The sequence below is a fragment of the Nerophis ophidion genome, linkage group LG29 (genome assembly GCF_033978795.1).
Source record: "Nerophis ophidion isolate RoL-2023_Sa linkage group LG29, RoL_Noph_v1.0, whole genome shotgun sequence".
NCBI lineage: Eukaryota > Metazoa > Chordata > Actinopteri > Syngnathiformes > Syngnathidae > Nerophis > Nerophis ophidion.
The window spans coordinates 14,139,532-14,283,710 of record NC_084639.1 but is presented as its reverse complement, the minus strand read 5'-3'; the positions used below and the strand labels follow the sequence as shown (position 1 = coordinate 14,283,710).

At 39.9% G+C, this 144,179-nt stretch overlaps 6 protein-coding genes across 22 annotated transcripts in view; all 6 read right to left on the bottom strand.

Annotated features, from left to right (window-relative positions):
* LOC133546262 (zinc finger protein 567-like) overlaps positions 1–17,110 on the bottom strand; it is a 43,318-nt gene extending 26,208 nt beyond the window's left edge. Inside the window, exons 1-3 of one of the 4 annotated variants that reach the window (XM_061892177.1) lie at positions 16,797–17,108; positions 4,733–5,122; positions 1,550–2,070 (exon numbers count right to left, since the gene is read on the bottom strand). In XM_061892177.1, coding sequence (XP_061748161.1) covers positions 1,907–2,070; positions 4,733–5,122; positions 16,797–16,974 — 732 coding nt within the window. In that variant the 5' untranslated portion in view covers positions 16,975–17,108 and the 3' untranslated portion in view covers positions 1,550–1,906. Of the gene's footprint in view, positions 1–1,549; positions 2,071–4,732; positions 5,123–16,796 lie in introns of those variants that run through there. The other 3 variants (XM_061892176.1, XM_061892175.1, XM_061892178.1) reach the window with 3 other exon arrangements.
* Positions 17,111–33,449: 16,339 nt separating this feature from the next.
* LOC133546264 (gastrula zinc finger protein XlCGF17.1-like) lies at positions 33,450–48,283 on the bottom strand. 5 transcript variants are annotated; one of them, XM_061892182.1, is made up of 4 exons: positions 48,002–48,283; positions 42,201–42,279; positions 41,868–41,982; positions 33,450–39,656 (listed from the first exon to the last, which is right to left on the bottom strand). In XM_061892182.1, exon 4 carries the CDS (start codon positions 39,604–39,606, stop codon positions 38,563–38,565), a length of 1,044 nt encoding a protein of 347 aa, XP_061748166.1. In that variant the 5' UTR covers positions 39,607–39,656; positions 41,868–41,982; positions 42,201–42,279; positions 48,002–48,283; the 3' UTR covers positions 33,450–38,562. The 5 variants fall into 5 exon arrangements, with proteins under 5 accessions (XP_061748166.1, XP_061748163.1, XP_061748165.1 ...); XM_061892179.1 differs by lacking the exons at positions 41,868–41,982; positions 42,201–42,279 and adding an exon at positions 47,175–47,331; XM_061892181.1 differs by lacking the exon at positions 42,201–42,279.
* A 2,207-nt stretch (positions 48,284–50,490) lies between these two features.
* Positions 50,491–66,846, bottom strand: LOC133545991 (zinc finger protein 570-like). 2 transcript variants are annotated; one of them, XM_061891769.1, is made up of 3 exons: positions 66,764–66,846; positions 56,126–56,272; positions 50,491–51,943 (listed from the first exon to the last, which is right to left on the bottom strand). In XM_061891769.1, the coding sequence occupies exons 2-3, from the start codon at positions 56,196–56,198 to the stop codon at positions 50,748–50,750; spliced, it is 1,269 nt and encodes a 422-aa protein (XP_061747753.1). In that variant the 5' UTR covers positions 56,199–56,272; positions 66,764–66,846; the 3' UTR covers positions 50,491–50,747. The 2 variants fall into 2 exon arrangements, with proteins under 2 accessions (XP_061747753.1, XP_061747752.1); XM_061891768.1 differs by lacking the exon at positions 66,764–66,846 and adding an exon at positions 61,587–61,987.
* A 582-nt stretch (positions 66,847–67,428) lies between these two features.
* LOC133545999 (gastrula zinc finger protein XlCGF8.2DB-like) lies at positions 67,429–78,543 on the bottom strand. Of its 5 annotated transcripts, XM_061891783.1 has the most exons (4): positions 78,122–78,542; positions 72,535–72,677; positions 69,993–70,122; positions 67,429–69,599 (listed from the first exon to the last, which is right to left on the bottom strand). In XM_061891783.1, the coding sequence occupies exon 4, from the start codon at positions 69,547–69,549 to the stop codon at positions 68,431–68,433; it is 1,119 nt and encodes a 372-aa protein (XP_061747767.1). In that variant the 5' UTR covers positions 69,550–69,599; positions 69,993–70,122; positions 72,535–72,677; positions 78,122–78,542; the 3' UTR covers positions 67,429–68,430. The 5 variants fall into 5 exon arrangements, with proteins under 5 accessions (XP_061747767.1, XP_061747765.1, XP_061747766.1 ...); XM_061891781.1 differs by having other exon boundaries at positions 67,429–70,122; positions 78,122–78,543; XM_061891782.1 differs by lacking the exon at positions 69,993–70,122.
* An 8,370-nt stretch (positions 78,544–86,913) lies between these two features.
* On the bottom strand, positions 86,914–111,310 carry LOC133545997 (oocyte zinc finger protein XlCOF6.1-like). Of its 3 annotated transcripts, XM_061891777.1 has the most exons (4): positions 99,633–99,909; positions 97,756–97,849; positions 96,809–96,979; positions 86,914–89,166 (listed from the first exon to the last, which is right to left on the bottom strand). In XM_061891777.1, the coding sequence occupies exon 4, from the start codon at positions 89,114–89,116 to the stop codon at positions 87,905–87,907; it is 1,212 nt and encodes a 403-aa protein (XP_061747761.1). In that variant the 5' UTR covers positions 89,117–89,166; positions 96,809–96,979; positions 97,756–97,849; positions 99,633–99,909; the 3' UTR covers positions 86,914–87,904. The 3 variants fall into 3 exon arrangements, with proteins under 3 accessions (XP_061747761.1, XP_061747759.1, XP_061747760.1); XM_061891775.1 differs by lacking the exons at positions 97,756–97,849; positions 99,633–99,909 and adding an exon at positions 110,916–111,310; XM_061891776.1 differs by lacking the exon at positions 97,756–97,849.
* A 6,182-nt stretch (positions 111,311–117,492) lies between these two features.
* On the bottom strand, positions 117,493–140,170 carry LOC133545998 (gastrula zinc finger protein XlCGF8.2DB-like). Of its 3 annotated transcripts, XM_061891779.1 has the most exons (4): positions 139,685–140,170; positions 138,281–138,362; positions 137,416–137,574; positions 117,493–119,687 (listed from the first exon to the last, which is right to left on the bottom strand). In XM_061891779.1, the coding sequence occupies exon 4, from the start codon at positions 119,635–119,637 to the stop codon at positions 118,513–118,515; it is 1,125 nt and encodes a 374-aa protein (XP_061747763.1). In that variant the 5' UTR covers positions 119,638–119,687; positions 137,416–137,574; positions 138,281–138,362; positions 139,685–140,170; the 3' UTR covers positions 117,493–118,512. The 3 variants fall into 3 exon arrangements, with proteins under 3 accessions (XP_061747763.1, XP_061747762.1, XP_061747764.1); XM_061891778.1 differs by lacking the exon at positions 138,281–138,362; XM_061891780.1 differs by lacking the exons at positions 138,281–138,362; positions 139,685–140,170 and adding an exon at positions 138,019–138,160.
* Between the last annotated feature and the right edge of the window lie 4,009 nt (positions 140,171–144,179).

The window sequence follows — 144,179 nt, the reverse complement described above, 5'->3', positions numbered from 1 at the left end:
TGTAGCATGTATATATAACCTAATCATATTGTTTCTTGAACTTAAAAATAGCATCTCTGGGATTATATTCCCAGTTTTGATTTGGGACGTCTGGTCACTTGTAGCATATAAGACTATTTTATTACTGTTAAGCAAACTATTAATAATAAAACATGTCTCCTTTATCATAGTTACACGTATAACAAAAAAGTGTGTGAAAATCAGTGGTATTCAGTGAGGTAAGATGAATTAAATTCGCTGACAGATTGCTCCTGCCAAATGAGTTGAGCGGATCACCACTCCAAGATGGCGGCCTAGCGTCTCGTCAGCACCAGTAGGCAGTAGGCAGTAGCCTCCATGCTGTGTACTCTTATAAGATATCTATGGTAGTCAGGTAGCAATACAACGTAAATCGTTGGTCAACAAAAAAGTAACCACAGAACACTATCATGTTGGATGGCAACACAACAACTTTAGATCACTCCATTACAATTACCATGCTACTCAACGATACATACCGATGATACTTAGTTTGGCATGAGTATTGAGCAGATGAAAACGTTTACAATCGTCACTGAACTATCTTAAACTAGATCAGGTGCCATGCCAAAATGTGAATGCCTGCCAAAAATTGATTTCCTGTCACAGGAAACCTGCACTTCTTGGCTTGGTCTGTCCACGGCAGATTACTAGGTGTAAAACAAACACTTTATCTTGTTGTAAATTGACCAATTTGAAAAAGAAACACATTACACAAATTTAACAAATATTTTTTTCTCTCAGCACGGGGGGTGGGGGGTGGGGGGTGGGGGCGTATAATATGGTCAGGAACAGTCATGGATGCAAAGGATTCTGGGTATTTGTTGTGTTGCGTTTATGTTGTGTTACTGTGAGGATGTTCTCCCGAAATGTGTTTTTCATTCTTGTTTGGTGTGGGTTCACAGTGTGGTGCATATTAGTAAGAGTGTTAAAGTTGTTTATATCACAACCTTCAGTGTAGCCTGTATCACCCAGTATGCCTTGCAGTCGTGTACATGTATCTGCAAAAGCCACATACTACATCTTGATTGACTGGCAAGCAGTTTGTACATGTTGTAAAAGGCGTCTAAGGCAATGGCTTCATAGCACACCCTTATTATTGTTATCTAGGTAACCACCAGCAGATATTCGCGAGAATGGTTGCGGCCCATGGTCTTCTTTAATTTGTGAAACGGGTCAAAATGGCTTTTTGAGTGGCAAAGGTTGCCGACCCCTGTGCAGTCATGAGATGTGTCTACATCAAAATATTACTTGAAACTCATTTTTGGCAGCAGCAAAGTGGTCGTTTGTATAGATTTTTAGCTCTAAAAAGGATATTTCAACAAGTAAACAGTACAGTAGATACATGATTTTGATATACGTAATGCTCATAAGGGCATTCTAGTAAAATACGCGTGTGCAAATTTGTGATGTGTAAATATCAAAATATTACGTTGAATCACTTTTTGTCAGGCAATGTTACATTTAATGACAATTTTACATAAATGAATACATCCAAACACATTATACAAATATTTATTATGTGCAGGAAGAAATAACAGTTACAATTGTGTGTATCATCCAAACAATGAGGTTTTATCACATCAACATCGGACTAACAGCAGTCCTTTAAATCTCATTAATACCACAGACAAGGCAAACTGTCATTTTCCGGGCGCGATAATGTCTTAAATAATGTCAAACACGTAGCGTTACAATAACCACAAAGATAAAGTGTTTGTCTCACATCAAAAAAGTTAAAAGTTAAAGTACCAATGATTGTCACACACACACGAGGTGTGGCGAAATTATTCTCTGCATTTGACCCATCACCCTTGATCACCTCCTGGGAGGTGAGGAGAGCAGTGAGCAGCAGCGGTGGCCACGGCCGGGAATTATTTTTGGTGATTTAACCCTCAATTCCAACCCTTGATGTGGCGTGCCAAGCAGGGAGGTAATGGGTCCCATTTTTATAGTATTTGATATGACTCGGCCAGGTTTTGAACTCACGATCTACCGATCTCAGGGCGGACACTCTAACCACTAGGCCACTGAGCAATCTAGGCCAATCCGCTGTGGACAGACGAAGCAAAAAAAAAATGCAGGTTTAGTGATCTTAAAACATTCAACAAACAAGACAGAACAATTGTATTGTTGCTTGCTGCAAAAAAGTGGTTTAGGACCGTGTTTATTTGCTCCTGCTTCTCTGGAATGACAGAATAAACTTGTTGCGGTTTGCTGTGTTACTACTTGCCTTATCACGTGATTATGCGCCGATTCGCTAGATCTCGTAAAAATTACACTTTTTCGCTGCACGACAGAGCAACAACAGAACGGCGGTGGTGGTTGCCAGTCGGTAGTTTACCAACATGCCTATTTAATTACGAATTAGTTTTTCCTATTTTGTCGTAACGTGCGGGAGCAGACTCCCTCAGACCATCGCCGCCTTTGCCACGCCAAGTTTAGCAGCTAGCGAGCTGATACACCAAGCACACGTTCGATGTGAGGGAAAACTCCATCCATGTTGTCCTCCACCAACCAGACTCTCTGAACATGTCCGTCAACATTGTTTATTTGCTTCAAAAGCCCTTCTAAAATAATGAGGCTGCTGTTCTTAGTGGCACACTAATCTGGAACTCACGAGGGAATCTGGTATCATACACACAACAGGTCATCACTTTCTAAGTGACGTATAAATGACAGAAATAAACCATTATTATCAGCCTGGGATAAGCTTATTTGCAGGTTTGTCTGGGGTGGCTAAAGACCGTGGTGAGATAATAAACACTGAACTGATCCAATTTTTATAAATGTCTAATGATAATGTCAAGGAGGGATTTTTAATCACTGCTATGCTGAAATTATAACTAATATTGATAATGTTGTTGATAATATTCATTTTTGTTTCACTACTTTTGGTTTGTTCTGTGTCCTGTTTGTGTCTCCTCTCAATTGCTCGGTTTATTGCAGTTCTGAGTGTTGCTGGGTCAGGTTTGGTTTTGGAATTGGATTGCGTTGTTATGGTACTGCTGTGTATTGTTTTGTTGGATTGATTTAAAAAAAAAAAAAATCGATTTTTTTTTAAATGAGAATCAATTCTGAATCGCACAACGTGAGAATCGTGATTCAAATTCGAATCAATTTTTCCCACACCCCTACTACATACTATGGAAGACCTGTTCAAGAAAAGATGGTTGAAGTGTATAATGTATTTAAAAGAATAAATAAACCATAATATTTAATTTTGATGAAGAACTACCTTTTAGATAATAAGAAACCTAGTGTAAAGAAAACATATACTGATCCCACAATCAAGTTTTGTTACATTTTTCTATGATTGTTAATTTTGGGTTGTTTTTTTTCAAATTATTTTTTTTAATTATTTATTCATTTATAAACAAAATATAATTATACTACTTTTTTAGTTTAAATACCTATAAAGAGCAAAGACAAAGAGACTTAAAAACTCTACCCTGCACGCTGCAATTAAGCTGTATAATAACATTATCTAATTAAATAATTAATATAGTCCATCCATCCATCCATTTTCTACCGCTTATTCCCTTTTGGGGTCGCGGGGGGCGCTGGCGCCTATCTCAGCCGCAATCTGGCTGAGATACACCCTGGACAAGTCGCCACCTAATCGCAGGGCCAAAGTAATATAGTCATATACCAGAATGCTAACAGTTTCCATGCTGCTGCTGCCCTGAGGATGTTCAGAATGTTTCAAATACGGTCTATTCTTTTCATTTTTTAATTGTTATTTGTTTGATATTTATTGTAAAGTTCAGCTGTTTTTTCAGTGGGGCCTTGGCTCCACTGCAAGCATGAATTAATAAAGTCAAGTCAGTCAGTCAGTGTATATATTTTTCCAATCAAGTCTATGTATATTATGAAAATCCCAATGAATATTAAGTTAAAAAAAGAAATAAGTTATTATTACTATTACTACTTCTACTACTTTTCAGGCAAGACATACCACTTCTACAATTTGACTATCCTAGTGCACAAACTGGACAGGAAAACATTTATTCTCCGTTGTGTGCAGAAGTTTGTGTTGTCAAACTGTGTGTTTTCTCATGTGAAATTTCAGGTTGGCCCTCTAAAAAAATGTAGCTCCACAAAATGAACATTCAAAAAGTTTTTCTTGTGTGTGTTCTCATATGTGACGTCAAATTGGATTTCTGAGAAAACGTTTTACAGCAAACTGAGCAAATGAAAGGTTTTTCTCCGGTGTGTGTTCTAATGTGTTGTTTCAGGCTGCCCCTCTGAGAAAATGCATCTCCGCAAAATGAACATTTGAAAGGTTTTTCTCCTGTGTGTGTTCTCATGTGCAAGGTCAAAGTGGCCTTCAGAGAAAATCTATTGCAGCAAACTGAGCATCTGAAAGGTTTTTCTTGCGTGTGTGTTCTCATGTGTGAAGTCAAATTGGATTTCTGAGAAAACTTTTTACAGCAAACTGAGCAAATATAAGGTTTTTCTCCTGTGTGCGTTCTCATGTGTAGTTTCAGGTTGTGTCTCAGAGAAAATGTATTGCCACAAACTGAACATTTAAAAGGTTTTTCGCCTGTGTGTGTTCTCATGTGCAAAGTCAAAGTTGCTTTCTGAGAAAATCTATTGCAGCAAACTGAGCATTTGAAAGGCTTTTCTTTCGTGTGTGTTCTCAAGTGCTGAGCATAATTACTTTTTTTACAAAACATTTTAGCACTAAATGAGCAGGTAAAATCTTGTTTACCTGTGTTCTTTTCAGAGCATTCAGGGTGTTGGTTGTCAGTGTGAGTCCTCATACCATCTTCACAGTCTGTATCGCTGCTCAAAGGTTCTTGGGTGTAGTCCACGTTTTCATCCTCAGCAGAGTGTGACATTATGTCGTCACTATCTGATAGAGGAGCAAAGAGGTTGTTGACTTGTGGTTTGTCTTCATGGTCTTCTGTCTTCACGGAGAAACCAGTCAGAGGTAAGTTGGTGAGATCAGCCTCCTGTGGCCCCAGAAGACACTCTTCTCCTGACTGGCTGATACAGTATTTAAGGTGGTGGGGCTGTGGATCATCCTGCTTGAAATTGGAGCTTTCATCCTGTGGTATAAAGGGACATTCTTCTTGACGACCAATCAGCTGCCGGACATCTAAAGAACACAAATACACTTTAGCTCAGATATGTCAGACTTTGTAGACGGTGCTCTCTTTCTTCAATTGCTACTTATTGTGGAAGGTAACACAGGCTATATTTTATTCTGTTGCAATTTAGTTGGATTTGGAAAATAATTACGACTTGTTAATAGACTTAGACTTCCTTTTATTGTCATTCAAATTTTAACTTTGCAGTACAGATTAGAAAAAATATTTTTTATGAATTAACTTCTTGTAGTGCACGATAAAAGAGCAATAAGGTACAGATAAATGTATTGCACTTTTGCATATGCAGGGTTTCCCACACATTCATTTATTTGTGGCGGCCCGCCACGAAAGAATTACGGCCGCCACAAATAAAAAAATAATAAAATAAAATAAAAATATATTTTTTTAAATAAAAAAATATATTTTTTTGTTTTTTTGGGGGGGCTTTTGACTTGCCCGACCGCTCATAAAAGCAATGGGACTCTGTCCGTGAAGGGAGCTTGTAGTTACATATTATATAAATATGTAAATATTATAAAAATATGTACATAAAGTGTTGTAATTATATTCCAACTCCGCGTTTTTCTTGGTCATCGCCGCCGCTGCCCCCCCCATCAATAACCCCCCAGCTGATGCTGTTGTCACAGGGATGGGGGGGTAGCTTTATAGTCCGTGATGACATGTATGCCCTGCCAGATTCGTCTGGTGCAGTGGTTCTTAACCTGCTTTCGAACAAACTCTAGTCGGCCTCAGGGGTTCGGCGGATGTCAAGACACACCCGACTCATCGTGTAAATACAAACTTCTCCCTATCAGCTGACAGATTTGCAGGTGTGTAATTTGTTGTGAGTTTATGCACTGTTTTGTTTTTGTTTTTTGAACAAGATGATGTTTATTCACGGTTCATTTTGTGCACCAGTAAAAAAAAACATGGTAACACTTTAGTATGGGGAACATGTTCACTATTAATTAGTTGCTTATTAACATGCAGATAAGTAACATATTGGCTCTTAACTAGTCATTATTAAGTACTTATTAATGCCTTATTCTGCATGGCCTTATAATAACCCTAACCCTCTAACACTGACCCTAACCAAATAACTCAAAATTAAGTCTTTATTACTTAGAATAAGTTCCCCGAGTATCCAAATAACTCTAAATGAAGTCTTTGTTACTGAGAATATGTTCCCCATACTAAAGTGTTGCCAAAAACGTACTACTTTGTCTTGAATTTGGAAAAAAAAAAACATTTTATTTTTCACTAGAAAAGGGTTCGGTGAATGCCAACAAGGTTAAGAACCACTGGTCTAGTGTTCATGGGGTTCCTGAAAAAGTCCTGCACTTTCTGACTATGTCTATATTCTTCACAATTAAGTCACTGTAAAACTAACAACACTAGGCTGGGAGGTTTAGTGATATACTCGATATATCGCAGGTTTGTCTCTGTGCGATATAGAAAATAACTGTATCGTGATATTCGAGTATACGTTCTCACACAGTTGCTTGTGGCTGCGGGGATTACACTACAGGATCTTCTCACTTTTTCCTGTCGCTCCTTCTCACAGATAAGCGCACCTTCTTACATACGCCACATACTGTCGCGTCATACGCCCTCGCATGGGAGGTAGCAGCATGGGTAACATTAGCTGTGATGCTAGCGGAGTGGTGCGAGTGGTAATACGAGAGAAGGAAAGTGCCAATATGGTAACAAATGAAGGAAGAATTAATTCCTAAAAAAAACACCACGGAGTTCGACATCTAGCGGTGGTTTAGCTTCAAGCGGGAATATGTCAAACAAGTATGCAGCAAAAGTGCTGCTACAAAAAGTAGCACCTACTGCTAAATTGTAGCATTGTTTGAAAAATCCCGCGCTAGAGAATGAAGAGTGCTTGAAACTCCGCATGTTCGGGGCCATACCCACAAAATGCCGAAGCAACCATTTCCAGATCGTATGAAAAAATTAGTCAACAACAGAATTTAATAACATCTGTAGTAACCGATCACATAGCAAAGGACATACACTAATTGATTTCCTGTTATGCAGCTCATTTTTATTTGACAGTTTTTGAAACATCTTGTGTGAACTCATGCACAAAAGTGCACTTTATTTGTTTTAAACTATTGTAGTTGCGTTCTGTACAAAAAAATGCACTTTAATTTAGTGTTGTTTTGATATGTCATCTTAGTGACATCATGCACAAAAGTGCACTAATGTTTGTGCCACTAATAATAACTGTTTAATAAATACACTTTTGGTAAATTTACTTAATTGTGGTTTCCCTCTCTGCATGAAAGTTTAAAATGAGCATATATTAATGCAGGATGAAGAAGAATGTTTTAATGTAGACACATAGAATCATCATACTGCTGTGATTATATGCATCAAGTGTTCATTCAAGGCTAAGGTAATATATCGAGACATATATTGTGTATCGTGACATGGCTTAAAAATATTGAGATATTGATAAAAGGCCATATCGCCCAGCCCTAAACCACACTAAAGAAAGTACATTACATGTACACATGAAGTGCACATACACGTAGGAATCACGTTAGATTAATAATATGATTTGAAATAAGCTGAAAAAAAGCAATACAACTATGCAGAATGAAGGTTGAGCTATAATGCTGCTAGCTTAATGCTAACATACAATGGACTATCTCATAGACAAGCTAACTCAAATTAGCATGGCCAATCGCAGGCTCTTGTACTGTATATAAACAATCCTACTGTTGAACATAATAATGTGATTGCGCATTTACTTTAGTTTTATTCACGACTCTTGGGGATAACCTTTCACATTTCTGGCAACGATAAAAAGGAAGCCTCATGTCACATTCACACACTAGAGCCAATTTAGTGTTGCCAATCTATCCCCATATATATATATATATATATATATATATATATAGTGCCCTCCATAATTATTGGCACCCCTGGTTGAGATGTGTTAAAAGCCTTAGAATAAATTCAGTGTTTATTGCAGAAGAATACTGTCACACTGAAAATTGTAGGAAAATGTAGCCTTCAACTCAAATGAATTGTAAGAAAATAAAAAAATCCCTGACTAAAAAATAATTATTTTTCATTAAATCACCTGTTCCACAATTATTGGCACCCTTAACAATTCCCAGGAAATAAATATAATTGAAGCATTTCTGTCATTTCTACAGTAGTTTACAAAGTTTACCAGAGTACGTAGGAACATTTAATTAGTAATTCATCACTTCCTGTTTCCCTGGGGTATAAATATGACGTGACACCGAGGCCATTTCTCTTATCCACTCTTAAACATGGGAAAGACAAAGGAACACAGCATACAAGTGAGGCAGATGTGCGTCGACCTTCACAGGTCAGGCAGAGGCTACAAGAAGATTGCCACTCAACTGCAGCTGCCCATATCCACTGTGAGAGGAATAATTAAGAAGTTCAAAACAACTGGAACAGTGGTAAATAAGCCTGGACGAGGACCCAAGTTTATTTTGCCACCACGCACAGTGAGGAGGATGGTAAGAGAAATCAAAAGATCTCCAAAGCTCACTGTTACAGAATTACAACAAATGGTAGCATCCTGGGGTCACAAAGTCTCCAAATCAACCATCAGGCGCTGTCTACACGCCAACAAGCTGTTTGGGAGGCATGCACGGAGAAAACCTTTCCTCACTCACAATCATAAACGCAAGCGTCTGGAGTTCGCCAAACGGTATTGGGGCTTCAACTGGGACCGTGTGCTTTGGTCAGATGGGACCAAGATTGAGCTTTTTGGCAACAAACACTCTAAGTGGGTCTGGCGTACCACGAAAGATGCGCATGCTGAAAAGCACCTCATACCCACTGTGAAGTATGGGGGTGGGTCAGTGATGCTGTGGGGCTGTTTCACTTCCAAAGGCCCTGGGAACCTTGTTAGGGTGCATGGCATCATGAATGCTTTGAAATACCAGGACATTTTAAATCAAAATCTGTTGCCCTCTGCCCGAAAGCTGAAGCTGGGTCGTCACTGGGTCTTTCAGCAAGACAATGACCCTAAACATATGGCCAAATCTACACAGAAATGGTTCACCAGACACAAAATCAAGCTCCTCCCATGGCCATCTCAGTCCCCTGACCTCAACCCCATTGAGAACCTGTGGGGTGAGCTGAAAAGGAGAGTACAGAGGAGAGGACCCAGGTCTCTGGATGATTTAGAGAGATTCTGCAAAGAGGAATGGCTGAAAATCCCTCTTTCTGTCTTTGCCCATCTTGTGAAACATTATAGGAGAAGATTAGGTGCTGTTTTGTTGGCAAAAGGGGGTTGTACAAAATATTAACACCAGGGGTGCTAATAATTGTGACACACATTATTTGATGTCAAATAATTATTTCTTTATGTGGGATTTTTTCCCCACTGAATAAATGCACTTGTATTGAAGGTTGGATTTTTCTCTTTTTTTCCATTAAGGTCCCATATTATTTAGAAAAAAAATAAAATAATTGGAAGCTAAAAAACACATCTCAACCAGGGGTGCCAATAATTATGGAGGGCACTGGTATATATATATATATATATATATATATATATATATATATATATATATATATATATACACACCGATTGTGCAAGTTGTCCCACTTAAAATGATGACAGAGGTCTGTAATTTTCATCATAGGTACACTTCAACTGTGAGAGACAGAATGAAAAAAAAAAATCCAGGAATTCACATTGTAGGAATTGTAAAGAATTTATTTGTAAATTATGGTGGAAAATAAGTATTTGGTGAACCATTCAAAGCTCTCACTGATGGAAGGAGGTTTTGGCTCAAAATCTCACGATACATGGCCCCATTCATTCTTTACTTAACACGGATCAATCGTCCTGTCCCCTTAGCAGAAAAACAGCCCCAAAGCATGATGTTTCCACCCCCATGCTTCACAGTAGGAATGGTGCTCTTAGGATGCAACTCAGTATTCTTATTCCTCCAAACACGACAAGTTGAGTTTATACCAAAAAGTTCTATTTTGGTTTCATCTGACCACAAGACATTCTCCTAATCCTCTGCTGTATCACCCATGTGCTCTCTGGCAAACTTCAGACGGGCCTGGACATGCACTGGCTTAAGCAGGGGGACACATCTGGCACTCCAGGATTTGATTCCCAAATCGGCGTAGTGTGTTACTGATGGTAACCTTTGTTACTTTGGTCCCAGCTCTCTGCAGGTCATTCACCAGGTCCTCCCGCGTGGTTCTGGGATTTTTGCTCACCGTTCTCATGATCATTTTGACCCCATGGAATGAGATCTTGCGTGGAGCCCCAGATCGAGGGAGATTATCAGTGGTCTTGTCCATTTTCTGATAATTGCTCCCATAGTTGATTTTTTTCACACCAAGCTGCTGGCCTATTGTAGATTCACTCTTCCCAGTCTGGTGCAGGTCTACAATTCTTTTCCTGGTGTCCTTCGACAGCTCTTTGGTCTTGGCTATAGTGGAGTTTGGAGTCTGACTGTTTGAGGCTGTGGACAGGTGTCTTTTATACAGATAACGAGTTCAAACAGGTTCCATTAATACAGGTAACGAGTGGAGGACAGAAGAGCGTCTGAAAGAAGAAGTTACAGGTCTGTGAGAGCCAGAGATCTTCCTTGCTTGAAGTGACCAAATACTTCTTTTCCACCATAATTTACAAATTCATTCTTTAAAATTTCTACAATGTGAATTCCTGGATTTCTTTTTTCACATTCTGTCTCTCACAGTTGAAGTGTACCTATGATGAAAAGTACAGACCTCTGTCATCATTTTAAGTGGGAGAACTTGCACAATCGGTGGCTGACTAAATACCGTTACGTGTATGTGTATATATATATATATACATATAAATATATATATATATATATATATATATATATATATATATATATATATATATATATATATATATATATACATATACATATATATATATATATATATATATATATATATTTATATGTATATATATATATATACACATACACGTAACGTAACGTATATATATATATATATATATATATATATATATATATATATACATATACATATATATATATATATATATATATATATATATATATTTATATGTATATATATATATATACACACACGTAACGGTGTAGAAAACAGAAGTTCATTATGCTTGATTAAATTTTGAATGAAGTGTTGCAACAGCGCCAGTTGCTGGTGAGGAGGGGTATGTACGGTTACCTGTGGGAAGTGCTCAGAACTGTGAAGCCTTCCAGAGTGGTGAGACACGTTTTTGCATTGTCCGGCATTGATTACTAATTAGTGAATATTGACTGTTTATATTTTGATTAGTACAAACCCCATTTCCATATGATTTGGGAAATTTTGTTGGATGTAAATATAAACGGAATACAATGATTTGCAAATGCTTTTCAACCCATATTGAATTGAATGCACTACAAAGACAAGATATTTGATTTTCAAACTCATAAACTTTATTGTTTTTTGTAAATTATAATTAACTTACAATTTCATGGCTGCAACACATGCCAAAGTAGTTTGGAAAGCGCATGTTCACCACGGTGTTACATCACCTTTTCTTTTAACAACACTCAATAAACGTTTGGGAACTGAGGAAAATTATTGTTGAAGCTTTGAAAGTGGAATTCTTTCCAATTCTTGTTTTATGTAGAGCTTCAGTCGTTAGACAGTCCGGGGTCTCCGCTGTCGTATTTAATGCTTCATAATGCGCCAAACATTTTCGATAGGAGACAGTCTTGGACTGCAAGCCACGCTGTTGTAACACATGTCTTGCTGAAATAAGCAGGGGACTCCATAATACCATTGCTTGGATGACAACATATGTTGCTCCAAAACCTGTATGTACCTTTCAGGATTAATGGTGCCTTCACAGATGTGTAAGTTACCCATGCCTTGGGCACTAATACACCCCCATACCATCACAGATGCTGGCTTTTGAACTTTGCGCCTAGAACAATCCAAATAGTTGTTTTCCTCTTTGTTCTGGAGGACACCACGTCCCCTGTTTCCAAATATAATTTTAAATTAGGACTCGTCAGACCGCAGAGCACCTTTCCACTTTGCATCAGTCCATCTTAGGTGAGCTCGGGCCCAGCCAAGCCGGTGACGTTTCAGGATATTCTTGATAAATGGCTTTGGCTTTGCATAGGAGAGTTTTAACTTGCATTTACAGATGTAGCGACCAACTGTAGTTACTGACAGTGGTTTTATGAAGTGTTCCTGAGCCCATTTGGTGATATCCTTTACACACAGATGTCGGTTTTTGATGCAGTACCGCCTGAGGGATCAAAAGTCCGTAATATCATCGCTTACGTTCAGTGATTTCTCCAGATTCTCTGAACTTTTTGATGATTTTACAGACCGTAGATGGTAAAATCCCTAAATTCCTTGCAAAAGCTCGTTGAGAAATGTTGTTCTTAAACTGTTCGACAATTTGCTTACAAAGTGGTGACCCTCACCCCATCCTTGTTTGTGAATTACTTAGCATTTTATGAAAGCTGCTTTTATACCCAATCATGGCACCCACCTGTTCCCAATTAGCCTGCACACCTGTGGGATGTTCCATATAAGTGTTTGATGAGCCTCATTTTACTTTATCAGTATCTATTGCCACCTTTCCTAATGTTTTTGTCACGTGTTGCTGGCATCAAATTGTAAAGTTAATGATTATTTGCAAAAAAAAATGTTTATCAGTTTGAACATCAAATATGTTGTCTTTGTAGCATATTCAACTGAATATGGGTTGAAAATGATTTGCAAATCCTTGTATTCCGTTTATATTTACATCTAACACAATTTCCCAACTCATATGGAAACGGGGTTTGTACTTTGTATCGTACACATAAAAAGGTTCGCTAATTGGTCTTGTCCAAAACTGTATCCCAGAGTGATATTTTGAAGACAATAACACACTTTCACTGTGTAAACTAATTGGTGATTGGTGATGTGTTAATTAGAGAATCCTGTGACCCAAGTGGACTCACAGTCTCACAATTGGCAGCGTTTTGCAGGTAATATTTGAGACACTGGTGATTTAGGGCTATATAAATAAACATTGATTTATTGATTGATATTATATTTCCTGCCACTGTGATTGTTTGGTTGTTCACATAGTTGTCCTCAACTATTATTATGTTGCTAATGGTAGCTTGGCTAGGCCGCAGCCTGGTTCATCAACCGCATGGTTTGAAGCAGCCGTTTTGGATGCGAGGTGTGTTTAGGGACATCCTGTAAAATTTTGTTTCTGTACATTTACTGTATATTTTGCATATAAAAAAAAGGATTATTGTTAATTTGAGTACACCATTGTCAGTACATTTGAAACCAGTGGAGAAATGAATATGAGTATGAAGATTTGGTTTAAACAATATACGATTACACCCAAATGTAACATGTTGTTCGTACAATTTGTACAGAACTGTGGAGCCATCCAGAGTGAGAATCCCCTGACCCAAGTGGACTCACAGTCTCACAATTTGCACTGTTTTGCAGGAGACTGTAATAATTGAAATTCATAATCCACCTGGTGCCAGTGATATGTTGAAGCGACAGCAGTGTGGAGCTGCATTTTGACACACACACACACACACACACACACACACACACACACACACACACACACACACACACACACACACACACACACACACACACACACACACACACACACACACCTCGGGAGTCAACAACCCGCGGCTCTTTAGCGCCGCCCTAGTGGCTCTCTGGAGCTTTTTCAAAAATGTATGAAAAATGGAAAAAGATGAGGGGGAAAAAAATATATAGATATATTTTTTGCTTTAATATGGTTTCTGTAGGACAAACATGACAAACCTCCATAATTGTTATAAAGCACACTATTTACATTAAACATGCTTCATTGATTCAAGTATTTGGCAAGCGCCGTTTTGTCCTACTAAGTTTGGCGGCCCTTGAACTCACCATAGTTTGTTTACATGTATAACTTTCTCCGACGTTCTAGGACGTGTTTTATGCCACGTCTTTTTCTGTCTCATTTTGTCCACCAAACGTTTAACGTTGTGCATGAATGCACAAAGGTGAGTTTTGTTGATGTTATTGACTTGTGTGGAGTGCTAATCAGACATATTTGGTTCCTGCATGACTGCAAGCTAATCGATGCTAACATGCTATTTAGGCTAGCTATATGTACATATTGCATCATTATGTCTCATTTGTAGGTTTATTTGAGGTCATTTAATTTTCTTTAAGTCCTCTTAATTGAATTTATATCTCATGACACACTATCTGGATGTAATTTAATTTTTTTGCAGCTCCAGACAGATTTGTTTTTGTATTTTTGGACCAATATGGCTCTTTTAACATTTTAGGTTGCCGACCTTATTTCCTTGAACAGCCGCCTGGGCGCTAATAATTTAAAACCTCTTCTCACTCCTGCGCTTATTCAAGGCATGCAGTAAAAGTAAGCAGGCGCCAATAATTTTAAAACCTCTTCCCACCCCTGCGCTTACCAATGGCATGCAGTAAAAAATTGAGTGTGATATACATAAAAAAAATAAAACAATAAAAAATTATCCTGCGGCCGCGTGTTTGAGGACCACTGCTCTCTAACATGTCATCGTACTCACCTGCACACCATGCTATCTGCGTGCCGGCCAGACGCATGCATATCGCTGTTTCTCATACGAGATTGCAATGCATACTTGGTCAACAGCCATACCTTTTACACTGATGGTTGTGATATAAACAACTTTAACACTCTCACTGATATGCGCCACACTCTGTGAACCCACACCAAACACATTTCTGGAGAACATTGGCTCTGTAACACATTAAAAAAAGCAACATAAGAATTACCCAGAATTCCAATGCGTCCATGACTCGTGGCTGTATTATACACGCGCCCCCAACCCCGCCCACCTCCACCGGCGCACGAAGAGAGGGGAGGTGGGGGTGAGGTGGTGGTTGAGGAATTCTGGAATGCATTGGAATTCTGGGTAATTCTTATGTTGCGTTTATAATGTGTTACAGAGCCAATGTTCTCCAGAAATGTGTTTGGTGTGGGTTCAAAGAGTGTGGCGCATATTAGTAAGAGTGTAAAAGACAAGTTGTTTTATATCACAACCATCAATGTGATCTGTATGGCTGTGGAACAAGACCCCTGGTTTACACATAGTAAAAGCAAAAAAAAAAAAGACTCCGCCATTTTGGAAATGACGACAAGGAAAGCGTCACTCGTGACGTCACGACTTTGACCCGACGGTAAAAGTAAGCATGCGCTAATAAATTTGGGGAGCGAGTTTGACCCGGCAGTAATTCAAGGCAGGCGCATATTAAATGCCCGGCGGCTATTTAAGGAAATACAGTATGTATATATATGTATATATGTACATATATATGTACATATATATGTACATATATGTATGGACGGCGTGGCGCAATGGGAGAGTGGCCGTGCGCAACCCGAGTGTCCCTGGTTCAAATCCCACCTAGTACCAACCTCGTCACGTCCGTTGTGTCCTGAGCAAGACACTTCACCCTTGCTCCTGATGGCTCCTCCTTGGCGCCTTGCATGGCAGCTCCCTCCATCAGTGTGTGAATGTGTGTGTGAATGGGTAAATGTGGAAGTAGTGTCAAAGCGCTTTGAGTACCTTGAAGGTAGAAAAGCGCTATACAAGTACAACCCATTTATTTATATATATATATATATATATATATATATATATATATATATATATATATACACATATATATATATATATATATATATATATATACATATATACATATATATACAGTATATATATATATATATATATATATATACACACACACATATATATATATATATACACACACACACATATATATAGATATATACACACACACATATATATATATATATACACACACACACATATATATATATATATATATATATATACACACACACACACATATATATATATATATATATATATATATATATATATATATATATATATATATAGGTGTGGGAAAAAAATCACAAGACTACTTCATCTCTACAGATCTGTTTCATGAGGGGTTCCCTCAATCATCAGGAGATCTCCTGATGATTGAGGGAACCCCTCATGAAACAGATCTGTAGAGATGAAGTAGTCTTGTGATTTTTTCCCACACCTACATATTGCGCTCTACCACGGTATCGAGCACTATTCTCCGGATAATCCAATCAAGACATATATATATATATATATATATATATATATATATATATATATATATATATATATATATATATATATATATATATATATATATAAATAATTTACGTCACACTTCACGTGGGCCAATCACACGTGTGCATACTTCAGGGACCGATCGGAGATCGTAGTACCTAGGAATATTACACACTCCACACAGCGATGTCCAAATGGAGGATCGAAGACGCACTCGGTGTAAAGTTAGACGTTATTTTCGGTAATAATGTCTAAAGATTTAGGGTACTTTACACGGGCTTGAACAATAAATGCATTAATTACCTTAAAATACCCTTATTTTCACAAGACATTTGTAATAATCAGTCGGCCTCGTTGGATATTGAATATCCAACTCAAAATCGACTAAATTTCAAACTCTTTCATATTGTTTTGCACATTAGCGACATAACGTGTATAAGATGAAGTATGAGGATAATGAAAGTGTAAAAAATACCTTCAACGTGTAGCACAATTTGAGTTTTGCGAGCAGCTTCCAGTTGTTGTCGATGTTGCTCCTTCTCCTCTCTCGTTCGAGAAAGTTCCTCCTCGTACGACGTTATCGTGCTTTCAAACAGCGCGAATATTTCATCAGCTGCCGCCATTAGTCGCTCTTTTACCAACTCTTTCAACATTTTGGTGTCTTGTGGCGAGCACACTAACAAACTTTAGAAATGCTAAATGCTAAAATGCATGCTAAAATGCTAACGGCCGTGTCATTCGATTTTTTCGCGCATGCGCCGCATCTTCTTCTTCTTTTCTGTTTTACGGCAGCTGGCATCGATCTGTGGGGCATTACTGCCATCTTCAGTTTCATTTAATAATTAAATGACCATCTTTCCTTGAGTCCAGTATTGTTCAAAAATTCCCATACAATTTCCCTTAGATTTTCAGAGTCTGCAAGATTTATCATGTTCCAGTACCTTCAGTTTTTTAGTCATGGTTAGTCTTTCTATATTATATTTATTACATGACAAAAAAAACGTGTTTTATTGTTTCTAATACTATACATCAGGGGTCACCAACCTTTATGAAACCAAGAGCTACTTCTTGGGTACTGATTAATGCGGAGGGCTACCAGTTTGATACACACTTAAATACATTGCCGGAAATAGCCAATTTGCTCAATTTACCTTTAATAAATAAATCCTTATATAGAAAAAAATGGGTATTTCTGTCTGTCATTCCGTCATTTTACGGAAGGTTTTTTGGTAGAGAATAAATTATGAAACAAAAAACACTTAATTGAACGGTTTAAAAGAGGAGAAAACACGAAAAAAAATGAAAATAAAGTTTTGAAACATAGTTTATCTTCAATTTCGACTCTTTAAAATTCAAAATTCAACCGAAAAAAATGAATGGAAAAACTGGCTAATTCAAATATTTTTGAAAAAAATAAAAAAATAATTTATGGAACATCATTAGTAATTTTTCCTGATTAAGATTATTTTTTAGAATGTTGATGACATGTTTTAAATAGGTTAAAATCCAATCTGCACTTTGTTATAATGTATAACAAATTGGACCAAGCTATATTTCCAACAAAGACAAATCATTATTTCTTTTAGATTTTCCAGAACAAAAATTTTAAAAGAAATTCAAAAGACTTTGAAATAATATTCAAATTTGATTCTACAGATTTTCTAGATCTGCCAGAAAAGTTTTTTTGAATTTTAATCATAATAAGTTTGAAGAAATAGTTCACAAATATTCATCGTCAAAAAAACTGAAGCTAAAATGAAGAATTAAATTAAAACTTATTTATTATTCTTTACAGTAAAAACAAAAAACTTGAACATTGATTTAAATTGTCAGGAAGGAAGAGGAAGGAATTTAAAAGGTAAAAAGGTATGTGTTTAAAAATCCTAAAATCATTTTTAAGGTTGTATTTTTTCTCTAAAATTGTCTTTCTGAAAGTTATAAGAAGCAAAGTAAAAAAATAAATGAATTTATTTAAACAAATGAAAACCAAGTCTTTAAAGGTCTACTGAAACCCACTACTACCGACCACGCAGTCAGATAGTTTATATATCAATGATGAAATATTAACATTGCAACACATGCCAATACGGCCTTTTTAGTTTACTAAATTGCAATTTTAAATTTCCCGGGAGTTTCGTCTTGAAAACGTCGTGTAATGATGACGTGTATGCAAGATGTCACAGATTTTAAGGAAATATGAGCGCTGCACACACACACAGCTTAAAGTCGTCTGCTTTAACGGCATAATTACACAGTATTTTGGACATCTGTGTTGCTGAATCTTTTGCAATTTTTTCAATTAATATTGGAGAAGTCACAGTAGAAAGATGGAGTTGGGAAGCTTTAGCCTTTAGCCACACAAACACACGGTGATTCCTTGTTTAAAATTCCTGGAGGTGAAACTTTCCTATGGATCAGAGCGCGGTCAAGGGAACATGGATCCCTACCAAATGTCAACTAGCAGGTTTCGGTGAGAAAATTGTGGTTAAAAAGTCAGTTCTTACCGGAGAAAAGCTGAGCTTGTGCCATCCATAGCTGCCGTCGACTCCCCTGAGACACTGCACGTCAACACACCCGTGGAGACACCCTTCTGACTATCAGGTACAGTTAAACTCACTAAAACACTGGCAACACAATAGAAAGATAAGGGATTTCCCAGAATTATCCTAGTAAATGTGTCTAAAAACATCGGAATCCGTCCCAATGCAATCGCCTTTTTTAATTTAACTTATTTTTTTAAATATTTTTTTTTCTTGTAGTCCATCGCTATCAATATCCTCAAACACAAATCTTTCATTGTCGCTCAAATTCATGGGGAAATTGTCGTTTTCTCGGTCTGAATAGCACTTTTTGTTGGAGGCTCCCATTAAAAATAATGTCACTATGTGAGGAGCCATCAACATGTGACGTCATCGTCTGTGACTTCTGGTAGAGGCAGGGCTTTTCTCTTAACACCGAAAGTTGCAAACTTTATCGTGGATGTTCTCTACTAAATACTTTAAGCAAAAATATGGCAATATAGCGAAATGATCAGGCATGACACATAAAATGGACCTGCTATCCCCGTTTAAATAGGAAAATCTCATTTCAGTAGGCCTTTAAATCCGCAATAATGTCTGATTGAAGCCAAGATGGCACATGCTCTGCAGCATCAGTACTGACCGTACCCTATGTCTAGTGTCTGATGTATGTTTATGTCCGTGCTTTACGTGTAACCGTCACATTGTATGTAGGCAAAAGTCAGACGGATCAGTTATGACAAGTTACAAGGTGATCGCCCCCTTTCTCACAATCTTATCACTCATTTGCGATAGCCTCGCACTACAGCCCGACACCAACGACCGGCTACTCACCTACAGCCGAGATGAACTCCTGCTACATCGAGCCTCGCTGTGAAGTAACACCAAGCCTCAGGAAAAGCCTTATCCCTACAGCTATAGCCGCCCTGAACAGCAGGCCCGGCCAACCCGTCTGATAAAACCTGTAAATGTGTCGGTCATTTATGATGTCTTTTTGTTATTTTTCTTTTGTGATGTGTAATGTCTATATGTTTAAATGTACGTCAGTGAAAATGAATTTCCCCAACAGGGACCAATAAACCTAAATCTAAAATATTTTCTTGGATTTTCAAATTCTATTTGAGTTTTGTCTCTCTTAGAATTAAAAATGTCGAGCAAAGCGAGACCAGCTTGCTAGTAAATAAATAAAATTTAAAAAATAGAGGCAGCTTACTGGTAAGTACTGCTATTTGAGCTATTTTTAGAACAAGCCAGCGAGCTACTTATCTGGTCCTTACGGGCTATTTGGTGCCTGCGGGCACCGCGTTGGTGACCCCTGCTATACATTGTTTCTAATACTATCCATTGTTCACACGTTTTCCAATTAAAAACAACCAATCATTTAAATAACTATGCCCAATCTTTATTCTGATCATTATCACTTGATGTTTCCTTCCTTTGTCACCCATTCTGTTCATAACTTTTATGCACAGAATTTCTAGACGCAGTCAAGGCGTTGAGGGGTTCCGGTTTGGTAGCTGCATGATTACAATAGAATAGAATAGAATAGAATACAATACAATAGAATATAAAGTACTTTATTGATCCATGGGGGATTAGGTGTCTGCTATTTGCAGATGATGCGGTCCTGATGGCTTCATCTGGCCAAGATCACCTGAACAGTTTTTTTCTCCCTTCGGCCATCAGACACATGAACAAGAACAAGATCTGATTAGATTAGATTAGATTAGATAGTACTTTATTTATTCCGTCAGGAGAGTTCCTTCAGGAAAATTGAAATTTTCAGCACAATCTCATTCAAGGTTAGACAAACATTACAGGGAGACAGAACAGGATCGCTGACGGGTCTGCCGGCTTCCAGCGCCCCTTACAAAAAAGATGAGATACAGGTAAACAGGTAAATAGAAGTTTAAAATAAAATAAAAAAATCAGTCTTAGCCTGGGCCCTGAAGAGGGGGTGCAGACTGAGGCCAAGGGAAAAAAAACAACAACTCATAGCCATAGAACACATCCCTCTTACATGTGTGTAAGAGGGAAACATCAAACATCAAAGAACACAAAGGACATTAAAGACATTAAAGCAGCAGATACAACCAGACACTTCTACATACTAGCTATGAATAAAAAGTAAAAGAAACATATCCACTGTGGTGGCCTCTGCGGTGTTCCACGCCATCGTCTGCTGGGGTGGATGGAGCATGGCCAGAGACAGGAGCAGACCCAACAAAGCAACCAAGACAGCTGACTCCACTCTCGGCCAGTGTGCAGTCCGCATGGATGAGCGAGGATACGTCCAAGGTGACTGAGGTGTCCGACACCTGCTCACCCAGCCAAGACACCGCGAAGACTCTCCGTCCCAGCGCTCATTGTTAGCTCCGCAGCCCTGTCCCCTCATCCGCATCTCCTCCGGTCCCTCCAAACCGACTCCGGTGTGGCAAAGACCCAGCAGCTGGTCTCCATGGCCAAAAGGCTCCCGGGAGGCAGATCCAGAAGTCCACAAAAAAAGCACCACAGAGGTCACGAAAGTGCCACCCCTTGTCACACAGTCCCAAAGTGTCCCTGACCAAAATGCAAAAAAATATAATAACACATGAAAACAAGAGGGAAACACAAAAGGATGACACAAGAGCACAGAGCTCCTGCCTACAGCAGCCACTACAGCAGCGCCATCTTGGAAAAAAATAGCTCACTTACAGCTCATTTTATTACCTATTCTGTCTTATATGTCTTTTATGTTGCACGATTGCACCAAGAAAAATTCCTAGTTTGTGAACCCGTTCTCAAACAATGGCAATAAAAACTATTCTGATTCTGATTCTGATGGGTTCGCAGCCGAGTGTGAAGCGACCAAAATGTGAATCAGCACCTCCAAGTTCGAGTCCATGGTTTTCTCCTGGAAAAGGGTGGGGTGGCATCTCAGAGTTGGGGAGGAGACACTGCTCCAAGTGGAAGAGTTTAAGTACCTCGGAGTCCTGTTCACGAGTGAGGGAGGAGTGGATCGTGACATCGACAGGCGGATCAGTGCGGCGTCTTCAGTAATGCCGACGCTGTATTACTCCGTTGTGGTGAAGAAGGAGCTGAGCCGGAAGGCGAAGCTCTGTATTTACCGGTCGATCTACGTTCCCATCCTCACCTATGGTCATGAGCTTTGGGTTATAACCTAAAGGACAAGATCACGGGTACAAGCGGCCGAAATGAGTTTCCTCCACCGGGTTGCGGGGCTCTTCCTTAGAGATAGGGTGAGGAGCTCTGCCATCCGGGAGTAACTCAATGTAAAGCTGCTGCTCCTCCACATCGAGAGGAGCCAGATGAGGTGGTCAGGATGCCAACCCAACACCTCCTTGGGCACGTCCGACCGGTAGGAGGCCACGGGGAAGACCCAGGACACGTTGGGAAGACTATGTCTCCTGACTGGCCTGAGAATGCCTCGGGATTCCCCAGGAAGGGAGAGGAAAGTCTGGGCGTTCCTGCTTAGGCTGCTGCCCCCACGACCCGACCTCGGATAAGCAGAAGAAGATGGATGGATCATTTGATGTTTCCTTAAAGTAAATTCGGTCAAAGCCTGGGCCCCTGGAGAGGGGGGGGGGGTCTAGACTGAGGCCAAGGGGAAAAAAACTCATAGCCATAGCACACATAAACATGTGTGTAAGAGGGAAACATCAAAGAACACAAAGGACAATAATGACATAAAAAGAGCAGAGCTGATGCAACCAGCTGCCACTCCAGCAGTGCCACTTCTGCACACAGTCACAAAAGTAAAACAACAACAACAAAAATCAACCAATAATATATATTGCGCACACACACCATTGCACCGTGCATAAACACGCAACCAAAGAAAAATATAATTTCAACACCCAAACACACTATGGTGGACTCTGTGGTGTTCCACGTCATCGTCTGCTGGGGTGGGGGGAGCATGGCCAGAGACAGGAGCAGACCCAACAAAGCAACCAAGAGAGCCGACTCCACCAACTCTTGGCCAGTGTCCAATCCGCATGGATGAGCGAGGATGCGTCCAAGGGGACTGAGGAGTCCGATAACCTGCTCATTCAGCTAAGACACTGTGAAGCTTGTCCGTCCCAGCGCCGCAGCCCTGTCTCTTCACCTGCATCTCCTCTACTCCAGTCTCTCCAAACGGACTCTGGTGTGGCAGAGACCCAGCAGCTGGTCTCCTTGGCCAAAATGCTCCCGGGAGGCCGATCCAGAAGTTCACAAAAAAGCCCCGCAGAAGTCACGAAAGGCATGGCGTAGTGGGTAGAGCTGTCTTGCCAGAAACCTGAGGGTTGCAGGTTTGCTCGCTGCCTCTTGACATCCAAATAGCTGCCGTTGTGTCCTTGGGTAGGACACTCCACCCTTGCCCCCGGTGCCGCTCACACTGGTGAATGAATGATGAATGGATGACAGATGGTGGTCGGGCTTGCTTCCGTCAGTCTTCCCCAGGGCAACTGTGGATACAAATGTAGCTTACCACCACGAGGTGTGAATGAATGATGGCTTCTCACTTTTCTGTGAGCTTTTTGAGTATCTAATAGAAAAGTGCTATATAAAATCTAATCTATTATTATTATTATTATTATTACTACCAGACACAGAGCTCCTGCCACCAGCAGCCACTAGAGCAGCACCGTCTTGGAAAAGGGTGGTTGATGACCTGGTCTTGTTCTCTGGGTCCTTGGATCCATCCGTAAATATCTGATTCCGGTGATTATATTTGGTTTCAACTAGAGATGTCCGATAATATCGGCCTGGCGATATTATCGGCTGATACAGTGGGGCGAAAAAGTATTTAGTCAGCCACCGATTGTGCAAGTTCTCCCACTTAAAATGATGACAGAGGTCTGTAATTTTCATCATAGGTACACTTCAACTGTGAGAGACAGAATGTGAAAAAACAAATCCAGGAATTCACATTGTAGGAATTTTAAAGAATTTATTTGTAAATTATGGTGGAAAATAAGTATTTGGTCAACCATTCAAAGCTCTCACTGATGGAAGGAGGTTTTGGCTCAAAATCTCACGATACATGGCCCCATTCATTCTTTCCTTAACACGGATCAATCGTCCTGTCCCCTTAGCAGAAAAACTGCCCCAAAGCATGATGTTTCCACCCCCATGCTTCACAGTAGGTGTGGTGTTCTTGGGATGCAACTCAGTATTCTTCTTCCTCCAAACACGACGAGTTGAGTTTATACCAAAATGGATACATGGATGATACAGCAGAGGATTGGGAGAATGTCACGTGGTCAGATGAAACCAAAATAGAACTTTTTGGTATAAACTCAACTCGTCGTGTTCGGAGGAAGAAGAATACTCATGCTGGACATTCAAACTAGCACTTTCCAGAGTTCCAAACTAAATTCCGGTTCCCCTGGAAATTCAAACTCTTCAACATTCAAACTATGGCAACATTCAAACCATTTCAGCGTTTAAATGAATTCAACATTTAAACCATTTCTACATTCATCATACATTCCATTAGCATTTTAGTTCAGCGTCAGCTTTTCAACATTCAAACCATTCAAACTATTCTTACATTCATACCACATTCTGTCAGCATTTTAATTCAATTTCAGCATTGGCGCGTCCACACGCAATTCCTCCAGGAATTGCCTTTTCTAGTTATTTTTTCTTATCTTAGTTTACAAATTCAAGATTGGATGGCAGAAGAGTTACACGGGCAACTCGTACTTGCTTATCATTACCAAGCGAGCTATGTCGGATTGGAAACTTGTAATAATTACAATTCAAATGTGTTAACCACAACTGCAGCCACTGACAAAAACAGGAAGCAACAGTACTTCTGTTGTTAATCAGTGTTGTCACGGGAACTTGATAAACAACGATTTTATCTTTCTTAAATAGCTGACCTTTTTGTTGAACCATTTGGAAATGTTTTTTCTCGTTAAACATAGTTATTATGTTGTCTTGAAAAAAAAAAAGGTTTCAGACGCTTGTTTTCTCAGGCCTTACACTTTATTGAAAATGTTTACATGGTCTGTACTGAAAACAGAAGCAGCTCTTCCTCCTTGGTTAGTCTTTTTTTTTAATTCACCTACCGACTGTCAGGTGTGATTTTTTTTTTCTTTTCTTTTTTTTACCTGGTAAAAATTTTTTTCTCATTATTTGCTGACTTCTGTACTTGGTGTTAGTTTGTTCAACTGCATTTATTTCTTGTATGTTTGCTGCGCTATTAAACTGCTTTCAAAAGGTTAGTATTTATTGCCTAATTTCCTTGTCACACTTACTTAAAGGCCTACTGAAACCCACTACTACCGACTACGCAGTCTGATAGTTTATATATCAATGATGAAATATTAACATTGCAACACATGCCAATACGGCCTTTTTAGTTCACTAAATTACAATTTTAAATTTCCCGCGGAGTTTCCTGTTGAAAACATTGCGGAATGTTTGTGACGTTGTTGGTTGGAGGAGACATATTAACCCACCACCAATTACAGCTAAATGTCGTCTCTTTTCATCGCAAAATTACACAGTATTTTGGACATCTGTGTTGCTGAATTTTTTGCAATTTTTTCAATTAATAATGGAGAAGTCAAAGTACAAAGATGGAGGTGGGAAGCTTTTAGCCTTTAGCCACACAAACACACGGGGTTTCCTTGTTTAAAATTCCCGGAGATGAAGCTTTACTATGGATCAGAGCGGTCAAGCGAACATGGATCCCGACTACATGTCAACCGGCAGTTTTTGGAGAGAAAATTGTGGTGAAAAGTCGCCTCTTACCGGAGATCAGCGGAGCTTCTGTCCTGCTGCAGCTTCGTGACTTCCCTCAACACTTCCCTCCACACACCCATCAACACACCCGTTGCCACACCCCTATCAGGTAGTATTTAAATAAAAAAAACACTAGCAACACAATAGGCAGATAAAGGATTTCCTAGAATTATCCTAGTAAATGTGTCTAAAAACATCTGAATCGCTCTCACTGCAATCGCCTTTTTTTTTCTTTCTAGTCCTTCACTCTAAATTTCCTCATCCACAGATCTTTCATCCTCGCTCAAATTAATGGGGAATTGGTCGCTTTCTCGGTCCGAATAGCTCTCGCTGCTGGAGGCTCACATTATAAACAATGTGAGGATGTGAGGAGCCCTACAACCCGTGACGTCCCGCGCACATCGTCTGCTACTTCCGGTAAAGGCAAGGCTTTTTTATTAGCGACCAAAAGTTGCGAACGTTATCGTCGATGTTCTCTATTAAATCCTTTCAGCAAAAATATGGAAATATCGCGAAATGATCAAGTATAACACATAGAATGGACCTGCTATTCCTGTTTAAATAAGAAAATCTCATTTCAGTAGGCCTTTAACTTAAAAGATACATCTCCTGGATGCACTGGGACACATCATCAGTGATGTATCCTTGATTCATCGGGTGTTGTCTCGCAACATCAGACACCCTCGTCCAGGCAACCCAGCCATGGTGATCATAGACATCTTATAAGGGTAGGCAGCATCCAACGCTGCTGCCTACTAGCGCTGACGAGACGCGGGGCCGCCATCTTGGAGTGGTGATCCGCTCCACTCAGTGCAATTTATTTGGCAGCGTATTTAGTTCTTTTTACCTCACAGAATACCACAAATTTTCACACATTTTTTTCGTCATACGTGTAGCTATGATAAAGGATACATGTTTTGGCGTGTTTTATTGTTCATAGTTTGCTTAACAGTAATAGAATATTCTTATATGCTATAAGTGACCAGACCTCTGAAATCAAAACTGGGAATATAATCCAAGAAAAGGGGGAAAGAAACGGTCAGTTATTTTTAAGTTGAAGAAACAATATGATTAGGTTATATATATACATGCGTATATCCTACATAAACAATGTATGAATACATTAGATATCGATATATCTTACGGACCTATAGACTGTATCTCGGTTGCTGCAGCAGCAGAGAGTTTATTCTGTGTTGACACTTTATATTGACATTTTGTATTACATTGGTCCCTTAAATGATGATGTTTACAGTGATTGTTTTACATTTATTTTTTATGTAAGTTGCTTTGGAAACAAGTGTCTGCCAAATACTTAAACATAAATATACATAAACACCTGAAAGTCTTTATATCAGATAAAACCACCAATGTTTTTCACTGGATTCATAATAAAACCAAATTCCGTTTAACCCAACAATGTCAGTATTTTAATATTGTTATTGAAGACTTATTCCTGGTTACAATTATACTGTTAAGAAAGTAGTTTCTTATACTTTGCCTAATATGAGAATGTTGCGTGCGCGACGCATTTTGGAAGCGCGTGAGTTGTCAACCCCAGATGCTACAGGACTGGAGCAAGCAGGATTGAAGGTAACACTTGACAAAGAGGCAAAACAAAGGCGTGTCTTAGCACGAGAAGCTAAATGCTAACAGTTAGCAAGAGCCGAGTTGAAAAGTCCATAAAAGCGCGTGCCGAGCGCGCGGAAGCTAAGTTATGACTTAGCTGAGTACATACAAAAGGAGAATTACTCACGCAACTGTTGCATGGAACAAACAAAACGTCTAGAAAGAACTAAGGTAGAAGGCAGTCTTAAATACAACAACAATAATCAAAGACAGGGCAGGTGGAACAAATGAAGTCGCCATGGTGATGAATATAAACTAGGAAGTGCTCAAACAATGGGATCGGCAGAGTCCAGAAATTATCAAAACACAAAAAAGGATACAAACATAAACTAGAGATGTGATCTGGGAACCGGATCACAACAGAGAATGCATCATAATCAGTGGCGGTTGGTGAATTTTTGTATCTTTATCTTCATCATTTATTTCAACAATGTTATTCAAGTATGACTTTTTTAAATTTAATTAATTTTATTGAGGGCAGCATGGTAGAGGAGGGGTTAGTGAATGTGCCTCACAATATGAAGGTTCTGAGTTGTCCTGGGTTCAATCCCGGGCTCAGGATGTTTCTGTGTGGAGTTTGCATGTTCTCCTCGTGACTGCGTGGGTTCCCCCCGGGTACTCCGGCTTCCTCCCACCTCCAAAGACATGCACCTGGGGATAGGTTGATTGGCACCACTAAATTGGCCCTAGTGTGTGAATGTTGTCTGTCTATCTGTGATGGCCCTGTGATGAGGTAGCGACTTGTCCAGGGTGTATACCGCTTTCCACCCGATTGTAGCTGAGATAGGCTCCAGCGACCCCCCGCGACCCCGAACGAGACACGTGGTAGAAAATGGATGGATGGATAATTTCATTGACAAGCAGTTATATTATGGTCATACTCTTGTTTGCTAGCGGCTACGATTTCAGTACTATTGAAGATCTTTGCGCCTTCTCAACTCTGTGGCTATATCATTATCACAAAATAGAACTTAATAGTATGTGAATGTTAAAGGCCTTCTGAAATTAGATTTTCTTATTTAAACGGGGATAGCAGGTCCATTTTATGTGTCATACTTGATCATTTCGTGATATTGCCATATTTTTGCTGAAAGGATTTAGTAGAGAACATCCACGATAAAGTTCGCAACTTTTAGTCGCTAACAGAAAAGCCTTGCCTTTACCGGAAGTCGCAGACAATGACGTCACCCGTTGATGGCTCCTCACATCCTCACATTGTTTTTAATGGGAGCCTCCAACTAAAATAGCTATTTGGACCAAGAAAACGACAATTTCCCCATTAATTTGAGCGAGGATGAAAGATTTGTGTTTGAGGATATTGATAGCGACGGGCTAGAAAAAAAAAAATCAAGTTAAAAAAAAAAAACGCGATTGCATTGGGACGGATTCAGATGTTTTTAGACACATTTACTAGGAAAATTCTGGGAAATCCCTTATCTTTCTATTGTGTTGCTAGTGTTTTAGTGAGTTTAATATTACCTGATTGTCGGAAGGGTGTGTCCACGGGTGTCTTGAGGCCAGTGTCTAATGGAAGTCGACGGCAGCTGTATGGACGGCACAAGCTCAGCTGATCTCTGGTAAGTGGCGACTTTTCACCACAATTTTCTCACCGAAAACTGCTGGTTGACATTTGGTTGGGATCCATGTTCGGTTGACCGCTCTGATCCATAGGAAAGCTTCACCTCCAGGAATTTTAAACAAGGAATCACCGTGTGTTTGTGTGGCTAAAGGCTAAAGCTTCCCAACTCCATCTTTCTACTTTGACTCCTCCATTATTGATTGAACAAATTGCAAAAGATTCAGCAACACAGATGTCCAAAATACTGTGTAATTATGCGATTAAAGCAGACGACTTTTAGCTGTGTGTGTGCGCAGCGCTAATATTTCCTAACAGTCCGTGACGTCACTCGTACACGTCAGCATTCCACGACGTTTTCAACAAGAAACTCCCGGGAAATTTAAAATTGCTATTTAGTAAAATAAAAAGGCCGTATTGGCATGTGTTGCAATGTTAATATTTCATCATTGATATATAAACTATCAGACTGCGTGGTCGGTAGTAGTGGGTTTCAGTAGGCCTTTAAGTCTTTCTCGTGAAAAGTAATCCCTCGATTCCTATTTTCAACAGTCCGCTCATTTGAGCAGGAAAAGGCTGAATAACAGCCCGGCATCTTTGTTTTCTACCTGTCAACTGTCAGTTTAGGCTGCTCGCCGGCTCTTCATCACCACTTCAAGATGGCGGCCCAATTTCTCACATCACATCAGCCAATGCTGCATCTACTTTTGAAATGTCTATGAGGGTGATCAAGTCCCTGCTTGTGTCCCTCCTTTGACTGTGGCTTGGATGATGTTGGACACGTCCTCATCAAACGGCAGCCACTCGCTCCGTCTCTTTGCCTGCAGGGCCATTTAATCCGCTGCTGTGGAACTATTCTGCTGGGATTGAGAGACTCCGGTGCGCGGAAGGACTGGGATCTGTGGGGTGTGTCCTGTCCAGAACCTGTGCGTTGAACCTCGCTCTCCCGCTCCAAACATTTCATCCTGGCCTGATAGATTCTTAAGCCACATTGATTTCCGCACAGCTCGCCGCAGATACATGTCATGTTTCGTTGGCGGGGGTCGTTAACCTTGAGTCCGTCCGATTGGAGATCTTAACCTCACACCCTCTTGGGATCTCCTGTGGGGAATTTCTCAGTATGGCTGTCCGAAGCTTGACTTGGGTTCTTCTCACGAAAGACACAGGCTGGGGTGCAAACCCATAATGTCCCGGGTGCCGTCTTCCCGAGCTGCTAACTGTCTTTCCAGTAGGATGGGGGGGGGACAGTTGGCAGCTTGGAAAGACGGCACCCGGGACATTATGGGTTTGCACCCCAGCCTGTATCTTTTGTGAGAAGGAACCCAAAATACAAACCCCGTTTCCATATGAGTTGGGAAATTGTGTTAGATGTAAACGGAATACAATTATTTGCAAATCCTTTTCAACCCATATTCAATTAAATGTACTACAAAGACAAGATATTTGATGTTCAAACTCATAAACTTAATTTTTTTTTTGCAAATAATAATTAACTTATAATCTTATGGCTGCAACACGTGCCAAAGTAGTTGGGAAAGGGCATGTTCACCACTGTGTTACATCACCATTTCTTTTAACAACATTCAATAAACGTTTGGGAACTGAGGAAACTAATTGTTGAAGCTTTGAAAGTGGAATTATTTCCCATTAATTTTTTATGTAGAGCTTCATTCGTTCAACAGTCCGGGGTTGTATTTTATGCTTCATAATGCGCCACACATTTTCGATGGGAGACAGGTCTGGACTGCAGGCGGGCCAGGAAAGTACCCGCACTCTTTTTTTTACGAAGCCACGCTGTCGTAACACGTGCTGAATGTGGCTTGGCATTGTCTTGCTGAAATAAGCAGGAGCGTCCATGAAAAAGACGGTGCTTAGATGGCAGCATATGTTGTTCCAAAACCTGTATGTACCTTTCAGCATTAATGGTGCCTTCACAGATGTGTAAGTTACCCATGCCTTGGGCACTAATGCACCCCCATACTATCACAGATGCTGGCTTTTGAACTTTGCCTCGATAACTGTCTGAATGGTTCGCTTCCCCGTTGGTCAGGATGACACAATGTCGAATATTTCCAAAAACAATTAGAAATGTGGACGCGTCAGACCATAGAACACTTTTCCACTTTGCATCAGTCCATCTTAGATGATCTCCGCCCCGGAGAAGCCAGCGGCGTTTTTGGATGTTGTTGATAAATGGCTTTCACTTTGCATAGTAGAGCTTTAACTTGCACATACAGATGTAGCGACCAACTGTGACAGTGGTTTTCTGAAGTGTTCCTGAGCCCATGTGGTGATATCCTTTAGAGATTGATGTCAGTTTTTGATACAGTGCCGTCTGAGGGATTGAAGGTCACGGTCATTCAATGTTGGTTTCCGGCCATGCCGCTTACGTGGAGTGATTTCTCCGGATTCTCTGAACCTTTTGATGACATTATGGACCGTAGATGTTGAAATCCCTAAATTTCTTGCAATTGCACTTTGAGAAACGTTGTTCTTAAACTGTTTGACTATTTGCTCACGCAGTTGTGGACAAAGGGGTGTACCTCGCCCCATCCTTTCTTGTGAAAGACAGCATTTTTTGGGAAGCTGTTTCTATACCCAATCATGGCACCCACCTGTTCCTAATTAGCCTGCACACCTGTGGGATGTTCCAAATAAGTGTCTGATGAGCATTCCTCAACTTTATCAGTATTTATTGCCACCTTTCCCAACTTTTTTGTCACGTGTTGCTGGCATCAAATTCAAAATTTAATGATTATTTGCAAAAAAACAACAACTGTTTATCAGTTTGAACATCAAATATGTTGTCTTTGTAGCATATTCAACTGAATATGGGTTGAAAATGATTTGCAAATCCTTGCATTCCGTTTATATTTACATCTAACACAATTTTTTAACTCATATGGAAAGCAGAAAACATATATATATGCGTTGTTTGTATTCATGTAATTACAATTGGTAATAATAATCAAATTGACATGTCATGAATGTTTTAGTCACATTGTTTCTTACATACAAAATACACTATATTGCCAAACGTATTTGGCCACCCATCCAAATGATCAGAATCAGGTGTCCTTATCACTTGGTCCGGCCACAGGGGTATAAAATCAAGCACTTGGGCATGGAGACTGTTTCTACAAACATTTGTGAAAGAATGGGCCGCTTTCAAGAGCTCAGTGATTTCCAGCGTGGAACTGTCATAGGATGCCACCTGTGCAACAAATCCAGTCGCGAAAGGTCCTCCCCCCTAAATATTCCAAAGTCAACTCTCGGCTTTGTTATAGGAAAATGGAAGAGTTTGGGAACAACAGCAACTCAGCCACCAAGTGGTAGGCCACATAAACTGACAGAGAGGGGTCAGCGTATGCTGAAGCGCATAGTGCAAAGAGGTCGCCGACTTTCTGCACAGTCAGTTGCTTCAGAGCTCCAAACTTCATGTGACCTTCCAATTAGCCCACGTACAGTACGCAGTGGGCTTCGTGGAATGCGTTTCCAGGGAAGACCAGCTGCATCTAAGCCATACATCACCAAGTCCAATGCAAAGCGTTGGATGCTGTGGTGTAAAGCACGTCGCTACTGGAATCTAGAGCAGTGGAGACGCGTTCTCTGGAGTGATGAATCGCACATGATGAATTGCATCTGGCAATCTGATGGACGAGTCTGGGTTTGGGGGTTGACAGGAGAACGGTACATTTTGGACTGCATTGTGCCGGGTGTGAAATTTGGTGGAGGAGGATTTATGGTGTGGGGTTGTTTTTCAGGAGTTGGGCTTGGCCCCTTAGTTCCAGTGAAATTAACTTTGAATGCTCCAGGATACCAACATATTTTGGACAATGCCATACTCCAAACCTTGCGGGACAATATGGAGCAGGTCCCTTCCTTTTCCAACATGACTGTGCACCGGTGCACAAAGCAAGGTTCATGAAGAAATGGATGACAGAGTCTGGTGTGGATGAACTTGACTGGCCTGCACAGAGTCCTGACCTGAACCCGAGAGAACACCTTTGGGATGAATTAGAACGGAGACTGAGAGCCAGGTCTTCTCGACCAACATCAGTGTGTGACCTCACCAATGCGCTTTTGGAAGAATGGTGGAAAATTAATACAAACACACTTCGCAAACTTGTGGACAGCCTTCCCGGAAGAGTTGAAGCTGTAATAGCTGCAAAAGGTGGACCGACATCATATGAACCATATTGGTTAGGAATGGGATGGCACTTCAAGTTTATATGTGAGTCAAGGCAGGTGGCCAAATACTTTTGGCAATATAGTGTAAGTACTTTTGTTATTAATGACAATAGAACCATTGTCAATACAAATAGCTGGCTTTAAAACGTGCAACTTTGTGACTATCTCGGGTTAAATTCCAGGGACGTGAGTTTGAAACCAGCCTGAGGCACACACAAAAAAAGTGTTACTGTATTCTTCTGTCTTCAGACACACAACAACTATAACTAAACTACCTTTTGTTGCGTTCCATCCTCATTTCCCCCCCTCCCTGACTATTGTTCCCCAGCTTAGACGCAAGTTGGAACCCTCAAGTTGCTGGACGGCCGCTCGACCGCCTGAGTTACGGCGCCCTAAAGACCAATACACCAAAAAAGGACTACAATATTAAATAGAAAAAAATACATACAAAACAAATACATTTATTGTACCCAACTGTAGTTGAAGCATACATTGCGTATTGAATAAAGGTCTGGGGACATAAATATGTAATTACAAAAAAAGATTCATATTACAAAAGACAGTAATACAGATAATTAATAGCATGGACTATGAAAACCCAACATATAATACATAAAGTTACACAATTTAAAAGGAAAGTATTTTGCATTAAGCACAACTGCTCAAATTATGTATAAAGTACATAACAAAATACTTCTGAAAGTGGTCCAGAAGAAGTTTCAGCTAAATATGAATGTGGAGGGAGGTGTGGCCAGCGCACCTGCAGGAGCAAAGGTCACCGCCTCTGTCTATGTTGCTGAGGGACGAGAACCATCGGATAGGGTTGGGGCATGTGCTGACGGCGAGACACACCTGGCATGTGATTAGATTTCACAGGTGGTACGTGTTAATCTAATCATCTGTTGTCTTTAACAGTAAGCAGCCGGGAGCAGGAGGGGAGAAAGGATAAGGATGTGGCTGAAAAGTGGCGTCCTGCTGGAGTAAAAACTTGTGATAAAAATCTACGTACATTAGAACTTGGTCAAAAACTGCACGCTTGGCTCCAGTGCTGTGTCTACCCGTGTAACGGCTGGGAGCGACTTTTACGTGTACTCAAAAGCAAAGGTGTGATCAAATGTCAAATAAATATCTAAATCATATGAAGGAGTTTGTCTATGGAATAATTTCGCACTAGAAATGAAAATATTCAACAATTCATTGTTTTAAAAGCTTATATAAAAATAAAGTATAAAAGTGAATCAGTGACGTGCGGTCAGGGGAGGCAGTGATCTGTGATCATGCAAAGAAATAAAATATATGACGATAAAATAATTGTAATTGTTAGTTTTTAATTTTCATTTAGCTTCACCAACCTGGATTATTTTTTTCTTCAAAATCGCAGAATTTTTGCAATCCCTCATAAATTTCTCTGTCTGCCGTGCGGCCAGAGTGCGTTCTTGTCTGGTGTGTTGCTGAGCGTTCTAAATGACAGAGAAAAAGGTCTGAGGTGAGGCAAACAGTTCTCGTGTCTTACGATAGGGGCGCTCATGAGCAGACACATACGGTGGCGTAAGCGAGTCAAGTGCCGCAGCGAGTAACATGTTTTGTGTGTTGGTTGAGCCATCAAAACGGCAGAGAAAAAAGTCTGAGATGAGGCATACAGTTCTCGTGCCTCACGATAGGGGCGGGGCGCTCATGATCCCAGACATACGGTGGCCTCAGAGGGTAAGTGCCGCAGCGACTTATTTTTTCCGTCTCGTGCACCCCGACTTTCAACATGGATGACTACATTTTCGCACTTAAAGGGGGACATTATCACCAGACCTATGTAAGCGTCAATATATACCTTGATGGTGCAGAAAAAAGACCATATATTTTTTTAACCGATTTCCGAACTCTAAATGGGTGAATTTTGGCGAATTAAACGCCTTTCTGTTTATTGCTCTGGTGGCGATGACGTCAGAACGTGACGTCACTGAGGTAATAAAGCCGCCATTTTCATTTTCTACACATTACAAACACCGGGTCTCAGCTCTGTTATTTTCCGTTTTTTCGACTACTTTTTGAAACCTTGGAGACATAATGCCTCGTCGGTGTGTTGTCGAAGGGTGTAACAACACTAACAGGGAGGGATTCAAGTTGCACCGAAGATGCGAAAGTGTCTGCCGCCAGACCCCCATTGAATGTCCTGTAGTGTCTTCACATTTGACCGGCGATGACAGACATGGCACAGAAATGTATGGATGACCTGCGGATGCATTTGCAACGATAAAGTCAACAAAATCACAAAGGCGAGTTTTGTTGATGTTGACTTTTGTGCTAATCAAGACATATTTGGTCGCGGCGTGATTGCCAGCTAATCGATGCTAACATGCTATTTACCGGCGGTGCTAAAGCAGACATGGCACAGAGATGTATGGATAACCTGCAGATGCATTTGCAACTATATTACGTTTCCTTCCACCCACATTTAATTCGAAAAAAACACTTACCAATCGAAGGATTTAAGTTGCTCCATTATCACAAAATGCTAAAGTCCTGATCGTTTGGTCCGCACCTTTTGCCGGCGATGCTAACGCAGCTATTCGGCCATGCAATGGCTATGAATAGCGTCAATAGCTATTCGCTCAATAGCTTCAGTTTCTTCTTCAATACTTTCATACTCCAACCATCTGTTTCAATACATGCGTAATCTGTTGAATCGCTTAAGCCGCTGAAATCCGAGTCTGAATCCGAGCTAATGTCACTATATCTTGCTGTGGTATTCCCATTGTTTGTTTACATTGGCAGCACTGTGTGACGTCACAGGAAAACGGATAGTGGTTTCGAAGATAGCGAAAATAAGGCACTTTAAAGCTTTATTTAGGGATATTCCGGACCAGTAAAATTTTGATAAAAGTTCAAAAATCACAACAAGCCACTGGGAACTGATTTTTATTGTTTTTAACCCTTTTGAAATTGTGATAATGTTCCTCTTTAAACAGTTTTCTAAAGTGGACTTTCAAGCGAAGCAGGAGATAATTACTAAAGGAAAACCAACACCGGAGCTGAATGGTTTGTTTCAATCAGCAGGATGGAAAGTTACTCGCTCTTTCCAAACGGAGTGGTATAAGTGAAAAGTCTGGCTTGTGGATGTTCTGAAAGAAACCGCCTTTTCTGCTCTCTTTGCCTTCTTTTTTCAACCTGTGGAACTGTGTGGACTCAAATGGGATTTTTGCGACCTAAAGAATTTGCAAAGAAGCCTCATCAAACATGAGCGCTCGGCCGCTCATATTCAAAGCTAGATTGCGCTAAAAACGTTTGGGATGACGAGGATAGACTTGGCTTTGGATGAGCAGCGGCGACTCAACATCAGCATCCACAATACTAAGGCAAAAGAGAACCGAGAGATTTTAAAAGATGTCATCAATGCGACCTGCTTCCTCGCCAAACAGCAGCTCGCATTTCGTGGAAATGAGAGTAGGAGCTCTGCTAATCGCGGCAACTATGTTGAACTCTTATAAGACTTTTAAAACTGAAGGAAGTGAAGGAGGACTTTTACCAGAAAGTGATGACTATTTTTATCCAGAAGGACCGGCGCATGGACTTCATTTATAACGTAAGACGGCGATAACATTATTTTTGTTTCGTTTTTAATGAAATGCACATTTTGTGGGCGACAGTTTGTATGTGTAAAGAATGCAGAAATTAAACATAACCCGTAAACTGCTGCCAATAAAATGGCATATAATCTGCGCAGACCGCATACTGTATATTTGTAAATTTGATTCTGATTAAGTCAGTGCCTCACCAGCTATAAACCTCCCCGCACGTCACTGAAGTGAATGATGAATCTCTTTATACTAGGAGTGTAACGCTACACAAAAATTTCGGTTCGGTACGTACCTCGGTTTAGAGGTCACGGTTCGGGTCATTTTCGGTATAGTAAGAAAACAACAAAATATACATTTTTTGGTTATTTATTTACCAAATTTGTAAACAATGGCGTAACATACATATGATAAACACAGGGTCCATTGCCAGGGTTAATGTGGTCAACATATATAAAATAAAAACTAAATAAGGCTCAGAATGGTTCCTTAACAAAACCTTTCTACATATAAACTGCTTTTTTTGATTGATTGATTGAGACTTTTATTAGTAGATTGCACAGTACAGTACATATTCCGTACAAATGACCACTAAAAGGTAACACCCCAATAAGTTTTTCAACTTGTTTAAGTCGGGGTCCACAGAGGAAATAAAAAGACAAAACTTTTCTTCTACATATAAAAAGTGCCAAATTAAACAGTTTCACGTCAACTCAGCCTCAGATTAACTTTTCTTTCCCCCCAGCCTGGCTACCTTGGTAGTATGAGGATATATGTGCTTATTGTTCTTCCACCATAGAAGTGGGTCAAAATCTAGTGTAGTGGAATTTCTGACCATATTTTGTGTCTGTCTAAAAGCCTCTGAATCAGCGGAAGAGCATATGTGGGTGAAAGTTGAATATGTGGTCGGGTTGACCATTCTACAAAATGTTTTGATTGTATATTATGACTAAGGGATTTAAGGATGTTGCAGAGCAAATAGGTCCAAAACATTTGGACACATGAGGGAAACATATAAAAGGCCGATAGACCAATACTATGGTGTGCTTCGCATGATTTCGATCATCCACGTTTCTCTGGAGGATGTTGTCAGTATGCACGAGCAATTCAATCCAACTCTGTACTTTTGATTATGGGTAAATAAAACTTTTGTACTAAATCCACTTTGTTTGCTGTTTAAGCTTCAGACCAATCCACCACACTAGTTTTAATGCAATACAGCAACCCCCCGCGATCCCGAACGGGACAAGTGGTAGAAAATGGATGGACGGATGGTCTTAAATGTGCTGCTATATTTGTTATTGCTATAGCCCTGCCTGGTTAGCCGAGGAGAGGCTGCTTGAATGCAGTGTTTGCACCACGCTCCTCTTTCTTTTCCTTAAAGCAAGCTTGACTTGGGGGTGGTGCCGCTTCAAAGGGGTTAGCATGTTTGACGTGTTGGCAGAAGCATACCCTACTGCTGCTGAACAATGTCGGCAAACCTCCGTCCTCCGTTGTTGTATCGCACCACGAAGCCGAAGTGTTCCCATAGGGGGGATGTTAACGAGGCAGGAGGGTCTTCCAGCTCTGGCTTTTGCATGTTGTCCTCGCCTGGTCGCTGCTAGCCTGCCGAGTGTTGTGCCTCGCTCTGCATTGTTTACACAACGTGCGGTGCGCTACTACCTAATATGTCCGTGTGGAATCTTTTTCGGTACACCTCCGAACCGAACCGAAACCCCCGTACAGAAACGGTTCAATACAAATACACGTACCGTTACACCCCTACTATATACACAAGAAATGTTTACCTTATGTAACACATGTTTTGTACTGTTTACTTACACCTCTTCCGTCAAATCGTTCTGTTCATTTTTTTTTTTTTTAAAGGACACAATGCTGTATATTAATGCAGGTACTGGACTGAAATACCTAATCTATAAGAGGTAAAAGCATATTAACAAGATTGTGTTGGACACAACAAAGTGTCACACATGTTATATGTGCTAATGTTGTTAGAAAGTGAAAGTAAATCCTGCAGCTTCATTGGCTGCTGCTGTTCTCACCAGCACAATTGTGTTTGTCACACTGGTACTTGTAAGCGAACCTTTCATCGCACACACTGCAACTCACCACTTTCTCGCCGGTGTGTGTTCTCGTGTGTTTCACAAGTGTCGATCGGTCACAAAAGCTTTTGCTGCAGCTCGAACAGGAATAGGGTTTTTCGCCGGTGTGTATTCTCATGTGTCCTTTTAAATGTTGACTCTGCGCAAAACCTTTGCCGCAGATTGAACAGACGAAGGGTTTTTCTCCGGTGTGCGTTCTCAAGTGCACTTTAAAATTGTTACTTTCGACAAAACTTTTGCTGCAGATGGAGCAGGTGAAAGGGGTTTCTTTGGTGTGTGTTCTCATGTGCAGTTTCAAACTGGGACTTTTTATAAAGCTTTTACCGCAGATTGAACACGAAAAAGGCTTTTCCCCGGTGTGTATTCTCATGTGTATTTCTAAATAATGTCTCTGTACAAAATCTTTACCACAGATTGAACAAATAAAAGGTTTTTTACCAGTGTGCGTTTGCATGTGTTCTTTCAACCCGTTTTTTCGTAGAAAACATTTCCCGCACTCTGAGCAGGAGAAGGGTTTTTCTCCGGTGTGTATTCTCATGTGTACTTTCAGGCGACAATGGTGGTTAAAGGTTTTGTCACAGTGAGAGCATTGGAAGCACGTGTGGTCAGTGTGACATGTCTTATCAACTTTAGAGCCTTCATCATCAGGGTCAATATCTGATAGTGGAGCTAAGCGCTCGTCAGATTGTGATCCTCCACAGATGTGTTCAGTGGAGCTGCTACTTGGAGGCTCCGCCCCTCTCTTCTCCGCACTTTCACGCTTGACCTCATCATCTTCACTCTTCACGATGACACGAATCACCGGGAACTCCTCCAGCCGTTCAAGCCGCGCCCCCTCCTGACTGATGCTATGTTCCTCCTCCTCCTCTTTAAAGCGCAGGGTCAGTGGGTCCGCCTCTTCATTTTGTGCCAACTCCTCTTCCTCTTTGAAGGGGCAGGGATGTGGCTCCTTCTGCTCCATGCTAAAACTCCACTTCTGTTGGTCAGAGAGAAGAGGTTCTTCGCAGACCTCTGAAGGACACAAGACGACAAACACCCAGCTTTTGTCAATCAGATGAGGCATTTACAAAACCCAAAACCAGTGAAGTTGGCACGTTGTGTAATCCGTAAATAAAAACAGAATAAAATGATTTGCAAATCCTTTTCAACTTATATTCAATTGAATAGACTGCAAAGACAAGATATTTAATGATCCAACTGAGAAACTTATTTTTTTTGTGCAAATAATCATTAACTTAGAATTTAATGGCAGCAATACATTGCAAACAAGTTGGCAGAGGGGCAATTTTACTACTGTGTTACATGGCCTTTCCTTTTAATAACACCAAGTAAACATTTGGGAACTGAGGAGATCAATTTTTTAAGCTTTTCAGGTGGAATTATTTCCCATTTCTTGCTTGAAGTACAGCTTAAGTTGTTCAACAGTCTGTGGTCTCCGTTGTGGTATTTTAGGCTTCATAATGCGCCACACATTTTCAATGGGAGACAGGTCTAGAATACAGGCAAGCCAGTCTAGTACCCGCACTCTAGTCCACAGTTTCCAAAAAGACATTGAAATGTGGACTCGTCAGACCACAGAAAACTTTTTTCACTTTGCATCAGTCCATCTTAGATGAGCTCGGGCCCAGCGAAGCCAGCGGCATTTCTGGGTGTTGTTGATAAATGGCTCTCGCTTTCATTGTCGGAATTTAACATGCACTTACATATGTTGCGACAAACTGTAGTTACTGACAGTGGTTTTCTGAAGTTTTTCTGAGCCCATGTGGTGATATCCTTTACACACTGATTTCGCTTTTTGATCCAAGGTCCGTAATATCATCGCTTATGTGCAGTGATTTCTCCAGATTCTCTCAATCTTTTTATGATATTACAGACCGTACATGGTGAAATTCGTAAATTCCTTGCAATAGTTTGTTCAAAAAATGTTGTTCTTACGCTATTTTTCACAAAGTGGTCACCCTCTCCCCATCCTTGTTTGTGAATGATTGAGCATTTCATGGAAGCTGCTTTTATACCCAATCATGGCACCCACCTGTTCCCAATTTGCCTGTTCACCTGTGGGTTGTTCCAAATAAGTGTTTGATGAGCATTCCTCAACTTTCTCAGTCTTTTTTGCCACTTTTTGAAACATGCTGCAGGCATCAAATTCCAAATGAGCTAATATTTGCTAAAAAGAAAGTTTTCCAGTTCGAATGTTAAGTATCTTGTGTTTGCAGTCTATTCAATTGAATATAAGTTGAAAAGGATTTTCAAATAATTGTATTCTGTTTTTATTTACAAATTACACAACGTGCCAAATTCACTGGTTTTGGGGTTTGCATTCAAAGAAGATGTATGTCACGACTCAAGATGGCATTTTTAAAGCAAAAAATACATAAACACCACCAAAGGCTAGCACATGTTAGCAATAGTGGCTTAATCATAATGAATTAAATATTTTTTTTATATTTGTCAAACGTTGTCAAAGACTTTCACATGAAATGTTGGCTCTCAAAGCTGTCGATCATGTATCTCACACACACATCGGGGCTGCACGATTTTGACAAGAAAACCTAATTAAGATTTTTCTCTCCAAAATTGCAATTGGATTTGAATTGGTTATATTTTATACATAAAAATGCATAAAACTGTGAAAATACGGAGTGATTACTTTTACACTGTCAATCAACATATTCCGGTCTCTTCCTTCCTTCCTTGGTGTGTACATTAACGTACTTTCCTTTGTGGGATTACTTTTACTATCACTTCATTGTGGATATTAAAGGGGAACATTATCACCAGACCTACGTAAGCGTCAATATATACCTTGATGTTGCAGAAAAAAGACCATTTATTTTTTTAACCGATTTCCGAATTCTAAATGGGTGAATTTTGGTGAATTAAACGCCTTTCTATTATTTGCTCTCGGTCAACCTCCATTTTCTCAAACACATTATAAACATCGAGTCAAATCAGCTCGGTTATTTTCCGTTTTTTTGACTGTTTTCCGTACCTTGGAGACATCATGCCTCGTCGGTGTGTTGTCGGAGGGTGTAACAACACGATCAGGGACGGATTAAAGTAGACTTACGTAGAATGTGCCTAAATAGTATGTTAGCATCGATTAGCACGGCATGCTAATCGATGCTAACATGCTATTTAGGCTAGCTGTATGTACATCTGTAGCTATATTTGCATCCAGCCTTTCCTTCCATCCACAATTAATGCCAAACAAACTCTTACCAATCGACGGATTTAAGTTGCTCCAGTGTCACAAGATGCGAAAGTCCCGATCGTTTGGTCTGCACATTTTACCGGTGATGCTAAGGCAGACATGGCACAGAGATGTATGGATTACCTGCAGATGCATTTCCAACGATACAGTCAACAAAATCACAAAGGTGAGTTCTGTTGATGTTATTGACTTAAGTGCTAATCAGACATATTTGGTCGCGACATGACTGCCATCAAAAATCGATGCTAACATGCTATTTAGGCTAGCTGTATGTACATTTGTAGCTATATTTGCATCCAGCGTTTCCCTCCACCCACAATTAATGCCAAACAAACACTTACCAATCGACGGATTTAAGTTGCTCCAGTTCACAAGATGCGAAAGTCCCGATCGTTTGGTCTGCACATTATACCGGCGATGCTAAGGCAGACATGGCCGAATAGCGTCAATAGCTATTCGCTCAATAGCTTCAGTTTCTTCTTCAATTTCGTTTTCGCTATCTGCCTCCATACTCCAACCATCCGTTTCAATTCATGCGTAATCTGTTGAATCGCTTAAACCGCTGAAATCCGAGTCTGAATCCGAGCTAATGTCGCTATATCTTGCTGTGCTATTCCCCTGCATAGCATGTATGTCACTGGATGACGTCACAGGAAAATGGATGGTGGCTTCACAGATAGCGAAAATCAGGTACTTTAAAGCCTTTTTTCGGGATATTCTACAATGGGTAAAATTTTGAAAAAAACTTCGAAAAATAAAATAAGCCACTGGGAACTGATTTTTATTGGTTTTAACCCTTCTGAAATTGTGATAATCTTCCCCTTTAATCAATACACAACCTCAATTTGTTGTTCGTTTCTAATTTAAAAGGAGTGTTTACATATCTGCCAAACTCATCGAGAAATTTAAAAGAGTTCATGTAACAAGAAAATGCCACATAGTCAATTATGCAAATTAGATTACGTATGATTAATACTGCTCGCTGCCATGTGAGAAACAATGGAGTTGTTCTTATTCTATAGTATATACTGTAATTATTAGTTTAGTTTAGTTTATTATTTCTTTGGTCAGTGGTCAACAAAATAAAACAACAGTTTTACATAAACAAACAGTTGAACATTCATAAATGGAAAATGTTGCAGATCGAAAGGGTTTAGGCTGAAGTTGAACACTTTATTGCGTCTAACCCTATAAACAATGCAAAACACAAGATGAGCTTCCAAAATTTATGAAATTTCCTTTGCACAACATATTACAAATACACCTTCTACACAACATAAACACTGTTCAACTATATCAGGGGTCTGCAACCCGCGGCTCTGGAGCCGCATGTGGCTCTTTCCTGCCTCCGCCGTGGCTCACATTGGTTTTGAAATCGAATGTCAACAAATAATGGTTACTTGATCTATTATATTTAATTTTATTTAGTTAGTTCATTTGAATTTAACAGTTGTTATTTTGGAGAGTTCTGGGATCTTGTCATAGGAAAATAAAACACATTTGAAAATGTTGTCGATGGAAATGTATGTCACAGCCCTTATGCGACATCTCTTGCTGCCTTGCAATTGAATTGTTTTTAGCGGTCAGCCACTAGCAATGGACGGATCAAAAAAGAGAAACATTTTATTGACTTACATTTTTATCAATCTGCTGTTTTTATTGATGACTAGGTAGTTGTTTGTCAAATGAATATGCCGTAGTCGTATGCTTTCAGAATATAGGAATGCGTTGATTTTTATTTTTTCATTCATTAATAAGGGAAGGAACAGTGTATTTTGTTTCTAATGTTCAAAAGAATTTGATGATTTGCTTCGTTATACCCAGAAATAAATCAAACAAGTGTTTGATTTCATAAGTCCTATAGCACACGTGTAAGGAAACTAAAAGTGGTGTTATTGTCATTTTAGGAATCGAAGAGAGTTTGTGGCTCTAGGTAGGTTTTATTTGGGGGGAAATGAGCTCCAATGGCTCTTTGTATGCTGAAGGTTGCCGACCCCTGAACTATATACACAGTAAAGGCATGTGAAATATCCTTGTACACACCTTTGTACCAATTATATACTATATACAAACAATTATACTTCCATTATTATTTATATCCCACATTTAGTTTTTAACTAGCATTGATCACATTATTAACTACTGTTGATTCAAGACTGATATATTTTTTGAAGACATTGGTCTTACAGTGTTTTTTAAATGTGTAAATGGAACTGGAACATTTTAAGGAATCATCCAAGCTGTTCCTCAGATTTACCCCCCTGACGGAAACACATCTACTTTTTTAAGCTTGTTCTTCTGTTTGCTTTCTGAAAGACAGCTGAACCTCTTAGGTCATAGGGACTCTCCCTAGGTTTGAACCTCACCTGTAGAAACCGAGGCAGCATGTGGTTATGAGCTTTGTACGTCACAGTATCAGTGTTGAGGTCAACAAGATCGTGCAGTTTTAATGTTTTTAATTTAATAAACAGAGCATTGGTATGATCATGGTAACCCGCACAATATACAATTCTAATCGCTTTCTTTTGAAGTAAGAACAGAGTTGTTTGATTTGTAATTATAACCCCAGATTTCAACACAATAATTAAGATATGGGTGTACGAAATAATTACATAACATGTTAAGAGCCTTTTGATTTACAAAGTTTTTGATTTTCTGTAACATACCAGACATTTTTGCCATCTTTGTCTTGAGTATATTTATGTACAGTTTCCCATTTAATATATCATCTATGTAGATTCCCAAAAATTTTGTTGAATACACCTTTTCTATCTCCATATCATCAATTTTTATGACACTGTATGTTATTTTTCCTATTTCCAAAAATCATATATTTGGTTTTATTTAGGTTGATTGATAGTTTATTGGCATCAAACAATTGCTTTAGTATGCTTTAGTCTCAAACATGCGGCCTGCGAGACGTTATTTTGTTGCCCGCACTTTGATATGACAATTCAATGTTGGTGCGGCCCGCGAGTTTAATAGGAACGGCGCTTGACAGCGTCATGCTTGCCAACGGACAACGTTCCCAATTTTCCCGGGAGTCCCCTGAATTTATGGGCATCCATTCTCTCGAAATCCCTGCCGATTTTTACACAATCAACAATATTCAGGGGGTGCCATAATGGCACTGCCTTTGGCGCCCTCTATATCCTGTAGAGACAGCGTGCAAGCCCAGTTATATGTTGCATCTGGCTGTGCAGTACGCACTTGTGCTATTGCAAGACATATTTGATCAACAGCTACACGGGTCACACTAAGGGTGGCCGTAAAAAAAAATTAAACACTGTTACAAATATGTGCCAGACTGTGAACCCACACCAAACAAGAATGACAAACAAATTTCAGGAGAACATCCACACCATAATACAACATAAACACAACAGAACTAATACCCAGAATCCAATGCAGCCCTAACTCTTCCAGGCTACAATACACCCTCCCCCGCTACCACCAACCCCCCACGCCCGCACCCTCCCTACTTGCGTTGGTTGAGGGGCTGTATATTGTAGGCCGGAAGAGTTAGGGCTGCAAGGTGTTCTGGGTATGTGTTTTCTTGTGTTTAAGTTGTGTTAGGGTGCGGATGTTCTCCCAAAATGTTTGTCATTCTTGTTTGGTGTGGGTTCAAAGTGGATGCGCATAATTGTAACAGTGCTAAAGTTGTTTATACCCTCAGTGTGACCAGTATGGCTATTGACCAAATACGTATTGTCTTGCAGCCACTAACGTTGTTCTGCACAAGTCTCACACAACATGACACAGAGCTGTTACTTTGGTTGTGTGATGTAAAAATGTGCGCGATGACAAGTCGTAGAGCAGTAGTACTCTTATTGAGGGTATCCGAACACCTGGGGGTACGTGAAGGTATGCCAAGGGACAAGTGAGATTTGTTGAACATTTTCTAAAAAATAGCAGCAATTCATACATACTTAATATATTTATTGGATAACACTCCAAAAACATAAACTGTGAAAATAAATGCAACAACGCAATATTCAGTGTTGACAGCTAGATTTTTTGTGGACATGTTCCATAAGTATTGATAGTAAAGATTTATTTTTTGTGAAGAAATGTTTGGAATAAAGTTCATGAATCCAGATGGATCTCTATTACAATCCCCAAAGAGGGCACTTTAAGTTGATGATTACTTCCATGTGTAGAAATCTTTATTTATAATTGAATTACTTGTTGATTTCGCAACAAGTTTTTTGTTATTTGTATATCTTTTTTCCCCAAATAGTTCAAGAAAGACCACTACAAATGAGCAATATTTTGCACTGTTATACAATTTAATAAATCAGAAACTGATGACATAGTGCTGTATTTTACTTCTTTATCTCTATTTTTCCAACCAAAAATGCTTTGCTCTGATTAGGGGGTACTTGAATTGAGAAAGTGTTCACAGGGGGGTTACATCACTGAAAAAAGGTTGAGAACCACTGGTGTAGAGGACGTTAAAGGCAGTGCAGTCACGGCAGCACTTAATAATGTCGGCCGGGTGAAAATTGGGACAAATTCGGGAGAATGGTTGCACCGGTAGATTGTCGGGAGGTGCACTGAAATTCAAGAGTCTCCCGGAAAAATCGTGAGGGTTGGCAAGTATGTTGCTAGGGCGGGAAAGCCATTCATAGAAGGTGAATTCATTAAAAAGTGCATGTTAGATTTTTTAAGAAATCTTTTCCTGCGGCCCAGCTTCACCCAGTTTCTGCATCCAGTGGCCCCCAGGTAAATTGAGTTTGAGACCCGTGCTCTACAGTCTCTAGGACAGTGGTTCTTAACCTGGGTTCGATCGAACTCTTGGTGTTCGGTGAGTCGGCCTCAGGGGTTCGGTGGAGGTCAAACCACACCCGACTCATCGTGTAAATACAAACTTCTCCCTATCAGCGTATTACGGATACGGCAACAGCTGACTGATTTGCAGGTGGTTAATTTGTTGTGAGTTTATCCACTGTGTTGGTTTTGTTGTTTGAACAAGGTGATGTTCATGCATGGTTCAATTTGTGCACCAGTAAAAAGAAAAATGGTAACACTTAAGTATGGGGAACATATTCACCATTAATTAGTTGCTAATTAACATAAAAAATAGTAACATATTGGCTCTTAACTAGTCATTATTGCAAGGTGCAATAATGACTATTCCGGACAAGGCTTGCCGGTAGGAACATTTTTATTAACTCAAGAAATATTGGCAGGGCATGAGGTAAACAAACAAACTATGGCGGGGAACAAACACAAAACTGTGGCATGAAACAAACAAACATAAACTATGGCCTCGAACAAACACAAAACTGTGGCAATAAATAAACAAGACTTACGTGGACACGGCATGAATCGAGCAACATGAACTGTGGTATTGCATGAAAACAAGCAATGACTCCAGGCCGACTGACTGGCGAAAACAGGCTTAAAAAAGGGTCTTCATTAGAAACAGGTGCGTGATCCGTACACCAGAGGCAGGTGAAAATCATAAGTCTGCAACAAAAAAATAACAAAAACACGATCCAGACCACAGATCATGACAAAATTAGGTCTTTGTTACTTAGAATATGTTCCCCATACTAAAGTGTTACCAAAAACATATAACTTTGTCTTGAATTTGAAATAAAAAAAAAACTTTTATTTTTCACTAATGAAGGGTTCGATGAATGCGCATATGAATCTGGTGGGATTCGGTACCTCCAACAAGGTTAAGAACCACTGCTCTAGGAGCTGGCCAAGGTCTTGCCCAGAACAGCACAGGCTTGTATCATCAGCAAAGAGAATACAGTTGAGTTTTTTAAAGATTTTACAGATATCATTAATATACAATACAAACAGTAGTATAGAAATATTGTAATTGGTTTGGTGCAAATAAAAATGTAATTTTGAAACCACAACCAACTACTATCATTCCTTGACAGTGCTCGTCTGAAATGTAATGCACTGAATGCATGCATAAAGTTAACTTATTCCAAGTGTTATTTCATGGTAATAATCAAGTCAACTTTTTTTTCTAGAAAGTTCCGCCTCATACTTTGCTATCGTTATTTCTAACACTACACATATTTATTCAACAGCCAGTTAGTCGCTGACTCACCAACACTAGTCTTATTATTGCTATATTATACATTTTTTTTACACAATCACAACACTTTATACTCACATTTGATGTCTGCTAAGCGACGTATTGATCACTTTCGTGCCTCTTTGTTAGCAGCTAGCAAGCTAAGCTAAGCTAGCTAGCTAGCCAGCAAGCTAAGCCTGACTTCAACGTTCACTGAGACGACTTGAGTTGATCCAGACACGAAGGATTAATTAAGTTCAGTTCTTCATACGATGGACGAATGAGTACAAACGTAAAAATGAAGGAATTAATGCAGGCTTAAAGACCACACTGCTATGTTGCGTGATAATGACACGATTGGTACCGAAAGAAACGTTCAACCGGCGCATGCGCAAGGCAGACGCACCTTCCCATGCTCTGCACTGCCATCTATGGACGACTTTGAGTTACTGCACGACAAAAATTGACATGTAGGCGAGATGTACAGTCGTGGCTCGGATGGATTTAATTTTGCCTTTTATTTCAAAACACACCCCCAAAAAATAGCGACGTTTTATATAATGACACAAAACAACATGTAAAAACGTTTAGTTAAAGCAACACTATCAACAAAATCATACGATTTAATCATCTTTATTGCTAATAACATTTTAAACAAAGTTAAAGGCCTACTGAAATGAGATTTTCTTATTTAAACGGGGATAGCAGGTCCATTCTATGTGTCGTACTTGATCATTTCGCGATATTGCCATAATTTTTTCTGAAAGGATTTAGTAGAGAACATCCACGATAAAGTTTGCAACTTTTGGTCGCCAATAGATAAGCCCTGCCTTTACCGGAAGTATGTGCACGTGACGTCACAAGTTGCAGGGCTCCACACATATTCCCATTTTTTTTTAATGGGAGCCACCAGCAGTAAGAGCAATTCGGACCGAGAAAGCGACAATTTCCCCATTAATTTGAGTGAGGATGAAAGATTCGTGAATTAGGATATTGATAGTGAAGGAATAGAAAGAAGAAAAAAAAAGCGACGGCTCCGGGCGACGGCAGTGTGAGCGTTGCAGATGTAATTAGACACATTTACTAGGATAATTCTGGAAGATCCCTTATCTGCTTATTGTTTTAATAGTGTTTTAGTGAGATTTTAAAGATTCTAAAGTAAAGATTGTAAAGACATACCTCGAGGTCGGATGGCTGCGGTGAACACACACTGTCTCATAGAGAAGCCGAGGAGCTAAGCTCAAAGCTGCTGCGAAACGACGAATAATCCACTGATATCTCCGGTAAGATATATATCACAATTTCCCCATCCAAAAACATGCTGGTTGACGTAGAGAAAACATGTTCGCTGCTTCACAACTAACAAAGAAGAAAGATTCAGCAACACAGATGTCCAAAATACTGTGTAATTACGCCATGAACAGAGACGACTTTTAGCTGTGTGTGTGCAGCGCTATTTCCTTACAGTCCGTGACGTCAAGCGTATGCGTCATCACTCCGCGACGTTTTCAACAAGAAACTCGCGGGGAATTTATAAATTGCAAAATAGTAAACTAAAAAGGCCGTATTGGCATGTGTTGCAATGTTAATACTTCATCGTTGATATATAAACTATCAGACTGCGTGGTCGGTAGTGGTGGGTTTCAGTAGGCCTTTAAGCTATCACGTTTCGAGACGCAGTCTTCTGCGTGTGGCATGTGTAGCGAGAGCAGCCACGAACGAGAGCAGAACTGCCTTTTAACGTCAAGTGTGCCAACTGTCGTGAAGGCAGATTGAAGAAGAAAAGTGAACAAGGCGCAAATAAGTTAGTGTTATTACTTGTTCTCCAGTTCGTAAATATTCATATCGTACAAAATACATACTTGATTGTCTATTTCAGAATTTAATCCAAAACCGATTCAATTCCTGTTGACACAGTAATTATTGTCCCTGTATTCCTTCAAAACCGCTCTAAAACAACACCTCCGGGCAACTTCAACCCTTTACTAATACCCTCCTCCATTCACATCCCATTATAAATAACCTAATGTAAATAATCAAATGTACTTCTAATGTATTTACTTGCTCTTATGCTATCTGAACTCATTATGTTCTCTGCTGGCTGTACATATCCTACTAAATAAGACCTACACTGTTTCAAAGTCCATTTCTCTGTTGATGCAATTGTTGATGACTAAAGTTCTGATATCAATCAAAGCTCCTCCTCCCACCCCCCGGATTGTAAATAATGTAAATAATTCAATAGATGGATTGAATTATTGAATGATTAACCTGTGTGATGACTGTATTATGCTGATAGTATATATATTTGTACCATGAATTGATTAACGTGGACCCCGATTTAAACAAGTTGAAAAACTTATTCGGGTGTTACCATTTAGTGGTCAATTGTACGGAATATGTACTGAACTGTGCAATCTACTAATAAAAGTATCAATCAATCAATGCACCATTATTCAAACACACAAATTTCTTATTCAATGATTCTTCCATTTGAATCATAAAGGTAAGCCCATGTTTAGAGGAGTTATTATACATGATAAACTAAACTGGAAACTATATAAATCATTTTAAAAATGCGACATTAGACATATTACATTATTTTATTAAAAAAAACATGAAACAAGGGTACATAAAATAATTGTTTACAAATATATGTACACAATATTGTATAATAACAATACCAATAATACCACTAATGCTAAAAATCAAATCTATAAATGGTAAAAGCATATTAACAAGATTGTGTTGCATGTAATACAATTATGTCACACTTGTTATATGTGTGGATGTTGTTAGAAAGTCAATGTTAACACCATTTTTTTCTTCTTTTAATTCTGCAGCATCATTGGCTGCTGCTGTTCTCACCAGCACACTTGTGTTTGTCACACTGGTACTTATAAGCAAATCTTTCCTTACACACACTGCAACTCACCATTTTCTCTCCAGTGTGTATTCTCATGTGTCTTTTCAAATCCCCATTTTGTATAAAACATTTATCACAGACTGAACACACAAAACGTTTTTCGCCGGTGTGTACTCTTGTGTGCTTAATCAAGCTTCTTTTCTGGGTGAACCTTTTACTACAAATTGAACACGCGAATGGTTTGTCTCCAGTGTGTGAGTTCATGTGTCTTTTCAGATCACAATTTTGAGAAAAACCTTTACCGCAGACGGAACACGTAAAAGGTTTTTCTCCTGTGTGTGTCCTCATGTGTACTTTCAGATTACGAATTTGCACAAAACCTTTACCGCAGACTGAACATACAAGTGGTTTTTCACCTGTGTGCATACTGGTGTGTGTTATCAAATAATCCTTCCGAGAGAATCTTTTATTGCAAATGGAGCACATGAATGGTTTTTCTCCGGTGTGTATTCTCATGTGTGAGTTCAGATTGCACCGGTAATTAAAGGTTTTGTCACAGTGAGAACATTTAAAGCGTGTGTTGTCAGTGTGACGTGTCTCATCAGCATCAGAGTCTTCATCATCTGAGTCAGGAGAGTGTGATGTTGTGTCGTCACTATCTGATAGTGGAGCTAAGAGCTTGTCTGCCCTTGATCCTCCACAGTGGTCTCCATCAGATTCTGTTGTCATGTGTTGAGTTGAGCTGCTACTTAGAAAATCCACTTCTCTCCTCTCCTCACTTTCACCTTTGACCTCATCATCTTCTATCTTCACAATCACAACAGTCAATGGCACCTTGGTGAAGTCAACCTCCTCCCGTCCTTCAAGATAATGTCTCTCCTGACTGATGCTGTGTTCCTCCTCTTCCTCTTTAATGTGGGGCAGGACATTGTTGCTTATCATCTTCTTTTTTACCATAAGGGGCTGCAGTTCCTCATCTTCCTCTTTAAAAAGTGGGGGTTGTGGCTCCTTATTTTCCTCTTTAAAATGAAGTGGCTGCGGGTCTTCTTCTTCCTCTTTAATTTGTGAAGGCTGAGGGTCCTCATCTTCCCCCTTAAAGTGGGTTGGCTGTGGCTCCTCTTGCTTCATCCTAGGGGACCATTCCTGCTGCTCGGGAAGATCTTCTTTACAGACATCTGCAGGACAAAAAAAGACAAACGCACTTTAGAAATGTCCAGTTCTTGTCCTGCACCAACATACACTATATTGCCAAACGTATTAGGCCATCCATCCCATCAGAATCAGATGTCCTATTCACTTGGCCCGGCCACATGTGTATAAAATCAAGCACTTAGGCATGGAGACTGTGTCTACAAATATTTGGAAAAAAACGGGCTGCTCTTAGGAGCTAAGTGATTTCCAGCCTGGACCTGTCATAGGATGCCACCTGTGCAACAAATCCAGTCGTGAAATTTCCTCGCTCCCAAATATTCCAAAGTCAACTGTCGGCTTTATTATAAGAAAACAGAAGAGTTTGGGAACAACAGCTACTCAGGCACCAAGTGGTAGGCCATGTGAACTGACAGAGAGGGGTCAGCGGATGCTGAAGCGCATAGTGCAAAGGGTTTCTGCACAGTCCATTGCTACAGAGCTCCAAACTTCATGTGACCTTTCAATTAGCCCACGTACGGTACGCAGAGAGCTTCATGGAATGGGTTTCCATGGCCGAGCAGTTGTGATCAAAATTATTTAACCCCCACACAATTTTGGTGTTTTAGCAAGTTGGACATTTATTCCGTACTTTGTTAATAGTCATATCAAATAAAGATGCATTAAATAGACAAATGCAACTTGAATTACAACATTATATTTTGTAACATACCAAACAGTGTCATTTCTCTTAATATCTCATTGACAAAATTATTCAACCCCTTAAAGATCATAACTCTTAAGAACGGAATTTGAATGAGGTCTTTTCAATCAGGTGTTGAAAACACCTGTAGATGTGATTAGAACCATAACGAGCAACAATTAAAATGATTGAAAAAGACTGTGACGCTCAGCTTCTTGTAGATGGTCAATGGTGTATTTGCAACATGGTGAAGTCCAGGGAGTGGTCAAAGAAGTCAAGAGAGGAGGTAATTTCTCTTCATAAGAAAGGATATGGATATAAGAAAATAGCAAAGACATTACACATTCCAAGAGACACAGTTGGGAGCATAATTCGCAAGTTTAAAGCTAAAGGCTACCTGGGCGTGGTAGAAAGAGGATGCTGTGTGCAACTGTTGTCCGGTATTTGAAGCGTACGGTGGAGAAAACCCCCCCGGGTAACAGCTGAGGATCTACAACAGGACATTGCAGAGGGGGGGACGCAGGTTTCGTCCCAGACAATAAGGTGCGCACTACGAGATGAAAGCTTTCATGCCAGAACTCCCAGGCGCACCCCACTTCTGACTACCAGGCACAAGAAAAATAGACTCCAGTATGCCAAAAATCATCTGGACAAACCCCAAAGGTTTTGGGAAACTGTTCTATGGAGTGATGAGACAAAACTGGAACTCTTTGGGCCTATGAATCAACGTTATGTCTGGAGGAGAAAAAATGAAGCTTACAAAGAGAAGAACGCCTTGCCTACTGTTAAGCATGGTGGGGGGTCAATCATGCTGTGGGGCTGTTTCTCTGCCTCAGGTACCGAAAATCTCCAGCGCGTTCAAGGCAATATGAATTCTATTTCCTACCAGGATATATTAGCTGCAAATGAAGTCAGTGACGAAGATGAGGCTTGGGAGACGTTGGACCTTCCAACAGGACAACGATCCCAAGCATACCTCCAAATCAACATCAGAGTGGTTGCAGAAGAAGGGCTGGAAGACTCTGGAGTGGCCTTCACAGTCGCCAGACCTAAATCCTATAGCAAACCTGTGGTGGGACTTCAAGAAGGCACTTGCAGCACGCAAGCCCAAGAATATGAATGAACTGGAGGCCTTCGCCCAATGAGATATTAAGAAAAATGTCCTTTTTTGGTATTTTGTAAAATACAGTGTTAAAATTTAAGTTGCATTTGTCTATTTGACACATCTTTATTTGATATAACTATAAACAAAATACGTAATAAATGTCCAACTTGCCAAAAAACCAAAATTGTGTGGGGGTTGAATAATTATGATCACAACTGTAGATCCCCTTTTTCCCTCAAAACTCTACAGTGTGCCTAATGTATGGAATAATTCTGGTTTTGCTTACCGACCACATAGCTATTTTTTTTGGTACATGGTAAAATTATAAGTGTGACCAGCAGATGGCAGTCAAACATAAGAGATATGTGTAGTCTGCACTATGATGTAAACAACATCAACATTTTATATGTTCCATCGAAAGAAAGAACATAACACACGGCGCTCAAAAATCTATCAAAATGTTTTAGTACGACTTTGGTAAGCTATGAAGCCGCTCCGCTTGATGGATTGTCGGCGCATTAAACATACAAGTATTATTATGGTGTGTGTGTATAAGGTAAGACATTATCTGGTGTTTTGTTTTGCAATATTATGCAAAAGAATCTTGTCTTACCTTGTGATCTGTATTTGGGACGTGCAGAAATCCTGAAAAATTGTGCGGGTCCGCCTTTGAAGTCCGTGCCCACACCGTAGTCGATAAACTTATTATTTTTCTCTATCTTCTGGTTATGGGACATTCATCCTCCACTGTTGCCATTTCTAATATAAAAGTAGTGTAAAGTTCTTACTTATATCTGTGTCACGCAGGGGAGATTCACCTGCCGGCACAACCAGGCCCTCAAGAGCTTGGCATCAGCCCTGGAGAGCATGCGTAGTGCCGTCAACTCCTTGCCACCAAGAGTATCCAATCCCTTGAAGACAACGATGTTTGTCCGAGAGGGCGGGAAAACACCCAAACAGCTTTCCACCAAACCAGAAGTAGGACACCTATACATGGCCCGCGACTGGAAGATGCTTGCAGCCATTGGCAAATAGCTAGTTTTCCCACCTGAGATTGCCTCTACCAACCTCACGCCAGACTTGGTGCTCTGGTCCCCTTCGGTGAAGACTGCTTACATCATAGAGGTCACAGTCCCATGGGAGAACTGTGTAGAGGAGGCCTATAAACGTAAGAAGCTGCGCTACTCAGAGCAACGCAGAAGAATCGAGGCAGCGTGGCTGGAACACCAAAATCTATACAGTAGATGATTTGTGGCGTCGTCTACCATCAGACTGCTGAGAAAACTCGGCAGCCACGGTCAATCTCTGCGGAGGACCATCAGAGCAGTCTCAGAGGCAGCTGAAAGAAGCAGCCAGTAGATTTGGCTCAAGCGGAACGACCCCGGTTGGGCCCCGAAAACAGCAGTGTAACAGGGTGAATTTAGGGAACAGTTGAGCACGGGACACAAGCTGAGGACTGATCATCCTTCGGCGGGCCACCCTTGTGGAGGGTGTATAGTGTTTGAAGGCTGAAACACCCAATGATGCAAGGGCACACTACTGAAGATGTGTCGCTTGTCCAATTGTCCAAATGCAACTAAGTATTGTTCTTATCTGTACTGTAATGTTCAAATTTGAATGACAATAAAAAGGAAGTCTAAGTCTAGTCCTGGAATTCAACCCTGACCAAGTCTCATATCCCACACAACTCACAAGAACACCCCACCCCCACCCCCAACACCCGTTGTCTGTCTACCACTCCCAACAACAAGGACATCTCGAGTGAGTACTCAACACATTTGGCACAAGGGACTGTTCAACATCTCGTCCTGTGATTTGATTCAGTAAACTTGCTATGAAAGCGCTAAAACATACCGGTGTAGTGAGTTTACATTATTCACCCAAGGAACTTTAAGTATTTGAGAGTCCTGGTCCGTTATTGATTGAAGTAAAGTCTGAATGTCATTAAAAGAGTTAGCTCCATCTATTGACAGTTCTTCCAATCCCATACTTGCATGCTACACCGCTACAACAAAGATGATGGGGAGAAGACCCTGCCGAAGGTGAGCCACGTAAATAAGACCGCCCACAAAAAGCCGCATCCGAAAAAGACTTTCAGAAAGCGGCTTGAAGATGATCCGTAAAACATCATCTATGCAACATTTTGTCCATAGAACCACCATTACATGCAATGTAGACCACAAGGAAGTGTTTTACATTTAGAAAAAAAAATATTAATATGACTCCTTTAATGCGCCGTTGCGCCTTATATATGAAAAAAGATTGAAAACAGACCATTCATCGGCAAGGCGCCTTATAATCCGGTGTGCCCTATTGTCCGGAAAATACGGTATATCTCCTTCTTTAGTCACAACTTTGGTCTGTGAATGAACATCTGTCTTTCAAACATTGAATTAGATGATATCTGGATGTTCTGCTTACTTGGACATGAGGACTCAGGTGGTTTGTCTTCACGGTCTTCAGTCTTCACAGAGACAACAGTCAGTGGAAACATGGTGAGATCAGCCTCCTCCTGAGTGACCCACAACTCCTCCTCTTCCTCTTTTATGTGAGGAGGCTGATGGACATCTGTTGGGTAAATAACGAAATAATAAAGAAATAACATGAATAGACAATAGAAGTAGTTTTTGACCGACAGTGTTGACACAATTAAATACTACACCGCACTCAGTTTGTTAAACTCTGTTCATCCAAATACAGAGTCTCCCGTTTTCTCTGGTGTGCCCCAGGGCTCTGTTCTCGATCCCCTGCTTTTATCATCTACATTATTCCCCTTGGCAATATTTCCCATGGATTTAAAATACATTTTCACTGTTCTGCGGATGACACCCAGCTCTAGATCTCTACCAAACCCACTGCTTCCCTTCCTCCTTCCTCCCTTACAGGCTGCCTCAGTGAACCCAAACAGCGGTTCTCATCTGATTTCCTCCAACTTAACAGTAATAAAGCCGAAATCTTACTTATAGGTAGCGCCGGGCGATATGGACGAAAACGTATATCTTGATATATTTTTACTTAAACTCGATATCGTATATATATCTCGGTATATTTTCCGGTGAAAGTATACAAATGAAGATATTACAATTTGAGCGAGATTCACTGAAATTGAAGTGAATGACAACTGTATTGTAAACACTTTCATTAACCCAGTTAGTCAAGATGGGTATTAACAGCACAAAAAATATTCTTTCTGCGTAAAATAAATAACATAGCTGTGCAAATAATATAAATGTTTCAAACTCGGATAAATGAGCAGCAATCCTCCGTCCCCTGGTTACAAACTGTGTGTCTCGTCTCCCCGTGTTCCCCTCTGGTTCTCTGGCTGCCCCTCTTGGATCTCGACCACCCGCCTGGACACAGACTTTTTACGCCTCGCTATTGCCCCCAGCCTGTTCTCTGGACCTTGGGGCCTGTCTTTCCCCTCTTGGTCTTTCACCTCTCGCTCAACACTACTGGTAACACTCAACATTTAATTTCCACACATAGTCGCACACATACATAGTTTGGATTATTTGCACACTTCATTCCGTAATATATATATATATATAATATATATATATATATATATATATATATATATATATATGGGCTTCACGGTGGCAGAGGGGTTAGTGCATCTGCCTCACAATACGAAGGTCCTGCAGTCCTGGGTTCAAATCCAGGCTCGGGATCTTTCTGTGTGGAGTTTGCATGTTCTCCCCGTGAATGCGTGGGTTCCCTCCGGGTACTCCGGCTTCCTCCCACCTCCAAAGACATGCACCTGGGGATAGGTTGATTGGCAACACTAAATTGGCCCTAGTGTGTGAATGTGAGTGTGAATGTTGTCTATCTATGTTGGCCCTGCGATGAGGTGGCGACTTGTCCAGGGTGTACCCCGCCTTCCGCCCGATTGTAGCTGAGATAGGCTCCAGCGCCCCCTCCGCGACCCCGAAAGGGAATAAGCGGTAGAAAATGGATGGATGGATGGATGGATATATATATATATATATATATATATATATATATATATATATATATATATATATATATAAATGATGCCCCTGCTGTCTGTGCCGTCTTCTTCCTCTGTACACACGTAACATTGACTTATTTGTGCGGTTATGATCCTCCTCACTACGGCATACATTTTCGGCCTACAGCTTGGCAACTCAAGAACAGTTTTGACTTGGGCTTACATGGTAAACAACTCAAATGAATGTTTTACCCAGAAGCATACATCTGTCCAAATGTTACCAAGTAGACACATTGTGGGTATCCTGGACGTGGTCTACATTGCTAAAAGAAAAATCTGAAGAAGAGAATCCCTCTGCTATCTTCCACAAGTTTTTTAATATATAAATCGCCCGCGTGAATATTCCCTCTTCTCTTCTACGACTCTCCAGTCGTCATTTGGGATTTCTGCCTTCCTGGTTCCATGACCCTATCTTGCCTCTGGTTGGCCCGTCCCTAATGTTTTGCCTTAATCTCAACCAATTGTGACCCATCACAGTAAACAACCAACCAACCACGGATGTTCTTATATGTGCAAGCACATCTGGGAAGGAGGTAGGGGAGAGGTTTAGTAACCCACGGAGTACATGGAGCGGGGGAGAATCAATGAACACAACAAATAAGCGGTGTTTGGTCATTTTAACGTGAAATAAATGATATATTTCTTAATTCATATCTTCTTTAAAAATATATCGATATATATTACAAACTCAATATATCGCCCAGCCCTACTTGTAGGTACAAAATCCATGCTAGCCAAAACCAACAGTTTGTCTGGTACTCTCGACAATTCCTCCGTCTCACCCTCCCCCCAAGCTAAGAGTCTGGGTGTCATCCTCGACAGCACACTCCCTTTTCAAGCTCACATACTTACTTTCATCTACGCAATATGAATGGACTTCGCCCATTCCCTAACCCACATACTGCTGCCATACTGGTCCAAAGCCTTGTCACTCGGGCTGGGAGATATGGCCTTTTTTAATATCTCGATATTTTTAGGCCATATCGCGATACACAATGTATATCTCGATATTTTGCCTTAGCCTCGAATGAACACTCAATACATATAAACACACCAGTATGATAATTCTATGTGTCAACATTAAAACATTCTTCTTCATACTGCAATAATATATGCTCAATTTAAACTTTCATGCAGAGGGAAATCACAACTAAGTCAATTGAACAAAGCTGTATTTAATAAACAGTTATTAAGCAGTGGCACAAACATTCATGTCATTTCCAAAACAGAAAGTGCAAGGTTGTCAGAGACATTTTAAAACAAGCTATTAGTGCACGTTTGTGCATGATGTCACTAAGATGACACATCAAAACAACACTATATTAAAGTGCAGTTTTTGTACAGAACACCACTACAATAGTTAAAAAAAAAAAAAGCACTTTTGTGCATGATGTCACACAAGACATTTCAATAAGTGTCAAATAAAAATTAGCTGCATAATAGGAAATCAAATAGTGTTCATCCTTCGCTATGTGGTAGGTTACTGCGGACATTATCTCCTTTTGTTGTTGACTAGTTTTTTAATACGGTGTTGATCTGGAAATGTTTGCCTCTGCATTTTGACGGTGTGGGCGTGTGGCACCGAACACAGATGTTGACATGCGGAGAAATCACTCTTCATTCTCTAGCAGGTGACTTTACAAATGATGCTACATTTTAGCAGTAATGCTACTTTTGGTAGCAACGCTTTTGCCCCACACTTGACAAATTACGGTTGTCTGTTCGACATATTCCCACTTGAAGCCAAACCACCGCCAAACGATGGACCCCCTGTTGTTTTTTTTGGAAAATAATTCTTCCTTCATTTGTTACCAGATTCGCACCTTCTTTCTCTCGTATTACCACTCGCACCACAGCTAACGTGACCCATTCTGCTACCTCTCTGCTCCGTGAGGGCCTACACGCATGTGACGTATGACGTGACAGTATGTGACGTTTGTAAGAAGGTGCTCTTGCTGTCTGTGAGAAGAAGCGACAAGGAAGAGTGGGAAGGGCCTGTAGTGTAATGCCAGGAGCTAAAAGCAACTATGTGAGAACATATACTTGAATATCACAATATAGTCATTTTTTATATCGCAGAGAAAAAAACCTGCGATATATCGAGTATATCGTGATATCGCCCAACCCTACGATAGTAATTTTCTATATCGCACAGAGAAAAAAACCTGCGATATATCGAGAATATTGTTATATCGCCCAGCCCTAAAACAAAGCAGTGCATCATCCTTACAAGACAATCCATCCTCCTATAGGTTGTATTCTGTCACGTGACTTTTGAAGGGAAGTAAACAAAGTGGTGGGACACTAAACCAATATCGCTACTGTGCAGCAAACAGCATGAAACCTATCTGATTACGCAAGGGGTGTCGATCTTACCACTAAAAGCAGATACGGGCCAAAAAATCAAACTATGCAATGGAATCTATCCCAACACGTTATCAAAAAAGCAAGATTTGTCGAATGATTCCAAGGATTGTCTGTCTGTCGCGTTCCCGGACATGTCGAATTCCAATGCTCCAGACATCATTCTACCTGACAAAACAGATGAAAACTTGGAAAAGCATGGAGGTCTACAACTTATTTGTGTGTGGCTGGGTCAAGCAAATTGGTATCAAGATTATCCTGGATAAATTGTGCCTCGTTTTTGCTCGGGTAAGGGGGCATTACATGATTTAACTTTGCGTCTACAGCCATGTTTGTTGCACGTGCCATTCTTTCTTTTTTTCTTTTCTTTATTTCTAACACACTCACAGTATAGTACATCACACAATTCCATATCATTTCTCTTTACATCATGTCCGAAAAGGAGTAGGAAGAAGCAAAGCTTATTTAATCCTAGCCCCTTCCCACTTTAGAGCGTTTACAATACATTAACTGTCTTCTTTTTGTAACACAATTACATCAGTGAATAATTATTACAGCAGTTCTCACAATATATGATTAAGTCAGTCGTGACAAATGAAGAATATCTCGTTTTCAATAAGGTTGAAGATATTTCTGATAATTCTTCTTTCTCCCTAATGTTTTAAACTGGATCATATCAGTACATTGTTTAACTTGTTTACTTAATGCATTCCATAGTTTAATTCCACATGCTGATATGCTAAAGGTTTTTAGTGTTGTACGAGCGTACAATATAACATACATCTATAAACGTGGATGCATATGCAAAAGTCCAATATATTTGTCCGTACAGTAATCTCTTTATTTATATCTGCACAGAGCGCCGGCCCAATCACATAATATCTATAAACAACTTTAACACTGTTACAAATATGTGCCACACTGTAAACCCACACCAAACAAGAATGACAAACACATTTTGGGAGAACATCCCCACCGTAACACAACATAAACACAACAGAACAAATACCCCTTGCGGCACTAACTCTTCCAGGACGCTACAATATACATCACCCTATCCTGTTTTTGTTTTCTTTGTAGACAGTTTCGTTCTGCAGAGCCTTCCCTAAGTTCCACTGCCTTTTCTTATGGGCACTCACCTTTTGTTTATTTTTGTTTTACAACTTTTTACCTGCACGATGCCTCCCGCCGTTTCCGACATCTACAAAGCAATTACATACCGTCTGATATGGAAGAGTGTAACACGGTTGCTCTGCCAAGCTCTAGACAGCACCGAACACTCAAGAACACATAACTTGCAGACTATAATTACTGGTTTGCAAAAAATATTTTTAATCTAAATAGGTGAAATTAGATCATCTCCCACCGCACACCAGACTGTATCTCACGGCACAGTGGTTGAAAAACACTGCTATAGACAATATATATGTTTAAGAATAGTATTAATAATGAAATCTAAAATTAGTAAACGTGGAAGAAAATGGATGGATGAATAGGTAAACAAACCTGCTCCGTGTAACACAACTTGATGTTTGTTGAAAACAGCGTCCAGTATTTGATGTTGTCGCTCGTTCTACTCTTTTGTTGAAGAAATTTCCTTTTTGTACGTTCTTTCGCAAATTTTGACACAATCACAACACTTAGCTCTACTTAGCGATGGGTTAGCAGCTAAGATGCTAAGCTAATTGAGTAACAAGCTAAACTCGCACGAAAAACGTCAAAGTGCACTTTGACCAAATCATCGGACACAAACAAATATTAACGACGTTTTCTCTATCAAATAACATACATGTGTACATGTACGCACTGATTAAGAAGACAAAACTATTAGAAACACGCTAACGTCTTCTTCATGAAACGCCATCTTGTTTTTCTCCTATTACACGATTGGTCCACGCATGCGTGAAGTTACGTCACTTTGGTCAACTTGTTTTACGGCAGTTATTATCGTGCCCGCCCTCACACTTACCATGGTAATCTTCATTTGAATAACAATGTCATATAAAAGAAAACTACAAAATAAAACAAATATTCCTAAAAATACAGTATTCCGAAACCAAAAAGAGAAAATAAATGGCAAATAAATCGATCTTTTTTTAAGTACTTTATTTACATCAATTTACAATACTGCTCATTTAAAAGTATACATTTTGTTAGGCCGCAGATAAACATTTAAGTTACAGTAAGTGTTTCGTTTAAAAATACAACATTTTAAAAATAAATACGTGATGGGTGTGCGCGATGGGAGTCAGTGGCGCCCCCGTGAGTCAATCATTGCAATGGCAGACGAGTGGACGTTCCCCTTGTTCATGTTTATATTATTGTTCCTTTATACCCCCAAATAAGCTATTATAATACAAAACATGTGTAACATATTCAAATATCACAGAATATGACGTAGCAGAAGCTGCGTCGTAAAAAAAAATGTCAAGTCAGAAAGTGACGTACCCTTTGCGCATGCGTAGACTGATTGTTTCTTTTCCCAAAATTGTTTTAGTAACAGTATGATACAGACATGTAACAAATTACAAATGTCGACATTTAAGTATGTTGTACATTAACAGGAAGTTGTAACACACAATCATAATGGAGAAACAAACACAAAACAAAACAAAACAAGGAACATAAGGTGTGAGGGATAACACTAGAATACAATTAAAACAAATAAAAGTATCAGGCTATACATTTAGATTTTCTTTGATGGTTAGCGTTTTTAATAATATTTTTTTTTTATCATGGCCTTTCCTGTGACGTTTTGCTGGCATCGTGGTGCGGGTTCGTTCTCTCAACTGATGCAGTCGGACTTTGACACAGCGTGAAGGTAAGAAATGAAGATTTACTTACACTACAAAACAAACTAAGAACAGAAACACTTGCACAAGGCACTGAAGACAAAACAAACAGAACTAGCATGGGAGCCAGAAGAAACTAAAGGCGCTAGCATGTGAGCTAAGGAATAAACAACGGAATAGCGTGGAAGCTAACAAGTACAAAAATAGTCTTTTACCACAATCGGGAATCAGCGTCGTCACCTGTTGCATGGAACAGAAACTAGAATGCGAGAGCGAGTAACGAAAAAGGCAGGCTTAAATAAGGAGAGTCATTCGGGGCGGCATGGCATAGTGGGTAGAGCGGCTGTGCCAGAAACCTGAGGGTTGCAGGTTCGCTTCCCACCTATTGACATCCAAATCGCTGCCGTTGTGTCCTTGGGTAGGACATTTCACCCTTGCCCCCGATGCAGCTCACACTGGTGAATGAATGAATGATTGGTGGTGGTCGGAGGGGCCGTAGGCGCAGACTGGCAGCCACACTTCCGTCAGTCTACCCCAGGGCAGCTGTGGCTACAGATGTAGCTTACCACCACCAGGTGTGAATGAATGATGGGTTCCAACTTCTCTGTGAGCGCTTTGAGTATATAACAATAGAAAAGCGCGATATAAATCTAATCCATTATCATTATTACGAGCCAGGTGCGCGTGAAAAACAAGAGGAAGGTGACACTAATACGTAACTATGACAACAGAACAAAACAGGAAGTGCCACCAGGAACTAAGGAAGTCAAATACTAGAACACGATACAAAGACGGAACAAAAACAGAATATGACATGATCCAAGTAGCGGAGCATGACATTTCCTTTTTCATTATAAGTGAGGTGTGCACATTGTTAAATTCAGAATAAAACAAAAAAACTTTTGGTTTGCATGCTAATATTCTGGATTCCATCCATTCATCTATTTTCTACCGCTTATTCCCTTTTGGGGTCATGGAGGGCGCTGGCGCCTATCTCAGCTACAATCGGGCGGAAGGCGGCGTACACCCTGGTGCATGGAACAGAAACTAGAATACGAGAGCGAGTAACGAAAAAGGCAGGCTTAAATAATGAGAGTCATTACGAGGCAGGTGCGCGTAAAAAACAAGAGGCAGGTGACACTAATATGTAACTATGACAACAGAACAAAACAGGAAGTGCCACCAGGAACTAAGGAAGTGAAATACTAGAACACGACACAAAGACAGAACAAAAACAGAATATGACATGATCCAAGTAGCGGAGCATTATATTTCCTTTTTCATTATAAGTGAGGTGTGCACATTGTTAAATTCTGAATAAAACAAAAAAAACTTTTGGTTTGCATGCTAATATTCTGGATTCCATCCATTCATCTATTTTCTACTGCTTATTCCCTTTTGGTGCCTATCTCAGCTACAATCGAGCGGAAGGCGGAGTACACCCTGGACAAGTCGCCACCTCATCGATTCATGAATATGAAATTTACCTAAAAGATGTAACCGTTCATTTGGATTTTTCAACTCTTAAGTTTACAATGTAAAAAAAAGTCCATGTTTTTTATAACTCAAATTGTATGGTAAGTACTAAACAATTACTAGTCCAAAACAACCAGAAGGAGAGACAATCAAAAAGCAAATGGGTGATAATTTTTTTCCAATATCCGAAATTCCTAATCTCGCCACAAGGAGTCAGTAAGAATCGACATCAAACGCGCAGAACATCCATCCATCCATCCATTTTTTACCGCTTGTCCCGTTCGGGGTCGCGGTGGATTGCTGGAGCCTTTCTCAGCTGCATTCGGGCGGCAAACGTAAATCAGAATCAACTTTATTTGCCAAGCATGTTTTTAACACACTATGAATTGGACTAACTTGATCTACTGACTGGGTCATTAACATGAACGATGCACAACTTATGTTGCTCTTCTCTCTACTCCATACTTGCCCACCTTGAGACCTCTGAATTCGGGAGATTGGTTTGGCGGGGCCTGGGTTGACGGGGCTGGCCAGGGTAAAGGGGGGAGGAGTATATTTATAGCTCGAATCTACTGTAATTAAAGTATTTCTTTTATATATATATTAAAATAAATACTTGAATTTCAGTGTTCATTTATTTACACATATATACACACACATAACACTCCATTCTACTTGTTGTATTTGAAAGTGCAATGCTTTGCAGCCAGTAGCAAAGCCTTTGAAGGAGCATAGGTATGGGCAGCATCTGTGACATTTAATTTGCAGGAAAGGAGTGAGTTTAGGGTTGAATTGTCCATCCTCGTTCTATTCTCTGTCACTATCTTTTTTTGGGACATTACTACTTGCCGTAGTTTTGAAGCAATGCATGATGGGATTCCGGATGTTGTTTGTCAGTGTATTAATGTGCCGGCTGGAATAAACACACGCTGAGAAATAGCTCCGTGTCTGCCTACTTCATGGGTTAAAGATAAACCTATGGATAACGGAGACATATGTAATGTCTCCTTCTTGTGTATGCAGTTGCGTACTGAGCTCCAAAAGCCGTAGATGTTATAACGTGACTGGGATGGCACGCTGTTTATATAGAGGAAAAGTGGACGTGATGACAGGCTGTCTTCACTCAGGTCCGACTGGAAATTGGGAGAAATTCGGGAAAATGGTTGTCCCGGGAGATTTTCGGGAGAGGCACCCAAATTCGGGAGGGCTGGCAAGTATGCTCTACTCTGACTGCAGCTGGGACTTCTGAACTGTCGACTTGACCGACTGTATACCTCAGTGTGATGTGTTTTTTCACGTCTCCGAAACATCCCACAAAAGTTGCTACATTTGTCGCAAAACTTGAAATGTTGGTATTGAGTGTACTTATATATAATTATGCATATGATACTATCCATTTTTCATCTTTATTACTGCTTGATTTATTAGCTCTGCTCTTAAAGGCCTACTGAAACCCACTACTACCGACCACGCAGTCTGATCGTTTGTATATCAATGATGAAATATTAACATTGCAACACATGCCAATACGGCCTTTTTAGTTTACTCAATTGAATTTTTCATTTCCCGCCGAGTTTCCTGATGAAAACGTCACGGAATGATGAAGCGTATGATGATGCATGTGTTACGGCCACTCTGTCGTTCCAACGTTTCGAAAAAATAAAAATAAAGTTTGTAGAGTAGCCTTGAGGAGGAGGTTTTATGACGCACTAAATTCCAAATAAGCACTCGCGGAGATATTTCTAGATTCAAAATGTTAATTTATTTTCACAAACAAAAAATATTCACCGTGGTTGACTTTCTATATAATCAAAAATAAACTTATTTAGTGGTAAACAAACTATTTCACTCCTCTTTCCTTCATAGTAACAGACAGACAAAGGCAGCGCTCAGCTGTGCTGTCCTCCTAATTATAGGGGGGAGTGGCTCACCAGGAAGAGCGTGAGCAGCTGATCACAATCAGTCAATCAATCATAATTCATTTAAAACATCCAATAAATAATCAACAACTTCATTGGCATTGTTGAATTAGATAGTCAAAACACTTAATAAATAAATAATATAAATAGGCTCCAACAGCATGTTTGTGACGTTATTGGTTGGAGGGGACATATTAGCGCAGCACCATTAGCGGCTAAAAGTCGTCTCTTTTCATCGCGCAATTACACAGTATTTTGACATCTGTGTTGCTGAATCTTTTGCAATTTGTTCAATTAATAATGGAGAAGTCAAAGTAGAAAGATGGAGGTGGGAAGATTTAGCCTTTAGCCACACAAACACACAGTGTTTCCTTGTTTAAAATTCCCAGAGGTGAAACTTTACTATGGATCAGAGTGGTCAAGCGAACATGGATCCCGACTACTTGTCAACCGCCAGGTTTCGGTGAGAAAATTGTAGTAAAAAGTCGCCTCCTACCGGAGATCAGCGGAGCTTGTGCTGTCCATGCAGCTGCCGTGACTTCCCTCAGAGACTGGAGTCAACACACCCGTGGACACACCCCTTCCGACTATCAAGTACTATTTAACTCACTAAAACACTAGCAACACAATAGAAAGATAAGGGATTTCACAGAATTATCCTAGTAAATGTGTCTAAAAACATCTGAATCGCTCCCAATGTAAGCGCCTTTTTTGTTAACTTTATTTATTTATTTTTTTCTAGTCCTTCGCTATCAATATCCTCATCCACAAATCTTTCATCCTAGCTCAAATTAATGGGGAAATTGTCGTTTTCTCGGTCCGAATAGCTCTTGCTGCTGGAGGCTCACATTATAAACAATGTGAGGATGTGAGGAGCCCTACAACCCGTGACGTCACGTGCACATCGTCTGCTACTTCCGGTAAAGGCAAGGCTTTTTTATTAGCGACCAAAAGTTGCGAACTTTATCGTCGATTTTCTCTACTAAATCCTTTCACCAAAAATATGGCAATATCGGGAAATGATCAAGTATGACACATAGAATGGACCTGCTATCCCCGTTTAAATAAGAAAATCTCATTTCAGTAGTCCTTTAATTTACAAAGAGAGAACTCGGCCATAAAAAGATGGTTGGACAACAATAATCCGTCACTAACCTTCAATAAAACTTAATATAATCAGGATTTATTATAGCTGAAAAACTGAGTTGGGAACTACATCAAGATCATACAAAGAATAGCATATCAAAAATGACTGCAAAATCAAACACAACAAAATACATACTCAAGAAATATTGACTACATTTATTGTACCCAACTTTTGTTGAAGCATACATTACGTATTGTACAAAGGACTGGGGACACACATATAAAACAATAACAAAACAATATTCATATTATAAAGGACTGTGATGTAAATAATTACTAGAATGGATTATCGAGACCCAACAAATGATGAAGATAAGCGCACATTTGAAAAGTAAACGATCAAATGGTGTATTACGTGGATAATATGCTTCCAGAACTGGTACAGAAAACATTTCAGATGTGAACCAGTAAATATTAGCTAAAAGATTTATGTGTACTGTAAAGCAAAGGTTTTAACAAATATAAAGTATGTATCCAACAAATTAGTTCATTTATGGAATCCTGTACAATTAGAAAAAGCAAATACCCATCCATGCATCTATTTTCTACCACTTGCCTCTTTCGGGGTTGCGGTGGAAATTAAAATATGTCACATTTAATTATTTTGAAAGCTCAAACTGTGGTACATGTACCACTTAGTGGTACGCCTAATAATCACGTCTTTCCCCCCCTATATTCGAACAGTTACTGTTCAAACTGTGTGAAATGTTACAGTGGCCAAATATATTAAATACAATTGTTAAATAAAACATCTTCGTTGTTTGTAAGGAATACTTAGGCCTACTATGCTGCTTTAATTTAATGTTGGTCATCACGGTGGTACTGGGAGAGCCATGAGTTTTCTGAGGTGGTACTTGGCGAAAAAAGTTTGGAAAAACCTCTGGTCTAATCGAAAAGAGGTGAAAGCATATAAACAAGATTGTGTTACACAAACTATGATGTCTTACATGTTATATGCGCTGATGTTGTAGAGTCAACTTTATAAAAAGTTGACAGTTTATTTAAAAGCCTGGACCTTCACTGGCTGTTCTCACCAGGACACGTGTGTTTCTTACACTGGTACTTATAAGCGAAACTTTCATTGCACACACTGCAACTAAACACTTTCTCACCGGTGTGTATTCTCATGTGTTTAACAAGTGTTGATCGGTCAGCAAAGCTTTTGTTGCAGATTGAACAGGAATCTGTTTTTTCACCGTTGTGTTTTCTCATGTGTACGGTCAAATGGTGCCTTTGAACTAAGCCTTGACCACAGATTTGACAGGTAAAAGGTTTTTCTCCAGTGTGTATTCTCATGTGTACTTTCAATATTTGACTTTGAGAAAAAGCTTTACGGCAGATCGAACAGTTAAAAGGTTTTTCTCCACTGTGTATTCTCATATGTACTTTCAAACTGGGACTTTTTATAAAGCTTTTACCACAGATTGAACAAGAGAAAGGTTTTTCTCCGGTGTGTTTTCTCATGTGTAATTTTAAATAATGTCTTTGTACAAAACATTTACCACAGATTGAACAAATAAAAGGTTTTTCACCAGTGTGTGTTCGCATGTGCACTTTCAATTGTTGTCTTTGTACAAAACCTTTACCGCAGATTGAACAGGTAAACGTTTTTTCTCCGGTGTGTATTCTCATGTGTATTTTCAATGTTTGACTTTGTGAAAAAGCTTTACCGCAAATTAAACAGTTAAAAGGTTTTTCTCCAGTGTGTATTCTCATGTGTACTATTAAATGAGAATGCCGATTAAAAGTTTTGCCACAATGAGAACATTTTAAGTGTTTATTGTCAGTGTGACATGTCTTATCAGCATCAGAGTTTTCATCATCAGTGTCGTCACTATCTGATAGTGGAGCCAAGATCTTGTCTGCTTGTGATCCTCCACAGTGGTCCCCATCAGCTTTTGTTGTCATGTGTTGAGTTGAGCTGCTGCTTGGAGGCTCCGCCTCTCTCTTCTCCTCACTTTCACCTTTAATCTTACTCAATTCAATCTTACCAACCACTGTGAACTCCTCCAACACTTCAAGCCGCTCTCCCTTCCTCCTGATGCTGAGTTCCTCCTCTTCATCTTTTATGTGAGGGGACTGTGGCGCATCCTCTTCCTCTTTAATGTAGGGGGTTTGTGGCTCCTCCTGCTCCATTCTAAAGCTTCACTCGTGCCGCTCAGGGAGAGGATGTTTTTCACAGACGCCTGCAGGACACAAGAAGACAAACACATGCTTTAGAAACGTTCAGATTTGCTCAGCCACATGAGGCCTTCAGTACATTTACAGACATGTACCAAAGAAAACCAGGTTATTGTATGAACAGGCCTAAAATCTAAGTGGGGGACAAACACTGCGCTCTTTACAACATTATTTACAGGGAAAAAACAAGTCGAGGCCGCCGCTAACTCAACTCTGTTCTAAACATACACAACACTGCTCCATAAATTCTGACCAGCCTGTACAGTGAATTAGTTCATGCCTTGATTTTAAAAACACATTTTTTTAAGACCTTTCAAAGACAAATGTATGACTTTTTATGACATTTTTTATAGGAATTAATACATTCTAAGGCCTGAAATTCAAATGATTAGATTTACGACTTTAGTTTGGACAGAGACAACGGTCAGTGGAAACTTAGTTGGATCAGTCTCCTCCTCTTCGAGAAGACACTCTCTTTCTCCTCAGTGATCCACAGTTCCTCCTCTTCCTCTATAAACTGGTGGTGCTCTGGGAAGTGGTACAGTGAGTAAAAACAGGTTTAGAAATTTGATGGGAGTGATTTGTAAAGCCTTTATAAGTACGAGCCAGCAATGATCGACACATTCTTAACTTGACACTAACTGCTGTAAAGTGAGTAACCATTTTTTCCTGTATACATGTAGGCCTATTACACTTAAACCTTATCTCCAATCTTAACCATAACCTAGTAATGGCACTAGTCCTAACCATAACTCAGTGGCCAAGTGGATAGAGTGTCCACCCTGAGATCGGTAGGTTGTGATTTCAAATCCCGGCTGAGTCATACCAAGGACTATAAAAATGGGACCCATTAGCTCCCTGCTTGGCACTCAGCATCAAGGGTTGGAATTGGGGGTTAAATCACCAAAGATAATTCCCGGGCGTGGCCACCGCTGCTGCCCACTGCTCCCCTCACCTCCCAGGGGGTTACAAGGGTGAAGGGTCAAATGCGAAAAATAATTTCGCCACACCTAGTGTGTATGTGACAATCATTGGTACTTTATCTTTAACTATAAAGGAAATAAAAGCAAGTATCATTTTAGAACAACATAAAAACATTAATTCTACATGTATTTTCATCATACAAAATACCTTTCTTTATGGCCATTTTGTTGACTCTTCCCAAAAAATGTTTTACTGTATGGTGTTTTTCCATCGAAAATTACTTTTTAGAGCACAGGTTCCTCATTCAATTGGAGACGATCTACAACACGCTGACGTTAATTAAATCAGTCACCTTCATGTTCTTTTAAAGGCCTACTGAAATGCGATCCATCCATCCATTTTCTACCGCTTATTCCCTTTCGGGGTCGCGGGGGGCGCTGGCGCCTATCTCAGCTACAATCGGGCGGAAGGCGGGGTACACCCTGGACAAGTCGCTACCTCATCGCAGGGCCAACACAGATAGATAGACAACATTCACACTCACATTCACACACTAGGACCAATTTAGTGTTGCCAATCAACCTATCCCCAGGTGCATGTCTTTGGAGGTGGGAAGAAGCCGGAGTACCCGGAGGGAACCCACGCATTCAATGAGATTTTCTTATTTAAACGGGGATAGCAGGTCCATTCTATGTGTCATACTTGATCATTTTGCGATATTGCCATATTTTTGCTGAAAGGATTTAGTAGAGAACATCCATGATAAAGTTCGCAACTTTTGGTGCGGATAAAAAAGCCTTGCCTGTACCGGAAGTGCGCGTGACGTCACGGGTTATAGAGCTACTCACATCTGAACATTGTTTACAATCATGGCCACCAGCAGCGAGAGCGATTCGGACGGAGAAAGCGACGATTTCCCCATTAATTTGAGCGAGGATGAAAGATTTGTGAATGAGGAAAGTGAGAATGAAGGACTAGAAAAAAAAAAGACTATAAAGTGGGAGTGATTCAGATGTTTTTAGACAAATTAACTAGGATAATTCTGGAAAATCCCTTATCTGCTTATTGTGTTACTAGTGTTTTAGTGAGATTATATGGTCTTACCTGTACAAACTGAAGGTCGGCCCCGCACCTTTCTTCAGCACCTGTCGACGGGTGGTGGCGATGCCGACCTCTGCCCTTCGCAAGGGACCCTCTTCGAAAAACGATCTTTCAAAATGATCGCTGCATAATACACTGTTCTTTGTGTGTGTGGTCCAATCCAACAGTGTTCGCTTGACCGCTCTATTCAATAGTAAAGCTTCACCGTCATCTTTCAGGAATGTAAACAATGAAACACCGGCTGTGTTTGTGTTGCTAAAGCCGACCGCAATACACCGCTTCCCACCTACAGCTTTCTTCTTTGACGTCTCCATTATTCATTGAACAGATTGCAAAAGATTCAGCAACACAGATGTCCAGAATACTGTGGAATTATGCGATGAAAACAGACGACTTATAGCTGGGAACGGTGCTGGAACGAAATGTGACGTCACGTGCACGCATCATCATACCGCGACGTTTTAGCAGGATACTTCGGCGCGAAATTTAAAATAGCAATTTAGTAAACTAACCCGGCTGTATTGGCATGTGTTGCAATGTTAATATTTCATCATTGATATATAAACTGTCAGACTGTGTGGTCGGTAGTAGTGGGTTTCAGTAGGCCTTTAATAAATCAAGTGCTGACTCATTTCATTTTTGAAAGATGATTGATAATAATAGTTTACTTTCAGTTATTGATGCATGTAGGTCAGAATCAAGGAATTACCCACGAAACGATTAACCATACTGATTACAATGTGAAATACATTTTCTGACTGTGTGAGTTTTGTGTAAACAATGTTGATACACGTTGTTACAAAGGGAGAGGAACATCAAACTGTCATAAATATTACGTGTCTGAAACTGTCTACTTGAGAATGATGTAATATTCAAAATCAACAAGTAAAGAAGTGAGAGTAAGAGTAAACAAACCTGTTCTGTGTTACACTAGTTGATGGATCTTGAAAACAGCGTGAACTTGTTGATGTTGTCGGGCGTTGTCCTCTTTTGTTGGAGAAAGTGCCTCCTATTTTGCCGTCGTTCTTTCACAGAATCACAACACTTTACACGCCCGCCTGATAAGATAGATAGATAGATAGATAGATAGATAGATAGATAGATAGATAGATAGATAGATAGATAGATAGATAGATAGATAGATAGATAGATAGATAGATAGATAGATAGATAGATAGATAGATAGATAGATAGTTTATTGATCTCTGGTTAGAGATGTGTTGAGAACCAGTTCTGTGTTCTTACGCCGTGCATGGATGTGCAAATATATGTCATTGCTTTTTCAGCAGCTAACGAGCTAAGCTAATTAGCAAACACAGTTAAGCTAACAAATTAGCTTAGGTTTTAAGATAAGATAGCACGAGAAGCGTCAAAGTGCGCTTAGAACAATGTACCCGGATAGAAACAATTATTAATGTTTATTAATATATATATATGTGTGCGTGTACAGACTAATTACTAGTGATGGGTCCGGCAACACCGATGCATCGGCGCATGCGTCAAGCTCATAGAACGAAACCCTGTGTTGGTGTGCGTACCGCCTTTAGAAAGTCACGTGACCGATCATGAGCTGTTTTGGTCACGTGACCGATACGCGAACTGTGTCGCACTGGCACCTACGCGCCAACCTGTGTTTATAAGGAAGTGCATTTGTCAACGAGATGCTGCTGCCAACAGAATCGCCGCACGTCTGTCGTTGTTTATTTGTCATTTATCGTCGTCGGAGATTATGGAGCAGCCTCAGGCAAAAAAAAGATTTCCGCCGTGTGGGAATATTTTTATATTATATTGGGAAAAAAGGTATTTGTGTTCATTTCCTTGTCGTTTCATCCTGTTCTCTCAAAGTTTCTACTCGAACTGTTAGTAGGGCTGTAACGGTAAATGTATTTGTATTGAACCGTTTCGGTACGGGGTTTTTTCTAAGCCAAAGTCTTAACAAGCTGCTTTGCTTCTTCTGCCTCAGCACCCAGCATTGTCCCACCCACACAACCATCAGGTTACATTAAAAAGCTGTAACAGCTAATCCCTTCGATAGCTCAGTTGGTAGAGTGGAGGACTGTACTTGCTCATGCTAAGTTCCTTAGGGCAGTGGTTCTCAAATGGGGGTACGCGTACCCCTGGGGGTACTTGAAGGTATGCCAAGGGGTATGTGAGATTTTTTTTTTTTAAATTTAAAAATAGCAACAATTCATAGATTCTTTGTAAATATATGTATTGAATAATACTTCAACAAATTATGAATATAAGTTCATAAACTGAGAAAAAAAAAATACAACAATGCTATTCAGTGTTGACAGCTAGATTTTTTTGTGGACATGTTGCATAAATATTGATGTTAAAGATTTCTCATTTTGTGAAGAAATGTTTAGAATTAAGTTCATGAATCCAGATGGATCTCTATTACAATCCCGAGATGATTACTTCTATGTGTAGAAATCTTTATTTATAATTGAATCACTTGTTTATTTTTCAACAAGTTTTTTGTTATTTTTTTATCTTTTTTTCCAAATAGTTCAAGAAAGACCACTACAAATGAGCAATATTTTGCACTGTTATACAATTTAATAAATCAGAAACTGATGACAGAGTGCTCTATTTAACTTCTTTATCTCTTTTTTTCAACCAAAAATGTTTTGCTCTGATTAGGGGTACTTGAATTAAAAAAATGTTCACGGGGGTACCCACTGATAAAAGGTTGAGAACCACTGCCCTAGAGCACTGGTTCAAATCCAGCTCGATTGATCACTCATTACGTTTTTACCATGAATTGATTAATGTGGACCCCGACTTAAACAAGTTGAAAAACTTATTTGGGTGTTACCATTTAGTGGTCAATTTTAAAGATTATGTACTGAACTGTACAATCTACTAATAAAAGTTTCAATCAATCAAGTATTCAGAGCGCATGTAAAAAAAAAAAAAAACATATATATATATATATATATATTAGGGGTGGGCAAATTAATGCGTTAATTACGCGTTAACTCATCAATCTATTAACGCCGACAATTATTTTATCGCACATTTGCATATGTTGTTTACATGCTTTTATTTTGTTAACGCCTTTTCTTAACAAGATGGCGTCGCCCGGAAAAGCTTCGGCTTCGAGGGGCTCTTGGTAAAGATGGAACATTTGGCAAAAATACCGGACAATTCTGCAAATTTCACGGATGGCTTACAGCGTGGTCACTCCGGGATCACTTAGGACCGCCAGACAATTCTGAATGTAGATAGATCGGGGCGTTTTGGACTGAATGACGCGTGCTTGCTAGACCGGCTAGCTAGCATGGGAATACTTTGCCGGCTACATCCAGCGGAGTATATGTGTTGTCTATTTATGAATAATGCAGACGAGGAGTGTTGGCTGAGTTCTTAACGTTTACTTTCAGAGCGTGCATATCACAACATACAAGATGTCGTCATGGCGACACAACCTATACCGTGCTACCCCGCATGCTCGTCACTCCTGTTGCATGCTGGGTAGGGTAGTTCTTTTATTCCCTGGCTCATAACATCACAATATAGTACCATGTATATGATGCGTTCAGTTTATCAAAGCACCAAGCAAACAATCGGAAAATTCCTATCATATCAATTCCTAGATATGGTCATAATTATTTTAAGTGCACTACGCAGAATAAACACAACATTATTAATATTGCTACTACGGATAATTTGATCAAAAAATCCCTAAAACAGCCCACTAACTATAATATAGGTTTTTTAAACATAAGATCCCTGATAAAAAAAATGTTTCTGCTGTTGCCTCAGAAATTGCCTGTTCAGATGTTATGATTGTGGCTCAGAGATTTGTATGTAGATTATATTTATTTTCCATAACAAACAGGATAACTTAAATACCCTGGCAGTGGCAATAATCTTAAATGTTTGTATTTACATTTTTTGAGTTGATTTTCATAAAATACGCTATTTAACTGCTACTGTTTAACAAGGACTGATTTAAATTGTGTTTGCACAACAAATGTTTTGGCGCTTTTGTTCATGTGGGAGAATATTCCAATAAAGGTGCACAGGTTGGCTTAGCGTATACAATGCAGTTAATCGCGATTAATCAGAGAAATAGTGTGATTAACTTCAATTAAAATTTTTAATCGTTACCCAGCCCTAATATATATATATATATATATAATTTCCCAGTTCACAAGCATCCTCATTCACAACACGTTCTCTTAGATTTCCATGTTATGATACATTTATTGACTGTATCTAAAAAATATATTTTTATTTAAATGAAGATATGAAATAATCCTAAATGAAATACAATGACTTGGTTTATATTGTTGTATATACTAGGTCATAAAATCAGTGTCAGTTGAGTCGGTCAATAGGTTGCCTGTAGGGATTTTTAATGTCCAGCAGATGTCAGTATTTAGTGACACAGTATTGACACAGTATCAATACAGATTTGCAATGTGTTGAAACGCTACATGACGCCTCATCAACATAATCACTACTAATTACAAATACAGTAAATATAATGGCCAGCGGTCAAGTCAACTCTTTCTTCCTTTTCTTTCAATTTCCAGCAGACTGATATAACATTTTAGGCGTATTGCTCCCCTCCACAGGTACTTAACGGGATTTGTCCTCGTTCTGTCCTATGGCATACACTATATTCTGCAGTGGTTGTTTGTAAAGTTGGGTTGCAATCACTTGACCTGGTGGCACATCTGGGCAATTCTGGGTTTCAGGCAATGATCAAACCCTGGTTAGGCTTCTGTTCATTTACATGAAACCGTGCAGATTTGGGCTTATTTTGAAATGTTACCCCGCCTTCCGCCCGATTGTAGTTGAGATAGGCACCAGCACCCCCCGCGACCCCAAAGGGAATAAGCGGTAGAAAATGGATGGATGGATGGAGGCAAATATAAAAGCGTTTATGATTTTTTTTAAATAAGATTCAAACCATTTGTTTCCTTCACTTGACATTTACGGTTTTTGGAGAAACAAAATTGGAGGGGCACATCATGTATTTACATCGGAGGGGTCCGCAAATTAAGCATTAATCCGTGAAAGAAAACAATTTGGACTTATTTATCGGTAAGTAACGTATTTGACTGACATAACGAGGGTATATTTATTTTAGAAAGACAAAATGCCGACCAGGACGCTATGACAAAAGACTCTCTCGATGGTCCTCCACTTCAAGCCTCGCATAGTTAATGAGCCGGACGTGACGTCAGGTGTATACAACCCATAGACCAGGGGTCACCAACGCGGTGTCCGAGGGCACCAGGTAGCCCGTAAGGACCAGATGAGTAGTCCGCTGGCCTGTTCTAAAAATAGCTCAAATAACAGCACTTACCAGTGAGCTAACTCAATTTTTTTTTAAATTGTATTTATTTACTAGCAAGCTGGTCTCGCTTTGCTCGACATTTTTAATTCTAAGAGAGACAAAACTCAAATAGAATTTGAAAATCTAAGAAAATATTTTTAAAGACTTGGTCTTCACTTGTTTAAATAAAATCATAAATTTTTTTACTTTGCTTCTTATAACTTTCAGAAAGACAATTTTAGAGAAAAATTACAACTGTAAAAATGATTTTAGGATTTTTAAACATATACCGTTTTACCTTTTAAATTCCTTCCTCTTCTTTCCTGACAATTTAAATCAATGATCAAATAATTGTATTGTAAAGAATGATAAATACATTTTAATCTAATTCTTAATTTTAGCTTCTGTTTTTTTCGACGAAGAATATTTGTGAAATATTTCTTCAAATTTATGATTAAAATTCCCCAAAAAATATTCTGGCTAATCTAGAAAATCTATAAAATCAAATTTAAATCTGAATTCAAAGTTTTTTGAATTTCTTTTAAAATTTTTGTTTTTGACAATCTAGAAGAAATAATTATTCGTCTTTGTTGGAAATATAGCTTGGTCCAATTTGTTATATATTCTAACAAAGTGCAGATTGGATTTTAAACTATTTAAAACATGTCATCAAAATTCTAAAATTAATCTTAATCAGAAAAAATTACTAATGATGTTCCATAAATTCTTTTTAATTTTTTTTCAAAAAGATTCAAATTAGCCAGTTTGTCTTTTCAATTTTTTCGGTTGAATTTTAAAGAGTAGAAATTGAAGATAAACTATGTTTCAAAATTTCATTTCAATTTTTTCCGTGTTTTCTCCTCTTTTATACTGTTCAATAAAGTGTTTTTTTCATCATTTATTCTCTACAAAAAACGTTCCGTAAAAGGGAAACAAATGTAAGACGGAATGACAGACAGAAATACCCATTTTTTTAATGTATATAGATTTATTTATTAAAGGTAAATTAAGCAAATTGGCTATTTCTGGCAATTTATTTAAGTGTGTATCAAACTGGTAGCCCTTCGCATTAATCAGTACCCAAGAAGTAGCTCTTGGTTTCAAAAAGGTTGGTGACCCCTGCTATAGACAATATATATGTTTAAGAACAGTGTTAATAATGAAATATAAAGTTAGTAAACATGTGGGAGTAAGACGTGAACCAACCTGTTCTGTGTTTACTTCTGCGTTTCCAAGAAACTTGATGTTTATTGAAAACAGCTTCCAGTCGTTGTTATTCGTTCTTCTCTTTTGTTGAAGAACTATCCTCTTCATACGTTCTTTCGCCCAGTTTGACACAATCACAACACTTCACACTCGATCTCTCCATAGTGAGGTGTTAGCAGATAAAATGCTAAGCTAATGCACTAACAAGCTAAGCTCGCAAGAAAAGCGTCAAAGTGCACTTTAACCAATGTATCGAACACAAACAAATATAAACGACGTTTTCTCTATCAAACAACATTTTTGAGTACACGTACGCACTGATTAAGAAGACAAAACTATTATAGACATATTGTCTTCTTTATGAAACGACATCTTGTTTTTTCCTCTTCCACGATTGGTCCACGCATGCGTGAAGGTACGTCACTTTAGTCAACTTGTTTTACGGCAGTTATTATCGTGCCCGCCCTCACAGTTACCATGGTTTTCTTTGTTGTATTTTTTATATGAATGACAATGTCATATAAAAAAACACATTACTTAAAAATACAATATTTATTTTGGAACCGAACAGATTTCGTACAGAAACCTGAACTATGTGCTCAGCAGCCTTAAATGGCAAATAAATCGATCTTTTTTTTACTACTTTATTAACATCATATACATCAATTCACAACACTGATAATTAGTCTACTTTTTGTTAGGGCCAAGTATACATTTAAGTTACAAGTGTTTTGTTTAAAAAAATAAAACAAAACAAATCAACATTTAAAAAATAAATCACATGATGGTTCTGCGAGAGGAGCCAGATGAGGTGGTTCAGGCATCTGGTCAGGATGCCACCCGAACGCCTCCCTAGGGAGGTGTTTAGGGCACGTCCAACCGGTAGGAGGCCACGGGGAAGACCCAGGACACGTTGGGAAGACTATGTCTCCCGGCTGGCCTGGGAACGCCTCGGGATCCCCCGGGAAGAGCTAGACGAAGTGGCTGGGGAGAGGGAAGTCTGGATTTCCCTGCTTAGGCTGCTGCCCCCGTGACCCGACCTCAGATAAGCGGAAGAAGATGGATGGATGGATGGGTTCTGCGCGATGGGAGTCAGTAGCGCCCCCGTGCGTCAATCATTGCAATTACAGACGAGTGGAAGATCCCCTTGTTCATGTTTATATTCTTGTTCCTTTATACCCATAAGTAAGCTATATTTTTTATAAAAAAATAATAACACATTCCAATATCACAGACTATAACGTAGCAGAAGCTCCGTCGTAAAGAATTAGAAGTCAAAAAGTGACGTACTGATAGCGCATGCATGGACTGATCGATTTTTGTTTTAAAAATGTTGATTTAATAACAGTATAATACAGACATGTAACAAATTAAAATAACGATAATCAGTTATTTTGTACATTAACGGGAAGTTGTGACACACAAAGGAGAAACAAAAAAAAATACAAAACAAAACAAGACACATAACATATGCAAGAGATAACGCTGGAATAAAATAAAGCAATTAAAATGATCAGGCTTTACATTTAAATGTTTTTTTTGATGGTTATCGTTTATGTAATTATTTTTTGGAATGTATGTCATAACGGGGGCTTCATGGTGGCAGAGGAGTTAGCGTCTGCCTCACAAAAAGGTCCTGAGTAGTCCTGGATTCAATCCCGGGCTCGGGATCTTTCTGTGTGGAGTTTGCATGTTCTCCCCGTGAATGCGTGGGTTCCCTCCGGGTACTCCGGCTTCCTCCCACCTCCAAAGACATGCACCTGGGGATAGGTTGATTGGCAGCACTAAATTGTCCCTAGTGTGTGTGAATGTGAGTGTGAGTCAGGGGTAGGGAACCTACGGCTCTAGAGCCAGATGTGGCTCTTTTGATGACTGCATCTGGCTCTCAGATAAACCTTAGCTGACATTGCTTAACACGATAAGTAATAAATGATTCCGCTGGTAATCACAGGGTTAAAAATTACGTTCAAAATTAAAAACATTCTCATGCATTTTATTCCATCAATCCAAGAAGTCGCATTAATGGTAAGAAGTATTTCATTTATTATTTGTTAGCTTCAGAATAACAATGTTGTTAAAAAAAAATAAGAGACTTATTATACTCTAAAAATGTTAGTCTAACTTAAAAATGCGCACATTTAGTTGTATTCAGTGTTAAAAAATATTGGTAACACTTTAGTATGGGGAACATATTCTAAGTAATAAAGACTTAATTAAGAGTTATTTGGACACTCGGGGACCATATAAGGGTTAGGGTTACTAATAAGCAATAATTCTGAGGTTATAAGGGAAGACTCTTAGTTAATGGCTTACTGCTTGTAAAATAAGGCCATGCAGAAAAAGGCATTAATAAGTACTTAAAATGACTAACTAAGAGCCAATATGTTACGAATTTGCATGTTAATAAGCAACTAATTAATGGTGAATATGTTCCCCATATCAAAGTATTACCAAAATATATTATGGCTCTCACAGAAATACGTTTTTAAAATATTTGGCCTTCATGGCTCTCTCAGCCAAAAAGGTTCCCGACCCCTGGTGTGAATGTTGTCTATCTGTGTTGGCCCTGCGATGAGGCGGCGACTTGTCCTGGCTTTACCCACCCTTCTGCCCGATTGTAGCTGAGATAGGCACCAGCGAGAGGCTGCTACTACAACGCCTAACTCACCAGAGATCAAGCTGGTTTCCGTCCTGGCCGCTCCTGTGCTGGGCAGCTACTGAACCTCACCCAACTTATCGAAGATGGTTTTGAGCACAAACTCTACACCGGAGCAGCTCTCATAGACCTCATTGCTGCCTATGACACGGTCCAGCACCGCACCATGATTAGGAAACTTTTGGACATGACTGGCGACCTTAACCAAGTTGTAGAAAGTCTCCTTAACAACAGGCGCTTCTTCGTTCGATTAAACGACAATAAGAACAAATGGAAAGCCCAAAAGAACGGCCGACCACAGGACAGTGTCCTGGCCCCTCTCTTGTTCAACATTTACACCAATGACCAACCACTCCATTTCTCCAGGCATTATTAGCCCTTTTGCATGTGTAGTTTGGGAGTTATGTTGAAATAACTGTAATATTGAGTGTGACAGTGTACTGTCATAGTTAGTAAAACCTATTGTTTTCTATTTGCAAACTTTTACAAAAACAATTGATTCAAGCAAAACTCACAGAGATTAAAAATTACAAACATTTTCAGACATATTGCATGTTTGGTTCAGGAGTTATGTTGGAATACATTTTATTGCTTTTTTCGCATTATCTCAGGATGCTAAGAACATTACTGTCATATTGAGTAAAAAATGACTTTTTGTGTTTGCAATCCTTAAAAAAGCATATATTTCGAGTAAAACTCACAAGGATGCATTATGTCAGGCATTATTAGCCATTTTTCATGTGTGCTTTAGGACTTATGTTTAAATAACTGTAATATTGAGTGTGACAGTGTACTGTCATAGCAAGTAAAACCTATTTTTCCTATTTTCAAACTTTACAAAAACAATTGATTCTACTAAAACCCACATAGATTCAATAGAACATCCATTTTTAGACATAATGCATGCTTGGTTTTGAAGTTGTGTATATAACTTTCATATTCATTATGAAAGTTATACTGTCATATTGAATACAAATCAAACTTGGGTCTTTGCAAACCTTACAAAATATTGTTTTTTCCAGTAAAACTCACAAAGATACATTTCTTCAGGCATCATTAGCCATTTTGCATGTGTAGTTTGGGATTTATGTTTAAATAACTGTGATATTGAGTGCGAAAGTGTACTGCCACAGTGAGTAAAACCTATTTTTTCTATTTGAAAACTTTACAAAAACAAATATTTCTAATAAAACTCCGAGATTACAGGAGTTATGTAGGAACACATTTTTATTGCTTTTTTCGCATTATTTCAGGATTGTAAGAACATTAATGTCATATTGAGCAAAAAACTACTTATTGTGTTTGCAATCCTAAAAAAAAGGATATATTTCAAGTAAAACTCACAAGGATGCATTATTTCAGGCATTATTTGCCTTTTTTTTCATGTGTGGTTTAGGACTTATGCTTAAATAAGTGTGACAGTGTACTGTCATAGTAAGTAAAACCTATTTTTCCTATTTGCAAACTTTACAAAAACAATTAATTGTACTAAAACCCACATAGATACAATAGAACAGCCATTTTTAGACATAATGCATGCTTGGTTTTGAAGTTGTGTATATAACTTTCATATTTATTATGAAAGTTATACTGTCATATTGAATAAAAATCAAACTTGGGTCTTTGCAAACCTCACAAAATATTGTTTTTTCCAGTAAAACTCACAAAGATACATTTCTTCAGGCATTATTAGCCATTTTGCATGTGTAGTTTGGGATTTATGTCTAAATAACTGTGATATTGAGTGAGACAGTATACTGTCACAGTGAGTAAAACCTTTTTTTTCTATTTGAAAACTTTACAAAAACAAATATCCATCCATCCATCATCCATCTTCTTCCGCTTATCCGAGGTCGGGTAGCGGGGGCAACAACCTAAGCAGGGAAACCCAGACTTCCCTCTCCCCAGCCACTTCGTCTAGCTCTTCCCGGGGAATCCCGAGGCGTTCCCAGGCCAGCCGGGAGACATAGTCTTCCCAACGTGTCCTGGGTCTTCCCCGTGGCCTCCTACCAGCTGGACGTGCCCTAAACACCTCCCTAGGGAGGCGTTCGGGTGGCATCCTGACCAGATGCCCGAACCACCTCATCTGGCTCCTCTCGATGTGAAGGAGCAGCGGCTTTCCTTTGAGTTCCTCCCGGATGGCAGAGCTTCTCACCCTATCTCTAAGGGAGAGCCCCGCCACACGGCGGAGGAAACTCATTTCGGCCGCTTGTACCCGTGATCTTATCCTTTCGGTCATGACCCAAAGCTCATGACCATAGGTGAGGATGGGAACGTAGATCGACCGGTAAATTGAGAGCTTTGCCTTCCGGCTCAGCTCCTTCTTCACCACAACGGATCGGTACAACGTCCGCATTACTAAAGACGCCACACCGATCCGCCTGTCGATCTCATGATCTACTCTTCCCTCACTCGTGAACAAGACTCCTAGGTACTTGAACTCCTCCACTTGGGGCAGTGTCTCCTCCCAACCCTTTTCCGGGCGAGAACCATGGACTCAGACTTGGAGGTGCTGATTCTCATTCCGGTCGCTTCACACTCGACTGCAAACCGATCCAGTAAGAGCTGAAGATCCCGGTCAGATGAAGCCATCAGGACCACATCATCTGCAAAAAGCAAAGACCTAATCATGCGGTCACCAAACCGGAACCCCTCAACGCCTTGACTGCGCCTAGAAATTCTGTCCATAAAAGTTATGAACAGAATCGGTGACAAAGGACAGCCTTGGTGGAGTCCAACCCTCACTGGAAACGTGTTCGACTTACTGCCAGCAATGCGGACCAAGCTCTGACACTGATCGTACAGGGAGCGGACCGCCACAATAAGACAGTCCGGTACCCCATACTCTCTGAGCAGAGAGTATGGGGTATCAAAAACAAATAATTCTAGTAAAACTCATAGAACAGGAGTTATGTAGGAAAAACCTTTTTATTGCTTTTTTCACATTATTTCAGGATTGTAAGAACATTAATGTCATATTGAGGAAAAAAACTACTTATTGTGTTTGCAATCCTAAAAAAAGGATATATTTCAAGTAAAACTCACAAGGATGCATTATTTCAGGCATTATTTGCCTTTTTTCATGTGTGGCTTAGGATTTATGTTTAAATAAGTGTGACAGTGTACTGTCATAGTAAGTAAAACCTATTTTTTCTATTTGCAACCTTTACCAAAACAATTGATTCTAGTAAAACCCACATAGATACAATAGCACATGCTTTTTTTTTTTTTTTTAGACATAATGCATGTTTGTTTTTGAAGTTATGTGTATACAACTTTCAGATTCAGTCTGACAGTTCTATTGTCATATTGACTAAAGATCAAACTTGGGTCTTTGCAAATCTTACAAAATATAGTTTTTTCCAGTAAAACTCACAAAGATACATTTGTCCAGGCATCATTAGCCATTTTGCATGTGTGGTTTAGGAGTTATGTTTAAATAACTGTACTATTGAGTGTGACAGTGTATTGTTATAGTGAGTAAAACCCATTTTTTCTACTTGCAAACTTTACAAAAACAATTGATTCTAGTAAAACCCACACAGATACAATAGCACAGGCATTTTTAGACATAATGCATGTTTCGTTTTGAAGTTATGTAATGCTGTTGTTTCATCTACGCTGATGATGAAGCCCTGGCGCCCCCGGGCGACGTGCCATAACTGATAAACCCCAAGTCGTGGATGTGGCAAACAGAGGAAGCAAAGCTACACCAACACCACCCAACAAGAGAGTTTTCACAAAATGAAATTCGCCCTGGAAAGTGCCCTCCAAGAGATGTCCACCTACTACAATAACAACCACCTGAAACCCAACCCATCCAAAACCCAGCTACAGTGGGGGAAAAAAGTATTTAGTCAGCCACCGATTGTGCAAGTTCTTCCACTTAAAATGATGACAGAGGTCTGTAATTTTCATCATAGGTACACTTTAACTGTGAGAGACAGAATGTGAAAGAAGAAAAAAAATCCAGGAATTCACATTGTAGGAATTTTAAAGAATTTATTTGTAAATGATGGTGTAAAAAAGGTTTTTGGTCAACCATTCAAAGCTCTCACTGTTTTTCTCCGTATTTTTCTTCCTCCAAACACGACAAGTTGAGTTTATACCAAAATGGATACATGGATGATACATCAGAGGATTGGGAGAATGTCATGTGGTCAGATGAAACCAAAAAATTATCTTTTTGGTATAAGCTCAACTTGTCGTGTTTGGAGGAAGAAAAATACTGAGTTGCGTCCCAAGAAAACCATACCTACTGTGAAGCATGGGGGTGGAAACATCATGCTTTGGGGCAGTTTTTCTGCTAAGAGGACAGGACGATTGATCCGTGTTAAGGAGAGAATGAATGGGGCCATGTATCGTGAGATTTTGAGCCAAAACCTCCTTCCATCAGTGAGAGCTTTGAATGGTTGACCAAATACGTATTTTCCACCATAATTTACAAATAAATTCTTTAAAGTTCCTACAATGGGAATTCCTGGATTTTTTTTTCACATTCTGTCTCTCACAGTTGAAGTGTACCTATGATGAAAATTACAGACCTCTGTCATCATTTCAAGTGGGAGAACTTGCACGATCGGTGGCTGACTAAATACTTTTTTGCCCCACTGTATGTAGTTTCCACCTGAAAAACCGAGACACAGGAAAATAACTCAAGGGATGGCCACAAACTCCTGAACCAACCCCACTTTGTGTACTTTGGAGTCACACTCTTTTAAAATCCACCTCCAGAACACCAAAACCAAGGTTAACACCCGCAATAACATCCTCCGCAAACTGGTCAACTCTAAATGGGGCGCTGATCAACCAACCATCTGTACAACAGCCCTAGCTAGCCCTGTGCTTCTCCTCAGCCGAGTATGCCTGCTCCCACCATACCAAACTGGTATACACAGCCCTCAATGACACCTGCTTCATCATCTTGGGCCGCATAAAGTCAACGTCAGTCCCGTGCCGCTTTACACTGGCCGGCATTGCCTCCCTCCACATCAGGCGTTTCGTCGCCCCAGACGACCGGAGAGCACAGGAGTCTGAAATGAGGCACCCCCTGTACGGACACACAACACCTCCATCCAGACTGAAATCCAGGGCCAGCTTCAAGCATGCAGTCCCTCCTCTCCAGTCCACTAAGGAGACGGCACGGACCAACATCCGGAGGCTTGAATGGAACCGAACACCCGAACCCAAGAATGGGTGGGGAGAGGAATAACACCTACTGAATGCCTCGCCAGCGGACGCGACCTACCAAGGCCGACCTGGAAGACCCTCAACAGACTACGGGTGGAGCGGGGGAGGTGCAAAGCACTGTTGAAAACATGGAAGTATCACACAGAGGACACGTTTGGCTGGGGAGCAGTACAGATAATGTCCCACCTGCTGGAATGAACCCACTCCAACAGCTGTGTCCTGCGCCAGATACTGGCAGAATGTCATCCGAGATGGCAAAGGACTCGAAGAAGAGGACTGGAAGTGCTAAACAAAACAAATGAAAGTTCAGTCCAACACAACCGAGAGAATGGACAATCAAAAAGCAAATATGTGATAATTTTTTTTCAGTATGCAAGATGTATCTCGCCACGATGTGTCAGTAACACCCAAACATGAATCAGAATCAGCTTTATTTGCCAAGTATGTTTTTAAAGGGGAACATTATCACAATTTCAGAAGGGTTAAAACCAATAAAAATCAGTTCCCAGTGGATTATTTTATTTTACCAAGTTTTTTTTCAAAATTTTACCGATCAATCACGCAATATCCCGAAAAAAGGCTTTAAAGTGCCTTTGACTAACTCTTTGACTAACTTGATCTACTGACTAGCTCATTAACATGAAGGATGCACAAATAATGTTGCTATTCTCTCTGCTCGGACAGCAGTTGTGACTTCTGTACTGTCAACTTGACCTCCTGTAAACTGCAGTGTGATACATTTTTTCATGTCTCCAAAACATCCCCCCAAAAAGTTGCTAAAATTTCCCGCAAGACTTGTAATGTTGGTACGGAGTGTACATATACATAATTATGTGTATGATAATGTTCCAGTTTCATCTTTATCACTGCTTGATTTAGGAAACACATCAAGATCATACTAAAGAACAAAATAGCAAAAATGACTGCAATATTAAATACAACAAAATACATACTCAACAAATACATTTATTGTACCCAACTTTTGTTGAAGCATACATTGCGAATTGTACAAAGGACTGGGGACATACATATAAAACAATCACAAAACAATATTCATATCACAAAAGAGAGTAATCAAGAGAATTACTAGCATGGATAATTGAGACCCAAGAAATGATTAAGAAAAGTGCACATTTCAAAAGTAAACAATCTTGTATAAAACATAACTGCTCAAATGATGTATTAAGTTAATAATATGCTTCCAGAAAACGTTTCAGATGTGAACCAGTAAATATTAACTAAGATATTAATGTGTACTCAAAATCAAAAGTATGAAAACATATAAAATATGTATCATGTGAGTTCAACTATGGAATCTTTTGTGATTACAAATTAAAATATATGACAATTTCGAAAAGCCTATATAAAAGCACTTATATGGATAAGCATAACAGTGAGATTATACATCTCTTTATACACATAAAATGTTTATTTAATGTATTTAACATTTTCAGTCAGATTGTTCTGTACATTTTTAACTAAAACAACACAATGTTTTATATTAATGCATGTACTTTTCGTTGTTAAATAAAACGTTTGCATTGTTTGTAAGGAATACTTAGGCCTACTATGCTGCTTGAATTTAATGTTGGTCATTATGGTGGTACTTGGAGAGCCAAGAGTTTTCAGAGGTGGTACTTGGCGAAAAATGTTTGGAAAAACCTCTGATATAATCTATAAGAGGTAAAAGGCATACAAACATGATAGTGTTACACAGACTAAGATGTCATACATGTTATATGTACTGATGTTGGAGAGTCAACTTTAACACAGAGTTGACAGTTTATTTAAAAGCCTGCAGCTTCATTGGCTGCTGCTGTTTTCACCAGCACACTGGTACTTTTAAGCAGAATTTTCATCAAACACACTGACTAACCACTGTGTATTCTCATGTGTTTTACAAGTGTTGATCAGTCAGCAAAGCTTTTGTGGCAGATTTAACAGGAATCCGTTTTTGCGCCACTGTGTTTTCTCATGTGCACTTTCAAATGTTGGCTCTGTACAAAACCTTGACCACAGACTTGACAGGTAAAAGGTTTTTCTCCAGTGTGTATTCTCATGTGTACTTTCAATTGTTGGCCTCGTGAAAAACCTTTACCGCAGATTGAACAGTTATAAGGCTTTTCTCCAGTGTGTATGCTCATGTGTTCTTTCAAACTGGGACTTTTTATAAAGCTTTTACCGCAGATTGAACAAGAGAAAGGTTTTTCTCCAGTGTGTTGTCTCATGTGTAATTCTAAATAACGTTTTTGTACAAGACCTTTACCACAAATTAAACAAGTATAAGGTTTTTCTCCGGTGTGTGTTCGAATGTGAACTTTCATTTGTTGTTTTTGTACAAAACCTTTACCGCAGATTGTACAGGCAAAAGGTTTTTCTCCACTGTGTATTCTCATGTGTAGTTTCAAACTGGGATTTTTTATATAGCTTTTACCGCAGATTGAACAAGTGAAAGGTTTTTCTCCGGTGTGTTTTCTCATATGTAATTTTAAATAATGATTTTGTACAAAACCACTACCGCAGATTGAACAAGTAAAAGGTTTTTCTCCAGTGTGCGATCGCGTGTGTACTTCCAATTGTTGTCTTTGTACAAAACTTTTACCACAGATTGAACAAGTAAAATGTTTTTCTCCAGTGTGTATTGGCATGTGTACTTTCACTTGTTGTTTTTGTGCAAAGCCTTTACCACAGATTGAACAGGAAAACGGCTTTTCTCCAGTGTGTATTCTTATGTGTACTTTTAGATCACTTTGGTATTTAAAGGTTTTGCCACAGTGAGAACATTTTAAGTGTTTGTTGTCAGTGTGACATGTCTTATCAGCATCAGAGTCTTCATCATCAGTGTCGTCACTATCTGATAGTGGAGCTAAGATCTTGTCTGCTTGTGATCCTCCACAGTGGTCCCCATCAGGTTCTGTTGTCATGTGTTGTGTTGAGCTGCTGCTTGGAGGCTCCGCTTCTTTCTTCTCACTTTCACCTTTAATCTTATTCAATTCACTCTTACCAACCACTGGGAACTCCTCCAACACTTCAAGCCGCTCTCCCTCCTGACTGATGCTGTGTTCTTCCTCTTCATCTTTTATGTGAGGGGATTGTGGCGCATCCTCTTCCTTTTTGATGTAGGGAGTTTGTGGATCCTCCTGCTCCATTCTGAACCTCCACTCGTGCTGCTCAAAGAGATGATGTTCTACACAGATGTCTGCAAGACACAAGAAGACAATACTTTTTTCTGCCTTGGCACTTGGTGGCAGCGGTCAAAATTTCCCCCCCCCTCCTGTCTCTCCCTGCTTGCTCACTTTGTCTTGTCTATACTTTTTAGAGCCTCTTTCTCTGTGCTGTCCTCCGAAATCTAAACACCAGACATGGAATTGATTAGCTGGACTCTCGACTCAATTGACAAAATGTTTTTGACAAGGAAAAGAGGTTCTGGGGAGCCTGGCTGCCCTGAAGGAACAATTACTCTGGGGTACGTGAGAGACCCTGGGAGAATAGAATAGAATAGAATACAATGGACTTTATTGTCATTATATCTGCATATAACGAGATTGATGAATTTCCCCCAGGGATCAATAAAGTACTTTCTATTCTATTCTATTAAAGACTCCAACTTAAGGTGCAGTAGTGGGAACAAATATGGGGTAAAATAAATAACTCAAGAGGTAAAAAAGGAAGAAAAAAACTAACAATTGAAAGAAACAGACTACTATCCAATACAAATAATTAGCAATCCTGTACAATATACAAAACACTATAGAAATACAAAATACTGTACAATATACAGAACAAGACAAGAGTACGGGAGTAATAAGTAACAATCAGTGTCGGACGTATCACACTGGAAGGGTAGTATTGCACAGTAGGATATTAGGGTAGGATATTTTATAGGGGTGAATTATTATTATTATAAGTTAGAGTTCAACATGGTGACAGCTTTGGGAAAGAAGCTGTCTCTGAGCCTGTTTGTTCTGGCTCTCATGCACCTGTAGCGCTTGCCCGATGGTAGCAGGTCGAACAGGTGGAAGCCAGGGTGTGTGCTGTCTTTGGTGATGTTTTTTGCTTTCTTGAGGCAACGGAAGTTATGCAAATCCTTCAGGGAGGGCAGGGGACAGCCGATGATTTTGTGCAGACTTTATGACCCTCTGAATCGCCTGTTCGTCTGCTTCAGTGCAGCTGGCGTACCACACTGTAATGCAGTACGTCCGCAGGCTCTCGATAGCCGAGAAATAGAAGGTCACCCCCAGCTGTCTCTCCAGTCTGTTCTTCCTCAGCACCTTCAAGAAGTGGAGTCTCTGCTGGGCCTTCCGGATGACCGCAGTTGTATTTTGGGTCTAGGACAGGTCAGCAGATATGAGGGTGCCGAGGAACTTGAAGGAGCTGACTCCTCGCCGTTGATGTAGAGAGGGGCGGGGTCTGCAATGTTTTTCCTGAAGTCAAAGATGAGTTCCTTGGTTTTTGTGGTGTTCAGTGTCAGATTATTCACTGAACACCACGCTGATAGTTTCAGGACCTCATCTCTGTATGAAGACTCATCCCCCCCTGAGAAATGGAGAATCATGTGCCTCTCAGTGCTTTCCGTCGAGGACGTGGAAGACATCTACCTATTTTAAACCGTGATCTCGGGGCATCAGCTGATTGGGCTGGGCATTGCCCTGGTGCATCGTCAAATACGGAAGACGATGGCAGCAACTCAAGGAGCCCGAAAGCTGTTTGTCGCAATGGAAGGCATGGGTCGAGCTGTGGTATCATAGACTAAGGCAATTTCTGAACTGAATCGTGAGTTGGATCACATCATGGAGAGGCTTGTTGAAATGCAAACATAAGATATGAGGACGATTAGAACAGACAAGCCACGGAAATGTCTGCTCGCTTAGAAAAATAACAATCCCGATCTATGATTTGACTCCCTTGAATGGCCTTGACGCTACTCAAAACAGAAGAAGGCTGTTTTGAAAACATCCCTCGAGGACACCTCAGTGACCTCCCTCCCTCCTCAACAACACCTGGGAGTTAAACTTGGCTTGCACTGCCTGCGGAGCGGCTCCAGGCCTATAGACACAACAACACTGCACTCTGAATTATGGGTGTAAGCACCACCCCCCACGCCTTCACTACAGCTTGATTCCCCTTTGGGGCGATGGGCAGCTGAGTAGCGCTTATACAGCAGCCGGCCTCTGTAGCTCCCGCTCCTTCCACTCTGTTGCAAGTTTTGTTGATTCTATGTAACCTGCTTATGTGTGCTATGGCTATGAGTTTGTTTCCCGCTTGGCCTCAGTCTGGACCCACTCCCTCAAGTCTAGCCTTTGAACAATTATTTTTTTACTCCCCTCCGGCCCTCAACGTTTATCTGTTTGTCACCTTTTTTTGTAAGGGGCGCCGGAAGTTGGCAGACCCATCAGTGATCCTTTTTCGGTCTCCCTGTAATGTTTGTCTGATTTTTAATGGGATTGTGCTGAAAATCTCAATTTCCCTTCTACAAACCCCATTTCCATACAAGTTGGGATATTGTAATAGATGTAAATATAAACAGAATACAATGATTTGCAAATCATTTTCAACCCATATTCAGTTAAATATGCTACAAAGACAACATATTTGCAAATAATCATTAACTTTAGAATTTGATGCTAGCAGCACGTGACAAATAAGTTGGGAAAGGTGGCAATAAATACTGATAAAGTTAAAGAATGCTCATCAAACACTTACTTGGAACATCCCACAGGTGTGCATGCTAATTGGGAACAGAGGGGTGCCATGATTGGGTATAAAAACAGCTTCTCAAAAAATGCTCAGTCTTTCACAAGCAAGGATGGGGCGAGGTACACCCCTTTGTCCACAACTGCGTGAGAAAATAGTCAAACAGTTGAAGAACACTTCAGAAAACCACTGTCACTAAATACAGTTTGTCGCTAAATCTGTAAGTGCAAGTTAAAGCTTTACTATGCAAAGCAAAAGCTATTTATCAACAACATCCAGAAACGCCGCCGGCTTCTCTGGGCCCAAGATCATCTAAGATGGACTGATGCAAAGTGGAAAAGTGTTCTGTGGTCGGACAAATCCACATTTCAAATTGTTTTTGGAAATATTTAAAATCGTGTCATCTGGACCAAAGGGGAAGCGAACCATTCAGACTGTTATCGACGAAAAATTCAAAGGCTAGCATCTGTGATGGTTTGGGGGGGTGCATTAGTGCCCAAGGCACGGGTAACTTACACTTCAGTGAAGGCACCATTAATGCTGAAAGGCACATACAGGTTTTGGAACAACAAATGCTGCCATCTAAGCGCCGTCTTTTTCCTGGACGCCCCTGCTTATTTCAGCAAGACAATGCCAAGCCACATTCAGCACGTGTTACAACAGCGTGGCTTCGTAAAAAAAGAGTGCAGGTACTTTCCTTGTCCGCCTGCAGTCCAGACCTGTCTCCCATCGAAAATCTGTGGCGCATTATGAAGCATAAAATACAACAGCGGAGACCCCGGACTGTTGAACAACTGAAGCTCTACATAAAACAATTTTTGGGAAAAGAATTCCACTATCAAAGCTTCAACAGTTAGTTTCCTCAATTCCCAAACGTTTATTGAGTGTTGTTAAAAGAAAAGGTGATTTAACACAGTGGTGAACATGCCCTTTCCCAACTACTTTGGTACGTGTTGCAGCCATGAAATTCTAAGTTAATTATTATTTGCAAAAAAAAAAAAATTGTTTATGAGTTTGAACATCAAATATCTTGTCTTTGTAGTGCATTCAATTGAATATGGGTTGAAAAGGATTTGCAAATCATTGTATTCCGTTTATATTTACATCTAACACAATTTCCCAACTCATATGGAAATGGGGTTTGTAGGATAAATAAAGTACTTCTGAATCTGAATCTCATGCTTAAGAAACGTTCAGATTTGCTCAGCCACATGAGGCATTTAGTACATTTACTTAAAGGTACCAAAGAAAACCAAGTTATTGTATGAACTGGCCTAAAATCTCAGGGGAGGACATACAATGTGCTCTTTACAACATTATTTACAGGAAAATAAGTCGAAGCAGGGGGACTTTTTACTCGGGATGGAAAAATCTGTATTTTGATATATTATTAAACATGGCATTGATACCAGAACCCTTTTAAAATGGGTTACAAAGCTCCTGGTTTTAACGCTGACATATGCAGTAACATATTACATCATTTCCAGTTGTATTATTTTCTCAAAACTAAAATTCGCCCGCATCACATTGCCGTTGGATTAAAGAGGTTCTCTACAGTCTAAAACTGGAAAAACGTAGGTTTTCGCTAAAAGGCTCTGCTGAAGCGTTTCAAAGCGCCCGGAAGAGTTAGTGCTGCAAGGGGTTCTGGGTATTTGTTTTGTTGTGTTTATGTTGTGTTACGGTGCGGATGTTCTCCCGAAATGTGTTTGTCATTCTTGTTTGGTGTGGGTTCGCAGTGTGGTGCATATTTGAAACAGTGTTAAAGTTGTTTATACGGCCACCCTCAGTGTGACCTGTATGGCTGTTGAACAAATATGCCTTGCATTCAGTTGTGACTGTGAAAAGCCATAGATATTATGTGCCTGGGTCGGCACGCAAAGGCAGTGCCTTTAAGGTTTATTGGCGCTCTGTACTTCTCCCTACGTCCTTATACACAGCAGTGTTTTAAAAAATCATAAATTTCACTTTTGGAACAGATACAGATAATTATGAAACCGATACAGATAATTTCCAATATTACATTTTAAAGCACTTATCGGCCGATATTATCGGCAGTCCAATATTATCGGATATCCCTAATGCTAATGTAAATTAAAAAGTTAAAGCGGTAGGAAATGGATGGATGGATGGAAGTTAAAGTACCAATGATTGTCACACACACACCAGGTGTGGCGAAATTATTCTCTGCATTTGACCCATCACCCTTGATCACCCCCTGGGAGGTGCCGTGCCCGGGAATCATTTTTGGTGATTTAACCCCCAATTCCAACCCTTAATGCTGAGTGCCAAGCAGGGAGGTAAAGGGTCCCATTTTTATAGTCTTTGGTATGACTCAGCAGGGATTTGAACTCAGGACCTACCGATCTCAGGACGGACACTCTAACCACTACGCCACTGAGTAGGTAAATCCTAATCAAATTTTAATAATATAATATCAACAATATTACAACATTGTCAATAAGATTAAAATGCAAATGAAATACAGCTTCACCACTTTAGTCATTGTGTTTGCGCTTAAGAAATTTCTGTATGAATTTAGCTCCAGATTTCTACTGTTTGTTGGAGACTGGTATTACTGCCACAAGTGGTGCAAAAGTGTATAACAACTGAGTACCACTGCTGAGAAACAAATATGTTTGTGCGGCCCTCCAGGGGGAAACACTGGTTTACAGCAGTTGTCCCCAACCACCTGTTCGGGAAACGGTACTGGTCTGTGACACATTTGCTACTGGGCCGCAGAGAAACTTTAAAGGGGAACAATATCACAATTTCAGAAGGGTTAAAACGAATAAAAATCAGTTCCCAGTGGCTTATTTTATTTTTCAAAGTTGTTTTCAAAATTTTACCCATCCCGGAATATCCCTAAAAAAAGCTTTAAAGTGCCTGATTTTCGCTATCTGTGAAGCCACCCTCTATTTTCCTGACGTCATCCAGTAATGCCAATACGGATGGCACAGCAAGATATAGCGACATTAGCTCGGATTCAGACTCGGATTCAGCGGCTTAAGCGATTCAACAGATTACGCATGTATTGAACTGGATGGTTAGAGTATGGAGGCAGGTAGCGAAAACGAAATTGAATAAGAAACTGAAGCTATTGAGCGAATAGCTATTGATGCCATTCGGCCATATCTGCCTTAGCATCGCCGGTAAAATGTGCAGACCAACGATCGGAAGTTTTGCATCTTGTGACACTTGATCAACTTAAATCCGTCAATTGGTAAGTGTTTGTTTGGCATTAAATGTGGGTGGAGGGTAACGCTGGATGAAAATATAGTTTCAAATGTACATACAGCTAGCCTAAATATCATGTTAGCATCGATTAGCTGGCACTCATGCCGCGACCAAATATGTCTGATTAGCACATAAGTCAATAACATCAACAAAACTCACCTTTGTGATTTTGTTGACTTTATCGCTGGAAATTATTTATTTATAAATGCATCTGCAGGTCAATGGGGGTCTGGCGGCAGATTTCTTTAACTTTATCGTTGGAAATGCATCTGCTTTGAGTGTCGCAGGATATCCACACAATCTTGCCATCTCTGTAGTAGCAAAGCTTTCATTGGTAAAGTGTGTGGAACGAACGACTGACCATTTCGTCGGCTTTCCCCACACCCTCGTATTTTGAACAAATTTCGTCCAATTTCTTGCCACTTTCGCATCTTTGGGCCAGTGGTGCAACTTGAATCCCTCTCTGTTAGTGTTGTTACACCCTCCGACAACACACCGACGAGGCATGATGTCTCCAAGGTTCCAGAAAATAGTCGAAAAAACGGAAAATAACAGAGCTGAGAGCCGTTGTTTGTAATGTGTCATGATTCTGATGTCATTGCTCCGAGAGCGATTAATAGAAAGGCGTTTAATTCGCCAAAATTCACCCATTTTGAGTTCGGAAATTGGTTTAAAAAATACATGGTCTTTTTTCTGCAACATCAAGGTATATATTGACGCTTACATAGGTCTGGTGATAATGTTCCCCTTTAAATAATTCATGAACGACTGCATTTTCATCGGCTTAACTTTCGCCTGACGCACTAGACACACCAATAAGCTTGTTTATAGATGTACAATACAACTATTAGGAAGTTGCCATTTGTTATAACATTATGACATAATACAGCACTTATTAATGAACATATTAAGTATACAGATTATAGCCAAAGGCTGATTTCCATCTGCAGTAAGTTGTATTTTTCTTGCACTTATTTTTGCTGTATTTATCTGGTACAAGTGGAAAGCCGGTCCCTGAAAATAATGCCTACATTAAACCGGTCCGTGGTGCAAAAAAGTTTGGGGACCCCTGGTTTACAGTGTCTGTGTTATGCTATCGGTATATTGTGATAATCCATGTTGATTGATGACACACTGGAGCGTCCTCGCTGGCAGCTAATGTGCTTCCACAGTGCAAAGCCGCTTTAAGTTAGTCCTTGTCTTCATGGTGACAAATACACTAAGTTTCTTACAAGAATCATTATTATTGGAGGACGAGGAATAATTAAACATGCTACACTACACCCCATAGGGGGATATGCTAACCGCAAGCGATAGCTCTTGAATGTAAACAAAGGTTGGCAGATCGATACAAATGTTGACATTAGCGATACCAAGTATAATGTACATGTACAGGGGTTTCAGCCTCATTTGACATGGACTTGTCCTGAATTTTTACTTTTTCCATTTCCTTTTACTACAATGTTGACAAACGCTGTCCTCCGCGAAGGTTTGAGTTGTGACGTTGGTGAAAAAATGTTAAATTTTTCTGTTGACTGTCATCAATCACTTATTAACTGATTTGTTCAATAGCCAAAATGGTTCAACTTGTACTTCTTACACAACACTGCTCCATTAATTCTGACCAGGCTGTACAGCAACCGGTAATTACTTTATGCCTTTATTTTAAATACAAATATTTTTAAGACCTTTCAAGGACATCTTTTTTACTTTTTATGACATTTTTTATAGGAATTAGGACATTATGAGGCCTTAAACTCAAATGATTAGATTTAAGACTTAAAGTCTATGAGCATGAACTGATGAAGCCTACTTGGCTGAGAGGCCAAATGTCTTCTGAGACAAACTGAACAGTCCAGTTGTGATTGATTAAATGCCTTGAAAATAAAATGATATCTGGATATTCTGCTTACTTGGACTTTGATGAATCTGTGAGGACTTAGGTTGGTCTTTATGGTCTGCAGTCTTGACAGAGACAACGGTCAGTAGAAACTTAGTGAGATCTGTCTCCTCCTGCCCGAGAAGACCCTCTCCCTCCTCAGTGATCCACAGTTCCTCCTCTTCCTCTATAAGCTGGTGGTACTCTGGAAAGTGAATAAAAAAAGGTGTTTGGAAATTTGACGGGGGCGATTTGTAAAGCCTTTATGAGTACGAGCCAGCAAGGATCGAGGCCTTTTTATCTTTACACTAACTGGTGTAAAGTGAGTAACCATTTTTTCTTGTATACACGTCGGCCTATTACACCTAAACCTTATCTCTAACTTTAACCTACTAATGGCAGTAGTCATAACCATAACTTAAACATAAATAAAAAATATTTTTAAATGGTTGTACTTGTATAGCGCTTTTCTACCACTTTTTAAGGAGCCCAAAGCACTTTGACAGTATTTCCACATCCACCCATTCACACACTGATGGCGGGAGCTGCCATGCAAGGCGCTAACCAGGCCCCATCAGGAGCAAGGGTGAAGTGTCTTGCCCAAAGACACAACGGACGTGACTAGGATGATAGAAAGTGGGGATTGAACCAGTAACCCTCAGCTTGCTGGCACGGCCACTCTCCCAACTTCGCTACGCCGTAATATAAAGGAAATAAAAACAAGTATCATTCTAAAACTAAATAAAAACATTCATACTATGTTTTTTTTAATCATACAAAATACTTTTCTTTATAGCCATTTTGTTGTCCGGCCCAAAATGAACTCTTCCCGAAACAATTATGTTTTAGAACACAGCTGTCATATTTACTTGAATACGATCTACAACAAGCTGAAGTTAAGTCAGTCACCTTCACGTTCTTTTAATAAATCCAGTGCCGACTCTTTTCCTTATTGAAAGATTATTGATAATAAATGTTTACTTTGTTACTGTGATGAGGCAGCGACTTGTCCAGGGTGTACACCAACCTTCTGCCCGATTGTAGCTGAGATAGGCACCAGCGCCCCCCCGCCACCCTAAAGGGAATAAGCAGTAGGAAATGGATGGATGGATGTTTACTTTGTTATTGATGCTTGTAGGTCGGAATCAGAAAGTCAAATTAAACTATTATCTATATCGATTACAATGTGAAATATATTTGCTACAGGGGTTAGTGCATGTGCCACACAATACAAAGGTCCTGAGTAGTCCTGATTTGTTGTCTCTCCTTCTCACAGAGACATAAAACAAGCGCACCTTGTTACATGTTCTCGCCGTGACTGCGTAGGTTCCCTCCGGGTACTCCGGCTTCCTCCCACCTCCAAAGACATGCACCCGGGGATAGGTTGATTGGCAACACTAAAATTGGGCCTAGTGTGTGAATGTGAGTGTGAATGTTGTCTGTGTTGTAAGCACAATACTAATGGGAGCAATACAAAATTTGTATAATGTCCAATCTTTTTGCAAATTGCTTCCAGCTATATATTTGAATAATGTGTGGTGCACATTTTGCAAATCAATGGGTGCAATTTGCAAATTTGTATAATGCACAATCTTTTTTGGCAATTTTGGAAATTGCTTCAAGCTATATGTTGATTGTGTTGCAAGTTCTGGCTACACCCTAACCCTAACCATTGTTCTTCTTCTGTTCGATGTAGCTTTCTGTGCCGAACTCCGCAACTTCTTCTTCAGCCGTCCTCAAACCATCCATTTGCACGGTCACGCCATTTTCAAACAAAATCTCATCTTGCGATATGCAAATTGCTTGCGCGCAATGGAGATGACGTACAATCTGCAAAGTGCGCGAGATTGGTGAAATGCTTACATCTCTCCCGTCCAAAGGCAAAACCTAGTAACTCACTACTAGCTGATTTTGAGAAAACAAAGGAAAACCAATCTATCTTGATGCTGTCTTACAAAGATTTACAAAGTCCTCAAATGTATAGATGTTTTCTTGAGCTTTCATTTTCTTGCCGATTGAGCCATGGATTGAATCTGCTCTCATGAACGTGTGCCCTTTCTCCAGATATTTTATCACAATCTCGGGTGGGCCCCATTCTGCGTTTGCACATTGGGCAAGAGCCGTGTACAGCGTCCAGTTTTTATTTTGACCTCCACAGTTATCTGCCCAAAAGAGTATGCAAGGAGAACAATCAAGAACAATACATTTAATGAAGGTGCTTCCAACGTCCTGGGCCAATCTTCCAAATATCCCCTCGTGCCATAATATCACATAATCAGGTTGACCGTCGGCCCCCATTCGTGCAAATGTCTCATTACAGACAATAAAGCGACTGACAAACAAGCTCCGATTGGTCCCTTGAGATACTAGGTTTTTCTGTTGTATCTACGCTGTTATGTGGTAGTTGCTAGGTCCTGCCATGCGCGTAACAGCTTACATACGGAACAAATTACAATATCGCATAAACTAATGTAAAACCTATCACCTAGGAACTTCAAAATTATTATCAGCCCAGTTTTGACCAAAATTGAGTTACTGGGTTTTGCCTTTGGACAGGAGATCTGCCTATCTGTGTTGGCCCTGCGATGAGATGGCGACTTGTCCAGGGTGTACCCCGCCTTCTGCCCGAAGCCGAGATAGGCTCCAACACCCCCCGCAATCCCAAAAGGGACAAGCGGTAAAAAATGGATGGATGGACTTTGTGAGTTTTGTGTAAACAATGTTGATACACATTACATGTTACAAAGTGAGAGGAGCATCAAACTGTCAAAAATATTGCGTGTCTGAAACTGTCTATTTGAGAATGATGTAACAATCCAAATCAACAAGAAAAGATGTGAGAGTAAGGGTACACAAACCTGTTCTGTGCTTAGCGATGTGTTGAGAAATGTCGTCGCTTTGTTGGCAGCTAACGAGCTAAGCTAACAAGTTAGCATAGCGAGCAAGCACGAGAAGCGTCAAAGTGCCCGGATTCAAACAATTAATAATGTTTACTATATTAAAAAATATATATGTGTGCGTGTACAGACTAATTAAATATATAGTAAATATAATGGCCAGCGGTCACGTTTAGCCCTTCTTCGTCAATCGCCATTTTGCTTTTTCCTCGTTCTTTTTCTTCTTACAATTCGCAGCAGACTAGTATAACATTTTAGGCGTAATGCTGCCCTCTACAGGTACTTAAAGGGATTTCCTCGTTCTGTCCTATGGCCCACACTATCTTCTACAGCAGTGGTTCTCAACCTTTCTTCAGTGATGTACCCCCTGTGAACATTTTTTTTAATTCAAGTACCCCCTAATCAGAGCAAAGCATTTTTGGTTGAAAAAAAAAAAGATAAAGAAGTAAAATACAGCACTATGTCATCAGTTTCTGATTTTTTAAATTGTATAACAATGCAAAATATTGCTCATTTGTAGTGGTCTTTCTTGAACTATTTGGGAAAAAAAAGATATAAAAACAACTAAAAACTTGTTGAAAAATAAACAAATGATGAAATAAATAAATATTTCTAAATAAATAAAATGGGTTGTGCTTGTATAGCGCTTTTCTACCTTCAAGGTACTCAAAGCGCTTTGACACTACTTCCACATTTACCCATTCACACACACATTCACACACTGATGGAGGGAGCTGCCACGCAAGGCGCCAACCAGCACCCATCAGGAGCAAGGGTGAAGTGTCTTGCTCAAGACACAACGGACGTGACGAGGTTGGTACTAGGTGGGATTTGAACCAGAGACCCTTGGGTTGCGCACGGCCACTCTCCCACTGCGCCACGCCGTCCCCTAACATATAGAAGTAATCATCAACTTTAAGTGCCCTCTTTGGGGATTGTAATAGAGATCCATCTGGATTCATGAACTTAATGCTAAACATTTCTTCACAAAAAAAGAAATCTTTAACATCAATATTTATGGAACATGTCCACAAAAAATCTAGCTGTCAACACTGAATATAGGATTGTTGCATTCCTTTCACAGTTTATGAACTTACATTCATATTTTGTTGAAGTATCATTCAATAAATATATTTATAAAGGATTTTTGAATTGTTGCTATTTTTAGAATATTTAAAGAAAATCTTACGTACCCCTTGGCATACCTTCAAGTACCCCCAGGGGTACGCGTACCCCCATTTGAGAACCACTGTTCTACAGTACAGTATGAATATTTCAAGTCATGGTTGCAAATTGACCTTAATAAGAAGAAATAGAGCTGTTTGCTTGTAAAGGTGGGTTGCAATCACATGACCTAGAGGCACATCCGGGCACTTCTGGGTTTCAGGCAATGGTCTACCTATTGTTAGGCTACTGTTTATTTATCTGAATCCGTGCAGATTTGGGCTTAGTTTGAAATGTGTAGAGGCAAATATAAAAGCAATCATGATTTTTTTTTTTATTGAGATGGGGTGGATTTTTACACTGTTAAAGACCTACTGAAACCCACTACCGACCACGCAGTCTGATAGTTTATATATCAATGATGAAATATTAACATTGCAACAAATGCCAATACGGCCGGTTTAGTTTACTAAATTGCAATTTTAAATTTCGCGCGGAAGTATCATGCTAAAACGTCTCGGTATTGTAGAGGACATTTTGGTCCAGCAACGTTCACAGCTATAAGTCGTCCCTTTTCATCGCATAATTCCACAGTATTATGAACAACTGTGTTGCTGAATCTTTTGCAATTTGTTCAATTAATAATGGAGACGTCAAAGAAGAAAGATGAAGGTGGGAAGCGGTGTATTGCGGCCGCCTTTAGCAACACAAACACAGCCGGCGTTTCCTTGTTTACATTCCCGAAAGATGACGGTGAAGCTTTACTATGGAACACATGTGGTTCACTACCACATGTGAACCGGCAGGTTTCGATGAGAAAATGGTGGTAATAAGTCGGCTCTTACCGTAGACATGAGCGGAGAGCTTGCGCCATTCCTCCTGCACCTGTCAAAGAGGCAGCTGCGGACACTCTTGCCTCCTCCCGCCGGCCGCCCCCGACCATCGGATGCTCCCATCGTGGAGGAGGGGGAAAAAAAAATCTCAGCCCGACTGCCTTCGCCTCGTCGAGAAACGTGGCTTCCCTTGGAGACACTAGCGGTCACCACACCCGTGGCCACACCCCTTTGACTTTCAGGTTGTACAGGTACGACCGTATAATCTCACTAAAACACTAGTAACACAATAAGCAGAGAAGGGATTTTCCAGAATTATCCTAGTAAATTTGTTTAATAACATCTGAATCGCTCTGCCGTCTAGTTTATTTAATTTTGTAGTCCTTAACGCTCACTTTCCTCATCCACAAATCTTTCATCCTTGCTCAAATTAATGGGGGAATCGTCGCCTTCTTGGTCCGAATCGCTCTTGTTGCTGGTGGCCATGATTGTAAACAATGTGAGGATGTGAGGAGCTCCACAACCCGTGAGGTCACGCACACATAGTCTGCTACTGTACTTCCAGTACAGGCAAGGCTATTTTATCATCACCAAAAGTTGCAAACTTTTTCTTCGATGTTCTCTACTAAATCCTTTCAGCAAAAATATGGCAATATCGCGAAATGATCGAGTATGACACAGAATGGACCCGCTATCCCCGTTTAAATAAGAAAATCTAATTTCTGTAGGCCTTTAAGAAAAAAATATTTATAAAAAGGATTCAAGTCATTTATTCACTTCACTTAGTATTTACAGAAAAAAAAGATTAGAGGCACATCATGTATGTACATCGGAGGGTTCCATTAGTCCATGAAACAAAAAGTTGGACTTATTCGTCGGTAAATAACGTATTTGATTGACATAACGAGTGCTGTGCTGCTGTGATCGTGACGCTCGACCCCGACTTAAACAAGTTGAAAAACTTATTCGGGTGTTATTATTTAGTAGTCAATTGTACGGAATATGTACTGTACTGTCCAATCTACTAATAAAAGTTTCAATCAATCAATCAATATATTAGAACAGTTATACTGTTGTTTGAATTTGATTTCCTGCTACTAATATCCATAATTCATGTCTGGAGTTGTTTTTTTGGTAAGAAGTTATTCTTTTGTCTCATTATTTAGCTATAGATGTCCCTAATGTTCAGCAATGTTTGCTAGCGATATCAAGATTCAGTATCTGCTGTTATGGTAAATAGGGTACACTTATATAATGCTTTTCTACCTTCAAGGTACTCAAAGCGCTTTGACACTATTTCCACATCCACCCATTCACACACTGATGTCGGGAGCTGCCATGCAAGACCCTAACCACGACCCATCACGAGCAAGGGTGAAGTGTCTTGCTCAAGGACACAATGGACGTGACGAGGTTGGTAAAAGGTGGGGATCCAACCAGGAACCCTCAGGTTGCAAGCACGGCTACTCTCCCAGCCATGCCAAAAAAAAGCTTTTTTAAAAAGTTGAAGTTAAAGTACCAATGATTGTCACACACATACTACATGTGGCGAAATGAGGTGCAATTTGGCCTCCCACCTTTGGGTGGCAGCAGCCTCACACAGCATCAGAGTGAGCGATTGTATTGTTAATTAGACAGATTTCATCTGCTTTGCACCAAATGGCTGGGTGGCGGAATGCCAGCCAGAAGAATGCCAGCAAGCCATAACAAACTCTGCCATCACATATAGGTCTGTGATGTCATGGCAACAAAAACACTAAAAACTTTCAACTAAAGCAAAAGTAACAACCAAACGCAGCCCTGTTGAGCCCAAAATATATTTTTTTATCTAGTTTAGATAGATAGATAGATAGTACTTTATTTGTTTCTTAGTACTATAAGGACTTAAAGGCCTACTGAAACCCACTACTACCGACCACGCAGTCTGATATTTTATACATCAATGATGAAATATTAACATTGCAACACATGCTAATACGGCCGGGTTAACTTACTAAAGTGCAATTTTAAATTTCGTGCCGAAAAATCCTGCTGAAAACGTCTCGGTATGATGACGCCTGCGCGTGACGTCACGGGTTGTAGATGACATTTTGTGCCCAGCTATTAAGTCGTCTGTTTTCATCCCAAAATTCCACAGTATTCTGGACATCTGTGTTGGTTAATCTTTTGCAATTTGTTCAATGAACAATGGAGACATCAAAGAAGAAAGCTGGAGGTGGGAAGCGGTGTATTGCGGCCGGCTTCAGCAACACAAACACAGCCAGTGTTTCATTGTTTTACATTCCCGAAAGATGACAGTCAACCTTCACCATGAAACAGAGATGTCAAGCGTGTATTATGCAGCAGTGATCATTTCGAAAAATAAATTACATTTTACCATTCTGTATTCTGAAGGCCTTTTATGTTGTGTGCTACTCCAGCATCAATATCAGCAGCGTCCTCCTGACAGTCACCGTCAGCGTCGGGTTCAAAGCGGTATGGCTCTGTTCCTTGTTGCGGTTGGGCCTGGCCGAGTGGTCCTGCGACCCCCACGGCTGCCTCGGCGCCTCTCACAGCATCTTCCCTTTTCTGAATCGCTCCCACTGCCCTCTAGTCTTTTTTTCCCCCCTAGTCCTTCACTCTCTCTTTCCTCATCCACAAATCTTTCATCTTCGCTCAAGTTAATGGGAAAATCGTCTCTTTCTCGGTCCGAATCGCTCTCGCTGCTGGTGGCCATGATTGTAAACAATGTTCAGATGTGAGGAGCTCATCAACCCGTGACATCACGCGCATATTGTCTGCTACTTCCGGTACAGACAAGGCTTTTTTCTCAGCACCAAAAGTTGCAAACTTTATCGTCGATGTTCTCTACTAAATGCTTTCAGCAAAAATATGGCAATATCGCGAAAAGATCAAGTATGACACACAGAATGGAGCTGCTATAAGAAAATCGCATTTCAGTAGGCCTTTAATGCTCGCAAATATCACCAAAGACATTATAATAAAGCACTTGCCCGTTCCTGCACATCAACTAAGCTTTTAGTTTCTGTTTTTTAAAATCAACAACAAAAATATCGGTGGATTGGACCAACTATCACAATATTTATTACGGGGATTTGTAGTTTTAGTTTATTTGCACAACCAGGTCTCCATAAGATATTTGGTGACTGTGTGGGTTTTGTGTAAACATGTTGATCCACATTGTTACAGATTGAGAGGAACCTCAACCTCATGAATATTGTGTCCGAAACGGTCCTGTTTTCATGAAAAATATCAAAACAAAGCAATGCTTCACCCTTGCAAGACAAATCCATCTTCCTATAGGTTGAATTCTGTCACGTGACTTTTGAAAGGAAGTAAACAAAGTGGTGGGCCACTAAACCGATATCGGTACTGTGCAGCAAACAAAGTCCAACCCATCGGATTACGCAAGGGGTCTCGCTCTAACTACTAAAAGAAGATAGGAGCAAACACATTTAACTATGCAATGCAATCTACCCCAATACGTTATCAAAAAACGAAGATTTGTCGAGTGATTCCAAGGATCCAGCACTCCAGACATCATTCTACCTGACAAAACAGATGAAAACTTGGAAAAGCATGGAGGCCTACAACTTATTTGTGTGCAAATTAGTATAGACTTAAGACAAATGTATTGATCCACATGGGGATTTTTTCCACAAAGTAGCTCAGTTACAAAGGATGGTAAGGTTGGAAAGGATAATGCACACAAGGGCACAAAAAGAGGGCGAAAACAAAAGTTAAATGTACACTAAAAATGTACCATAGTAGCAATATAAAATCTAACATATATAATATTTAAATATTATATATGTAGTATAAAATATATACTGATATTATATTTTTTTATAACATATACAATATACAGTGGGGCAAAAAATTATTTAGTCAGCCACCGATTGTGCAAGTTCTCCCACTTAAAATGATGACAGAGGTCTATAATTTTCATCATAAGTACACTTCAACTGGGAAAAACAGAATGTGAAAAAAAATCCAGGAAATTATATTGTAGGAATTTTAAAGAATTTATTTGTAAATTATGGTGGAAAATAAGTATTTGGTCAACCATTCAAAGCTCTCACTGATGGAAGGAGGTTTTGGCTCAAATCTCACGATACATGGCCCCATTCATTCTTTCCTTAACACGGATCAATCGTCCTGTCCCCTTAACAGAAAAAACAGCTCCAAAGCATGATGTTTCCACCCCCATGCTTCACAGTAGGTATGGTGTTCTTGGGATGCAACTCAGTATTCTACTTCCTCCAAACACGACGAGTTGAGTTTATATCAAAAAGTTCTATTTTGGTTTCATCTGACCATTCTCCCAATCCTCTGCTGTATCATCCATGTATCCATTTTGATATAAACTCAACTCGTCGTGTTTGGAGGAAGAAGAATACTGAGTTGCATCCTAAGAACACCATACCTACTGTGAAGCATGGGGGTGGAAACATCATGCTTTGGGGCTGTTTTTCTGCTAAAGGGACACGACCATTGATCCGTGTTAAGGAAAGAATGAATGGGGCCATGTATTGTGAGATTTTGAGCCAAAACCTCCTTCCATCAGTGAGAGCTTTGAATGGGTGACCAGGTACTTATTTTCCACCAACATTTACAAATAAATTCTTTAAAATTCCTACAATATGAATTCCTGGATTTTTTTTTCACATTCTGTCTCTCACAGTTGAAGTGTACCTATGATGAAAATTACAGACCTCTGTCATCATTTTAAGTGGGAGAACTTGCACAATCGGTGGCTGACTAAATACTTTTTTGCCCCACTGTATAACAAGTCCCAATTACCATGTACAATATTACAGTACATGTAATAGCTGCAGCAAAAAAAAAAGGGCAGCATAAAATAGAGAGTAGATCCTGCAGAAAATGGAGTGCAGAATGGAGGAGTTCTTGAATCGAACACAGTGGAAACACAACTGAAGGAGCCTGTTGGAGTATGAACTCCGCTGTCCCTCAATTGTCTGGTGGAGTGGGTGGGCTGGATTGTCCATAATGGGGAGCAGTTTGTCCAGTGTCCTCCTGTCCCTCACTGACACAAACGCCTCCAACTGCATGCCAATAGTTTGGCCGGCTTTCCAGATCAGTTTGTCAATCCGGTTTAAGTCCTTTTTGCTGGTGCTGCTCCCCCAACACACCACTGCAAAGTACAGGGCACTGGCCACAACAGACTGAAAAAAAGATCTCCAACAGATTGCTGCACACATTAAAGGAACTAAGCTTCCTCAGGAAACATAGTCTGCTCATGCCCTTCTTGTATACACCTTTGCTGTTGTCCTTCCAGTCCAGTCTGCTGTTCAAGTGGACTCCGAGGTACTTGTACTACCCCACTACTGCCCCCTCTTGGCTCTGGATGTTGATGTGCTCCACAGGGGTAATTTTCTTCTTAAAGTCGATGACCAGGTCCTTGGTCTTGTCCACATTAAGGAGCAGATGGTTCGCCTAGGACCACTCCACAAAGTCAGCGATCAGTGTCCTGTACTCTAATTCCTGTCCCTCTTCGATACACCCGACCACAGCAGAGTCATCAGAGTATTTCTGCAGGTGGCAGGACCTAGAACTATACTGGAAGTTTGATGTGTACAAGGGTGAACAGGAAAGGAAACAGGACAGTCCCCTGTGGCGCACCTACACCACTGACCACAGTATCCGACAGGGAGCTCTCCAGTTGCACAAACAGGAGGCTATCAGACAAGTAATCCGTGATCCAGGAGAGAATGGATGAACTGACACCCATCCTGAACTTGTCACTCATCAGAATTGTCTGAATGGTGACAATTAGCACAATGTAGCAGGTAAATAACCGCATCATCCATTCCTACATGGGCCTGATATGAAAACTGTACAGGGTCCAGGGAAGGAGCCACCAGGGGTCTCAGCTGAGCCAGCACAATTCTCTTGAGGACCTTCATGACATGAGACGTCCGGGCAACCGGTCTGAAGACTTTCAAGCCCGATGGAATATGCTTCCTGGGCAACAACACTATGCAGGATGTTTTCCATAGCGCTGGTATCCTTTCTAACTTCAGACTCAGGTTGAAGAAGAAGTGCAGGATCTCAGTCAGCTGAGCAGCACAAGTCTTTAGGACCTAAGGGGTTGACTCAATTAGGGCCTGCTGACTTGGCTGGGTTGACGATCTCCAGCTATCCTCTCACATGGCCAGGTGTCAGACACACCGGGCTGGCTTTCTCAGTGGGGGTGAAAGTGAGGGATATGAGAAACAGCAGTGGCAGGCAACAGTAAAGGAGTTCTTGGATTGATGGTCAGGGGAGGCAAGAGGACAGGAGTAGTGGGGGGAGGGCCAGTAAGGGGTGCATTGCTAAATCGATTGAAAAAAAAATTCAGCTTGTTGGCTCTATCTACACCCCCAACCAGCAGTTTGGCTTTGTTTTTGAAGCCTGTGATGGTTTTCATGCCCTTCCACACATCCCGAATTTTATTCTGCAGGATTTTGGCCTCTATCTCCCTTGCTCACCTTCAGATCAGCAGATCTGAAGGTGAGCTAGTTTTATTCAGCAGCACCTTTAGCTGGCTGGTGATCCAGGGCTTGTTATTTGGGTAACACTGGACAGTTTTTGTAGGGATGATGGAGTCCTCACAGAAATTGACGTGGTCTGTGATGCTTTCAATGTCTGTCCCGTGAGGCTTGCAGAGCACGTCCCAGTCTGTGGTCTCAAAACAGTCCAGCAGTGTGAGACATGCTTCCTAGTTCCCCATCCACACTGATTTTGTTGAAACAGGCTTCCCCCTCAGAGCAGGAACAAATTTAGGTGTTAAAAAGCACCGGATTGGGATCTGACTGTCCCAGGGCGGGCAGGGCAGTGGCACTGTATGCATCTTTTATAGTCCTGTGTTGCACAGGGCACATATTGGAGAAAGGTGGGTAAAATTGGGCCCAAAGAAGCATGACCAAGATTTTCCTGGATAAATTGTACATCGTTTTTGCTCGGGTAAGGTGGAATTTCATGATTTAACTTTGCATGTACAGCCTTGTTTGTTTGCACGTGCTGTCTACAGGTGTGCGTGTTTTCCCCCATCTTTATCAAATATGTCGGTCAACATTCTGTATGTGCTGAAAGCATACTTGCCAACCCTCCCGATTTTCCCGGGAGACTCCCGAATTTTAGTGCCCCTCCCGAAAATCTCCCGGGGCAACCATTCTCCCGAATTTATCTTGATTTCCAACCGGACAACATTATCGGGGGCGTGCCTTTAGTGTCCTCTACAACCTGTCGTCACGTCTGCTTATCCTCCATACAAACAGAAGAATATATGCAGCTTTGACATACACACTTAATTGAATGCAAGGCATACTTGATCAACAACCAAATAGGTCACACTGAAGGTGGCCGTATAAACAACTTCAACACTGTTACAAATATTCGCCACTGTGAACCCACACCAAACAACAATGACTAACACATTCCGGGAGAACATCCGCACACAAACATCCGTAACACAACATAAATACAACAGAACAAATACTCATAAACCCTTGCAGCACTAACTCTTCCGGGACGCTACAATATACACCCCACTACCACCAAACCCCGCCGCCCCCAAGTATAGCTAAAAGCTTCATTTAGGATTGTTGCCTTTGGTAAAAGCTTAACTCTATTAGGTTTTGCTCACATTTGCTTTCTTTTATTTAGACTCGCCAAGTTGGTGGTTTACAAAACACTTGTAGCAAAAAAGCATTTAAAGAACTCCAAAACAAGATACAATACAAAGAATATCAAGATAATAATAAACAAGGAAATACTAAACTTTAAAAGTATATTAAAGGCCTACTGAAACCCACAACTACCGACCACACAGTCTGATAGTTTATATATCAATGATGAAATATTAACATTGCAACAAATGACAGTACGGCCTTTTTAGTTTACTAAATTGCAATTTTAAATTTCCCGCGAAGTGTCCTGTTGAAAACGTCGCGGAATGATGACGTGTACGCGTGACGTCACGGACTGTTAGGAAATATTAGCGCTGCGCACACACACAGCTAAAAGTTGTCTGCTTTAACCGCATAATTACACAGTATTATGGACATCTGTGTTGCTGAATCTTTTGCAATTTGTTCAACAAATAATGGAGAAGAAAAATAGAAAGATGGAGGTGGGAAGCTTTTAGCCTTTAGCCACACAAACACACGGTGAGTCCTTGTTTAAAATTCCCGGAGGTGAAGCTTTCCTATGGATCAGGGCGGTCAAGCGAACATGGATCCCAACCAAATGTCAACCAGCAGTTTTCGGTGAGAAAATTGTGGTAAAAAGTCGCCAATTACCGGAGATCAGCTGAGCTTGTGCCGCCCATACAGCTGCCGTCGACTTCCATCAGACACTGGCGTCAACACACCCGTGGATACACCCTTCCGACTATCAGGTACTATTAAACTCACTAAAACAATAGCAACACAATAGAAAGATAAGGGATTTCCCAGAATTATCCTAGTAAATGTGTCTAAAACATCTCAATCCGTCCCAATGCAATCACGTTTTTTTTTTCTAGTCCGTCACTATGAATATCCTCAAACACGAATCTTTCATCCTCGCTCAAATTAATGGGGAAATTGTCGTTTTCTCGGTCCGAATAACTGTTTTTGTTGGAGACTCCCATTAAAAACAATGTGAGGATGTGAGGAGCCATCAACATGTGACGTCATCGTCCGCTACTTCCGGTAAAGGTAGGGCTTTCCTGTTAGCGACCAAAAATTGCGAACTTTATCGTCGATGTTCTCTACTAAATCCTTTCAGCAAAAACATGGCAATATCGCAAAATGATCAAGTATGACACATGGAATGGACCTGCTATCCCCGTTTAAATAAGAAAATCTCATTTCAGTAGGCCTTTAAAACAAACCTGTAAACAAAGTGATCGCTGCAAACTTGTACGTTCTTTGACTATGCCGTCTTGGTCTGGAGAGCATGCCACATTTCTCGTCGTCTTTCGTAAAATCTGGCACTCGTTAGCCCTTCTTGATTATCTCTCTCCAAGAACTCGGAAGAAACCTTTACCCTTTTCGCGGTTTGAACGGTTCCAACAGCATAAAAAGCGCAAGAATAGGGTACAATATATGTATTTAAGAATAGTATCCATCCATCCATTTTCTACCGCTTATTCCCTTTCGGGGGCGCTGGCGCCTATCTCAGCTACAATCGGGCGGAAGGCAGGGTACACCCTGGACAAGTCGCCACCTCATAGACATGTGATAGTAAGAAGTAAACAAACCTGCTCTGTGTAACACAACTTGATGTTTCTTGAAAACAGCGTCTAGCAGTTGATGCCGTCGCTCGATCTTCTCTTTTGCTGAAGAAATGTCCTCTTCGTACGTTCTTTCGCACAGTTTGACACAATCACAACACTTCACACTTGATCTCTCCTTAGTGATTTGTTAGCAGCTAACATGCTAAGCTAATTAAGTAAGCTCGCACGAAAAGCGTCATAGTGCACCTTGACCAATGTATCGGACACAAACAAACATTAACGACGTTTTCTTTATCAAACAAAATATATGTGTACATGTACGCACTGATTAAGAAGACAAAATTATTATAGACACACTAACGTCCTCTTCATGAAACGCCATCTTGTTTTTTCCTCCTACACCATTGGTCCACGCATGCGTGAAGTTACGTCACTTTGGTCAACTTGTTTTACGGCAGTTATTATCTGTTTTCAATTATTAACACTGAGCATTTAAAAGTCTACTTTTTGTTAGGCCGAATATATACATTTCATTAACAGTGTTTTGTTAAAAAAAAAAAAATCAACATTTAAAAAAAGAAATGACGTGATGGCTCTGCGCGGTGGGAGTCAATGGCGCCCCCGTGCGTCAATCATTGCATTGACAAAGGAGTGGAAGTTCCCCTTGTTCATGTTTATTATTGTTCCTTTTTTTTTTTTTTTTACAAAACAAACAATAATCATAATTGAAAAACAGTCCATCAATAGGCTGGTTTTTCGTCCTTTTTCAGCTCACAGTGAAAAGGACGAGTGATGCATCATAATCAGAATCATAATCAGGATCATAAACATTATATAGAATCATAATCATTATTTAGAATCAGAATCACCATCATAGTCATAGTAATAAACATAATCACAATCAACATAATCATAATCACCATCATAATCATAATCTAATCATAATGATAGTCATAATCATAATGATAAGCATAGTCATAATGATAACGATAATGATAATCATAATCAGTCGTAATCATGCTCATAATGATAATGATAGTCATAATCATATTCAAAGTCATAATCATAATCACGATCATAATCATAGTCATAATTGTAATCATAATATTGTTCCTTTATGTAAGCTTTTTTTAAAAATACAAAATAACACAATCAAATATCACATAATATGACCAGCAGAAGCTCCGTCGTAAACAATTTCAAGTCAGAAAGTGCCAGAAAGCTACTTTTCCCGTGTCGCTTACTAAAATTCTCTGAGGATTGCTTCCTTTGTAGCTTAGAGGCCTACTGAAATTAGATTTTTTTTATTCAAACGGGGATAGCAGGTCCATTCTATGTGCCATACTTGATCATTTTTGCGATATTGCCATATTTTTGCTGAAAGGATTTAGTAGAGAACATCGACGATAAAGTTTGCAACTTTTGGTCGCTAATAAAAAAAGCCTTGCCTTTACCGGAAGTAGCAGACGATGTGCACGTGACGTCACCGGTGTGAGGGCTCCTCACATACTCACTTTGTTTATAATGTGAGCCACCAGCAGCAAGAGCTATTCGGACCGAGAAAGCGACAATTTCCCCATTAATTTGAGCGATGATGAAAAATTTGTGGATGAGGAAAGTTAGTGAAGCACAAAAAAATAAAAAAAATTAAAAGCGACCGCTCCAAGCGGCGGCAGTGGGACCGTTTCAGTTGTGAATAGACACATTTACTAGGATAATTCTGGAAGATCCCTTATCTGCTTATTGTTTTAATAGTGTTTTAGTGAGATTGTAAAGCCATACCTGAAATTCGGATGGCTGCGGTGAACGCCAGTGTCTCTCAGAGAAGCCAATGCAGGAGCCAAGATCACAGCTGCCTTTTTGAGCTGCAGGAGGAAGTCGCATAATCTGCTGAAGTCTCCGGTAAGAGCTGACTTAATATCCCAATTTTCCCATCCAAAAACATGCTGGTTGACGTAGAGAAACATGTTCGCTTGACTGCTCTGTGTTAAAGCTTCACAACAAACAAAGAAACACCGGCTGTGCCTCGGTGCTAAAGGCAGCTGCAATACACCGCTTTCCACCAACAGCATTCTTCTTTATAGTCTCCATTATTAATTGAACAAATTGCAAAAGATTCAGCAACACAGATGTCCAAATTACTGTGTAATTATGCGATGAAAAGAGACGACTTTTAGCCGTGTGTGGTGCTGGGCTAATATGTCCCCTCCAATCAATAACGTCACAAACACATGTCATCATACGCGTCATCATTCCGCGACATTTTCAAAAAAAAAACTCTGCGGGAAATTTAAAATTGTAATTTAGTAAACTAAACCGGCCGTATTGGCATGTGTAGCAATGTTAATATTTCATCATTGATATATAAACTATCAAACTGCGTGGTCGGTAGTAGTGGGTTTCAGTAGGCCTTTAGGTACATTTAATGGAGAGTAACTTGTCGCTTAGCTTACAACATTTTTCAAGTAGCTTGCCCATCACTGTAAGTACTAAATAAAACATATGAAAGTTCAGTCCAACACAACTGGGAGAAGGAACAATCAAAAAGCAAATGGGTGATTATCCATCCATCCAACCTTCTTCTTCTGCTTATACGAGGTCAGGTCGCGGGGGCAGCAGCCTAAGCAGGGAAGCCCAGACTTCATTCTCCCCAGCCACTTTGTCCAGCTCCTACCGGGGGATCCCGAGGCGTTTACAGGCCAGCCGGGAGACATAGTCTTCCCAACTTGTCCTGAGTCTTAGAGCTTCTTCTTCTTCGGACGTGCCCGAAACACCTCTAGAGGGAGGCGTTCGGAGGACATCCTGACCATATGCCCGAAACACCTCATCTGGCTCCTCTCGATGTGGAGGAGCAGCGGCTTTACTTTAAGCTCCTCCCGGATATGTGTGATCTTGTCCTTTCTGTCATGACCCAAAGCTCATGACCATAGGTGAGGTTGGGAACGTAGATGGACCGGTAAATTGAGAGCTTTGCCTCCCGGCTCAGCTCCTTCTTCACTAAAACGGATCGACACAGCGTCCGCATTACTGAAGACGCCGCCCCGATCCGCCTGTCGATCTCACGATCCACTCTTCCCTCACTCGTGAACAAGACTCCTAGGTACTTGAACTCCTCCACTTGGGGCAGTGTCTCCTCCCCAACCCGGAGATGGCACTCCACCCTTTCCCGGGCGAGAATCAGGGACTCGGACTTCGAGGTGCTGACTCCCATCCCAGTTGCTTCACTGTCAACCGATCCAGTGAGAGCTGAAGATCTTGGCCAGATGAAGCCATCAGGACCACATCATCTGCAAATAGCAGAGACCTAATTCTGCAGCCACCAAACCAGATCCCCTCAACACCTTGACTGCGCCTAGAAATTCTGTCCATAAAAGTTATGAACTGAATCGGTGACAAAGGGCAGCTTTGGCAGAGTCCAACCCTCACTGGAAACGGGTCCGACTTACTGCCAGCAATGCGGACCAAGTTCTGACACTGATCATACAGGGAGCGGACTGCCACAGTCAGACAGTCCGTTACCCCATACTCAGGGAGCGGACTGCCAAAGTCAGACAGTCCGTTACCCCATACTCTCTGAGCACTCCCCACAGGACTTCCCGATGGACACGGTCGAATGCCTTCTCCAAGTCCACAAAGCACATGTAGACTGGTTAGGCAAACTCCCATGCACCCTCAAGGACCCTGCCGAGAGTATAGAGCTGGTCTACAGTTCCACAACCAGGACGAAAACCACACTGTTCCTCCTGAATCCGAGGTTCGACTATCTGACGTAGCCTCCTCTCCAGTACACCTGAATAAACCTTACCGGGAAGGCTGAGGAATGGGTGATTATTCTTTTTTCAATATTCAACATTCATCATCTCGCCACAAGGTGTCAGTAAGAGTCCACATCAAATGCGCAGAACACCCTAACAAAAATCAGAATCAGCTTTATTTGCCAAGCATGTTATTAACACACACTAACGTGATATACTGACTAGCTCATTAACATGAACGATGCACAACTAATGTTGCTCTTTTCCCTGCTCTGACTGCAGCTGGGACTTCTGTCAACTTGACCGCCTGTATACTGCATTGTGTACCTTCTTTCATGTCTCCAAAACATCCCCCCAAAAAGTTGCTGTATTTCTCGCTAGACTTGAAATGTCGGTACTGAGTGTACTTATATAATTATGTATATGATGACTTTCCATTTTGCATCTTTATTACTGCTTGATATACACAACCCGTAACCTGTGAAGTTGGCACATTGTGTAATTTGTAAATAAATAGACTAAAATGATTTGCAAATCCTTTTCAATTGATATTTGATAAAGACTGCAAAGACAAGATATTTAATGTTCAAATTGAGAAACTTAATTTATTTTGGCAAATAATCATTAACTTAGAATTTAACGGCAGCAAAACATTGCAAAAAAGTTGGCACAGGGGCATTTTTACCACTGTGTTACATGGCCTTTCCTTTTAACAACACTCAGTAAACGTGTGGGATCTGAGGAGACCATTTTTTAAAGCTTTTTAAGATGGAATCTTTTACCAGTCTTGCTTGATGTACAGCTTAAGTTGTTCAACAGTCCAGGGTCTCCGTTGTGGTATTTTAGGCTTCATATTGTGCCACACATGTTCAGTGGGAGACAGGTCTGGACTACAGGCAGGCCAGTCTAGTACCCGCACTCTTTTACTATAAAGCCACGTGTGGAGAGACGGAGCCGATGAGCCGACAGCGGGCTAAAATAAACAGTGGTCCTGCCCAAGATGGCGGCCAGGAGGCGGAGCATGCAGCAGAGCGGAGAGGCGGGGCACGGCTGGAGCGACACTACAGCCATCACAGTCAGGTGCGTAAACAACACACATGCTCTCAATCCCTGCATCTTCTGCAGCAGCATAAAAAGGGAAGAGGAGCAATCGTGGCAGAAGTAGGAGAGGAACCAACCGACAACGAAGACCACGAACACGACGAGAGAGACCCAGAGCGAGATGAGTCCCCGCGGAAGATGCAGTCACCGGCCACCGGACAGGCTGTAAATGTCCAAAAATGTGTCCGTGATAGCGCCCCTTAGGCGGCCACGCACTCAGAAAAAAGAAAAGAAAACCAAAACAAAGACTACAAATTGGCGCGACGGACGGGCAAGAAGACATGGTTATTGAAATAATAAATCAGTCAAACCTGCTACGATGCGTCTTGTATCGATTGTCACTATAACCCACACGATGACGGCTGGAGACCCGTCACACCACGCAGTTGTAACCATGCACAATGTGGCCTTGAGTTGTCTTGCTGAAATAAGGAGGGGCATCCATGATAACGTAGCTTGGATGGCAACATATGTTGCTCCAAAACCTGCTGTATGTACCTTTCAGCATTAATGGTGCCTTCGCAGATGTTTACGTTACCCATGCATTGGGCACTTATACACCCACATACTATCACAGATGCTGACTTTTGAACTTTGCGCCTCTATCAAACCGGATGGTTCTTTTCCTCTTTGTTCCAGAGGTTTCCAAAAACAATTTAAAAAAAGGACTCCTCGGACCATAGAACACTTTTCCATTTTGCAGCAATCCATCTTAGATGAGATTGGGCCAATTTTACCCGTTTCTGGGTGTTGTTGATAAATGGCTTTCGCTTTGCATAGTAGAGTTTTAACTTGCACTGACAGATATAGCGACAAACTGTAGTTACTGACTGTGGTTTTCTGAAGTGTTCCTGAGCCCATGTGCTGATAGCCTTTACACACTGTCGCTTTTTGATGCAGTACCGCCTGAGGGATCGAAGGTCTGTAATATCATCGCTTACGTACAGTGATTTCTCTGAACCTTTTGATGATACCACAGACCGGAGATGGTGAAATCCCTAAATTCCTTGCAATAGCTCATTGTGAAATGTTGTTCTTGAACTATTCGACAATTTGCTCACAGATTTATTCACAAAGTAGTAACCCTCGCCCCATTCTTGTTTGTGAATTACTGAGCATTTCATGGAAACTGCTTTTATACCCATTCATGGTACCTACCTGTTCCCAATTAGTCTGTTCACCTGTGGGATGTTCCAAATAAGTGTTTGATGAGCATTACTCAACTTTCTCAGTCTTTTTTGCCACTTGTGCCAGCTTTTTTGAAACATATTGCAGACGTCAAAATCAGAATGAGCTAATATTTGCAAAAAATAAAAGTTTTCAAGTTCGAACTGTAAGTATCTTCTTTTTGAAACATATTGCAGACGTCAAAATCAGAATGAGCTAATATTGGCAAAAAATAAAAGTTTTCAAGTTTGAACTGTAAGTATCTTGTCTTTGCAGTCTATTCAATCGAATATAAGTTGAAAAGGATTCGCAAATCATTGTATTCTGTTTTTATTTACCATTTACACAATGTGCCAACTTCACTGGTTTTGGGTTTTGTAGCTCTGATCTTATTTTACACAGAGAGAACTTGACCAGAATACGATGGCTGGACTTCAATAATCCGTCACTAAACTAAACTAAATATATCAGAATTTTTCATTGATCAAAAAACTGAGTTGGGAACTACATTAAGATCATACAAAGAACAACATATCAAAAATGACTGCAATATTAAATACAACAAAATATATACTCAATAAATATTGACTACATTTATTGTACCCGACTTTTGTTGAAGCATACATTACGTATCGTACAAAGGACTGGGGACATACATATAAAACAATCACAAAACAATATTCATATCACAAAAGAGAGTAATCAAGAGATTTACTAGAATGGATTATTGAGACCCAACAAATGATTAAGAAAAGTGCACATTTCAAAAGTAAACGATCTTGTATAGAACACAAAAGCTCAAATAATGTCTTAAGTAAATAAGATGCTTCCAGAACTGGTCCAGAAGACATTTCAGATGTGAACCAGTAAATATTAAGAAATGTTCGTGCATTCAAAAGCAAAGGTATGAAAACAATATAAAATATGTGTATCATACAAATGAGTTCATCTATGGAATCATTTGCAATTAGAAATTAAAATATGTGACAATTCCGAAAGCTTATATAAAAGCACTCGTATGGATAAGCACAAAAGTTAATTACACATCTCTATATACACATAAAATGTTTTTTTTATATTATGTAACATTTCCAGTCAAATTGTTCTGTACATTTTTAAATAAAATGACAAAATGTCTATTAATGACTGAAATAAAGGCACATCCTAAAATATCGACCCCATAGATTCTCAAACTGTGGTACATGTACAACTTAGTGGTATGTCTAATAATCCCTTCATCATTATTTTCCTTTATTCAAACACTGTTACTGTTCAAACAGTGTAATGTTACAGTGGCTAAAAATATCATATATAATGGTTTAATAGAACGTATACCTTGTTTGGAAGGAATACTTAAACCTACTATGCTGCTTTAATTTAATGTTGGTCATCATGGTGGTACTTGGAGAGCCAAGTGTTTTCTGAGATGGTACTTGGTAAAAAAAAGTTTGGAAAAACCTCTGATCTCATCTATAAGAGGTAAAAGCACATGAACAAGATTGTGTTACGCAAACAATGATGTCTTACATGTTATATGCACTGATGTTGGAGAGCCAGCTTCAACAAAAAGTTGACAGCTTATTGAAAATCCTGCATCTTCATTGGTTGCTGCTGTTCTCACCAGCACACTTGTGTTTACTACACTGGTACTTATAAGCGAAACTTTCATTGCACACACTGCAACTAAACACTTTCTCGCCGGTGTGTATTCTCATGTGTTTAACAAGTGTTGATCTGTCAGCAAAGCTTTTGTTGCAGATTGAACAGGAATCTGTTCTTTCACTATTGTGTTTTCTCATATGTACTTTCAAATGTTGACTTTGTGCTAAGCTTTGACCGCAGATTTGACAGGTAAAAGGTTTTTCTCCAGTGTGTATTCTCATGTGTACTTTCAATTGTTGACTTTGCGAAAAAGCTTTACCGCAGATTAAGCAGTTAAACGGTTTTTCTCCAGTATGTATTCTCATATGTACTTTCAAACTGGGACTTTTTATAAAGCTTTTACCACAGATGGAACAAGAGAAAGGTTTTTCTCCGGTGTGTTTTCTCATGTGTAATTTTAAATAATGTCTTTGTACAAAACCTTTGCCACAGATTGAACAAGTATAAGGTTTTTCTCCAGTGTGTGTTCTCATGTGCACTTTCAATTGTTGTCTTTGTACAAAACCTTTACCGCAGATTGTACAGGTGAACGGTTTTTCTCCAGTGTGTATTCTCATGTGGTCTTTCAACACATGTTTAACAGCAAAACCTTTACCGCAGAATGAACAGCAAAAAGGCTTTTCGCCAGTGTGTATTCTTGTGTGTACTTTTAGATCACTACGGTATTTAAAGGTTTTGCCACAGAAAGAGCACTTTAAGTGTTTGTTGTCAGTGTCAAATGTCTTATCAGCATCAGAGTCTTCATCATCAATGTCGTCACTATCTGATAGTGGAGCGAAGATCTTGTCGACTTGTGATCCTCCGCAGTGGTCTCCATCAGCTTCTGTTGTCATGTGTTGTGTTGAGCTGCTGCTTGGATGCTCCACCTCTCTCTTCTCCTCACTTTCACCTTTAATCTTATTCAATTCAATCTTACCAACCACTGGGGACTCCTCCAAAACTTCAAGCCGCTCTCCCACCTGACTGACGCAGTGTTCCACCTCTTCATCTTTTATGTGAGGGGGCTGCGGCGCCTCCTGTTCCTCTTTAATGTACAATGTTTGTGGCTCATCCTGCTCCATTTTAAAGCACCACTCGTGCCGCTCAGGGAGAAGATGTTCTTCACAGACGCCTGCAGGTCACAAGAAGACAAACACATGCTTTAGAAACGTTCAGATTTGCTCAGCCACATGAGGCATTCAGTACATTAACGTACATGTACCAAAGAATACCAAGTTATTGTATAAACTGGCCTAAAATGTCAGTGGGGGACAAACACTGTGCTCTTTACAACATTATTTACAGGGAAAGAACAAGTAAGGGCAGGGGGACTTTTTATTTGGAACATTTTGATATATTATTTAATGTAGCATTGATAACAGAAACATTTAAAAAATGGGTTACAAAGGCTCCAAATTTTAAAGCTGACATTACATCATTTCCAGAGGTATTATTTTTTCAAAACTATAACTAATCTACTTGCTAAATTACTGTTTATATCTGGTTGCTTTTTGTGGTAACACGTTCTAACCACACTTCTGTTAAAATGTTATAAGCACTTATTCTTCTGTTGTATGTAGGGCTGGGCGATATATCAAATATACTCGATATATCGCTGGTTTGTCATTGTGCGATATAGAAAATTACTATTTTGTGAGTATTCAAATATACGTTCTCATGCAGTTGCTTTAAGCTGCGGGCATTACACTACATGCTTTGCTCACTCTTTCTTGTCGCTCGTTCCCACAGAGACATAAAACAAGCGCACCTTGTTACATATGTCACATACTGTCGCGGGTGCAACATCATACGCCCTGAGCAGAGCGGTAGCGGCATGGATAAAGTTAGCTGTGGTGCTAGCGGAGCGGTGCGAGTGGTAATACGAGAAAATGAACGATGTGAATCTGGTAACAAATGGTAGGAAGAATTAATTAATTCCCGGGCAGCACGGTAGAAAAAGGGGTTAGTGCATGTGCCATGTGTCCTCGTCGCAAATGTTGGATATGACTTTAAACCATAACCAAGCATGCATCACTATAGCCTTTGTCTCAAAGTAGGTGCACTGTCACCACCTGTCACATAACGCCATGACTTATTTGGAGTTTTTTACTGTTTTCCTGTGTGTAGTGCTTTAGTTCTTGTCTTGCTCTCCTATTTTGGTGGTCTTTTTCTCTTTTTTTGGTATTTTCCTGTAGCAGTTTCATGTCTTCCTTTGAGCGATATTTCCTGCATCTGCTTTGTTTTAGCAATCAAAAATATTTCAGTTGTTTTTATCCTTCCTTGTGTGGACATTGTTAATTGTCATGTCATGTTTGGCTGTACATTGTGGACGCATTCTTTGCTCCACAGTAAGTCTTTGCTGTCGTGCATCATTCTGTGTTTGTTCACTTCGTAGCCAGTTTCGTTCTGTGGGACTTCCCTAAGTTTTACTGCCTTTTCTTAGGGGTACTCACCTTTTGTTTATTTTTGGTTTAAGCATTAAACACCTTTTTTACCTGCACCCTGCCTCCGGCTGTTTCCAACATCTACAAAGCAATTAGATACCGGCTGATATGGAAGAGTGTTACACGGTTGATCTACCAAGCTCTAGACAGCACCGACACTCAAAAACACATAATTTGCAGACTATAATCACTGGTTTGCAAAAAATATTTTTAATCCACAGAGGTGAAATTAGATAATCTCCCACGGCACACCTGACTGTATCTCACGGCACACTAGTGTGCCACGGCACAGTGATTGAAAAACACTGTCCTACGGGTACTCCGGCTTCCTCCCACCTCCAAAGACACGCACCTGGGGATAGATTGATTGGCAACCCTAAATTGGCCCTTGTGTGTGAATGTGAGTGTGAATGTTGTCTGTCTATCTGTGTTGGCCCTGTGATGAGGTGGCGACTTGTCCAGGGTGTACCGCGCCAACCGCCCGAATGCAGCTGAGATAGGCTCCAGCACCCCCCGCAACCGCAAAAGGGACAAGCGGTAGGAAATGGATGGAATTAATTCCCAAGAAAAAGCACATGGTCCATAGTGTGGCAGTGGTTTGGCTTCAAGTGGGAAAATGTTGAACAGACAACTGTAATATAGAATAGAATAGAATAGAATAGAGTAGAATATAATAGGATAGAATGGACTTTATTGTCATTATATTTGCATATAACAACATTAAAGACTCCAACTTAAGGTGCGGTAGTGGGAACAAATATGGGAAAAAATAAATAACACAAGACGTAATAAAGGAAAAAACTAGCAATTGAAATCAACAGACTACTATCCAATAAAAATAATAAGCAATCCTGTACAATATACAAAACACTATAGAAATACAAAATAATGTACAATATACAGAACAAGACAAGAGTACCGAAGTAATAAATAACAATTAGTGTCGGACGTATTGCACTCGAAGGGTAGTGTTGCACAGTAGAGTATAGATGGGTTTCCGATGACGTCACACCCGTCCCACAATTCCCTTGTCCGCCATCTTGTGTGTCAAAACAAACACTCGTAACCAAGGACGCCTCCGTTGTTATTTTTGTGAGAAATGGGTCACACGTGTCGTTTGGGGCTCTGTAAACCGTGCCAATTCAGGACAAAGAACAACAAAGTACTAAGATATCCCTAAGGTTATAGTAAAACAGGGAAAAGAAACCGAGCGACTGTCGACAGAAAGGCGCAACCTGTGGCTAGCTAGAATCAATCGAGTGGGATTTACCCCTGATCCAGTAAAACGACATTATAAAGTTTGCTCTGATCATTTTGTAACAGGTACTTTGAATTATGTTGCTCTCTGTATCAATGAGAAAATGTGTTATGGTTAGAAGAGATATTAAAACATAGGAGGAACTACTGTGCCTGTGCTTGTACTTAACGCTCGACGTCTGACGTCGTTGTTGCACAAATATAACCTTCCATATATAATATAGGCAATCGTCGCTTATTTTTGGACGATTTTATTAAAATTTGAATGAATTAAATCAAGTAACCCTAAACTATGCAGGTGCATAGTTAGAATCATATAGTTCTGAAAATATGTTTGGGTACTTTTTATCAAGTGCTTCTGGACGATAGTCTTTAGCATATCCTGGATTCAGAGAAAGTAAGACAGGTTTAATTTTTCGTTTGGTTTTTAATTCTCTGTACAAGTCTGACAGTTCATCTTGTGTCCCCTTCTGTACCTCCGGTAGTTTCCTGTTTTAATGGTGCCGGTGTATCTCCAGATACGATTGCCTTGTCTAGCTTTCTCTTCAATGTCCTGTATGTTCTTGTACCCAACTTTCTTGACTGCAGATGGAAGTAGCCAGTAAGATTTTTCCTGTGTGACTGTCGTGTTGTCCCGCATCTTGACGCTTGCTTCAATGGCAAACAACAATGCAGAAACATGTGAACATATTTCGCCAATGCCTGCCTACATGTACAGTGTCCTGATAAAACACGACCCGTCTTCTCTGATATGACCCATGGCACAAAATACGGATCAGTTGATCTCTGAGAGTGACGAACACCACCGATGAGCACACATTTATCTTCCATTGTAGCCAGTTTCATTTCCTGTACCCATCCACACACAAAGTAATTGTACGCTTCGAGCGACTTGTAGCCCTTGAGCTCATCCAGAGCTCATCCATTGTTCACCAAATAGTTGACGATGTCGGGGTAAGTTAAATCAGGATAACATTACAAGTCCGTAGTCCATTCGTGCTTTCCCATCTCATACGGATCTTTATCGCCAATATCCTTCAATTTCTGTAAATACCTGGCTTTGCAAACCCCATCTAGCGTTTGTCTGTAGGGAACTTTTACGACTTCTTTCAAATTTCCTGAAGTGGACGCCATTGTTGCTGCAAAAGTGTGGAAATATATTTAGAAAACTGCCGCAGACGAGTAAACAAAGTTTTGACACACAAGATGGCGGCTGCCTCGAAGGATTATGGGTAATCGTCGCTAGCGGAAACCCATCTATTGGAGCAGGATATTGTATAGGGGTGAATTATTATTATTAGAAGTTAGAGTTCAACATGGTGACAGCACTGGGAAAGAAGCTGTCTCTGAGCCTGTTTATTCTGGCTCTGATGCACCTGTAGCGCCTGCCTGATGGTAGCAGGTCGAACAGGTGGAAGCCAGGGTGTGTGCAATATGTCAAGTTCGCGGCAAAAGTGTTGCTACAAAAAGTAAACGCACTACTAATTTGCACCATAATTTGAAAAGTCACCCAATAGAGAATAAGGAGTGCTTGAAACTCTGCATGTCAACATCTCCAGCTGCTGCCACACCAACAAAATGCAGAAGCAACCAGCACTGACCCAACTGAGCCTGGCGTCTTCCATTTCCACATAAACACAGTATGAAGAAAATAGTCAAAAACAGAAAGAGATAATGTCCGCAGGAACCAACCACATCGCGAATGACATACACTATTTGATTTCCTATTATGCAGCTCATTTTTATTTTACAGTTTTTTAAATATCTTGTGTGACATCATGCACAAAAGTGCACTTTATTAGTTTTAAAAATTGCAGTGGCATTCTGTACAAAAAGTGCACTTTAATTTAGTGTTGTTTTGATGTGACATCTTTGTGACATCTTGCACAAAAGTGCACTCATAGCTTGTTTTAAAATGTCTGACAATCTTTTACTTTTTTTGAAATGACATCAATGTTTGTGCCACTGCTTAATGACTGTTTAATAAATACAGTTTGGGTCAATTGACTTAGTTTTGATTTCCCTTTAAGCATGAATGTTTAAAATGAGCATATATTTATGCAGTATGAACAATATTTTTTTAAAGTAGAAGCATAGAATCCTCATACTGCTGTGATTATATGCATCAAGTGTTAATACAAGGCTAAGGGAAAATATCAAGATATACATCGTGCATCGTGACATGGCCTAAAAATATCGAGATATTAATAAAAGGCCATATCGCCCAGCCCAAGTTGTAATGATATTTTATAAAGTAGATACAGACCCAATATTGGTCATACCACAGTGGATACTGATAGTTCATATTTTCTAAATCATTTAATGTGTACATTTTCTAATCACAACTATAATCTAACCAAAACAGGATGGAGGTGTAAATATATCAATTAAATATTTAAATTATTTCCCACTATTGGCTTTGATTGAAATTCTTTCATTTTAGCTCTTCAAGTCCTCATGTGTTTGATTACTTCTTTCCTGAGTTTGTAAACAAAAATAACAAAATATTTTGATAATGAAAAAAATACCAATTTAACCACAGTACTAAAAATATATTGCTACCATACTAATCATTAACGTCCATATTCATATTAATCCGCCCATCTTTGTTTACATTCAAGAGCTCTAGCTTCTGGTTAGCTGTTAGCATATCCTCCGTGCAAGAAACGTAGGTTTTTTGTCGCTATGGAGGATAGGATGGCTGACTTAGAAGTGGCTTTGCACTTCGTAGAGACGTTAGGGCTCGCTAGTTTGTATGCTACAGTGCGTTGAAGACGTGTTTGTTTGCTTGTAGCCGTCAAATTTGTGGGCACAGCTAGAACGTTTCATCAAAACATCGTCGGACAAATATATATCGTCTATATTACACAGCCCTACCGTTTACAGCAGCGGTATTCAACTGGCGGTCCGGCGGCCAAATTGGACCCTAAAATGATCACATTGCAAAGGATCTAGCCCAGGTCTCCCACTAAATCAGCATTACAATAAGTTGTATTTGCCATGCACTTATGTTTGCTGTATTCGTCTGGTACAAGTGGAAAGCCGGTCCTTGAAAATAATGCCTATATTAAACCGGTCCGTGGTGCAAAAAAAAGGTTGGAGACCTTTGGTTTACAGTGTCTGTGTTTTGCTATCGGTATATTGTAATAATCCATGTTGATGACTCAATGGAGCGTCATCGCCGGCAGCTAATGTCCTTCCACAGTGCACAGCCACTTTTAAGTCAGTCCTCGTCTCCATGGTGACAAATACAATACATTTCTTGTAAGAATCATTATTACAAGATGGCGCCAGCGTGTATCGGCCCCAGGCTGCCTGCTCTGCTTGAACTATTGTTTATTGCTGCTTTGCTTTGTATTTCGTGACAAAATAATAGGGTTAGACTTCCTTTTATTGTCATTCAATTTTGAACTTTACAGTACAGATAAGAACAACATTTCGTTGCATTAGCTCGTTGTAGTGCAGGATAAAAAAGCAATAAGGTGCAGATATAAATAGATTACTGCACAGATAAATATATTGCACTTTTGCATATGCATCCACGTTTATGGATGCATGTTATCCATCCATCCATTCATTTTCTACCGCTTATTCCCTTTGGGGTTGCGGAGCGCGCTGGTGCCTATCTCAGCTACAATCGGGCGGAAGGCGTCGTACACCATGGACAAGTCGCCACCTCATCGCAGGGCCAACACAGATAGACAGACAACATTCACACTCACATTCACACACCAGGGCCAAATCAGTATGTTATATTGTCTTTATATTCCAGCAAGTTAAAGGCCTACTGAAATGAGATTTTCTTATTCAAACGGGAATTGCAGGTCCATTCTATGTGTCATACTTGATCATTTCGCGATATTGCCATATTTTTGCTGAAAGGATTTAGTAGAGAAAATCGACGATAAAGTTTGACACTTTTGGTACTTCCTAAAAAAGCCTCGCCTTTACCGGAAATCGCAGACGATGATGTCACATGTTGATGGCTCTTCATATATTTACATTGATTTTAGTGGGAGTCTCCAACAAAAACAGTTATTGGGACCGAGAAAATGACAATTTCCCCATTAATTTGAGCGAGGATGAAAGATTTGTGTTTGAGGATATTGATAGCGACGGACTAGAGAGAGAGAAAAAAAAAAAACGAGTTAAGAAAAAAAACGTGATAGCATTGGGACGTATTCCGATGTTTTTAGACACATTTACTAGGATAATTCTGAAAAATCCCTTATCCTTCTATTGTGTTGCTAGTGTTTTAGTGAGTTTAACATTACCTGATAGTCGGAGGGGTGTGTCCACGGCCGGGTGTTGACGCGCAGTGTCTCAGGGGAGTCGACGGCAGCTTTGGACGGCACAAGCTCAGCTTTTATCCGGTAAGAATTGACTTTTTAACCACAATTTTCTCACCGAAACCTGCTGGTTGACATTTGGTCTGGATTCATGTTCACTCTATAGTAAATTTTCACCTCCGGGAATTTTAAACAAGTAATCCCCTTGTGTTTGTGTGGCTAAAGGCTAAAACTTCCCAACTCCATCTTTCTGCTGTGACTTCTCCAATATTAATTGAACAAATTGCAAAAGATTCAGCAACACAGATCTCCAAAATACTGTGTAATTATGCTGTTAAAGCAGACGACTTTTACCTGTGTGTGTGCGTAGAGCTCACACTTCCTAAAACCCTGTGACGTCACGCGTACACGTCATCATTACACGACGTTTTCAAGACGAAACTCCCGGGAAATTTAAAATTGTAATTTAGTAAACTAAAAAAGCCATATTGGCATGCGTTGCAATGTTAATATTTCATCATTGATGTATAAACTACGAGACTGCGTGGTGGGGAGTAGTGGGTTTCAGTAGGCCTTTAATCGGTTTTTGCGGGGGAATTGAGGGGATTATAGTGATGCGTTCAAGAGTCTTATGGCCTGAGGGAAGAAGATGTTACAGAACCTGGAGGTTCTCCTACAGAGGCTGCGGAACCACTTTCTAGAGTCCAGCAGTGAAAACAGTCCTTTGTGGAAGAGGTCGGAGTCTCTACAGATTTTCTGAGCCCTGGTCAGGCAGTGGCTTTTTGCAATTTCCTGGATAGGAAGAAGAGGAGTTCTGATGATCTTTTCCGCCGCCCTCACCACTCTCTGCAGAGACTTCCAGTCTGAGGCACTGCAGGCTCCAGTCCAGACAGAGATGCAGTTGGTTTGCAATGGCTCAATAGTGCTTGACCGCCAGGCAATTGTCGATCTAAATCGACTGTATGAGATGTGCCAGAATCAACACTTTGGAGATCAGGCGTCTAAAATGCCTTCCCACCGGTCCTCGGTACCTGCCTACCTGCTACGCTAATCTGTCCTGCGGAGGAAGCGGGCCAAAAAGCGGGGGAGGTGCAGAGGTCTTCTGGCGAATATGAAGGCATACTGGAGGCTTCATTATGTGACTGCTCCTGTCCTCTCCACCCAGAAACACATGGATTGCGGTGGTGGATCCACCCCGTGACCCTTGCGTGTCTGGCCACCTGCCTCCGTTATCTGCCGCTGCACGGACACCTTCCCCGACATCGCGGTATGGACCACGGATGCCTCTGGCTGCTGTGCAGCAACTCTCCTTTGGCTAGAGAGGCAACAACTTCACGCCTGTGCCTGCAAAATGCTAGTTCGGTAAAGCTCTGTTGGTAGAGTGGCCATGCCAGCAACTTGAGGGTTGCAGGTTCGATCCCCGCTTCTGCCATCCTACTCACTGCTGCTGTGTCCTTGGGCAAGACGCTTTACCCACCTGCTCCCAGTGCCACACACACTGGTTTAAATGTAACTTAGATATTGGGTTTCACTATGTAAACACGCTTTGAGTCACTGCAGAAAAGCGCTATATAAAAATAATTCACTTCACTAGGTCGATAGCGAACAAAACAGTTCTCCTGAGCGACCTGTTCGTCTCCCGCGAGTTGGATTTTATGTGCCTCATGGAAACTTGGCGACGGGAGAACGAGTACTTTTTTCTGTGCTTGGGACGCCTCAGCTTATTCGCCAAAGCGGCAGCCGGGTCTTTGTTTAACCGGACTCTTTCTGCTGCATACTGATGGACACGAACCCATACAAGTCATTCGAGCTTCAGACCTGCAAGAATGGAAACAAACACTCTTTTTACTGTGTTTTAATCTACCGACCGCCTGGTCATGCTCGTTTATTTTTAGACGAATTTACGGATTTTATGTCATCTATTGTTAAGCTGGAAAGTGTATTAATTATTGGTGATTTCAATCTCCTTGTTGACAACTCCCCTTGTCCCTCGGTAGCCGAGCTGGTTTTGCTGATGGACTCATTCCACTTTTTACAGCATGTGTCGGGTCCTACTCACACAAAAGGTCATACTTTAGATTTGGTCTTTTCTTTTAGAGTAAAAAATGACCAATTGATAAGTATTGAAGACTTACAAATTTAAGTCCCATCTTAAAACTCATTTGTATACACTAGCCTTTAAAAGGAGCCCCTTTTAGACCAGTTGATCTGCCGTCTCTTTTCTGCTCTGCCCCCCTCTCCTGCGTGGAGAGGTTATTCAGTGACCACAAATGATGTGCTGGTGTTTAAAGTCGGGACCCGGGGTGGACCACTCGTCTGTGCATCAGTTGGGGACGTCTCTGCGCTGCTGACTTGTCTCCACTCAAGGTGGCCCCACTATGGACTGGACTCTCACACTAACTAGATCCACTCAACGTCCATTGCACCGGTCGCCATGGGGTGGGGGCGTCCCCACATCTACGGTCCCCTCCAAGGTTTCTCACTGTATCCCATTGAGTTGAGTTTTTTCTTGCCCTGATGCCGGATCTGAGCAGAGGATGTCGTTGTGGCTTTTTCAGTCCTTTGAGACACTTGTGATTTAGGGCTACATACATAAACCTTGATTGATTGATCGATTGAAACAAGCAATCACTATTGTATTGTTTGTAATCTGTCGTTCTCACCGACTCAGTCTACTTCCAAAGTGAGGAAACGGACACGCTTTCTAAATGACTCTGCAATCAGCGGGTTTTCTGTTCTTTTTGACCCAACAACTTTTGCTAGTTGTGATGATGTTGATAGATTTATGACTAACTTCAATCATCATCGTTTTGAACACAGTAGCACCAGCTAAAAACACTTTTGGCTCTTACGAAGCCATTTCCAGCTTTAGGAGAAGCTGTTGGAAAGAGGATCGCTTGTGGAAAGCCGCATAATTAGAAGTTCATTGACTGCATTTTAAAAAAATGATATTGGAGCTAAATAAAATGATGTAACGTGTTCGCTCTACTTTCTTTTCAAATCATGTTTTGCATAATAAGAAAAACTCTAAATATTGAACATTTTGTTGCACCTCCATCTTCTCAGGGGCCTGTGTATACACTGGATGACTCTAACAGATTTTTGTAACTTTTTTGTGATAGTGCAAGACGTAACTGCCAGTATAAGTCCTCCCTTGGATGGTTGGTACACTACTCCAGCCCCTGAGTGCTCACCGTGGTCTTCCTTTATTCCCGTCAGCCTAGAGGATGTTCAGGTTTTAGTGGGCAAGTTAAAACCCACATCGAGCTTTGTGGACATTGTTCCTACTCCACTGTTCTTAAATGTTTTTGATGTTAGTCCTTGGGTGGTGAAATTGATAAACCTTTCACTTAAGTCTGGCTCGATCATCAGCTTTTTTTGCTGTGGTGAATCCAATTCTTGGGGGAGTCTATAAATTACCAGCCGATATCAAAACTTCCCTTCATGTCAAAAGTAATTAAAAAAGTGGTAGATATCCAGCTAACCTCATTTTTGGAACAGCATGATTTTTATGATAAATACCAATCTGGCTATAGGTTATTTCACTCCATCAAAGCTGCTCTTTTTAAAGTTTCCAGTGATGTGATATTGACTGCCAACTCTGGTTTTGGTTTTACTCCATCTGACACCTGCCTTTGATACTGTGGATAACACAGTATATTGATAGGTCTTATAATCAGTGTTTTTCAACCTTTTTTGAGCCAGGGCACATTTTTGTTCATTGAAAAAATACAGAGGCACACCACCAGCAGAACTGTTATAAAATAAAACTCAACCAGGTTGTCTTCTTTTTTTAGTTTGTTGTTTTCCTGTGTGTAGTGCTTTAGTTCCTGTCTTGCCCTGTTATTTTGGTGGCTCTTCCTGTTTGATGTTTTCCCGTAGCAGCTTCAAGCCTTCCTTTGAGTGCTATTGCCTGACCTTGTCAAACAAGACTATTTCAGTTGTGTGGACAATATCCTTCTTTGTAGGGACATTGTTTACTGTCATTAAGTTAAAGATAAAGAGCCAATGATTGTCACACACACACTAGATGTGGTGAAATGTGTCCTCTGCATTTTACCCATTCCCTTGATCACACCCTGGGAGGTGAGGGGAGCAGCGGGCAGCGGCGGTGGCCGCACCCGGGAATAATTTTTTGTGATTTTGTTTTTTGTGACGGACACACACTGTACGTCCTTGCTGTCGTCAAGTATTCTGTTTTTGTTTACTTTGTAGCCAGTTCAGTTTTACTTTGTTTTGCATAGCCATCCCTATGCTTTAGTGCCTTTTCCTAGCGGGACTTGCCTTTTGTCAATTTTTGGTTTAAGCGTAACATACCTTTTTACCTGCACAATGTCTCCAAGTGTGCTCTGCATATTGGGATCACAACAAACCATCCTCTACGCATTCCGATTTCTACAAAGCAATGAACTACCTGCTGCCACCTAATGATATGAAGTATTGCATGGTTACCCTGCCGAGCTCTATACAGCACAGACACTAGACAACGGCCCATTATTTGCTGATTATAATGATTGATTTGCAAATAATATTCTTTGGACCAATTAGGTTATGTTGCATAATTTCCCACAGCACACCAGACAATAAAACAAAGTCAGGGCACAGTGGTTGGAAAACACTTTCTTATAGGGGTGTGGGAAAAAATCGATTCGAATACGACTACGTTGTGCGATTCAGAATCGATTCTCATTTTAAAAAATCTATTTTTTATTTATTTTTTTATTTCTTTTTTTTATCAATCCAAAAAAACACTACACAGCAATACCATAACAATGCAATCCAATTCCAAAACCAAACCTGACCCAGCAGCACTCAGAACTGCAATAAACAGAGCAATTGAGAGGAGACACAAACACGACACAGAACAAACCAAAAGTAGTGAAACAAAAATGAATATTATCAACAACAGTATCAATATTAGTTATAATTTCAGCATAGCAGTGAATAAAAAGCCCTTATTTACATTATCATTAGACATTTATAAAATAAAATACAAAAGAACAATAGTGTCATAGTGGCCTACACTTGCATCGCATCTCATAAGCTTGACAACATACTGTGCCCAATGTTTTCACAAAGATACAATTTGTCATATTTTTGGTTTGTTTAATATTTAAAACAAATTTACATTATTGCAATCAGTTGATAAAACATTGTCCTTTACAATTATAAAAGGTTTTTTACAAAAATCTACTACTCTGCTAGCATGTCAGCAGACTGGGGTAGATCCTGCTGAAATCTTATGTATTGAATGAATACAGAATCGCTTTGAATCAGAAAAAAATTGTTTTTGAATCGAGAAATCGCTTTGAATCGAAAAAAAAAATCGATATATTATCGAACCGCGACCCCAAGAATCGATACTGAATCGAATCGTGTGACACCCAAAGATTCACAGAAACTCCTGTCTTATATACAAACCCTATTTCCATATGAGTTGGGAAATTGTGTTTGATGTAAATATAAACGGAATACAATGATTTGCAAATCATTTTCAACCCATATTCAGTTGAATATGCTACAAAGACAACATATTTGATGTTCAAACTGATAAACATTTTTTTTTTGCAAATAATCATTAACTTTAGAATTTGATGCCAGCAACATGTGACAAAGAAGTTGGAAAAGGTGACAATAAATACTGATAAAGTTGAGGAATGCTCATTAAACACTTATATGGAACATCCCACAGGTGTGCAGGCTAATTAGGGAACAGGTGGGTGCCATGATTGGGTATAAAAGCAGCTTCCATGAAATGCTAAGTAATTCACAAACAAGGATGGGGTGAGGGTCACCACTTTGTAGGCAAATTGTCGAACAGTTTTAGAACATTTCTCGACGAGCGATTGCAAGGAATTTAGGGATTTAACCATCGACGGTCCGTAAAATCATTAAAAGGTTCAGAAAATCTGGAGAAATCACTGCACGTAAGCGATGATATTACGGACCTTTGATCCCTCAGGCGGTACTGCATCAAAAACCGACATTAGTTTGTAAAGGATTTCACCACATGGGCTCAGGAACACTTTATAAAACCACTGTCAGTAACTACGGTTGGTCGCTACATCTGTAAGGGCAAGTTAAAACTCTATTATGCAAAGCCAAACCCATTTATCAACAACACCCTAAAACGCCGCCGGCTTGGCCGGGCCCGATCTCACCTAAGATGGACTGATGCAAAGTGGAAAGGTGTTCTGTGGTCTGACGAGTCCACATTTCAAATTATATTTGGAAACGGAGGACGAGAAGAAAATAACCATTTGGATTGTTATAGGTGCAAAGTTCAAAAGCCAGCATCTGTGATGTTATGGGGGTGTATTAGTGCCCAAGGCATGGGTAACTTACACATCTGTGAAGGCACCATTAATGCTGAATGGTCCATACAGGTTTTGGAGCAACAGATGTTGTCATCCAAGCAACGTTATCATGGACGCCCCTGCTGGACTCCCTCCATCAGTGGAGGGAGTATGTGTGAATGGGTGAATGTGGAAGTAGTGTCAAAGCGCTTTGAGTACCTTGAAGGTAGAAAAGCGCTATACAAGTACAACCCATCCATCCATCCATCCATTTTCTACCGCTTATTCCCTTTTGGGGTCGCGGGGGGCGCTGGCGCCTATCTCAGCTACAATCGGGCGGAAGGCGGGGTACATCCTGGACAAGTCGCCACCTCATCACAGGGCCAACACAGATAGATAGACAACATTCACACTCACATTCACACACTAGGGCCAATTTAGTGTTGCCAATCAACCTATCCCCAGGTGCATGTCTTTGGAAGTGGGAGGAAGCCGGAGTACCCGGAGGGAACCCACGCAAGTACAACCCATTTACCATTTATTTCAGCAAAACAATGCCAAGCCACGTGTTACAACAGCGTGGCTTCGTAGTAAAAGAGTGCGGGTACTTTCCTGGCCCGCCTGCAATCCAGACCTGTCTCCCATCGAAAATGTGTGGCACGTTATGAAGCATAAAATACGACAGCGGAGTTCCCGGACTGTTGAACGACTGAAGCTCTCCATAAAACAAGAATGGGAAAGAATTCCACTTTCATAGCTTCAACAATTAGTTTCCTCAGTTCCCAAACGTTTATTGAGTGTTGTTAAAAGGAAAGGTGATGTAACACAGTGGTGAACATGCCCTTTCCCAACTACTTTGGCACATGTTGCAGCCATGAAATTGTAAGTTAATTATTATTTGCGAAAAAAAAAAAAAAGTTTATGAGTTTGAACATCAAATATCTTGTTCGTAGTGCATTCAAATGAATATGGGTTGAAAAGGATTTGCAAATCATTGTATTGCGTTAATATTTACATCTAACACAATTTCCCAACTCATATGGAAACGGTGTTTGTACATGGAATAACTTTTTAATGTTGCTTTAAGTCCTCCCTTGGATGGTTTGTACACTACTCTAGCCCCTGAGTACTCACCATGGTCTTCCTTTATTCCTGTCAGCCTACAGGATGTTCAGGTTTTAGTGGGCAAGATGAAACCCACATTGAGCTGTGTGGACATTGTTCCTACTCCACTGTTCTTAAATGTTTTTGATGTTGGTATTGGGTGGTGAAATTGATAAACCTTTCACTTAAGTCTGGCTCGATCCCCAGCTTTTTTAAACATGCTGTGGTGAATCCAATTCTTGAAAAACCTCATCTTGATCCGGGGGACTCTATAGATTACCGGCCGATATCAAAACTTCCCGTCATGTCAAAAGTAATTAAAAAAGTGGTAGCTAATCAGCTAACCGCATTTTTGGAACACCATGATTTTTAAGAGAAATACCAATCTAGCTTTAGGTTATTTCACTCCACCAAAACTGCTCTTTTGAAAGTTTCTAGTGACGTGATAATGACCGCCGACACTGGTTTTGGTTTTACTCCATTTGACACCTGCCTTTGATACTGGGGATAACACAGTATATTGATAGACCGCCTCAAATCTGAGATGGGGTTTTTTTGGTGCTGTTCTCCAGTGGTTTACGTCTAATTTCAGTGTTTATCAATCTTTTTTGAGCCAAGGAACATTTTTTTCATTGAATAAATACAGAGGCACACCACCAGCAGGAACGTTAAAAAATAAAACTCCACCAGGTTGTCTTCTTTTTTTAGTTTGTTGTTTTCCTTTGTGTAGTGCTTTAGTTCCTGTCTTGTCCTGTTATTTTTGTGCCTCTTCCTGTTTTGTTGATGTTTTCCTGTAGCAGCTTCATGCCCTTCATTTGAGTGCTATTGCCTGACCTTGGCAAACAAGACTACTTCAGTTGTGCAGACAATATCCTTCTTTGTGGGGACATTGTTTATTGTCATTAAGTTAAGATTAAAGCACTAATGATTGTCACACACACACGAGATGTGGTGAAATGTGTCCTCTGCATTTGACCCATCCTCTTGTTCACCCCCTGGGAGGTGAGGGGAGCAGTGGGCAGCAGAGGTGGCCGCGCCCGGGAATCCTTTTTGGTGATTTTGGTTTTGGTGACTTACAGTGACACTGTAAGTCCTTGCTGTCGTCCAGTATTCTGTTTTTGTTTACTTTGTAGCCAGTTCAGTTTTACTTTCGTTTTACATAGTTATCCCTATGCTTCAGTGCTGGCAGGAGTTGCCATTTGTTAATTTTTGGTTTAAGCGTAACATACCTTTTTACCTGCACAGTGTCTCCCGCTGTGCTCTGCATTTTGGTATCACAACAAACCATTCTCGACACGATTTGACTTCTACAAAGCAATGAACTACCTGCTGCCACCTACTGATATGGAGTATTACATGGTTACCCTGCCGAGCTCAATACAGCACAGACACTGGACAAAGGCCCATTATTTGGAGATTATAATTATTGATTTGCAAATAATATTTTTTGGACCAATTACGTGAAGTTACATACTTTCCCACGGCAATAAAACAAAGCCGGGGCACAGTGGTTGAAAAACAATGTCTTATATACAAGGAATAACTTTTAATGTTGCTATTAATAATGTAATGTCCAATTTGTCCAACCTGTCATGTGGTGTGGCCCAGGGTTCTGTTCTGGAGCCTGATTTATTTGTGTGGTATATGATGCCGCTTGGGAGGTTAATCAGTGGTTTTGAAAAAAATTCAGCATAATTTCTATGCAAATTATATTCGACTGTTTTGCTCCCTCAATGTTTCGGTGTTTCACTTTTTATCTGAGTTCTTGGAGTGCGTATCCTGTATTAAAAACTGGTTGTCCTCAAATTTCCTCCAGATAAATTCTAACAAAACGGAAACTCTGATAATTGACCCCGGATAAAAAGATTCCCCTGATCAAGAACTCCCTTGGTGCCTTGGGTGCATCTGTTAAAAGCAGCTTCAGAAATATTGGGGTTGTGTTTGTCAATGTCTTTGAAGGGTCACTGCTGTCAACTGACCAAAACGTTTTTCATCATCTCAGAAATATTGCTAAAGTGAGAAATTTGTTGTTAAAATTGGATCTCAAAATGATCATCCACGTGTTCATTTTGTCTCGTATTGACTATTGCAATTCTCTTTTGTCTCTTTTCAACAAGTCAACGGTAAAGAGACTTCAGATAGTACAAAATGCGGCAGCCAGACTTTTGACGGTGCACCCAGAACAGCCCATATGACCCCCTTTTTGTCCAGTCTTCATTGGCTTCCAGTTAAATTCCGCATTGACTTTAAGATTTTAGTCCTAATATTCTGTGCATTGCATGGTGGGTGCCCTCAGTACATCACAGACTTGTTTTGTCCCTACTCTTCAGGGCGCAGCCTCCGGAATTCAGGCCAGGGTCTTCTCAAGATCCCTAAAAATTGTTTTAAACCCGTAGAGACCTGGCATTCCAGACTATAACTCCCAGACTCTGGAACAACTTGCACAAGTCCCTCCGTGGTCTTGACTGTGTTGAAATTTTGAAGAAACATTTGAAAACTTCTCTTTTTAGTAAAGCTTTTAGTTAATGCACCTTTTAACTATCAATTTTAATCCACTTTGTGTCCTTTTCATGGTGTTGCCCCAGTTGTTTTAATTGAATTGTTGTTTTACTTCGCCTATGTTTTCTACAGCGCTTTGTGATTTTATCTGTGAAAATTGCTTTATAAACAAAATTTAATTAATTACGTCGAGGAATAAGTACACATGCTACACTACACCCCATAAGAGGATATGCTAACCCCAAGCTAGAGCTCTTGAATGTAAACAAAGGTTGGCAGATCGATACAGGCTTCGACATTAGCGATACCAAGTATAATCTACATGCACAGGTGTTTCAGCATCATTTCACAAGTCCTTGTCCAGAATTTTTTACTTTTTCATAATTTTTCCATTCTCTTTTACCACAATGTTTACAAACTGTCCTCCACCATGGCTTGAGTTGTGACATTGGTGAAAATGTTTTATTTTTCTGTTCACTGTCATCAATCACACATTAAGTTATTTGTTCTACAGCCAAAAATGGTTGAACGTGCACTTACCATCAGACACAAATAACTCTGCTTTGCTGTGGGCTTCCGTAATACCTGGCCCTAGCTCAACTCTGCTGTAAACATACACAGCACTGCACACTCGCCCTCCTCCATAAATTCTGACCAGGCTGTACAGCTAATTAGTTTAAACCTTTATTTTGAAATATAAATATTTTAAAGACCTTTCAAGGACATAGGGAATAAGCGGTAGGAAATGGATGGATGGATGGATGGATGGATGTATTACCTTATACGACACTTTGATAGGAATTCTGAGGCCTTAAATTCAAATGATTAGATTTAAGACTTTAAGTCTATGAGCATGAAATGATGAAGCCTACTTGGATGAGAGGCCAAATGTCTTCTAAGACAAACTTATCAGTCCAGTTGTGATCGATTGATGCCATGAGAATAAAATGATATCTGGATATGTTGCTTACTTGGACTTTGATGAAGCTGTATGGACTCAGGTTCGTCTTTATGGTCTTCAGTCTTGACAGAGACAACGGTCAGTAGATATCAGTCTCCTCCTGCCCGAGAAGACCCCCTCTCTCCTTAGTGATCCACAGTTCCTTCTCTTCCTATAAGGCGGTGGTCCGCTAGAAAGTGGTACAGTGAGTAAAAAAAAAAAACAGGTTTGGAAATTTGTAAAACCTTTATAAGTACGAGCCACCATTGATCGAGGCATTCTTAACTTTACACTAACTGTTGTAAAGTGAATAACTAATTTTTCTTGTGTACATGTCGGCCTATTACATCTAAACCTTATCTCCAACCTAGTAATGGCACTAGTCCTTAACTTAAATATTAAGGAAATTTAAAACAATGCTCATTGGTAAACTACATCAAAACATTCATACTATTTTTTTGTCATCAGACAAAATACTTTTCTTTACCGCCATTTTGTTGGCTGGCCCAAATAGAACTCTTCCCAAAACATGCTTTACTGTATGGTGTTTTCCCACCAACAATTACTTTTTAAGAGCACAGGTCCCACATTCACTTGGAGACGATCTACCACACGCTGAAGTTAAGTCAGTCACCTTCCATCCATCCATCCATTTTCTACCGCTTGTCCCTTTTCGGGGTTGCTGGTGCCTATCTCAGCTGCATTCGGGCGGTAGGCAGGGTACACCTTGGACAAGTCGCCACCTCATCACAGGGCCAACACAGAGAGACAGACAACATTCACACTCACATTCACACACTAGGGCCAATTTAGTGTTGGTAATCAACCTATCCCCAGGTGCATGTCTTTGGAAGTGGGAGGAAGCCAGAGCATGCGGAAGGAACCCACGCAGTCACCTTCCATCCATCCGTTTCATACTGTTTGTCCCTTTTGGAGTCGCTGGAACCAATCCCACTTGTCTGTGAGCGCTTTAAGTATCTAACAATAGAAAAGCGCGACATAAATCTAATCCATCATCAACATCATCATCAATCTAAGCTGCACATGGGCGGAAGGTGGACATTTACCTTCATGTGCTTTTAATAAATTCAGTGCTGACTCCTTTCGTTATTGACAGATTATTGATAATAAATGTTTACTTTCAGTTATTGATGCATGTAAGTCAGAATCAGGAATTCAAATTAGCCAGACACATTTTAACTACGGTGGGGCAAAAACAGTATTTAGACAGCCACCGATTGTGCAAGTTCTCCCACTTAAAATGATGACAGAGGTCTGTATTTTCATCATAGGTACACTTTAACTGTGAGAGACAGAATGTGAAAAAAAAAATCCAGGAATTCACATTGTAGGAATTTTAAAGAATTTATTCGTAAATTATGGTGGCAAATAAGTATTTGGTCAACCATTCAAAGCTCTCACTGATGGAAGGAGGTTTTGGCTCAAAATCTCACGATACATGGCCCCGTTCATTCTTTCCTTAACAAGGATCAATCGTCCTGTCCCCTTAGCAGAAAAACAGCCCCAAAGCATGATGTTTCTACCCCCATGCTTCACAGTAGGTATGGTATTCTTGGGATGCAACTCAGTATTCTTCTTCCTCCAAACACGACGAGTTGAGTTTATACCAAAATGGATACATGGATGATACAGCAGAGGATTGGGAGAATGTCATGTGGTCGGATGAAAGCGAAATAGAACTTTTTGGGAGAAACTCAACTCGTCGTGTTTGGAGGAAGAAGAATACCATACCTACTGTGAAGCATGCGGGTGGAAACATCATGCTTTGGGGCGGATTTTCTGCTAAGGGGACAGGACGATTGATCCGTGTTAAGGAAAGAATGAACGGGGCCATGTATCGTGAGATTTTGAGCCAAAACCTCTTTCCATCAGTGAGAGCTTTGAATGGTTGACCAAATACTTATTTTCCACCATAATTTACAAATAAATTCTTAAAAATGTCTACAATGTGAATTCCTGGATTTTTTTTCACATTCTGTCTCTCACAGTTGAAGTGTACCTATGACGAAAATTACAGACCTCTGTCATCATATTAAGTGGGAGAACTTGCACAATCGGTGGCTGACTAAATACTTTTTTTGCCCCACTGTATACGGATTACAATGTGAAATACATTTTCTGACTGTGTGAGTTTTGTGTAAACAATGTTGATACACGTTGTTACAAAGGGAGAGGAACATCAAACTGTCATAAATATTACGTGTCTGACACTGTCTACTTGAGAATGATGTAATATTCAAAATCAACAAGTAAAGATGTGAGAGTAAGAGTAAACAAACCTGTTCTGTGTTACACTAGTTGATGGATCTTGAAAACAGTTAACTAGTTGATGTCGTCGGGCGTTGTCCTCTTTTGTTGGAGAAAGTTCCTCCTCTTTTGCCGTCGTTTTTTCACAGAATCACAACACTTTACACGCACGCCTGGTCTATGCTTAGCGACGTGTTGAGAACCAGTTTTATGTTCTTACGCCGTGAAAATATGTCGTTGCTTTGTTAGCAGCTAACGAGCTAAGCTAATTAGCAAACACGGCGAAGCTAACAAGTTAGCTTAAGGTTTAAGATAAGATAGCAAGCACGAGAAGCGTCACAGTAAGTGTAATGTCAAACAGTTTTTTTTCCTCTATCAAACAAAATATATGTGTGTGAATGTCCAGACTAATTAAAAATACAGAAAATATAATGGCAAGTGGCTACGTCTAACCCTTTTCCGTCAAACGCCATTTTGCTTTTTCCTCTCTTTATTCTTCTTCTTTTAATTTCCGGACGAGTATAATATTTCAGGCGTATTGCTGCCCTCCACAGGTACTTAATGGAAGTTTCCTCGTTCTATGGCCCACACTATCTTCTACACAGTGGTTCTCAAATGGGGGTACTTGAAGGTATGCCAAGGGGTACTAGAGATTTTTTTTTTTAATTCTAAAAATAGCAACAATTCAAAAATCCTTTATAGATATATTTATTGAATACTACTTCAACAAAATTTAAGTTCATATACTCTGAAAAGAAATACAACAATGCAATATTCAGTGTAAGCTAGATTTTTTGTGTGGACATGTTCCATAAATATTGATGTCAAAGATTTATTTTTTTGTGAAGAAATGTTTAGAATTAAGTTCATGAATCCAGATGGATCTCTATTACAATCCCCAAAGAGGGCACTTTACGTTGATGATTACTTCTATGTGTAGAAATCTTTATTTATAATTGAATCACTTGTTTATTTTTCAACAAGTTTTTAGTTATTTTTATATCTTTTTTTTACAAATAGTTCAAGAAAGACCACTACAAATGAGCAATATTTTGCACTGTTATACAATTTAATGAATCAGAAACTGATGACATAGGGCTGTATTTTACTTCATCATCTTTTTTTCTCAACCAAATATGTTTTGCTCTGATTGGGGGGTATTAGAATTAAAAAAAAATTCACAGGGGGTACATCGCTGAAAAAAGGTTGAGAACCACTGTTCTACACAAGGGGTCACCAACCTTTTTGAAACCAAGAGCTACTTCTTGGGTACTGATAAATGCGAAGGGCTACCAGTTTGATACACACTTAAATAAATTGCCAGAAATAGCCAATTTGTTCAATTGACCTTTAACTCTGTTATTATTAATCCATCCATCCATCCATTTTCTACCGCTTATTCCCTTGTGGGGTTGCGGGGGGCGCTGGCGCCTATCTCAGCTACAATCGGGCGGAAGGCGGGGTACATCCTGGACAAGTCGCCACCTCATCGCAGGGCCAACACAGATAGACAGACAACATTCACACTCACATTCACACACTAGGGCCAATTTAGTGTTGCCAATCAACCTATCCCCAGGTGCATGTTTTTATATATATATATAATTAATGATATTTATCTTTGTGGAAACACTGATCATCTTAATGATTTCTCACAATAAATATATATTTTGATGACATGTTTTAAGTAGGTTAAAATCCAATCTGCACTTAGTTAGAATATATAAAAAATTGGACCAAGCTATATTTCTAACAAAGACAAATCATTATTTCCTCAAGATATTCCAGCACAAAAATTTTAAAAGAAATTCAAAAGACTTTGAAATAAGATTTAAATTTGATTCCACATAGATTTAACAGAATTATTTTTTTGAATTTTAATCATAATAGGTTTGAAGAAATATTTCACAAATATTTTTCGGCGAAAAAACAGAAGTTAAAATGAAGAATTAAATTCAAATGAATGTATCATTCTTTACAATAAAAACAATAATTTACTTGAACAATGATTTAAATTGTCAGGAAAGTAGAGGAAGGAATTCAAAAGATAAAAAGGTACGTATGTTTAAAAATCCTAAAATCATTTTTAAGGTTGTATTTTTTTCTCTAAAATTGTCTTTCTTAAAGTTATAAGAAGCAAAGTAAAAAAATAAATGAATTTATTTAAACAAGTGAAGACCAAGTCTTTAAAATATTTTCTTGGATTTTCAAATTCTATTTGAGTTTTGTCTCTCTTAGAATTAAAAATGTTGAAGAAAGCGAGACCAGCTTGCTAATAAATAAATAAAATTTAAAAAAAAAGAGGCAGCTCACTGGTAAGTGTTGCTATTTGAGCTATTTTTAGAACAGGCCAGCGGGCGACTCATCTGGTCCTTACGGGCGACCTGCTGCATGCGGGCACCGCGTTGGTGACTCCTGTGGTTCTCAACCTTTTTTCAGTGATGTACCCCGTGGGAACATTTTTTTAATTCAAGTACCCCCTAATCAGAGCAAAGCATTTTTGGTTAAAAAAAAAAAAGAGATAAAGAAGTAAAATACAGCACTATGTCATCAGTTTCTGATTTATTAAATTGTATAACAGTGCAAAATATTGCTCATTTGTAGTGGTCTTTCTTGAACTATTTGGAAAAAAAAGATATACAAAATAACTAAAAACTTGTTGAAAAATAAACAAGTGATTCAATTATAAATAAAGATTTCTACACATAGAAGTAATCATCAACTTAAAGTGCGCTCTTTGGGGATTGTAATAGAGATCCATCTGGATTCATCAACTTAATTATAAACATTTCTTCACAAAAAAATAAATCTTTAACATCAATATTTATGGAACATGTCCACAAAAAAATCTAGCTGTCAACACTGAATATTGCATTGTTGCATTTCTTTTCACCGTTTATGAATTTACATTCATATTTTGTTGAAGTATTATTCAATAAATATATTTATAAAGGATTTTTGAATTGTTGCTATTTTTAGAATATTTAAAAAAAAATCTCACGTACCCTTTGGCATACCTTCAAGTACCCCCAGGGGTACGCTTACCCCCATTTGAGAACCACTGTTCTAATAGGTGACAGTAAGAATCTTTCAAGTCGGGGCTGCAAATTGACCTTAAGAAGAAGAAATAGAGCTGGTTGCTTGTAAAGGTGTGGGTTGTAGTCACGTGACCTTGGAGGCATATCGGGTACTTCTGTGTTTCTAAGCCCCATCAGGCAACTGTTTATTGACATGAATCCGTGCAGATTTAGGTTAATTTTGAAATGTTTGGAGGCAAATATTTAAACGATCATGAAAAAATATTTAAAATGGGATGGAGTGGATTTTTACACTATATATTATTTTACTGTTATCTGACTTCACTTGCTTTTATGGTATTTAGAGAAGAAAAGATTTGAGTTGAGTTGAGTTGAGTTTGAGTTTATTTCGAACATGCATGCATACAACATGATACATCACAATTTCCAGTTTCTCTTTTCAACATGATCGAAAAGGAGTAGGAAGAAGCAGAGCTTATTTACTTTGTAATCAAACCCCTTTTCTTTTACATAACAGTTGCTAAAACTTTTGTTCACTTCCCGTTCTCAATTTATTCACAATATACTCCATAAGTAATCACAATAAAAATAAATAAATAAATGATTAATACTCAGTGAAGTAAGTTACATTTCATATGGTGAGATGAGTCGGATTATTTTGAAAATGAACGGATGGATGGATGAAATACATTCAGAATGTTTATCACGGTTCTTCTTCTTTGTACTTTGTAAACACTTTGAGTTTTGACGTTTTTCTTGAAGTGGATCATATTAGTACATGGTTTGATTGCTTTGCTTAATCCATTCCATAATTTAATTCCACATACTGATATACTGAAGGTCTTAAGTGTTGTAAGATTGGAGGATCATCATGTATTTACATATAAGGGGTCCATAAATTAAGCATTAATCCGTGAAAGACAAAGTTGGACTTATTAGTGCATCGGTAACATATTTGATTGACATAACGAGTGCTGTGCTGTTGGGATCGTGATAGGTTTGTTTGCAGTTGATTTCATGCTACAAATTTCTACAATTCACTTCTGCAGTTGTTTTTATGGTGTGAAGTTCATATTTTGTCTCATTATTTAGCTATAGATGTCCCTGTTGTTTAGCAATGTTTGCTCATGATATCAAAAATGTGTATATGCTGTTGAGCCCACAAGAGATGTTTTCATCTAGTTTATTAATACTATTGAGGATATTTTCTTGATGCTAACAAATGAAGCACTTAACTGTCCTGAACATCAACTAAGCGTTTAGTTTCTGTTATGAAAATTGACAACAAAAATACAGTGGGTTGGACCAACAATCACAATATTTATTACAAGGACTTAACATGATGTTAGTTTATTTGCACAACCAATTAATTATATTCAGGCATAGTAACAACAAAAGAACAAAAAAATAATGCGATCGATTGTCATTTATTTACGTTTGGTTGTGCTATCACAGAAAGTTTCTCAAACAAATCAAATGTTCAAATAAA

What these genes read in the sequence shown, in the direction of transcription:
- LOC133545997 (XM_061891775.1), bottom strand. Translation starts at nt 89,116, where the DNA reads ATGGAGCAGGAGGATCCACAAACTCCCTACATCAAAAAGGAAGAGGAT.
- LOC133545999 (XM_061891781.1), bottom strand. Translation starts at nt 69,549, where the DNA reads ATGGAGCAGGAGGAGCCACAAACCCCCTACATTAAAGAGGAAGAGGAT.
- LOC133545998 (XM_061891779.1), bottom strand. Translation starts at nt 119,637, where the DNA reads ATGGAGCAGGATGAGCCACAAACATTGTACATTAAAGAGGAACAGGAG.
- LOC133545991 (XM_061891769.1), bottom strand. Translation starts at nt 56,198, where the DNA reads ATGTTTCCACTGACTGTTGTCTCTGTGAAGACTGAAGACCGTGAAGAC. An exon ending in ACCTGAGTCCTCATGTCCAA is followed by an intron (nt 51,944 to 56,125) that starts GTAAGCAGAACA and finishes TTTGTCCTGCAG; the next exon opens with ATGTCTGTAAAGAAGATCTT.